Source organism: Pezoporus flaviventris, unplaced genomic scaffold (genome assembly GCF_033815535.1).
Source record: "Pezoporus flaviventris isolate CSIRO_AGI_PZ_B2104156 unplaced genomic scaffold, CSIRO_AGI_Pfla_v1 ptg000213l, whole genome shotgun sequence".
Taxonomy (NCBI): domain Eukaryota; kingdom Metazoa; phylum Chordata; class Aves; order Psittaciformes; family Psittacidae; genus Pezoporus; species Pezoporus flaviventris.
Window position 1 is genome coordinate 8,391,378 of NW_026892761.1, and position 123,737 is coordinate 8,515,114.

At 41.0% G+C, this 123,737-nt stretch overlaps 1 protein-coding gene and 1 long non-coding RNA gene across 2 annotated transcripts; one reads left to right on the forward strand and one right to left on the reverse strand.

The window, feature by feature from the left end:
- Positions 1-47,707: 47,707 nt before the first annotated feature.
- On the forward strand, positions 47,708-53,790 carry LOC133262372 (uncharacterized). The gene is made up of 3 exons (XR_009741284.1): positions 47,708-48,042; positions 49,622-51,181; positions 52,923-53,790. It is a non-coding gene; the product is annotated as an uncharacterized LOC133262372 (long non-coding RNA).
- Positions 53,791-60,126: 6,336 nt separating this feature from the next.
- BCAS1 (brain enriched myelin associated protein 1) lies at positions 60,127-113,129 on the reverse strand. Its single transcript, XM_061441984.1, has 13 exons — positions 113,026-113,129; positions 112,348-112,454; positions 107,605-107,678; positions 107,419-107,500; positions 97,985-98,541; positions 92,469-92,624; positions 91,882-91,926; positions 88,319-88,459; positions 85,204-85,239; positions 84,661-84,864; positions 76,036-76,203; positions 66,682-66,948; positions 60,127-61,210 (listed from the first exon to the last, which is right to left on the reverse strand). Exons 3-13 carry the CDS (start codon positions 107,671-107,673, stop codon positions 61,136-61,138), a joined length of 1,800 nt encoding a protein of 599 aa, XP_061297968.1. The 5' UTR covers positions 107,674-107,678; positions 112,348-112,454; positions 113,026-113,129; the 3' UTR covers positions 60,127-61,135.
- Between the last annotated feature and the right edge of the window lie 10,608 nt (positions 113,130-123,737).

Below are 123,737 nucleotides of genomic sequence, written 5' to 3' on the forward strand. Positions count from 1 at the left end.
AACAAACGAAAACCCCACCTATGTGAGTTCAAGCAAGAACAATTTAAAGTCATCTTAGACATGCACTGCCCCAAAACCTGCCAGGATATATAGGAAAAAATCTTTATATAAATTATTACCATGGTCACAAGAGCTAGTGAAGGACCGTACCAAATTGTTCTGACTTCCCAACAAATCAGAATAAAATACCTCTTGAACTAGATGGCAGTCCATTGAATTGGAATTATACATTAGGGCTACATTTACCATGTTTGGCAAAGATTCAGACACTCTAAAGTCACCTTCAGATACTGGGCATGACCCCCGCCTTCAAGAGTAAAGGGTGCAGGAATTTGGGCTGCTTCTTCTGCTTTGTTCTCATGTGTCCTGAGAGTTCCAAAAGGAAACTGCAAAGGCAGCAGCACTTCCACCATGCTGATTTGCTGACGTCCTACTGCTGATAGGAAATTAGCTTGTAAAACAGCCACAGATGGGCCTCCAAGCCAAGGCTTGTTGGGCAGGCAACACCACTGGGAGGGGGCTGAGGTGCAAAGAATCAAACCTGATTCTTCCCAAAACTAGGATCTGAGCTCTGGGGTGCTGGTTCAAGATCTTGTTCTGGTGACTGTATGGTCACACCATCCATTGCCTGTTAGAGCTTTATCTCTTTTTGTCTTTCTATTGGGAATACAGGAAGTGGGAAAGATGAGCAGCAGAATTCATGCACACAAGAGTGTATTTCAGCCCTCACCCTTGCTGGGTTCTAAGCTTTCTATAACACTACCGCCAAGTTAGTTTTACAACCATTAAAAAGGCATGAGCAAACCACCACGGTTCAGACCAATGATCTGATTTTCAGTTTGCCTAGACACAATGCATATTCCAACCATTTCAACTGCTTGGTGCAAATCACATTACTGGGCACATTCATGAACTCAGAGCTTATGCAGGGGTTTAGTAGTTGGGGGCCTGAAAGAAAGAAGTTCATCCTAAACATGAAAGATGAGTCTTGGTCTAATTGCTAGATTGTGGCTGAAAAGCTCATAAAGAAGAGACTGGTATTATCCCAAGAGAGAAGCCAGGTAATTAGAGAATGAGGTGCAGCAGGTGGAAGAAAGTGTTATGGTCTTTGTAAGCTCACTGTGGGAAGCTCACATGCGGGAGACACTTGGACACGGGCAAAAAAGAAGTTTTAGTTTCTGCATGAAGATAGATTAATGCCAAAGAATAACATGAGATTAGGTGCGTGTTTTTTATTGGGGAGCTCTTTGAGTTCCGGCTTTAGTACTATAACACCTTCTAAATATCTTGTTTTCAACTCAGCCTCTGTGGGATATAGCGAATGTAAATAAAACTACCTCAGAAATGAAAGAGTCTTTATTTATGTAGTATTTGTAGCTGTTTAAAATACTTTTTATGTCTGTGTTTATTTCATTCCAACTTGACATGGCAATTACTAAGAGTAGCATTTAAATGACTAAAGCATTTACGAAAGAGACTGCATACATCTCCATTTCTTTAGGCAAAACAACACCACAATAGTCATAAATGTTGAATCACCTAAACTTGAATTTCTATCCTAAAATATCCAATTATTTTTCCACTAATTTGTAAGAAGATTTTCTAAAGAAAAGTCCTTCTCAAAAGGTTCCAGATAACAAAAAGCCCCATAGTTCTGTCAGATTGTTGTGTTTGCTGCAGCTTGTTACACCAAGCGCACTCAGACAGGTTATGCAGCTCTAGGGGCTCCCATATTTAAATGTTCTCTGCCTGTAGCTGATATTTCTCTGCTCTTAGTGTTGTAATGCTGCATTCTTTCGAGATCACTCAGAGTTGAATCATACAGTCTATCACTTTAGCAAAAGAATAGCCTAATTAAAAAGTAAAAGGTGTTTTTTGCCATTTCATCCCAGATGAACAACTGAAGGGGAAGGATGTAAAGTTCAGAACAGTATGGCAATGTAATGGAAAACAAACCCCATAATTAAAAAGTCCAATTTACCCCTGTACATCATATTTCACAAAGGAAAATAATGTGTTGTCTTTCCAAAGACAGTGGCCCTGACTGTACATCTCTTGTTCAACAGGAAGAATAGCAATCCCGAACTTATTCTAAATGTTTCACATGCCCATCGATTCCTTCAAGTTACAAGAGCAAAACAAAGACAGAGAATCACACTCTGACCCCTTTACAAACATCAAAGTGCCACACTATCCGTCCCGAATCTTCCTTACAAGCCAACCTTTGGCGATTATGTTACAGTGCAACTGATTATGAATAATCTGTCCTGAAACTACAAATTATTTATTGATTTTTCTCTAATATTACCAAGTTCTAAAGAATAATTACTGGTGTAATAGTTAGCCAAGTTGTTATGAGAATTGTAAGCCCTTTTGGTTAATGCATGGCATATGTCTGAGGCATTCAGCTAATTCACATATCTGTCTGCACTATTAATAGAGAAGGTTACATGCCAATTATCCAGGGTTCAATCAGCCTGTTAGGATACAATAGCTGCAGTGTTCACACACTTGATGTGCCACATTCCTCACAGACATTATAAGCAGCTGGTCCAGATAAGACCACTGGGGCTTTAATATTTAGGAATCACTCCTTCATCCAACCTGGATTGTGATTTTTTCTTGTTACATTAACTGTAGTTCTTTTGTTACCACCAATCTCTTTTTTTTTTTACATTATTTTTAGATTCAGCACTACCAAAGTCAACTGATATTTTCCTCCTGTTAGGAGGGGAAACCAGACCGTTGTAAATGGCTGTAGCAAACCCTTAGACACAATAGATTCAGGAGTTCTCCAAATTCCACCAAACTAAGAGCATTCTTCTGTCGTGAGGAGGCATGTCAATACCTCCCCTTATCACCCAAATCTGCAAAACGGAGCACGTTGAAAAGACCGTTCCATACTAAATGCTTTAATCTCATTTAATTGTTTTGCCTGCTTTACTTAAAACCCAAAATAAAATAAAGAAATAAAAAGCCAACCTAAAGCATGAATTTAGGTTATTTGTTCTGCACGGTTATTTTGTTATTCCATTAGGGGGGATAACAACTTTGGAAGAAGTATTCTTATTTAGTTTAGTGAAAGGTAAGAACAGCATGCAAACAACCAATTTAGAATGCCATGTTAGTGAAGCCACTGTGAGCTCGATTGGGGATTTCGCCACATGAAAACCAGACATTCATCTGTTCCCATGGAGATATTCCTTCTCCCAGTCAATCAGGGAGCTGTTCAGGTCAAACAATAGGCAGTGGTTCCTTTTCTCATCTTACAAATAGATACCCCCTCCCTCCTCCTCCTTCTATTTACGGGTATTCTTGATAACATTTAAACACCTACAAAACAAGCAATTATATTTTCAAATTCTTAGAAAAAGTGTTTGCTGAAATTTTTTTCCAAGCTTACAGAAAAATGAATGGGAGCCTGAATTAAATCAAAACGAGGCCATCCTGGACTCTCAGACCCTAACCTTACAATGTAGCCTGAACTTTCTTCCCCACAATATTTGCAATAATTATGTGAAGATAAAATTATCTTCACAGGATTTGAACATCATTTTTGCCAGGCCACCTGGAAAGCGTGGAAACAGTCTGAGATTTACGTGTAACTTTTTAATTGTCAGAGCAGAGCTAAAAGAAAGGCAATAAAGAATAATGCTGGGGAAAACGTGGAGGATGGTTACATACATGCTACATGGAAATCAATTGTACAACATGGAACAGGAGATGGAATGATGTTTTTAACAACGCTGCTCAGGTACTCAGGGCAGGCCAGGGGACACCAGCAGAGCAGGTGGGATGCTTCACTACAAGCCTAGAATTTGCCCATTAGTTTCCACAAATGTGTGTATTTAAACATGTTGCTATATAATTCTATGTGTGTGTGTAAAATTCTATACTTTTACATATTCTTACTTGAGAAACTACTAGATCCTTGCCTTACACACAATCAGGTATTACATTTTCCTCTTTCAGAACACTCTGTATCACTAAGCTTTGCAAATACCCAAACACTTGAGCATGCAGAGTTACTCCACCTGAGAAAGGGCACTCATGAAACCAAACTGTTTAGCACCCTCCTCCTCCTGATTGACAGTTTCAGAACCTGCAGCCCATTTTTGGCAGAGCTGCTGAGGTTTCTTAATTAGTTTCTTGGTTAATTCAATACAGTGATGATTAATCCCTTGTTTTTTATGCAAATGGTGAGTTGGCAGAAGGGAGAGAGCACCCAAACCAAGGGAAAGGCAAGTAAAATTCCGTAGTTATTTCACTGTCAGGTAACTAATCAGCACATACCTGCCAACAGCCTACTCCTGGTGCCCTTGCCACCTAGCAGGCAAAAAATCAGATACGAAAAGAGATGTATTGCAGCTGGATGTGGAGAAAACAGAATCGTGCCTGGTGTTATGCTGGCAGGATAAGGGGATATTAGAGTAAGTAATGGAGAAGAAACTGAAGTTCATTAATTTTCCTCAAAAAATAAATTCCTTAAAAGAGGGTTTGCACTGAAGCTTGTGCCTGAAAAGCAGTGTCACAGCTTTGAATGCACATGTGTAAAAGTGCCAGATACTGACACCCTGATCCCTGGCTTAGTGGCTATACCTATGTAACAGCAGTACTAGTAATCACTTCAGAAATATTAATGTATGAAGGGAACTCCCCAGATTAAAGAGAGTAAAAGAAACAGCAATGGGAGTATACGCCTGTCCTCCAAGTTCCTCCTAAATTCCACCTTCACTGGGAGGCATCAGTATCCATTCAACTGGACAGCAGAAACGCGCATCCCAATACTCTCGCTGTCACGTTTCGCTTCCCTTTGTTTTAGTCACTAATTGTCTCCTGCGATCGGAGACTAAACTCCTCAGGAAGGCTCTGTGCACAATGCCTCTTGTGTGAGGGGTTCATCGTGGGCCTCTTGGTGTTACTGTATTACAAATACCAAACAAAGGTAATCACTCCTTCCAAGGGTATGCTGAGGCACAATCTAGCTCTTAATAAGTATGGCAGTGCAACAGGGAGAATTTCAAAGTGGCATGAATCAAACTAGAAGTTCATTACAGCAAGCTCCAAAGGATGATTTTCCAACAGCGAAAATGATAGGAAGGAAATCTTGCAGCATGAGAACATTGCTGTTCAGATGAAATCTCAAGGAGAGGTTTAGAGAGGAATTTGTGTCCAGCTCACTGAGTAAGAATAGAACAGGAAACTGCAAATGACACCAGTGGTTTGGATTGTACGATTAAGTAACTGCCCTCCTTTTTAATGAAGTCGCTCAAGTACGACTAAACAGCAAAGCAGAGCAGTAAAGTCAATAGTTAAACTCTCTTAGCTTTAAACAAGCCCGGCCAGTTATACTGCTTCTCCAAAAATTGCATTTCCATGCGCACACGGGGAGATTTCATTTCTCTGAAGGACGGGGCTAGAACAAAGAGATGTGAGCTCCAAACTAGTCCTGAACCCACTCTGTAAATAACGGGGGGGGGGGATAAATTATAAAGTCAGAGATAGTTAATAAACAAGCACAAGTAAATTTCCCACTGCAGATGTAAGTCGCTATTAGCTGCCCGTTGTGCCAGTTAGCAGTGAGCACCTATTCTTGTCCGTGATTTCTCACCTATTGAAAGAACACATTTGCAAGTGACTTCCCGTTTGAAAGGCCCAGCCCTGCTGAAAGGACCCTGATGGGCTGGCACCTGTCCTTAAAACGCTTTTATCTATTGAGGAAGGCTTGACTGAATTAACCGTTTTAAAGAAGAGCGCTCTGTTTTCGGCTACTATAGTTAACCCATTAAAGGAACAGCATTATCACCCATGGCTCTCCCTGCCAGTTCTTTATCTTCCTTCCTTGTCTGGAAGAAATGCTCCTGTGCAAAAACAAACCGCTTCCCATAACTGCTGGGGGCCCTGTGTGTGATCCTACACCAGCTTATTCAAACTGAATACTTCCTACTGAATAATTCTGGGTCACATATTCCTCTTGTGCCTTGATGCAAAGCTAAGAAATTAGATCATGACCCTTCATATCAGCAGCGTGGTAAACAGCTACCGGGTTCCCTGTCTGCAACTCTAGGGACGTACATGAAAACTCGAATAAATAGATGTGTGTAAATCTATTCACTGATATTTTATGCTAAGGCAAATGATTAAATAACATTATCAAAACAGGAAATAGAGTCGTGGATTTTATTTCCTTTTACCTATTCCGTGGAGTATTTCATATACAGCATAGTTTTACAGCCAGCAGAAACTGACTTGCTATTATGACAAAGCAGAAGGAGCTGACAGCGATAAAAAGGAAGTTCCATGTCATGTCAAAAATAAGCTAGAACTATCTGTAGACTTAATAGACAAATAGAAATAAAATAGGAAAGTAGAAAACATTACCTGGGCACAAAATAAGTGGTCTCAGACTAAAAGCAGAACTTTTGAAGAGCTACAGCCTCAGTTTGTAAGCATACCATACAAAAGGCAAAGCAAATCTGTGAAGTAATTGATTCTAGAAACAAGCTGAATCCTCATTAGGGACTTTATGCTTGCAAAAGAGGGTGGAGAGGAATCAGGCAAGAATAATTAGCAGAAAGAAAACCTTCCCCTCCCAGAAAAACCCACATCAGGTCTGAGATGGAAATTGTAAGAGAAACCCTGCTTCCACTGAAGTAAATTAGGAACACGCTGATTTCTTCCACTAAGATCTCAGCCTAGGTGGTGGACTTGTATCTGTAGGTACTGAGGATTTAGTGCCCCTAACATAGGGAAAAAAAAAAAACAACCTAAATCAACCAGTTTTCTTCCAGTTGAACTGGTGGAATTCTTACCATTCAAGAGAAAAACATCTATTTGATGGAAGGAAACAGGCATTGACATCAGAGGGACCAAGCTGCGGTTTGCCAGGTGCAGAATCTTAAACTATCGATGATGTCCTGATCTAACAACTGTGCAGGAAATGCAGGCTCCCAGCCTGTCCTGTGCTCAGGGCAGCCAGACCCCAAGAGAAATAAGCAACAGCAAAGTCAGCAGCCAGCGGAACACAGACATTAAAATAGCATTTGCATCTTTATTTTGCCTCAGTGCAGCAGAATAGCAGTGGGAGAGTGGGATGTACACGTTTAGACTGGTGAAGAGGGGGCTAAACTTGCAGAGGCCCAAACCCACACACCACCAGTGATTCATAGGAATGAATTCTTGCATGCAGATTTTCTGATTTTTACTATTCCATTATTTGGGAAATTCTGGGGAAATCCTGAAGCCTTTGGCATCAGTAGCAGAACTCATTAATTTCTAGAGGACAGACTGAATATTTATGTTGAAGACAGATTCCCCACAGTTACGAGGTTCCATATTCAAGACTGTGTTTCCAGAATGATGAAAATTAGGCTGAATTTAGATATCTTTATCCCTGGTATGAGATTTATTCAAACCAGATGCCTCAAATTCCTTCTGAATGCTTACAATAACTATTAATCAAATATTCACGTTGTACAGATTGTAATCGAGTGCTCAGATCTGCAGTCTGCTTCAGATACCAAGAAACAGGGATATTGTTTTTAAACTTCCTTCACCAAAAAGGGATCAAAGAAAAATATGGTAAACAACACGTAGCTCCCATGAGCTACCACACAGAATCAGCCTGGAAAATTCCTACAGCAAAGAGAATGTTAGTAGTAATATCTTATATGACCATGCTGGGTAGTAGTCAGGAATCCTGGTGGTGAATCAGGACCTCCATCAGAATCCTAATGCAGACTGAAGAGGTTCAGTCCAAGAGGCACTACAGTTTAGACATTACAGGGCTCTAAATATTAGATTGCTTACTGGGGTGTGTTTTCTCTTGCAGTCAGTTAAGACGATAGTACCTACAAGACAAATCATACTGTGTGTTCTTTCAGTGACATAGTACCCCCCCACACCACAGCTTCTGCAGCATGGGCTTTTCATTGAGAAAGCCGCCATGCTGAGGAGTCCGAAACCGAGTCACTAAATAAACCCTGAAATGAATAAACGGGGCTGACACATACCTTATTCACACCCTGGTGCATTGTTTGTGCAATCTTTAACTTTAGAAACAATTAGAGTAATACTGCTGTGTGTAGAGGCATAGGGAAGAAGTATGCTGTGGCCTGCAGACTGTGGGCAAACAACAGACCTGCTGATTGTTCTTGTTTTAGAAGCATATGTAAACAAAATAGCCATAAAACCCTGAGCTTATGTGTGCTACGTATTTACCTAAGCGTAACTGCTCTGTGGAACAACTAAATCCCAGTGTATGCAGGAAATAAAAGTTTTCTAACAGGATGTTATCAGAATGAAATAAAATAACTCAGTTTCTTAGCTATACTTACTGCTAGTGGCTATTAATTTGTCTGACTACACATGTCATACCTCAACAGAATGCTCAGACACACTCAGTGATTTACTTTCAGGCAGAAAAGGTAAGTCTGTTATATCACTAATTAGAAATTTTAATTGTAAAACAAGCTGTCTACAGTAAGAATCTGTTCACCCCCCAAAATAATGAATAGTAATAAATTATATCTACTGATTCTTTAAACTCAGATAATAAATAACCTAAAGAAACTGAAGATATCACACAGTAACAAAAAAAAAACCAACACTGATTTCTCTCAGGCCTCATCCTTTTGTTTGGAAATGTGGAAAAACATAGTTCTGAGGTGAATATATTTTGTTACTGCAGCACGATTACATGATTCTAATGGCACCACAAGCGCAAGAGAAGGCGGCAGTGCTAACGTGTGCTGGCTTTCATCACATGCATGAAAGTAATTCTTGTAATATCCTTTTGCCTGAAGAAATTAAGATACTTTAGATACGCATTGATTGCAGCGTCGTATCCAAAGCCCAATTGTTACACCAAGGGACTTTTTATTCTAATTCTTTTGTTGCTTCATAGTCACTGTTTTTGTGCGAAAAGCAAAGTAAGAAATGAGCCTTGTGCCGAATATTCTCAAGCTGACTTCCCCCCATGGGTGATAATTTGGAAAGTTAAGTTTCTATTCAGCTGGTTTGCTTTTTGTTTCCTAATTTGCACAACTGAAACTCAGTCCGTCAGTGAGCTGGTACACCAGCCCTGACTCAGCTCTCAAGAATGTCCGTGCATCAGGGTGTGCCTCCACTGAAGTCACTCTGGTATAAAATTGAACCAAAAGTGAGTGTGAAGGGTACCCCGAGTGCCCCGTGTCTAACAGCCAGGGTGACAGCAGCCATCAAGGCTGCTCCGGAGGGTCTCCTCCCTCATACTGCAGTGCGGTGCCGTGCCCCTCCGCCGGGCAGAAGCATTCCCACCTCCCCAGGATACAGAGCACGTCGAAGAGCCGGCCCTCACTCCCGGAGGATGCCACCGGTAAAACACCGTGCGCACGCACCTAAGGGGAGCTCAGACAGCAGCAAAGCCGCCGAGTTAAAAGAAACAGACTGCAAAAGGTCAGGGCCAGGGAAACCGAAACCTGCCAAGTCCTGCCCGCCCGGTGGCGGACACCCCCATTTCTGGTTTCATCCTCAGGCAGCTGTAAAACACGAGCCCCTGCCCTCCCCCTTCCTGCCGCTCCTGTGCCTTCTGCTGGGACGTGAAGAATCTTCCTCATTCACAGCGCCGCAGCGGGACGCCCGGGAGAAGCGGGATCCAATTAAGGTGGGGCCCAGCCTTACCCAGAACGTGGGGTGCACGGGAAAGGCGATGACACTATCGAGCTCCTGCAAAATGATGAAGGAAACTGTTCTGCGCTTGAGAGGCCGCTCCTGGCTCTCAGGGCTGGTTCAGCCGAGGTGTGCCAGTGTAAAGCTGCGAGCACTTTAACTGCTTTGAAAGGCATAACAAGTAAATAAAATCACAACTTTTCATTGAACTGCTGCCTAAACTGCCTCTTTGCTGGTCTGCAGTTGCTCAGGCCCCTGAAAATGTGGCACCAGCAAACAACTCTCAAGAATATAGCTTTCTGCATCTAGAAAGGCTATATATGTACCGACAGAGAATCGAACCTAAAGCTGAGAGTGTTTTCTATTGTCATTAGATTATCATCAGCATTGTGAACTGAAAGGGGAAGAATATGCCAATTATTTTTATTTCTTTTACTTTTTTTGTATAATACAACCCAGTGAACCATGTGCTTAAAGTTAAGCACATGTTTCAAGTGCTTAGGGAAATAGGAATGGCTTAACGTATGCCTTTGGAGGGGCAGAGTTGATAAAGAGAGATTACGGTTTTACCACAGAACTGACATAAAAAATGGATTCAAAACCTGTTTTGAACTAAACCTAGCTATAATGCAATCTTTGTCCACACTCAAGACTTCTGGCTTCATAACCAGCAAACTGGAGTTTTAGTATATAAATTTCCCCCTCAAAAATTGTGCCCTCATACCATTTCTGTTAGCTCTTCTGAAAACAAAGCATTAAGTCTTATTTATAAGGTTCTGATATCCTTGATAACCACCAGACCAAGTGGTAACTTTAAATCACTCGTTCTATGAATATAACTTCATTGGTGACTCTTCATTTTGGAAAACAGGCAGTCAGCTCAGTACAGTTGTGTAATAGTAATTCAGTAAGACAGAAAAATTGCCCCTGTAGGCCAGCCCACATGACATTTAGTTCTGGCGTATAATCCCACAGTGCTGGCAAACAGGGAGTCTGGGGGAAAGCTTTCTCTTTTAGCATTTTACAGCGTTTAGCTCAAAAGCTCCTTATCCATGGCTGCATGTATTAATTAGCATTAATAATTTCATTATTAATATCATTATTAATTGGGAAGCTACAGTTAGTCCCAGCACATTCTCTCTGCTGCAGCCTACCAGTAGCCCTGCAGAGCTTCATGCTGGCCACTCCTGAGGGACAGAACAGTATGTGGGAATGGGAAAGCACGCACAGAATGAGGGGAACACAGGATACCTTAAAAGAGCAATAAAAGGAGGAGCCACCTATTCAGGCCAAACCTGTCTGTCTCCCTTGCTAAAGCAATAGTGGAGAGAGAACTTAAAGCACATGGCAGGGTTGCTCTGTGTGAAGTTCAGGGTGTTCTGGGGGTCCTCGAAAGACCGTGGGCACAAGCCCAGCTGCACATACAGCTATTTTCTGGCCCCAGTATGCCAAACTGGCATCAGTGAAGTAGAGAGCAATATTAGAGCAATTTGGGAGTGACCAGACATGGCAAGAGGACAGCAACTTATAGCCTCAGGCACAAAGTAAGGAGCTTTGTCCACCAGATCAGGCAGGGCCAGAGAAGCACATTTGTCCACAACCTGAGTTTCTTTCTTTTCCTGCCAGCCCTCTCCTTCCCCTACCAACACCCCAAAACTGAAAAGGCAGTATTAAAATTAGAGGTTGTTAGGCAACTTAGCTAAATTTATATCCATACTCTGAGCTCTACTGCTTCCTTCAGGGAAGAGCTCTCCTATCGGAGGGCTGTTGGGTTACATCCATCATTCCCTTTTCCAGCCTGTACAATGGTAAACACCTGTTCATTTAGCAGCTGATGGAAGACATAATAGCTGTGTAACTGTAAATAGTCAGCAGCTGTAAACGTTGATGCAAATCATACCTAAGTGATTGAAAGAGCTGACAGAGCCCATTATACATCCTGCGAGCAGCGCCTCTCCACTCGCGTAGCATCTCATTTTTCCTGGGCTGTGACAAGCCTGGTTTTGCTCAAGTTAGGGGATGGAAGTACATTCTTCATTAAATCTAAGAATCTGTAACACCTTACTCCTGTGGTTAAAGTTTTAAAGTGATCTTTTGATAAGAATTACTGTGCTCTGGCTCCTGTCCCAGCTCTGCTGAGGGCAGAGGCTTGAAAGATATATTTGAAGTTACAATGGTAGAAAATGAGTTGCGGGTGGAGGGGAATGGCGAAACCGGCTGTTCTAACTGAAAATGACACCAGCTTCAAAAATATCTATGGGAACGCTGTTTAGCAAAATCATTTCTTAAATCAGATCAATGCAGGCAAACTACCTCTCCCAGGAGTTGGTTTTTTTTTGGCTCAGTGTCTGACTGTGCCAAAACAGGGAACAGCTTAAAACGAAACACACACACATGCACACGTGTCTCCCCTCGCTTTTCACAGCTAGTAGGAAGTAGTATGGTTTAACAGATAAATCACTGGAGCAGAGTTCAGGAAGTTTTAGCTGTATCAGTGCTATTAACTCAGTTGCATCCTGCTCCTCATGAAAGCGCCCTTGGGGTTCTGGTGATGTGGGGGACAGACGGGACAGCACTCACTGAGCATGCTGTTCTCCTGCCTGTCTGACATTTATCCTCTATCTTCTTCCAAAGGCAGTGCTGGCAGGTTTTTTTGTACAGAGCTGAAGGTCAAATGTGTTTTTCCAGCAGTTCCTCAGTTGTGGCTTTGTCCTTCCACACTGGAGCTCACCTCTACCAAACCCTTCTGCAATGAGTGGAAAAGCTGATGCAGCATCCCCAAAACACACCGGGGAGTTCATACAGTGATATGTAGGGCATGCTGTGTGTGCCATTGCTGTTCCCAGAGCAGCCAGCCAGAGTCTGGTCTGCCATTGGGAATGGTGGTGCCACCTCTCCCTGCGAGTCCTTGCTTGTGCCTGTGCCAGTGCCAGACCAGGGAACTCATCTGGCTGAGGATGACATGAGGAGGATTTATGCCAGGCTAAAGCTACTGTAAAACCACAGCCTGAGGCTTATGTTTACATTAAAAAATGCCATTCAAAAATGCCAAACCTGATTCAGCATGGCTATATTGACAAATATTTCTTCTGAAGACCTGCCCCGTATCTTGTAAACACCTTATAGAAATTAACTAAATCCATCTAAATTCAGAGATACAGGTTGAGTGTGTTTCTGCATCATTCATTGCCCAGATAAAATATTTATAAGCAGGGATTTTATTATTGCAGTCTCTGTTCTTAAAGTCTAATTTAAAGAAAGAAACTCATAAAATAGGGAATTACATCTTTAAGCACACTTCTTTAGCAATAAGTGTTAATATATTGAGAATTTTACCTTTTAAACACTGATACAATATTGTCTGTGACAACACAAAAGCCTGTAAAAAAAAGGTTACATGCAAAACATTGCTTGTAAATATTTTTACATTAAATATTGTTCATTTAAACAGTGATTAAGTTAATGCCATGAAATAATGCCTCGTGATATAAATAACTGTGTTGTCTAACATCTTTAAGCCGTACCTCTTCTGCCTTCCTGCTCCCTCTTCCCAGTACTCCGGTAGTGTCAAATTGCATTGAAGTCAATTAAGAACTGCTCATTTATTATACACACCTTGTTAAAGCAAGAAGGATAATTGAATGCCAAGACTCCCTTTCCTTCACGTCCATGATTTACAATAACACGATAGGTAATAAGGATTTTTTAGATTAGGAGGCTTATAAATAGATGTATAGGATTTTTTTTTTTAAGGCCCCATTGTAAGAAGGCCCATTTCTTTGATTTTAGCTATTGAAGTGTGCATTAACCTGTGGGGTTGATGTTGCAGGGACACAGGGATTAAGCCCTTTTTTTTTTTTCCCTTGGATTTCTGTAAGTGAAAGGTTTCATTGGAGGAGGAGAACGAGGAGGGTGGCAAAGGCAAAAAGACAGCTGGGGAATGAATGATGAGCAGAGCCCTTTGTGCCACCATTTGGTTTTAACACTAGGATTGCTGTGAAATGGTGGCTGTTGCTAATGCAGTGGCAGCACAAATATATCCCAGCTGTGATCCCTTCTGGTTAAGCTAGGTGATGTAAATGTAGGTGATGTAAAAAGGAGAGAGAGGAAGAATACCTAAAATATCTTTCTGTTAATTCTTGCTTTGACCTTTATGAATACAGAATGAAAAATAAACCTCTGTCTCTTATACATGCATGGTTTGGTCCACCTGTACTATGTCAACATTACCAAAAAGACTAAAGATGAGCTATTAAAAAGTGCACTCTTTTTCAACACCCAAACCTGGACTCCATCCAACAACTCTGATTTATTAAATAATAACATTTAAGAGATTCTAGAGAGGTGCCTTGGACCCAGAGAGATAGCCAGACTCATGGAGATAAGTTTTTTACTGGCCTGGAAACAAATGGAATGCCCTAGTAGCCTTATCCACTGTGACAGAGAGAGCTGCAGCCAGGCAGTGCTGGTTTATCTATGGGTATGCATGAGGAAGCCTCCCTTTAATGAAAATCTCCTATTTCATAAGTGTCTTTTGCTAGAAAAGCAGAAGGATTTTAAACATAGAATATAGGCACTTCCTCTCTCCTCCCCCTACTTTTACACTGCTAGCTTTTAGACCACTTTCCTGTGCATGCAAAAATATGAAGTGACTTTCCCCCCTCCTCGAGGAATCGACATAGAGATCAGATGAGCCCGGCTCAGCCTACTGAAATTTGCACCCTTAAATTACCGTTCAGACAAGAAAGCCTTGCCCAAGCCACGCTGCAAAGCATCTCCTTAAATATTCCTTCCTTCTAAGCAAGAGCAGTCCAGTTCATTCAAGGTGACTCACCTAAATACATATTTAAGTCCAAATGACTTTCCACTATTATTTATTAGCTGAACACAAAGTCCCCAAACAGCATTGGAAAAAGCCAAAGTCCCGAGCTAGAGGAGTTTGCAGCGCCCTCGCTGCAGGTTCAGTTTGCTGTTTCTGAGAGAGGAAACTGCTCCAGAGGCGTTACAAATATTAATTCTCAGGTGTTACAAAACCCCCATCCAAACAACGACACAACAGAAGCCTCCCGAAGAACAGTTACCGGCTCCACATACCAGCTCTCTGGCAAAGTTAAATGTGTTGGGATGTTTTCTCAACCAACACGAAGCAATTAGGCTCGATTGTGGTTTAATGATTCTCCAAATGCCTTTTTTTGTGCCGTTCCTTTGTCCTGAGGGTTCTTCCTATCGCATCGGACCCAACCGAGGACGGATGATGAAGTGCACATGTTTGATTGGGAGCTTTGAATAAGAATTCATTCCTAACAGCTTTTTCCCCTGAAGGAAATAATGGTATGAAGTAAATAAATAAACAAGCAAACAATTAAGAAACCGCCTCTGTCCCGTTTCCTTGAAAAAAAAAAAGAAGAGCTGTTTTTTTGGTTGGTTTTTTTTTTTTTTTTAATTTATTTTAATGTTATTTTATTTTTATTCTGCTTCTTTTCCCATGGGCCTCCCCCCCCCCCAGCCCCTCCTGTGCAGCGGGGCAGTTTAGTACAGTGGAGGTTTCAAATGCTGATGTTTAAATGTTTTCAACGAATATGTTAATGACAATGGACAAGCCTTTAGCACTCTGCTGAAACAGCAGCCTGAACATTGTGTATTTAGCAGATCCTATAAGGTGATGACAGCTCACAAGGAGTTGATAAACGCCATTCCTCAGGAAGATAAATGTAAACCAAACCTCAAACCTCTGGCAATTTATTCACAAATCCAATTATTTTACAATAACATATTAAATTTGAGGCGCTGTGAATTTTAAAAAGCAACAATAGAACTTGGGCTTGGCTTTCATTTATAGGCATTGAGAAAAACCTGATCTAAAATTCAAAAGTCAAAACAAAAGGTTAGGAGGAAGACATTAATATTCTCTACTTGTATGGGTCCCGGCTCCCTGCTGGGATGACTTCACATGCTCATCTAATAGCTGACTCCAAGCAAGCCCAGAACACCAGAGCAAGTCCCTATCTTTTTTTTTTAAGGTAATAATATCTGTAAAAGTTTTGAAGGAGCAGATGGATTTCAGAGCTTAGCCAGCTAGAGGGCTACAGCATCACTACCATGAGTACAGACACACCAGTGCAGACTCTCTGCTTTGTGGGGACCCCCCAGCCCAGATGCTCCCCAGCTGGCTGTAGGATTGGGGCACAATCCTATACAAAAGTGTTCCACCTTATTCCTCATCCCCTGACAAACATAGGGACCATGAGAGGAGCAACTGGGTTCTTTAAAGTACAAAACTTCACTAATGTACAAAACCGCTGCTGCACAAGAAGTTGCCCAAGGGTGTGAATGTTCTCTCTCTCTCCAGGTGGATAGTCACCAGGGCCAATCCATGTTGGATTACATATCAGTGTCCCCACAGAAATCTTTAGTCCTCAGGAAAGGTCAGTGGAGGTGGAAGATTCAGTTCTATAAACCATTTTGGCAACTTGATACAGGACCATAATTCTGCATAAAGATATTTCAGGGGCATTATGTCCTTCTTAGGATAGGTTATTGTAGAATAGTATGGTTCATTTATTTAAAAAATTAGACAACTTATATTTTACTAGCTGCCTGAAACATGCCTCAGTGGTTTTACTTACTGTGGAAGCCTCAGACTTTGGTCAGGAGAACAGTAGGTGCAATTCCCTGTTAACTTTAGAAGATGACACATGTGGGAGCCATGAAATGGAAGCTGCTGACATGCCCACCAAAAAAAAACCAAAAATAAGTTAAAAAAAAAGGACTGTGACCCTGCTGCTTTCCTTTTGAACATAACTGCATCTAAACACAGCAGGACAAAAGCCCAGCACAGGCTCTGGAAGATGTTTGGTCAGTTGTGCTGTGTAATACTATGGGCACATACAGATCTACTGCTGTTTCTTATTTTTCCCCTTTCTTCTCCAGTGATCATGTGCTAAAGGGCTCTTAGCTTTTTTGCATACCCGAATTCCGTAAGATAATGTTTGCTGTGCACATACAAAGTGGGTCAGTGCAGGATCGGAAAGTTAAGGGCCTCAGTTAGAGCTCTGCTTTGAGAATCCTGAAGTTCGGTTAAGTAATATTTTTTTGGCACTAGTTCTAAAAGAGTAATCGTTTGGATTGTATGCTTTCAGGAATAGCTCCCTTAGCACAAAGGCCCGCTCCATAAACAAAATGGGCTGCTTCTTGAGAATGATGTTCTTAATTATAAGAAGGATATTCGTGTTTTGGGATAAGGAAGGAAGCACTTCGCTGCTGGGCTATCAGAAAATGAAACTGAATAAATGAGACACGTGATAGAGACCTAAGATACACGTATGGTTGCTTCAAATCACGACATGTTACTCTGTTACAGCTTTGATAAATCAAAGCAATTGCACCACTGATATATGTGACCCACTAAAGGAGGTGTATTCAACCTTTCTAAGACTTTTGCTGGCACTGAGACGCTGGGATGTTCCTTGTATATACAATGCAGCATCACCAAATTGCACAAAGCATCCTTAAATTAATCCTGGACCATTCTTTTACTGTTAAAGAAAGCAGCTGAGCTACAGCTGTCTGTCAGAGCCTGCTGGCAGAGCACGAGTAGGTGCTGAAGCTGTGAGGCATCCTGTGCTGTGAATAGGCAGTGCTTGCTGCTACCCCAGATGGGCAGCTCAGAGAGTACTTAGCAGAAAACCTGCCATAATTCAGGGATGAGGTCGCTGAATACTCTTGCCTCTGCAGCACTATCCCAACCACCAGCTATACCTCAGTTAAAATACACCTTTTACTGGTTCCCCAAATTGACAATTACGTATAACTGCGTTAATGTGCTTAAGAATAGAAGTGCTCATAAAACGGCCACATGAGGCTCCTGCAGTAAAAAAAATCTATCTTCACTGCTAAACTTAATTATTGTATCTGTTGACCAAGCAGAACCACATCTAAGGCAGAAATTTCTCATTCTGATTTCAAGAAGGAGCATGTGATGAGAGAATCACCCGTTCTACATAGTTTAAAATTCTTTCATACCAATTGCTCTACTTGTTCGGCTCTAGTGGAGGTTTGAAATAGGTGCGCTGCGATGCTCGTGGGTTTGATTTACACAGATTTCAGACACACATTGTGTGAAACCATTTAGAGACATTCAACACCTTTCTTTTTTTTTAATCGGCATCTTAATGACTCATTTGGAGTGCTTGCACACCAACTCACCCAAAACCCCCTCAAGCAATGACTTACAGTAAGAATGTTTACAGGATGTGTCAAAGGGTGGCATTAGAATTTGTTAAAAGTGTCTGGGCAAGATTTCTGAGTAAGAAATACTTCCTATTAACTAATATATTTTGGGGTATTTTCACTGGGAAAATCTGAAACACATTGTCATCTACTGCATCTGCAGAAGGGAAATTTCATCATTCCCACTGACGTTACAATTTGTTCAGCTGCAGGAAAGGTGGGAGTCTTTGTTTAGCCATGGCTCGACTGAATTCCAGCGTTTTTATTCTACGTCAGCTGCTCTGCCCACAGGCAGCAGAGGCCAGTTCCTCAAAAGGTGCTATGCAGTTCCTTAATAAAGCACTTTTATCAAGGAAGTTACCAATCTCCACGTGACTGATGCACAAAGTACATGGTTTTCTCAAGATGACAAGTTAATTCAGTATCACAGAAGAGAGCAGGGACTTCCTAACTCCAATTACAAACCCTATGGAGAAGTCTATTTCTAATCAGTTTTTAGTTGGTGCATTCCAAGTGCAGTTGCTATAGTCTGAACAATGCAGGGTCTCCCAAATTCCAGCTAAATATTTTTGTCCCACTCAGGGCACATAACTGCTTTCTAATTATCCACCCCATTTCTTGGTGTAATATAATGCATAAATTCTCTTCAGTTGCAAGCATCCTATTTTCTGATTGTTGATTTCTTTTTCACATATAAACATTTCAGACTTGGGAGAATTATAGTAAAAATTGACATTTATGCCCTGACTATATTACATCTGTTTTAATTCTAATGTTAGTAAGAATGGCAATAGACAAACAGCAACATATGTCAGCTGTAAATACCATATTATTTTGCATAAAAATGTACTATTTATTATTGTCTGAAAACTCCCACATATTAAAATATTTCTTAGCCCAACTGCCCTTACAGAACCCTTATAGAAAAGGGTTAGTTTCTCACTAAGAATGATATCTTACTTTTGTTTCATGCAAGTACTGTATCGAATACTGTGGCTGTTTAGACCTTAGGTCATGGAAAGAAGAGAAAAGAAGATATTAACATATCAATGAAACACTCTCCTCAGGAGCCATGGAGTGGGAACAATATTTGCATCTCCAGTTTGTTAACAACACAGGCAAAACTGCTAGTGAAAATTCTTAAATTAGGGTTTAATGCGATGGTCTCTGTTTTCAAAAGAGAAACAAAAAGGCACCACAAACCGCATGTGCTCAGAAGTGGCTTGTTCTGTGTAAATATCACCGTAAATCCCCAGTGAAGACCTGAACCCCTTTTGGTTAGGAAGAGAACAAACTCCCGTAACAATAATACATGAATCCGGAGCTGCCAAGCAGCTTCTTGGGTCCTGACTAAGAAAATTATACAGCAGATCAAAAGTAGAATCGATCAATGCAGTAAATTTCATTGTATTGTTTACCTGAAGAAATTACTACTTCATACAGGTGCCAAAATCACCATACTGAATAAGGCCTCACTAGATGATAAACAACTTCTCCCTAATGTTTACCAGTTCAGTTTTGGGGATATTCTTGTGGAAGATACTCATCCATAGCAGATTTGTTTTCTAACCCACATCTGTTAAGTGTCTTATGCCTTGGAGCTTGAAAAGCTATAATTTCTTTTCTTGCCTTATCTAATGTACCTGTGGCTATTTCTGATGCACATCTCATTTTTCTTATTGTTTCAAGAACATCTTGTGATAACAAGTTCCATGGAACAGTTGTGTTGCCCTGCAAGAAGTATTTCCTTTAGCCATTTTAAATATGTCACTCATCTCTGAGCCACCTTTATTTATAAAGTACTTCTTGCTGAAATAAGATCGGATGCAGTACTCCAGATGACATCACACCATTAACATTTTACATTTTATTTTCTATCACACTCCTTATGCAGTCTAATATTTTACAAAAGAAATGGAAATCCTGACTGAACGCTGAATCCAGATCCCATTAAACTGTCCTCAATAATACTCAGGTCTTTTCCCACACTTGTAGAGCACACTGGAAAAAACAGACTTTTTCCTTGGAACCATATGTCAATGGAGCTGTTAGCATAGTCACCACCCTTAGTCATATTTAAAGATGCTGTTAGAATGAAAACAAATATCAAGGCATCAGAGTTTTTCAGAAAAGGGAACTGTTTCTGGAGCACATTGCCTCCATCTTCCAAAACGTTCTCCCTTCCTTAGGGCCAAAAAGCAGACAAAGCTGAAGGAAATTCAGTATTTCTGAAGTGATGACCACAAATTCAGGAAAATCACTATGGAATTATGGGGGTGTGCATTGCCAATCATTTCTGAAAACCATTAATTGGGTAATTTTATGTAGTGCCAAGAGCTTAACTCAAATGTTAACTTTTGAACTATGAGTTCAGGGCCCAGTTTTCAAAGTGATGAGCAGAGTGAAGTCCCACAAAAGCCACTGTGGAGCGCAGCACTTCATAAAGAGCAGGCTCCATGTTGTTTATTTAATATATTTTTTAAAGATTTGCTCTGCTTTAGTCCACTAACAAGTAATTAAGCTGCCTCCAGATTAAGAGGCTGAGCCAAGAATTACAGGATATACCACATGCTTTCTCAAGGCAAATATTTACAGTTGTTTGTTGGGTTGATGTCTTTGACATCTATCTTCTACACATAGGCCATTAAAAAATGCAACATCACAAAAATCACCACATGACATTATGTGAAAGATTTGCTTTTTGAAAAGCAAGATGTATTCAACGCCAGCTTGCAAATTGTTTTGCAGATGCTGTTTCTATAATGCTGGCATGGCTCCTTTTAGCAAGGGGGGTGGGGGGTGGGGGGGGAGAGAAACATAAAAGACCCAGATCAAAGATTCCTTTTTGGTAGGCAAAGGCTTCTGGCTTCTTTTTCCTAATAGAAAAAGTTTGTGATATCAGAGGAGACCGCACATCAAGCAGGGTTATGCAGCCCAGCTTTAGCATTCTCTTTATTCGTGCTTTGTGCTTGCTGCTGCTCCCTTGTCACTGTGTTGGTCGTTCCATGGGGGCCTCTGTGGGATTTAGAGAACACAGGCAGAAAATGCTGTAGAAATAAAGACCTCAGTAATTTGTTTATCATTCCTGTTAAACTAACCTATGCCTGACTGTCCTCAGTAAAACTAATCCTGTGAAAGTCTCCAATGGCTTCTCGATACTTTCAGTAATCGGAATGCCTTTATGCCTAATGGTGGCATGGCAAATGCATCCCTGTGTGGGAGACAGCAAGCTCCTCAAAGCACTGCCTGGCTTTTCTGAAATCACAGGCATCTCTGATTTCAACAGAAGTCAATATTGCTTTCTCCTTTGGAAGAGTCAAACAGTTATGCAAACAGGAATTTCAGGTAAACAGACATATGTATAGCATGAGGCTGGCCAGAGCACTCATTGACTCAGTTCTGCAGCCATCTAATTTTAGGATAAAGCTCCTGCTTTCTTGGTGTCCACATGTCTGACTGAGGAAGTGCCCAAATGCTTTCCTGGCAGGTTGCAGACGTGCAGTGTGACCAGATCAGGCAGGTCCCAGCACCCCTGCATTAATTCCTGCAGTGGGACCACAGACTGGCTGGAGGCAGCTCCACTCACACCACGAGTGGGTAACAAGGGATTGGGTGCCTCTTCCAGCCAGCTCAGCAAATGGACTTTTTCAAGTTAGTAAATATATTAAAGTATAGACTTCAAAAGCCCCTGATTGGAAGATGGTGACAACGAAGAACACCATGCAAACAGATAATCTAACACTGTAGACCTGTTTAAGAGCTGGAAGAAGTGTGGAGAAGATTTTTCTCTCCCTCACCCCCATGGTTTTCAGGAAAAGGTCTTTGAACTTCTTTATCTGAGCACTTATGTTTTTATTACAGGAAATTAAGAGGCTGAATGATGTGTGATTCAACTGGGGATCCCTGGACATGAAATGAAGCCATAATAAAACATTTTAATATGAAATCAAAACCATAAGCTTGACTCTCTCCTACATCTGACCTGTGCTCTGTGCAGGGGCAAGTACATAGTGGGAGCCAATGATTGCTCTTTTGTTGTATTTCACCAACAAGTCTTTAGACAGGTTATGTGCTGCTTTAAATTATAACACTGGCCATGGAGTTTCAAAGAGCATGTCTCTGTTGCACAACAGAAGGCAGCTCAGGGATGCCTGGCCAGTGTATGCCAAGATAGGATATTAGTGTGGTTCCCCATTGGCACATACTGCATGTGCACTCATGTGCCTGGCTGGTCTTGAAGCTCAAACCTGTGAGTCTCAGTCTATTAATTTACTTTGCCTCCTCCTGCACAGTAGGATGAGATGCTGAGAAGGTCTGAGATAGAGATTTTGGTCTATCCTTCAGAAGGATAAAGTCAAGAAATGAGATTAGCCAAGAGAAGGTCGCTTCAAAGATGTTTTTTTGCTTTGAATATTGCTACTTAGGAAGAACAAATGCAGTCAGTCGGTGTCATGCTGCTGCTAGCTGAGCTGGCAGAGAAAAACATGTGAGAACTGTAACCATTAGTCAAAGAAATCAAGCTAATGCTCTAATCAAGTACAGCTAAAATCTGTAATGTCCAATAAAAACCAACCAGCATAAATGGAAGAGTGCCAAACAACTGAACAATACACATCGAGTTTTCCAGGGAGGGCCTCTCACAGTAAACTAAGAAATCAACAAAGACTGTTGTCTGATGTTACAGCCCAACCAGCCCAAAGGCTCATCCCACTGCAAGCTCCCTTCCCTTCCCAGTGCCAGCCTCTCTGACTGCAGAGATCTGGTTCAGAGGGCAAAAGAAGTCAAATGCTAACCATTTTTTCCTGACATTCAAGCCCTGTAAAATGACAAGGTGCCAGTGCCAACACAGGGAAGTGGCAAGAATATATACATCTGTGCACTGCTGAGGAAAACCTTATCGCTAGATTGGGTACGCTTTGATGTTACTGGTCAGGTGAAGAGGAGAACTGAAGCATCCTGCCTGTACTCTGCCTGGAGAACTGAACTAGGATTTGCCACACAACAGGCCACAGCATGTGTGCAACAGCACAAATTTACACCGACTGCTTTGGATTTCTAATTGAATTACAGTTATAAATCTGAATAACCAATGGTAGAAGCAAAACCTCACGTCTGGACTTCCAGAACAGTTCTCCAGTGGGTCGTTTACTGCTGGCCTCTTGCGCTGCCTGACCTCCAAGGGAATTTTTGGAGTCACGCTAATGTTTAAATCCTGAACTGCTTCCAGCAGCCAAACAGAGCGTTTCTCTTGGTCTTTGGAAGTCTGAACAAGCTACTCCAAGGTTTCTCTGGCAAATAAATCAGGTGTACGTCTGTAAGCTGGGTCCCTTTTATTCCAATTTTAATTATCCTACAGTCCCATGAGAGTGGTTCCCCCCCCCCCCCCCTTTGCTCACAACAGCTACTTTGGATAGAAACTATTCACCTGCGATCCTGGAGAAAACAGCTCTGCCACCCTCCTCGTGCAAGTCAGTGAGGCATAGAGTGGTGATTCGGGCCACCTTTTACCAGCATGGCTAGCTAAATGGGACACCTTGCTCCTGCTCTCATTCTTCATAGGGCATTCCCCATTTTTCATGTAAGGCTTATGCTCAGAGATCTGCTCCATATTCATGTACCAGATCTTTAGGATAGCCCCATCCTTATTTCTTTATTAAAATGGAAATAACAAGAGTAAACAGGGATAGCAGTGTTAAGCCAATTTTATAACACGTATGTTGAAGAGGTCAGAAAGTAACAGTTCAAAACACCCAGAACAAAAGCCACTGTCTGGCACTCTAAAATGAAATAGTAATCTGGGCACACTGTAACGGGAATGTAAATACAGATGATGCAATGACACAGAGTAGGACAAACTATCCCTTACGCCAAAGTCCATACTTCAGCCACGTGATATCTAAAGAAAATGTACATTAGCGACACCACCAGACTTGTCAAACCTGGGCAACAAAGGCAGACTGTACACTCACCCTGTGTGGGAGGGGTGGTGAGGTGTGAGAAAACAACCTGAGAGAGAGATTAGCACTGAAAAGTGATACCCAGCGAGGGCAGAAACAAGACATGGAGAAGTGATACAGAAACAGAGACAAGGAAATAGAGGAAAATAAAATAAAACCCAACCCCCAAAGGTTGATTTTCTGTGACTCAAATCTGAAGTGAAGTATTTGCGCTTGTTCTGTGGGGTCTTTGCCTTCTTTTACACTCCTTTCATCACATATGCTACTCAGAGCACTCACATTTATGGTCAGAAGGATGCAAAGGACATGACAGCGACTGTTGGTTTTGGTGCAGCGCCTGCAACAGTACGTTCCTGCCCTGTGACCAACAATTAACAAAAAATAATTGAAAGACACATCTACTGGAAGAGCTGATACACTACAGCATCTTTGTCACTGCTTCAGAATCAATTCATCCACCTGTCGTGTTTAGCTTTCCATTTCCATTTAAAAGGATGTGAAATACACGGTAACAAAACAGTATTAGAGCAAATAAGCTCAAGAAGACAACGAAAAGAGGAAGTGAAAGGCTTAAAATTAAAAATAGGAATGAGAAATAGCATTTGTCTCTGCCAATATTTGCTGGTATGTCCAAATTGAAATGTCAGATGGAAATGGTGGGATTTTTTGCCTAGATATGAGCGAATTTGTCTGTCAGATGCTTCCCTCTCATCCTTGGTAGGGCACAAAAGAATGAAACCAAGGACTTCTAACAGGATAACCTGTTGTCAGCCTTCCAGGCATAATGCCATGAAGCCAAGGCTCTTCCACACTATGGGAAATTTTGGAGTAGTTTTAGTTTCCATTCCAAATTACAGATAAAGGAAATTTGAGAACATCAGAACTCTGCCCTGAAACCTAATAAATTGTCTATCAGCCAGCTGTGCTAGAAATGTTTTTCCAGCCATCTAACCAAGAAGTTCCCAAGTGGAGCTCACTTAGTTATTTTCTCCAGTTAGTTATTTTTTCTTGTGTTAGACCACAAGAGCAGAAGTAGATGGTGCTGTGCTGGTTTGCATGACTGAAATATGCCTTCCTCCAAACCTCTCCTCTCATGTGGCAGAGAAAACAGTGGCAGCTACTGAGCCATGTGGCCAATTCTCATCTCTACAGGGAGGAAGACAGCAGGATATATTAATTCCTTGGTGTACTAGTTCAGACTGGTTTGTGTATCACCAGCAGATCTGGGCTTTGGGCTTCTGTTCAGACATTCGCAGTTAGTTTATAACTTATGTTATGATAGTCCCTGGAAGCCCTGAACTTGATTGATCAGTCATAAGATGTCCCAGATCTTTCACAATCCAGGTAAATGACTCACAGAGAAAACCCAGATAGATAGCAAATGCAGATACCAAACAATGGTGAAAATCAGATAAGCAGGAATAGGAACCTGGCTTCCCCAAATCCCAGACATCCCATGTTCACTAGACAATATCACCTGTGCACCCAGCTTGCATGGACCAATCTCTGCAAGACTCTTAGTTCATATTAAAGCATCTACAACCTGTTGTGAAGTCTTTATGGCTTCAACCAGGCTTCTGTGCAATGCAAGCAGATTGTTGGGTATTAGAGTTAATTTACTTGGCAGCTGAATTCTTCAAAGTTTGGAGAATGCTTCTCCATTCATCATCAAAACATCTCCTTGATTCATACTGCATATTTGAAGCCTCCCAATGAATTACTGGGATTATCAGAAGCCCATTGCCCTTTCCTATGCACCGCTAAATCTATCAGCAACTCAAGAACAGAACAATGAGAATTATGACAGTTGTAATATAGGAGTTGTCTTTCCCTAATATATATGTCTTTCCCTGGATATATGCAAGGTACGTGGCCTTTTTATTAAGAAATATATTCTAGCAAGAGTGCTGAAAGGGTTTTTTTCCTAGTAGCTGATTTTATGTAGAAATGCGACTGCTAAACCTGAATGCTTTCTGATAGAGACTTAATGAAGTAACAGTGGGCAATAGACAAGATGAGCAAAGTGTAACAGTGAAGAAGGGATTGTTACCTAAACAGCATACAACAAACAGTGTTAATGTTGTTAAATACTGTAAATAAAGTTATTGACTTGCATGGTAATGAAGGGACATTCTGGCAACATCCAAACTGTCCTGCCACTGCAAGCAATGCAAGAAACTACAATAAACATTTTCACACTTCTTCAGAGTACAAAATCTTTGTTGCTGTTAAAAGCAAACAAATACCAAAAGACACAAAAGAGAAGAAATCAAAGGCAAAATAGTTTTCAGAAGTGTCTAGTTCTTCTCAAAAGAAACACAAGCTCAAGCCCAACAACCCCCCTTTTGCCAACTGCCACTTTGTAGGCCTTTATAATTAGAAAGAACAATTTAAAAAGCCACAAGAAGAAATCCTTCGCTGATCTTTTCAGAGTCTTTTCAGTTATAGTGTTCAAATCTCCTGAACAAATCTCCTACGTTGCCCACCATCTTTATTCAGGGAGCCTTTCTGAGGTTATTTCTAGGAAAAAGAAACCAGGAAATTACAATATTTGCTGTTGTTTCAGTACCTTTTTTTCCCTTCTTCTAATGTGGTCACCCTGAGATGTCTGGAATGACCAGGAGCAACCCAATGCTCAGAAGAATTAAGTTCAAAACCAATTTTATCACAGACCCCCCAAAAATGCAAGCCTCGTAATTTTTCCTAACTCCTTCTGCCACAAAACAGAAATGCTTTCTGGTTCATTGAGCAAATTGGTGGGTCTGAATTCCAGAAATTCAGATATCCTCACAAAGGCAGCATTATGACCAAACAGGTTACGTGTTCAGAATTCTGGCTGGGTGCCACTTTGTTAATAAATGCAAGTGTTGAATTCAGCTGGATTTAAAGATTGTGTCCTTTGCTTGAGCAAGTCTGAAAGTGCCAGAGCTGTAAAATGATTGTTGTGGCTTGTGCTTTGAAACACGGAGACACCATCGTGGATAAAAACTGTCTCTGATCCAACAAAGAGAATCAGATGGGCAGGTCTCGCATTGACCCCAGCTGACTTCAGTGACCTAAAGCAGCGGTTTGCTGCATGGAACTATAAAAAGATTGCCCAACCTGTAATAAATTAAACACTCAGATAAACTGTGAGACATATTTAATCTGGATTTTATTATTTTAGTTCTAATTTTAGAAATAGAAGACAAAGCAGAAAAAACAAATCAGAGCTGAAGGTGATTATTTTGGGGTTGTCTGTGCTTTGCTTCATTAAAAAGAGTTTGATTTTCTTCAGTAACATGGATTATATTCCATCATCAACAGCAACAATTGACTAGAACTTTAGTAAAACCCTCCCAACAGTTGTTGGGGGTTTCTTTTGTTTGTTTGTTTGGGGCTTCTATTGCTGTTGTTTTAAGTTACAGCACAGTTGCCTGATTGCTCTAAAGAAACAAACTCCTCTGTGCCTTAATTACACAGAGGAACGTTTATATTTTATATTATACAATGGCAGTCATCAGAGCTGAACAATTGCAGGCAAATCATTTATTTTCCTATTCTGCTCCAGTTCATAGAAAAAAATCTGAGTAACTCAAAATACATTTGTTATTCAAAATCAGTCAGTAAATACTGTTTGCAATTAGTGGTTAATAACTAGGCAGATTTTCCTTTTCCTGGGTGCAGAATTACCAGATCCATTTCACAGATTAAAACCTGAGGCAAAGCAAGGCCTCTAACCCTACACAAAACCAGCAACCATCTTCCTGTTGAAACACTGGACCACACCGGCCAAGTATGGTCAGATTCTTTGAAGGCAACTGCCTGTGTGTGCATTTACTTACCTGGATTTTATGCATGCAGGTACACATATATACATCTGTATCTAAGACAAGACTCCAGTTTTACCAATACCAGTTTCTACATATGCAGGACTGTTAACAACTCAAGCTTTGTTTTGTACAAGGGCCAAGGAACTGCTATCACTCAAATAGCCTAGAGGCAATCCCTCCTTCATAGTACATATTAGTTCTCCTAAGTCCTTTATATTCCCTTTTACTCTTCCTAAAAATTTGAGACTGCGCTGGTGTTAACAAGAAAGAGGAATTTTTGCCCATCCTCCCCCCAGTTCTGGTACAGGGAGAGACTCAAACTCGAGTGAAAACCTTGTTTCATGAGAAAAAGTATTATTTGATTTGAATGACTCAAATAAGAATTTTGTTCTGAATGGCTTCAGGGAAAACTGTTCATAAAATCCTCCTGTTATTAGCAAAGATAGTTTATTATTGGCATAGTGCAATAAAAAACCCCAACACATCTGGGCTGTCACTGTTTGCAAGAGAGCTGTATGGCTCTCCCACCAGGTGCTGAATGCTTTCACCTCTGGATTAAAGCATGCTCGACATTGCATAGCTCCTTGTAGAAAGCAGAGCTGAATCTTTATAACCTGTCATAGCAAGATGCAGACAAGTATCTAGTGGGAAATACAGAAAACTCCTACTTTTCCTTACCCTTTAAATGCTTATGTATTACAAATAAGAGATACCAAGCATCTCCTAGAAGATTATGCTGAAAATTCTTGCACTGAATGGGCCCCATAGTAAGGATGCTAATGTAGTCTTCTTTTTTTGGCTTTAAATGTAGCTGCAAACTTAGCAGTGCCCAGAGTCCTCGGACACCTGATCTGGCTACATCAGCCCAAAGCCAGTCAGAAGAAAAAGAAAGGTTTCTTCCTGTGCTGGAAGTGAGTTTAGAGGAGGAGCGAAAGCCCAGTTTGAATGCCGTGCTACAGGGAGAGCTCAAGCCATTATTAACATCTCAGAGGTTCCTCAGAGCACTGAAGGGTTTCATTGCAGCAGCCTAATGAAACTCTGCCATGCCCCCTTGCTTCTTCCTAGGGTGGGACACATGGGGCTGGGGGAAGGGAAAGGGAGGAAAACAAAAAGATCAGAAGCACATTGCTTATCTGAACACTTGGCTAGGTGCTTTTCATTACATTGTGGGAGCTAATCTGGTCGGAATAATCCAAAACATCTAGCGAGAGAGCTCACTGCTTGCACAATGGAACCTTGCAAGACATTTGCTCTTCTGTCAGGAGATTTCCACATGTTGTCCCCAAGGAAGCAGGTTTAAAGTCACAGGTCCTCCAGCTGCACCTCATCACTTACATCGCTACTTGAAATCAACACTGTCTTTGTAAATGTAAATATATTCTCACACGTACTTACGCACAAAATACAATGTGTTTGCAGAAGTGCACGCACGTATTTACCAAGCTGAATGTTTTACTTCTGTATTTGTATAGTTTAGAAAAAGGAACAGTGTAGCTTTAACATGGTTATGCTTACAGTTTTGATTCAAATACTTGGGAGATGTGTATATTACAACATCTCATCGCAGACATGTTGTACTGTCTAAGAAGAGTGGGGAAGCATTTTTATCCATAAAAATGTCACCCATGAGGGCTGTCTCACTGATGTGTTTTGTGCTTTCTCATGTGAGAATCAGTCACAAATAATAACTGGTTTGATATCTAATCAATGTCAAGATGCTGCTAGAAGTTTGTGTCTGTCCACGTTAGGGATCTAATGGATCTATTTCAACATTAAAAATACATGGAGACACTTCTCTTACTCTAAGCTACAACAAAGCTTTTAATTGCTTTACAGATGACTTGACAGTGTATACCACATCAGTGGGCAGAAAAAAATCCCTGTAATGACAGCTCAGTGTCTATTTTTGTTCCAAGATACACTTGAATCTACAGGGCAAAGTTCTCAGATCTTGCTTTTTCCTTCCAAATTCACCTTGTACTGCTCAGTCCTCGCAGAAGGAAATTGAAATGGGAATCAAATATTCTATGCAGCCTGGATGAAGAATTTTGCTGTGGTATACCTATAGATAGAGCTTTTATGGTTAACCTTCAAAAATCTCTCACTTTCTCCCCACTTCTTATCCTTAATAACATTTTCAGTATGATTACCCTACGTTTAGTTGCTGTAGTCAAAACAGAACCACAAGGATCTTAACTCAGAGTCAGAAGAGCGGTTCTTCCTCTTTATCATCTAAGTAGCAAAATGTCCTTAAACTAGTCACAGATCATGTTCAGGGATGTAACAATGTTCTGAGGTTAAAACAGCTTTTGCCTTCTCTTAATTTGAGAAAGATCAGATCAATTTGGTTCGATTCACTGTGAGGAAAAAAAAGAGTTCTGCAATGATTACACAACTGCAGACCTCAAGGTCTTTCTCCAAAGTACTTCCTTCACCTCAGAGCAGGCCCCTAGCTGCAGCCTGCTTGCCCAATGATTTGTTATGTTTACCTTTTGCTCTTTTCTTCCATTTCCCCCTGAAATTTAAGCTGCTAAACCCAGAAAAAAAGGAATTGAAGTTACGTCTCTTTTGAGAGGTTTGCCAAACAGAATGAGAGGTTCACCTACCAAATATTCAGCCCTTACCCAGCTGAGCACCGAGCTTATGGTTTCAGCTGCTAGACTTTTTTCTTCAGCAGGTGCAGATTTTTAAAGTTTGGCAGATAATAATACACAGACTCGGGTATTTTTTTTTACCCAGTGATACAAAGGAAGTGGTTTTGCTGCTAGCAGGTACCTCATTTGGGATATGAAGATAATGAAAGTTCATCACCACAAATTGTGACCTGAAGCTTGCGTTACGGAATGAGGAGACATGCATTTATAGCAGCCCTCCTAACCCTCCAATAAATCGAATTCACACACACACCCCCAAGCTGTTAGAAGAAATTAAGCTTCATATACACAGGTTTAGAGGGGAAACAACAAAAAAGTTCTTTGAGAAAGAGAGGTTTCAATGGTGTTTTACGCATGGAAATGAAAGGCTGGTTCAAACTTTAATCAGATTTAGCTTTTTTTTTTCTTCCAGCATTTGCTCATTACTTTTAACAATCAAGTTTCTATAAAGGATGCATGGGGAGAGGTATCAAGAGGCAAATTTACTCGAAGAGACAGGAAACATTACACATTGACTCCCAGTTCTGCAAGGCCAGTCTCCTACCAAGACTAGCTGCTTCTACAGAAATAGTAGATTTTAAACTAGCGTAGGGAAATACAAAAGCATGGGTACTTGTGTTAATCACAGCAACTGAATAACTGCACTGAATAAATACCAATCAAAGCCACTCCTAGATTTTGCAGGCACACCTATAAAAGGTCTTCTATACAGTCACTACTTCTAGTTGTTTCACAGTATGTTTAGTGCCTTGCCACTTCAGTGGGTGTGTTAAGCATGTTGTAATCTGGCAGGATAACCTGGTCACCCTGCTAAAGACACTTTCTCTCTAACCTGAAATGTTCACTTTTCCTGATTAAATTGGGTAAAAAAAACCCTAATTTATGTTGGTGGTTACAGATTAAATAGTCTGGTATACTTCAAAAGCCTGTTTATCTGTGATTTAAAACCAGTATCTTTTGATCAAAGAGATAAACTGTCTCCATGCTGTCTGGTGATCACTACTTTCCTAAGGCCTTTTCCCCTTTTAGCTAACTACTTCTAGTTTTACTGAAGTAGGAAAAGACGCAGGTTTCAAATGTTTCCATGTAAGTTTCCATACGTTTTTGCTAGGGACTATCATACTGCATCGGGATAATGTTTCAGCAATTTAAGATTAACAGCTGCTGCTAAGGGCTGCAATTGGATAATCTCATAGCTGCTGTTACTTTGAAGTTGCCAATTCACAATAAACCTCACAGCTTCTCGTGAGTGCTGCGTTTGGGATTATTATGGGTGAATTGGAAGTTCTTTGGAAAATACTGAAAAGAAAACATGAAGATGTAGTCATTTTTTTTCTCTTCTAAATTCAGCTTGAAACCTGCAGCAAAACAAGCCAAAACTTTATCCTTTGTAATGACAGTGGAGTAGAAGAGATGAGAGTTTGACCTGACATCCTTTGGTGCTTGTTTATATCATTGGAGCAGAAAGAATCTCAGTGCTTGGCAGCCCACTTCCTGAGGCAGAAAAAAAAATAACCTACATTTACTACAAATTGCATTGAGATCGTGAAGCTCTGATATCACAAGTCATTGATCTGGTCAAGTGTTAAATGATAGATGTGAGACTTCCCCTTTCCAAATTCCAGAACAGGCGACAAGAAAACAACTATTTGTCACCAGAATGTGTTAAGTACTAAAGGAGGGAACCCTCTTTGAGAGAAATACACGGGTTATTTTTTAATGATTACAACAAATAAGTTGCTAAATATAAAAAAAGCTGCAACTGAGCTATTGTGAGGGAATCGACTCTGATAAATATTGACTTGAAAATATGGGCAGAGTTGGGACTTAATTGAAATGCTAAAGCTTTGTTTGCTTCCCCTGCTCCAGCACAGCTGAAACAACAAAACCAGTCAGACAACTTTTTTTTCCCTTTGGTCAGGTATGTGCCGAATTACTGACAAAAAGCTCTGGGGTTCTTAGAGGAGCTGCAACACCCAAGGGATTTCTCCCAGCTCCAGACAGAACGACTTCATTTAACTATCTTGGGTGCTCTTTTTGTTATCGCCTTTCACGGCCTTGGACTGAATGCGTATCTGTTTAGTGGGCAGACACAGAGTTTAGTGTGAAAATACTCCTGGCACAGCCTTTTCCAAAACATTAAAAGATTTACAAATGAGAGTTTAAGACTCTAATTTGTGAGTGTAAAGGGACTGGGGTTTGGTTTTGCTGTAAACCTCCCCCTTCCCATAAATTGAGGATTGTGGAGATAAAAACTGCTCTTTCTACTGCACCCCCTTTGTTTGTTTTCCGGATAAAATGAAATTTCTGAAATTCCACGGTGGGTTGTAACATTTTGTAGAATCCTCATATTCAATAACTTCATTTTCTAAGCATTTAAAACTAATTTTTAAGCTCTTTAAAGAAGTGTCTTGAGTTGCTGTAACTACCCAAGTGCAGACTTCCATAAAGTACTTTTACACCTTTACTGCATAAGTGTGTTAGTGTCAAATCAGTGCTACTGTCTCAATTTTACAGATAGAAAACTTTGACACAGATCCTCAGAAACTACCTAGAGCATTTATCTTCTCACCTACTTCCCAGGCTATATGCTGTGAGCAGTAGGCAAGCCTCCGCTGAGCTCACCCAGGCAGATCCCATGGGTAGGCACATCCCATCATAGAATCCCAGGCTGGTTTGTGTTGGAAGGGACCTTAAAGCTCATCCAGTTCCACCCCCTGCCACAGGCAGGGACACCTTCCACTAGAGCAGGTTGCTCCAAGCCCCTGTGTCCAACCTGGCCTTGAACACTGCCAGGGATGGGGCAGCCACAGCTTCTCTGGGCACCCTGTGCCAGTGTCCTCCAACATCCTCCTGGCCTTACCTGACTCTTTCATTGAGTCTGAGGGCTCCGGCTGGAAACAGAGCTTAATGTACTCAGGTGGAAGAAGAGGTTTCAGTGTGTAAAAAAGAAGGAGCAATGCTTTAGAGCATCCGGAATACACAGAGTAGTTTTTTCTTCCTGCTGATTCTTCACATTGCTATTGTTTGCCTGTGTTACATACATATACTACAGATGGTATATATAGTCATACTATTCCTTCACTCTGGCCTAAATTTAGACTTAAATTTCTACTGCTCCAATGCCTAAAAGACTTTTCTATCTTAGCCTAAAGTAATCCAAACTGCAAAAAACTTATAGGTCAAGATTCAGGAAAATTAAGAAGCCTAAATAAATGAACTATTCCCAGGCAAACTGACCCTCCAACTGAGATGCTTGAAGTAAACCTTCAGCTGACCAAGTTCCACAGCATAGGAAAAACATGTCACCCTCTGAATGTGTTCTACATCCTGTCTTCATGTTTGCAAGTTTTCCTTTTAGCTCTGCAGTACTAGAAACATACATAAACAACACACAGACATGGAAAAAACCAAACCAAGAAGTAAAAAAGATGTCTCAGCAACAGCAGGCTTGCTTTAAATTAAATACAAAGAGCTTCTGAGATGGTACAATAGTCATGAAAACCATAGCGGCTTGAAAGATAGCAATTGTTTGCAGAGCTAATGTGGGGCACAGGGTGGGGAGGGCTACAGCAAAAGAAGTTCTACAGCAGTTACAGTAGGTGAGAAAATGAAGAAATTAGAGAAATACAACATTTTTTAAAGAACACTTTTATCTGAATAGCACAAACTAAACAGAGTGAAGAACATGCTGTGTTCCATAGGCAGTGCTTTTCCAGGAAAGAGTTTGTGTAAGACTTTCCCAGTGCAGGTATCTCGCCCTCTTTGCAGAAGGGAAGAGAAGAAAAATGCAAATTATTGCTTTGTGTGTGCCTGGTAATACATAAAAAATTCTCCTCTGTTCTGTACAGAAAATACTGTGATGCATACCAGGATGTGGATGACTCAAAGAGTAGTGTTAATATTATGCAAAAAACACATGTAAGAGATGGGGAAATAAAATCTACAGAAAGATGCACAAAAACCATTCTGGAACTCTCATTAGAAATTCTCACCCACACAAAAGCAGACAAATATTCATGGGTTTGCCCATTTTGCAATAAGCTTTGTTTTTTTCTGTAAAGAGCTTTAAATGGCTGACAGCATAATAACCACCATCATCAGAGTGTGCCTCTTTGATTGCTGTTCCATGAGTTCTCAGGTATGGGTTTCAACTAAAGCACAATGCAGGCATTCAGAGTTTCACAAGGCTACACTCAGTACAGTACAAGACAGACCAGTAGACTCTGACCCTACGATATGAAATCATAAATCGAGATCATTTAGAGACAAATGTAGCATCTTATTCCACATTTACGGCCACCAACTACAGCAACTTGGTAAAATGATTAATGGCGGAGATAAAGGGCTTCTGTTCTGAAGTGCTGATGATATCAATGCCTTAATGTTAGGCAACATCATCTAAACATCTAAAGAGTATGACACCCACAAAGGGCAGCAGAGGTGTGCAGAGGCAGGGGATGTGTCATCTGCCTTGCAGACAAACTTTTGGTACATTGAGAACACTTAGTGTGTGTATATATATATATATATATATAAATATATAAAATGTCTTTAATTCTCTTCCTCTTAGGGTATTCACACCTCATTCTGCAGATTTACAACCTTCTGTATTTAAAAATGAAACTACAAGATTAATGCTATCTCTGTGGCAATTTTTCATTAGCAAACAGGTTGTGCTGGGAGACATTAGAAACTCGAGAGCAAATTTATAGAGCTCTGAGTTTCTAGAGTTGTGATCATAGGAGACTCTGACCTGTGTAGAAAGGGGAGTAAGTGCCTTGCTGTGTTGCAGGATGGCTGTAGAAACCCCCTGGCATTTTGATATGCATAAATATATTTGTTCTCTGTCTTGAAACACTTAGGGTTTCTGAAATAGTGGTGCAACAGTGGAAACTGGAGCTTTCTGTTGTCTTTTCAGCCAAGGAAAAACTAAACCCAAAACTGTTATTTTTTGGGGGGTGGATGTTCTCCATCTACCCAATATACCAGGGAGATTATGATGATACTATATAGTATGCTGGAAGATTCTCCACCTGCAAGTAAAACCCCTAAAAGTAATAAGTAGGTGAAAAGAATCACCAAAGTAAACACTGGACTGTAGAGAAGGAGAGTCCATCTTAATGAGGAAAAGCAAATAAAAAAGCAGCAATTTCTGAGGGCTAAACTGTGCAATCTGAATCAAAACCAGTGTGTTGTGACACTCTGAACGCCGGCCACAAACAAGGAGCTCTGTACTGCCCACCTACATTCTTCTCCTACCTTCTCTTTTAAAGCATTTTATTTGCTGTTCTTACCAGAGTGAAAGCTTGTGAAGCACTCCTGCAAATCAGTCCCCAAGCTAAATACCACTGAGAACCTTACACACCCGGTAGCACAGGGCTGAGTTTCGCTCCTGTTGCTGAGCTGATCAAATAGTCTGGCACAACTGGAGGCTCAAGAAAAGTGTTCGGGCTCCTTTGTGACATACAATTTGTCACCAGGGTTCATGTGCTTTTGATGTTACGAAGACATAGCTAACAGGATGAGGAAGGCAGCGAGGACTTGATGATTTACTTTTCTTTATTTGAGAATGTCAGTTGTACCTCTTTTTCCCATGAGTGGGAATCCATTATTAATATTTACAAGCAATTCTCTAGTAAGCAGGCAAAAGCTCATAATCAGAATCAAAGGACTGTACTCCTGATGGTACTTCATGAGAAGAGCACTTTATTAGGAAACAAAAGCTTCCAGAGAGATTATTTAATAAGTGCATCTGTTTCTTTAATACTTTAATGGCAATTGCTGGTGAGACAATTATTTTTCTTGCCCAATGTTTCCCCCCCATTCCCAGTGAGAATTGTTGTACTCAATGCTTAGAGCATAATATAATTATTCAGAGATCATTAACAGACAACACTGCTTTTCCTTTCATTAAACCAGAAGTGTGCATCTGTTTGAATAAGGACATAGAAGTCATCAACCATGCAATACATAGGTTTTAATTTTTTAACTGTTTAGGAAGGAATAGAGTGAGCCTGGCACTTACTATTCAGTGAATAGAGAAACCCGACTCCTAGATACAGCTTGCTGTTCATGGTAGCATGAGCAAGTCTGTCACTCAGCACATCTGCTCCACTTCAGTTTCCCACATGTCAGACAAGGACAATTCTTCCCCAGCTTTGGGAATTTAGAGATGAAGGACAGTAAATGACTTACACTCTTTTAAACTTCTGTCATGGTACTGAGGACAACAAGCATGATAAGGCATGATAATATGGCTAGAATGATGGCAAAAGCCTTGTGGCTCTGTAGTCCCATTGGCTCCTGGAACCAGGAGGAGAAGAGCTGTAGCAGTAACCATCATTTTGGAGTGCCTTTTGCCAGTGACATTCCTTGCCAACCCCAGGATTTCGTTATGAAATCTTCCTCAGCTAGATGAGCCCTTTACAAACACAGAGGTTAAGTTTCTGCATTCGATTTAGGTAAATGGAAGTAATACTGAAAATTTTCTCCCTTGGCATACTGACTCACTGTTGGTCAGGGTGATACTAATGAGAAGCAAGAGCTAAGTAAAGCTGTGTCCAAAAAGGCAATAGGCAAATCAGGAAAGCACTGTCCTGGATAATCTCAGCACAATGTGCCTCTCACTGGGGCAGGAACAGGGAAAAACATCAGGGGTATAGGTAGTTTAAGGGCCCTGCTTTACCTTGAAATATCAAAACAGCCTTCTTCCCTTGTCTGCGCTCTCCTTATGGCACTGCAGATTAGCTAACTCCAGTGTATGATTAAAGAGAGGATGTAACAATTTTTCTAAACCCTTATAAGTCTTCTTAAAGGAAATGCATTAATTCTGAAGTGCGATGATTCAATTTGGCCTGTTTGCCCCAGAAAGCCCTAGTCTTATTTCAGGTCCAGTTAAGCAATCAGAGTAGTGGGAAAAGAATTCTGATGCCGAGCAAGCAGACTGAGGAAAGTACTTTTACTGAATGTTCAACGTGGTGCCAGTAATTGCTGCCAGTAATGAGGGAAAACAAGCTAACATCCATCTGCAGTTGTATTCTAGTACCACAGCACATAATACCGTTTGAGTTTCCCTTCTGTATGTTTTTGCATGCTAGGTGCTGATAAAGATCTTTACCTCTAGTTTCATGTTTGCATGGTATTCTTGTGTAATGGCCAAACCTGTTTGGTTACAGATTCCTCTGTCTGTCCTGATTAATGTCCTCCTCTTTGGACCCCATGAGGAAATCTGGGAAGCTTTTGGTGTTTTTTAGGCCATTTGTTGCATTATCTGGGCTGTCATTCTCTATTTCAGCTGTGGATTGCTCAAACCTCAGTGTTCTACAGAGAGCAGTGCTTGAGGTTTTACTCCAGAGCAACTTCTCTTTGAACTGGTACTGAAACCAACTTTAGGAGTAGTAACTGTCATGAGAGTATAATGTAGATATCCTAATGCCTCTTCAGTCAAGAATCTCAAGTCTCATACCTGCAGGGAACCAAGAAAAGCACAGCAGTTACGAACTCCATATGATTCTGGGCTTGTGAATTCCCTATCAGCTTGAAGTAGTGAACAAGAAATTCAGGGTGCTTGTCAAATTTTTAAATGAAGAGACAACATATAGTACACAGTACTAATAGCAATGAAAAGAGCATAATGTGCAGGTGTTCCAGTCCCAGTGTGGGGCAAGGCAGTAGTAGCAAAGTCTCTCTTGGGGGCAAACGAACTACCAGAGTGGTTAGACAGTCATTAATTCCTATCAACCCTAAAAAGATTAGCTCATTGCAAAATGAGTTATACCTGTCCTGTGGAGTACTACTACTTCAGCCTGAAGAACTTGGCTGTATGGGAATGCTAGGCAGGAAAAGGTGAATTAAATAAAGTTACTTTGATGTGACATCCCCATGGAGACTGTTGCTACAGCAACAAGACCTTTAGTTCCTCAGAATACTAGTAAAAAGAGACTTTGCTTCCCAAGTCATTATGAAGTTCCAAAAAAGAAAAGTTAACCCAAGAAGAGCCTGGGATGAGTGCTGTTATAGCTGCTCATAACCCATCCAGCAGGTGTACAGCATTCCCATGCTATAATCACAACCTTCTGCCTGATCCTTGTTCTGAGGGAATTCATCATCCTTTTAATTAACAGCATATATTATGTCCCCTTAAATACATGAGGAAAAGAAAACAATGCATTTAGCTACCAGGTACTATTTTGAATGGCTAATAGAGAAATGAGGGAGGGTGCATGTGTGAAAAATGAAAAGTATATTTACTACTGATGCTCACTATTAAATTTGACAGATAGCATTTGCCTCCAACCTTTCAAGCCAGAAGTGGAACAGATGTGCATGAAAAGCCAGTTAATTTCCTGCCATTTGTGAACTGATTAGAAACTGAAACATTAGCACACTGACACTTCTTTATTTTCAATCTTGCTCATGTTTTGAAAGGAAAAGAAAAGAACCACCGGGAGCTAAGGTCTGGTTTTCAGATAGGAATGGCTGCACATTTTTGTTTCCTCTTTTAACTTAAACCCTCTCTGTTAAACAGAAAGAACCAAAACTGACACCACACAGCCAGTAGTGACTTGGTGTTGCAAACTGTTGCCTTCTGCATAGCTGATGCAGCGCTGCAGGACGGCGAGTGAATGAGGAAGAGCGTAGCTGCTGCTTTCTCACACACCTAACTGCTGAGTAAATGAACAAAGAGTCCGAAGCCATTTTCCAACACGGCAAGCAAACAGGCAGCTACACTTGTACAGGTCATTGTCAAAAACTAAGTGCTCTGCCATATGAGGAACAAGGAATGGGGGGCTTTTCCAGTTTTAGCTTTCAGAAGTGGTGTAACTGAGCTGCATTCATAAGAGGCCAAACAGCCTCTGCTCTAATAGTTCCCAGAACAGAAATTCAGGCCCAAATACAAATCTGGTATAAGCAGGTTCAATTCCATTACAAACTGAACGGTGTCTCCAGATCTAATTCAAGGACAACTCACTTTTGTTATAAATATCTTTGCACTATTATTAATTCCAGTGGGAAAACTTTGGGCATGCATTATCAGTTATGTATATACCCCCTGCCCCAAGAAAGCTGAGCTTTTACTGTCTTGGGTCAGATGTAGGAAGTTAGTCAAAAGTAAAGCTGGTGAGAAACTGTCTGACAAAGTGAGGTTTTGTTGGACAATCACAATTTGCTAAATGCTATTTAAAACATCCCGGGGTTTGATGAACAGCCACTGAGCCTGGGACAGGGTCCAGCCCAGCCAAGCCCCACTGGGGCAGCTGCTGGCCAGCCTGGCTTCAACCCTGTTCTTGTCCATTTCCCCAGCAGGCTCTGGAGCCTGGGGTGCCGCTTGACAGTGGATTCAGCAAACTTCATTGTCCTGGGACCCAGAGCAAGTTGAAAATGAGCAAGCAGACAACAGACAACAAGAAAAAATAGAGGAAAGAAAAGCTTGCAAACTGGAAAGCCTGCTTTTCAAGCCAGCTGTACTCAAGAGCAATTAAACCAAAACTAAACAAGATTTCTGCATCTGAAACCAAGATTTAAGAAGAAAGTCAGGCAAAATTCTCCTCCGGGTCAGCACAGCTGTCAGTATTATATCTCCTTTGCTCGTGTTGTGCATACATCTAATAACTGGAAAAACACATGCTTTCAAGCATGTAACGTATGCTTTGCTTATCTTTGCTTATCGACAGCCTGAGCAGCGTGACTGCGATTGAACAGAAGATTCAGCGAGCAGTAGATGCTGAGTGTGTGCATGCACGCGTGTCTGTGCACATGTGTGTGCATGAAGTCAGAGAACAAGAATCACAGAAATGCAAAGCTGGCGTCCAGTGAGAGCTGCTGGAAGCGCTTCACGTTGAAAGACAAAAGCTGATGTGTTCCCTGTGACTGTTTTCTTGGCTCTGCGAGTGTTTCACCCAAGGTGCGCTTTTCTGTATGCCTCTGGAAAGGTATGCAATTGTTTTTCCTGACTGAGTTTCATGTGTTAGTAACAGGTGGTTGGACTAATCCTCCGAAAAAAAGCATGCAGCACACAAAGCTCCACTCATTTTGAATACTGCTTTTACCATACTGAATCAGCACACACCCAGCTTAAAGGTTATGAAACCTCTTGAGTGAAACTATCCAAGTTACTTACCTCTCCCCTAATATATGAACAGTGAGGATGTTACACAAATAGTCTTATCTGTGTTTTATCCTAAACCTTTAGGCCACACCTTCTGCTGGAATAAATTGCAGTAACTAAGCTGGTATCAGCAGGACAATGCATATGCTTAAAATAAATGCTTCCTAAACCCAGAATTTTCATTATCTCCCAGAATTTAGCTCTCTTTCCAAAGGTTTGCTAAAAAGTGCACAGTTCCCCCTTAAATTCCTTTCCTTACTCCACTTTCAAGTTTTCTTTACTTTTTAATTCCTTTCTTCTTCCTACTTCTACCACCACTCCTCTGCTTCCTCCCTCTTCTGGGGGAGGGGAAAGGGAAGAATAAGTGCTTTGTTGTTACTCCCCTCCCCCAGCTTGTAAAGTTTTCTTCTCATATCCCACTGGAAAATAGCATTTCCCCAACCACTTGAACAAATACTGCAATTTTTAATTGACAATTAGATGTTTGGAAAGGAGGGGGAAAAGTAAAGAAGGAAAAAAAAAGGCAGGCTTTGTGGGGAGGAAGAATGCATCAGGTTTTGTTGTTGTTGTTGGACACGTGATGTGACTGTGCAGCGGGACTCTGCATCCCAGCGTCTACATTCGCAGTCATATCACTCCCACCAGTGAGAGCCCAGCAAAGTGAACTGATTGAAAACTGAGAGAAGCCACTCCCGCAGCTCCTGCAGCTCCATCTTCCTCCAGTACTCACTTCTGAGGCCTTTTAGGGCTTACTTCTCTATTCTCTATTCTGCAGGAATTTCCTATTCCCAGCTATTTCGGTCCCTTCCCCTGCCCTTCCACTTTATAAAGTGATCAGCTGTTAAACAATTCCCACTGACAGGAAGTGCCATTACTACACTTGAACACTCACTCCAGACACGGAGGAAATGCAGGGCAGCCTGCAGCAGCCTCTGCCTACTCAAAGAACATCCTAATATTAGTTTAAACATCCAAGCAGTCTCTTCAGTATTATCTGCTTACTCTTTCAGCCTTAACTACCCTCCAACAGCCAGTCAGTTGTTTGAAAGGGGCAATTTATATGAGGTCAACTGCATAATTAATGATTTCACGTAAATCATAAATGTGCTAAATCAAATCACCATTGAGACTCTGGAAAAAGAAATAACATAAAATTACCAACTAATTTTAGAATCCTACAAATCCAGCCGCTGAAAGGAGCTCTGAGCTGACAGGGAGGAGACTGCTAGAAACAAAACAAACCACCACCAATGAAAATCACAGACTTAAGTTGCACAACTGCTGTGACCTTTACACAGAGCCTTCTGTCTAACCCCCTCAAACTTAATCCTTTCAATTAAAGAAAAGTTTATTACATTGTTGAGTATATTTTAACACTTCTGTATGAACTCACTTTGATTTTCAAACGCTCCCCCTTCCCCCCAGTGTCCATCTGTTTATAGGGTTCTATTGCTAACTCAGGGAATAGAAAAATAACTAGGCTCTGGATAAGTTATTAAAAACAAAAAAAGGAAGAAAAAATGGCAACAGAAAGGTCGAGTACATGTAATTCGGTAAAATTATGACTAAAGGAGGATATGATAACAGCCTGAAATATTTGACATGTGTAAACATTAAAGCTTGGCATGAAATAGCGTGAGCCGAAATGAAATAAGGCTGAATAGCAGACGGTATCCTAGACTATGGAATATTTTGCTAACAGGAGTGGTGTTTGAATCACTTGAAACTAGACTGGACAAGGAACTGAAGAACATACTACATGGTTAGAGACACAGCTACATCAAAGGGTGATTTTCAGTCTATGAGTCACCGTGACAGCTGTGCCCCGCTGGGAAAATGCAGATCACAAAGCTCAGGATGAAGCACATGAGAGCCAGAGACAAAGCTTTCTCTGTCAAGGGGAGCTGGCTACGCAGCCGTCCTCACCGAAGAGATCTGGCAAATCCAGGGTCTGAGCATCGCTGCAAAACTGTCTCCCTCAAATAGTCTCTGCGCTAGGAGAGGAGCACGGTGCTGACAGACCCCTGCTACTCAAAGCGCAACCAACTGACTGAAATAAAGAAAACAAAACCCAAACACACCACCAGCCTGGCTCCTCTATAAGCACAGATCTTACCCCAGAACAACTTTGATCCTGAAACGCAGAACTGACCAACACTCTATGCACTCCACTACAGACTCTCCTTCTGTGCATTGGTGCCCACATACTCACCTCTGAATAAAACTCCTTATGCCAAAAGAAATTATTCCAGCAAAATTATTAAATATATATTTTCAGTTTATTTTCTCTTATGATTAACCTCACAAGTCCCAAGCACAGAATACTGAAATAACAGGGAAGCAAGCTGACCATTTGACCAAACTTCTTTCATTTTTTATTTCAAAATGGCAATTTAAAGAATTGCACACTCTGCCCAGTAGAAGCTGCTGTTTAAAATCAGGTTATTGAATGAAGATAAACTGAGGCATATACTGATTTAAACTCAGAGTTTAAGTATAGTTCACAAAATCAAAGTTTGCTAACATTGTTCTATTATATTTATGCTGTGTAAATCCAACCTAGTCAGCCAAGCCTCCCACAATCAGTAAGGTTTGCTGTGATGATATGTGATGCTTATATACTTCAGGTAACAACCTCTGTTTAAATGATCAGAATGAAAGCAACGGCTCCAAACAGGCTCCACAAAACTACAAGCTATAACAACAGAAATCTTCTTTCTTCATCCAAAATAACTGCATGACTGTGACCAATTTCATAATGATGAAATTCACTTTCATCTGCAAATGGGAATTTAGAGACAGACAGTGGTCGTTCTTACAGTCTTACTGAGACAGAGCTGTTCCTGGTGCACTTCTAGGAAAGCTCACCCTGCTATAGCAGGGATAAACATGGCCATGAACCAGGCGTGAAAATGTGTGAAAAATAGTTCTTGTGTACAAGCAAATTCACCTAGAAATTAGAAATATTTATTTCATACACTATAGTTTTAAATGACAGTATTCTTGTTCTAACGTAGTTATAGCAAAATTCATATAGACCTTCCGCCCCTTCCCAGATACACCTAAAACCAGAAAATAAAACTACGGTTCTGCAGGAAGTTTGACTTCACTTTGGATTGTGACACACTGACTTACTGGATTTACTCCAAATGTTAAAAAATCTTACATTGTTAGACTTGGAAACTCTGGACTTTTCTTTTTAGAATAGATAGCACTCTAGTCTAAACTAGAAACTAGACAGACAAAACCAAATACCCTGTTTTTCTTCTAAAATTAGTTTACATGTAACCTTGTCAAACCTTTTTGGTTTTGACCTGAACACAATTCTGGTTACATTGATGTGATTTCATAAAGCACTTTAACTCCAAGAATCCTGCATATAATCAGCTCTTCCTTTCCTATGGGTGAATTGCTCAATCTGCAGATTAAACCAGATTCTGCCACCTCCCAGAACACCCCTTGCTGCTGAGGAAGTAACAGAGTATGTGCTATACTGCCTGGCCTTATTTATCGTTTGATAGCCTACAGGGTTTTAAATCAGAAACTTAATGTATATTATCCTTATAACCTGACACCTATATGATGGGGTTTGCCTTATGTGCACGTCTCCCCCCTAACCCTCTAACCCTCTTAATTTCCAAAGGTAACTGAAAGTGAATTACAATCAGCCAGTACAATTTTTCCAAGTGACTGAGTTCACTGACAGACACTGCTTGAACATTCGCTTTTGTTCTCAAGTATCTTCTTACTAAAGATGCCTCTATAAATAAAGTGTTTTATTAGCAGGCACAGAATTACTTTAGCGACCTTTTGGGGTTTTGTGTGATCTTATCTTGTAGTCTTTCATTTTCATTTAAACAAATGTTAAACGTTGTGGCTGAGATTATTAAAAGAAGCGTTATGTAGGCTACAGGAAACAAATGTGTGATTGTTTTCAGCCTCTTCCTCAAGCATCATTCATTTGTACTACTTTTTTGGTTCAATTACTAATAGACACTGATGCTGGGGCCATAACAGCACACTCACTGCAACCCAAAAGTACTATTTTTGTACAGTCTGACAGGCCTGCAGTGTTCCTGTGGCCTTTGCACAAACAGCTTCATGTCTAACTTAAATGATATTAGTGTGTGCAGTTAGTGCCAGTGTGGCAATACATAGCCACTTGTACACTTAGGGAGATGACAGAAGCGGCCCATATTGATACACCTAATGAACAACTGTCCACCTCCAAAGTTTCGATGTAGCTTTTAAACCAAGGATGCATAAAGCATTACCAAGGTGTATAAATGCAGAGAAGAAGGATTTCTGCATCTTCTCCAGAATACCAAGGAAAAGCAGCTCTATCATGAGTACTGATGCAAAACACATGTTGGGTCAAATAGAAGGAAAAGTCTTCTTGGGACAGTTCTCAAAAGCTGGGGTTCTATTTGCATAACAGATCAGATAATGTGCAAGACCTGCCGACTCTCATTTCTGTCATCAAACAGGAAACAGAAATAGCAGAATGTGACTTGTGGCCAATCATGTGACAAAAAACTGAACAACATGAACCTCCTGGACTGTCTATGGAAAAATCACAGGGCACTGTTTGTTTGCACAAGCTATTTGATGAATCATTGTGAACAAATAGACTTGTATCAGGTGATTTAAAACCAAAAAAGGGTTAAATTAGATTATTCATGATGACTGCGATCAAATCTAAGTGGCTTATTTTATCTAATTCCACAAAGTTTTATCTAAACAGACTATCCAATGCCTAGGTTCAAGGCTTTTAAGAATTTTGTGATAAAGTGAGCCACACTGAGTAATATTTTGGGTGAAGAAGAAGAAAGTTTTGACCCTCTTGCAGTTTAGATTTGGGTTGCTTGTTTTATTCTGCCTAGTCTGCTCATTCCAAACCCAAACCAGACTCTCACTGATGTTATAAATGCTGCTTGCCCTACTCCAGACACTGTGAATCTCTTTTTCTTTCTAAGCACACTAATACTCAAACATCTTCTTTGTGGAAACAAAACCAGCAGTTTCTCTTTCTATAACTATCTCTGACACAGATAGCACCAACGGCTTCTGGCACAAACAGGCAGGAGCTTTCAGATAGGTTATCTGTCACTGAACACAGGCTGAGTATAGAACCCCAAATCTTCCTGGACATATAGGGTTCCAGAATTAGGGTTTATGGCTCGATTCCGTTGTCACTTGGTAGCTTTAAAGAAGGAACCACTGTTCCTGCTTCACAGAATAAATCATCCTGCAAAATATTGATTGCTCAGTTCCAATAAACCACTCTGTACCTTGCAAACTGTATTCTTGGCTGTTCTTGGTGGATCATTCTTCTTTCAGTACTCTCTTTCTCCGTCTCTCTCTCCCCCTCCAGAGTTTTATTGACAAGCCTAAAATAAGTGATTCCTCAGAGAACAGACATGCTCTTTCTAAGAACACAGATATCTCTGAAGAAAATCTGCGCCAAGATGTTCAAAAAAGCATTGCTGCATGTGGGAAGTTGCATTTCACAAGCCTCTCACGACACTGCCTCCCTTATGCAAGCCAATAAAACAGGGCATAGCCCCTCAGAGGCAAGCACTGCATTTATTTGGCCTTTAAGCTTTGATAGAGTATTAGCTGCTGTGTGATCCTTATTAGAAGGAAGGAAACACTACTTAGTTTGTCAGGCAGTAGCAGACGCAAAGTAGTGTGGGTGAGGCTTTTGCTTTGTTACTCCTAGCATGTTCTGACAGCCCTACAAACAAACATCGGACCATACACTGTGTATCAGTGTATAATGTGCATTTGATCCCACTTTTTATTTCAAGCTTTCATTCACTACAATGGGGTTATGGTCAGAAAAGAACTATTGAAAACATGCCCATCTTCACTATGTTCCTTACTGTCTCAATCACAACTTTTATTGTATCTGCTTGTACTATGCAGATACACGAACACTGAGAGGGAAGCATATAAACTAGATTTATGCTGGTTGCCCAGATTGACCCTGGTGACACTCCCCATTTTATATAATAAATAAATACCTCCCAGAGGAGGAAAATCTGGAAGTGGCTTATAGCTGAACCTTAAACCACAGGCAGGTCTCTGTCCCCACTCAGCTGCTCATTGCTGCCACCTCAGAATTTACTGGCAATCTGCTTTTTATGACTGTGCCTGGCTCATTTGGCCTGGAACCAGTGAACTTGAATACAAAAGTGAGCAGGTTTCTGCCAGACTGGCTCCTATTGCCTGTGGTGGGCTTAGAACCAATCCCATAAGCAACTTTTGGCCCCCTGACTGGGCATGGGGCAGCAATTCTTCAGCCTCAGCTAGGTGAACACATGTATCTGTGGCCCTCTTGCCCACGGGCAAACATCATCCTGCAGTGGAGGCAGAGTGTGTCCATCCTGAACACTGCTCCATACTCCCCAAGCACCCTAAAAACTCAGAGCTCTGGCCTCTGCCACCTCTTCCTCTCCAAGAGGATGACTGACTGACAGGCATGGCACTGCTGATGCAAAGTAAAGCTAAGCAGGTTATCCCAGCCTTCCTTATGCTGGTCAAAGCTATAGGGAAACGTTATACTCTTTACTAGGCCAAATGGCAAATTATTTTTATCCTTCTCCTTCCAGACTTGTTAAAAAGAATAAATAAAAATCCTTCTGGCCCTGGTAATGACCTTTGTCCATTATAGGATTCAAATGCATGCAGAGTAGGAAATATATACACCAAACTTTCATCCAGGGACGAAAACACAGCAGATGTAAGCACAAGGACCTCAAATTAAATGCAGGTTTTCTTGCCCTATTATCTAGGTATCTGCCCTCTTCCAATAACTTCCCTTTTAACCTGGGAGTTACAGTTCAAGGGTAAACTGTTAATTGCTTCAGCCAAAAGGCTTAAATGCTTATTCTTATCGCCACAGAAATCTCAGTGCAGTGATGTGCCTGTCAGAACCGACTGAAGAACCTGAACATTTGCCTCATTTACACAAAAATTTGATCTGGATCCATGACTCATATCTTCCTGAACCAGAATGCTGACACCAAATACCAGGAACTTCAGATACCCCTTCGAGTAGGGCCCATCCTTTATCTTTAAAGAGAGAGTTCAGAACACACTTTTTCCGTTATTAAACTGAAATGTGCATTAGTCAGTTTTAGAAAGAGTTTCACCATTTTCAGTCTCAGGAAATATCATAACTCCTAAGAGCTGCAGCCGCAAACTAGAATCCTGGTGCGTGAACTATTGTACAAAACGACCAAGATACTTTCCAAAGACAATGCCTTCTCCTATTTATAATGAAACTAGGAAATTAAAAGTTTTCCTTTATCCTAGAGGAGGGTAACTGCTAATGCGCATTCTATAAGGGCCCTGCTGAGTGTGCTTTTAAACCCAGATGAATTTGCACTAGAAATATTACCGGAAATGCTGGCAAATTATTTTTTAGCTTAGGGCAGGGACTGTGAACACTCTGGACTGGTGCAGACTGTGGGATAAGAATACTTCCTTTTAAAAGCAACTGATCTGCAGCGGCTGTTCTGCTGAGGTTACACAGATGACAGTTAAGGATCCCAGTCATCCCAGTCTACGCAAGGTTTTCTCTGTAATAACTCAGCTGTCTGCCCAAGCTCAGCCTCTTGTGACAGGTATGACTGCACTCCTATTTTACTCATGCAGTTATGATTGCATACAGTATTTAATTAATTACATACATAACTAGGCAATTATGGATCTCACAAAGCAGTTATACTGTTATCTGACTTTTACATGAACTGAAAGCACAGAACTGGCTGTACAACTGTATATATATGGCAGATGTAAATCACAAATCAGTTGGCTTTGCTTAACTGTGTGCAATTTTAAGCCATCAACCCCAGTTATATTTTGTATGAGGCATTCTTTAGTTACTTCTGTTAGGTAACAGCTTTCCTGATTGGATGACAGTGTTAGGAGGGAAAGGTTTACAGTAAGAAGTTTCATAGGTCTCAAGCAAAAACTGAAAGTTGCTTTCTGAGAAGGATATGGCAAGAGTAAACAGCACAGTTTTTTCTTCAAAGCACTGTGGTAAAGTACACAGGTAAGCATGTTTCCTCTCCAACAGCCATCTGGCCCACCACAGGCTTTGTCCCTCTCTCACCATTAGCATTGTTTTTATTTCATTCTTAACATGGACAAGGCAGTAAGAGAAGAACAATAATACATTCACAATAGCACAAGAAGTGACTTCCGTGTTATGGTGCCGACCAAATCTCTCTTGACCTTTTTGTTTCTTCTGCATTTGAAAGACAAAGAGAGAATGGAGTGGGGAATATGGCTTTTCATATACATAAGGCCCTTATTCTCCTTTATCTTCTCTCTTTTTAATTTAAAAGCACTTCTGTGGCACTTGCTTAACATTCATGTCACCCACCCTGTGCACAGATAAATTTTTGGACAGAAAAGAAATAATACTGTGCCTAAAGCACATTAGGTTTTTTGCAAGGCAGCAGATGAAGAAGCCTTGCAAAGCTCTCTCACTTCCCCGTTATCATCCCCCCTCTCCCATTCAGTGACACTCCATCACTTTTGTCTGCCCCACTCCCACATTCACACACCCTACATCACCTTTTAATCAGTGGGATCCCAGAAAAGGTACCAAATGAAACCCCATCTGCAGTAACACCCTCAGCAGTGATGAGCAGGGGCTCTCCTGAGCCAAACATTACTAATTAAACCACACTGCGGCATCCTTACACTCTTTGTGCAGGAGGGTGGGATTAACAGGAAACCTGAACAGAGATTACTGGGAGCAACATCCACTTTGAGCTGTAAATCCTGGAAAAACGAGTAGCCAGCAGCAGAATCAGGGAGGTTTGGAGGTGAGCAGTTGTCCTGTGCTCAGCACTAAGCTGTGCTTAGGATAAGGCACCATTTCGCTGAGGCTGCAGAAGCATTATTTACCCAGAGCACTGCTGTGAAGAAATTGCTCTCAAAACATTTTTGTTTTGAGACTTTCATTAGCCTCCCTCCATGATCAGAAAGATCCCCCTAAAGAAAACAGACGACTTGGAGCTCACTAGAATTGTGTGTGTGTCCAGTGCAGAGACATTCCCGTCCCACCAGCACCTTTAGGCACCACTCTCCACTCCCTGGTTTCTGTGTATGTTTTGATTATGTAGATTGGGGGGGGTTGGTTTGTTTGGGTTGCTTTTGTTGTTTTTGTGTTTGTTTTTTTTTTTTCTCCAGGTTTCTGTGAATGGGACGATGGGAAAAAACCAAAACAAACCAAACCAAAAAAAAAACCAAAAAAGAAAACCCAAACCTGCAAGCGCAACTGCTTGAATAGTTTTAGCGATTGAAATATCCGAGAACCTAAGTCCAAGTGCCCTCTACTGGCATTAGAGAGGCAGATGTGGCTGGGCGAGGAGGAGGCGTTGCAGAAGGAGGAGGGAAGTGATATTAAGCAATAGTAAAAGGAAGCTGTGTCAATAAAGTGGGTACGGCCTGAAAACTATAATCGCACAGCAGAGCTATTAAACTGTTGGCAGGCTGGGTTGTTAGTGTAATGTACAGTACATGCCAAAAAGCATATTACTGGCATGAAAGAACTAACAAGCCAGGATGTTGAAACAACTTCTGTTTTAGGGATGGGGAAGGGGAGATAATGAAACTCTTTAATGTAAGATTATGTCTGTACTCCTGGTACAGAAGATGTCTTTTTTACTTTAATTATTCTTGGCTTTTAAATTTCATACTGAAAAAAAAATGGAGTTAAGGAAGAAAACCTTTCGGTTCTTTTAGTACTTAATGTCTTTATTTTAAAGCTGAGAAAACCAGTTGTGCAACACTGACATTATCACATGAATCTAGTCCTGGAAGAAATTATATCATGTGTGCTTATGGGAACTTAATCCAGGAGGTCCCAGGAATGCTGGGATTGTATGTGTGTACATGCACGCACACACACACTGACAAAACAGTTCATGGAAAATCTGTTTCAGACAGTCATTTTTGGATAGAACAACTCATTCTTGCCCTGCAAGGAAAGCAGTGTGTACAGTTTTATTGGTACCACTGTGCTGACATTTAGTGAATTTGCAAGATCAAGAAGTACTTTGTAGTGTACACTTGTAGGGCGTACAGATTTTACTGGGCTCAGTAATCCACAGGATCTTATCGACTGCCTCAATAAAAGTTGAAACAACCCTAACGTTATTGCAGACAAACAGATTAACTGCAGTAGAACGGGAGGGCTACTTAAGAAAAGAGACTTTAACAGAAATTCAAGTGCAAACTCTGGTAAACCAATGGTTAAAAATATATGTAATTCTGGGAAAGTGCTTTTCAAATCCTGTAATAAGAGCAGTGACTTTTTTACTGAAGAGAGCATGTCAAGAATGGAGAGTCATGCAGCATTCACAAGACACAAAGGCGCTGGGGTAGCAAGCCCAGAACAGGAGAGCTGGACGGAGATGGGATTCAGCTGCCGCATGAGGAAGCAACTTGGGGAAGTGACAATTTTGTCTGTTTTTCTGCCAGGAAGGCAGGGGAGGAGCCTGCTCTGTACAGGCTGAATAAAGCTGGATGGGATTGCGATTACTCACTGGAAGATTGATGTGACTATTCCAAATATGTGTACAGTGTCCTTTTCCCCCTGCTGTGTCCAGAATCTGTTTCAGAAATGCCATATTCCAAGTGTTTCAGTAAGTAGCTGCAATATTTACCCCACTGGGAGAGGACGAGCGCCACTCCAGATTTGCAGCATTGCCTGTTCTGTATTCTGTGATTCTGCTAAATTCACTTTAGGTAAACCTAATGTATACCAATTTAATTAGAGTACAAGCAATTCAGTTTTTGACATCTATATTATGCTAGCACAAGTTTAAACACACCAGAAATGGTGCCAAGGCCTTGTGTGAAATAAGGTTCATGCATTGTACTTTCTCCCACAAAACAAACCAAAAAATAATGTATTATGCTTTTGTTAGACTGGAACTTGAGGTAAGATCTAGTTCCCAATATGACCACCAGATCAGTCACACAATATCAGCCTAAAAAACCTTAAAATCCTGGTCACCTTTCTGATACAAACATAAATAAAGACAAAATTTCTCCTGCTAGCCAGTTAGCTTAGGATCTCTTTCTGTATGAAACACATGTTGATATTTGATTACTCCCTTTAATAGTGTCCATCTGTGGAAAGGGCTGCAGTGCCAATACACAAAGCAGTAATCTTATTTTCATACCAAAGATTGTTTTATCTGCTCCATCTTTAACATTTTACTGCTGAGAACAGGTTGTGCATATGGTTCTGCAGCAGCTTGTTTGCAGTCCATTTCATTGTGAGCACCTCCCTTTTCACACCTTCCCTTTTCCACCTGAGCTGATGCTTTACAAAGTGCAGCAACATTCGCTTTTATATAGTGCTCATCATCTGGCCCCAGTCTAAACCTCCTTGCAGGCCGGATATTAAATCATAAACATCTCAGGACTAGTTCTGATAATAAAAGTTAAATATCCCACCAAATGCAACAGGAAAGAAAAAAAAAAAGGAAAAAAAAAGGGAAGAAAAAGTCTATTTTGCCCAAGTGTGGACATATCTCACTTGAACAATAACCACATGTGAAACAGGGCTATGGCGAGGCTGGAAATATTGTCCCCTGGAGAGAGTTACCAAACCTGCCTTGTAGAAGAATGTCTTGGGGGTAATATACACTGGGAAATGTGAAATTAAATACATACATGTAGCTGTCTTTACATGTGATCCTTGCATACTATAATGAGAAGAGCCTGGCTTGTCCCTGCACTTTTCAGGGTCTTCTACTTGGCACGGAAGTCCCAGGTTCTGCAAGTTTCCAGGAGCAGCTCTTCATTTTGGCTCTTCTAAGAGAAGTGGTGTATAAGGCCTCCATCTGTCTCACGCTGTACTTTGAGGAGGCTACAAGGAAAACGGCCATCAACAAGGAAAGGCCCTAAGGGTGACCCGTGCTGCTCCCACCCCAACTCACAGTCCCCTCCTCTGTTGGGCCACTGCTTTCTCTATCCCTGGCTTTAATTTAAGGAAGCCCAATGACATCTATGAAGTACAAATAGGTGAAGGAACAATAATGCATTATCTTACTGGAGCTATTTTGAAGGTAGACATTGTATTAACTTGCAAGAAGTGATTTTTCAGCCAGAATTTATTTTCTTCCTCAGACAGTTAACAGCAAGATCCAACTCAGACTAACAACTGGAATAAAGATCTCACTTTAAATACACGGGATGTTTGTTGGTGATAACAACTGGATTACTCACATCACTGCTGATTATCTCAAACTGCAAATTGAAATCGTTCAGAAGTACTTCAATACTTCATGTTCTCTTGTTGGTAGAGGAAAGATCAACTAAATGCGTTAAGAGGAAGTCAGATACAGAAAAGTACTTAGATAAATGCGATCAATGAATGGTGTCTGAGAATACAATTTTGATCCTGAAAACATGAAAAGTATTCCCCAAGCTTACAATTCCAGTTCCAAACTAATATCATGTTTTTCAACTCAAACAGGAACTAACACTACAGTCTCACAAAGAGTCAACTGGAGGAAGTAAATGCAAAATAAATGAGAAGGTTGAAAGCATGCTAATAATGTCAATTTGGGGTGACCTTCACAATGTCTCACCACCAAAGAATCAGCATTCATGAAAGGTTAAGTTCGTTGAGAAGCTACAAGCCAAATAGCCCAAAATTGAAGCATGCATAATCATTAGTTGCTTAGGAAATTCTTGGCAAATGTGTGTACATAAGAACAAAGATACATCTGTGAACAAAAACTTAAGGAACACTTTCTGCAAAACCCTAAATACTATTTCCATCCTAGAGTATAGACATTTACAAGTAATTCTGCCAGTAACCAGTAGTAATTTTAGTACAATGTTTGCTTCCAAGTACTTGAAAGCACCTACTCTTGTGTAATGGACTAGGAATAGTAACTACCATCTTTACTCTGTCTACAGCAATTACTTTTAGGTTTTTTCTCTTGAAGCTAGAAAAATGAAGCACAGACTTGATGAAAGAGACTAAATTTTTCAAAATTATTCTACTTTTAGCATATGGTTTAATTTCAGTTTTTGCCAAGCTAGAACAATATACTTTACAGGAGACAAAATGATGAATGCTTAATTTTGGGTTCAGTTAAAACAAACAACTTTCTCTAAAAGCACATGCTTTGTTTCAAAGTGACATCTGTTAAAAGCCTCAGTATCCATATTATATTACATCACTGTAGGTCAGCTATCATGACTGACACAGTGACATGGGGCAATGAAAGAAGGCAGATTTGCTTTAACCCTCACCACGCCACGTCTCCTGCATGCTCTAATCATACCACAGACTTTTGGCTCCTTTTGTACTGTCTCTAAACCTCTTTGCAACAATCAAGATAGGTAGAGATTTTTGCTTGTTGAGAAAGCAAAGAAACAAAAAATCCCTCCCAAAATTAACCCAAGAAACAATATTTCATTCTGTCTAGCAGAGGCAGGCTTTCTGATGCTGATGTGCCAAAACCCACCATCACTCTCTCATCAGAATACTCAACACAAGTCCCACTCCACTGTCTCAGTGAGGCTTGGAAGTGACATATCCCCTACTTAGAGAACCCCAGCACATTTTACAGGGAAAGGCAACTTTAAAAAGTAAGCTTGTTATTTCTGTGATGAATGTTCCTATGTAATTCTGGGCTTCAGTCATTGCCATTAGCCTTAAAATAAATATTGACAGAGGTCAAAGCTGTTTATGTTTTCGGGGCTGAAATTTGGTGGCTAAATTCACATTTAGGCTTCTAACAAAAATCTGGGAGAGTGTATCGCTTCACCGGGCTATGGGTGTGCAACGCTTCCCCAAAGGGCTTGAGCTAAGCCACTGCCACGGCACTTCCACAAAAACCATACCACAAATGCCAGAGGAGGCTCAACCAGAGAAGTTTATCAAGGAATGGTGTCTCCTTGAAGGCCATGAATAGACTCTACATGAAAGGCCGGGCACATGTTCCAGATTGAAAAGACAATAAAAGAATAACATGCTGGCCTGTCTACCCGAGAAGTGGTTCAGTAACACACAGATCCTACCTGATCTGGTTGGAACCTGGCTTTTCTTCTAGCAGCTGATGTGCTGGCTCTGTCTTCCTTCCCACTCCCTTTCAAAGGAGCTTAAGCCATCTCAGCAACTCATATATGAAAACCAACTGGGATCACTCACCCCACTGCAGTAATTAACCCTTGCTAGGTCTCTGTGGGACCTTCAGACCCCACTGCAACAGCAGATTGAAGGAGACAAAACCTAGTCTTTACTTGGCAGTTTTACTGACAGGATTGCATGGAGGTGAGAGGCTGGGAGAAGAGAGCCAAAAATGATTTTCAAGTACAGTCACAACATTGATAAAAGCCTTAGTGTGGATTTAGTCACCTGAATTAAATTTGTGTAGCTGGTGTCTCCAGCAGGGGTGTGCTGCTAACACAGTTGCAAGCACTTAGCTGCAATCACCAAAATGCTTGTGTACACTGTTAGTGGGTTCCTAGTTACAGGGAATTGATTCCCTAACACCCAAGACCAGATTCTGCTCCATGATTTGGGATTTGAATGTAGATATACATTTTGTGTCAATAAATAGGTGCTATTGAAGCTGTCTAGCTTTAATTACTGAATTTGATGAAGGATGCCTGCTAATCTGTGCTTCAGACATTTAAGTGGTTATTGTCTCCACCTACTTGTTATTCTATTCTGCTGGCAGCTGGGGGAGAGGACACCTTTCAGTCACCTCAGGTCACACCCAGGGATTTTAGTTTACAGAAATAAATACCCAAGGCTGTAAAATACTGTAGTGGAACCTGTATTAGGAGGTTTACTTCTGCAAGTCTCCCATAGTACTTCCAGTAAGAATCACCAGGCTTTAGGAACTCACCAGATATCTATTTATCTAGATGTTTATATGAACCTGATCTTCTCAGCAGCAAAGCATGATGAGCATTCATACATAGTATGGCATCACCTTCAGAATGGTGGCAATAAGCACCTATGTTCATATATTTACTAGAAATAGCACAAGCTGTGCAGGGGCGGGAATTTATGGTCTCCTACGCAGAGGATGAGTAAGGCGGCTTTGAGAAGGAAAAGATACAGGATCTGAAACAGGCAGCAGGACATCTGCAAGCTAAGCTCTTGCTGTTCTTACAAGCCAGGCATTGTAGCAGTGATTACAGCGCTGCCTACTGCCCGGTTACCCCACGCTCCCTCCCAGCCCACAGAGGTGGAGGCTGAAGCCAGCTGCTGGCAAAATCCCACGCTTTCTTCCAAGCCCTCTGTTTATGCCCTTGAAGGGAGCTGCTCCCTGAATACAGCACTCTGTGACAACCTGCCTGTGAAGGAATCGTGACAGCAGTGTTTTGATTTGGGCTTTCTGCAGTGAATGAGTGATAGGAAGATTTTCAGTTCTACCAGACAGACATATGTTCTTATTTTTATCAGTCTTCTGCTTATCAGGGCTTATATAATCTATTTGTGTAGGAACAGGGCAGTTGATAACTACATGCTTTTCCAATACTGTGAATCAGTGTTAAAGAAAAAAACAGAAGAAAGCTTGCTTCAGAGGCAAGCTCAATTTTACAAGCAAATTTTTCCCAAGCAATTCTTCTCCTCCACTTATGACAGCCACTGCCAATGCTTAAAAGCTGCAAAAAGCAAGCTTCCCGTGATGACAGTGCCTCAACGTACTGGGTTACTTCAAACTCATTTACTCAATAATACAATTTCAGTTTATAACAACTAAGAGACTATTTCTCCAACTGACTAGAAACTGATGACAGAAATAAAAGTGAAAACTCTGCAGCTTAATCCTCACTTCCTTTCTGTTTTCCAAACAGCTCTAATGAAGTAATCACAAATATCCTTAAAATTTGTGAAGTACTTCAACAACATTTTAAATGCCCTGAAGATTGTGTCCAGGGTCTGTCTTTATCATTATGATAATCATAAAGGACCTTACTCCTACTCTGTAAGGGTAGGTGAAGGGGTATTGTGGAATGCTGCATCACCTGCTTACAGTGGGATGTGATAAAGAAGGAATTTGGACTTTATACCTTTGCGGTTTAAACTCAAATCGCTAATACTTCCTGTGCAGAAGGCTGTTTTCCTATGCAGTTTAGTAGGTGACAAACTTAGTAGGAAATCATTAAGTAAAAGCAAAGAGTGTTGATAAGGGTTTTATTCTTCTTCCAGGCTTTTGATAATTTGTTTTCAGAAAAGAATATAATCTTTAAGGAATTTAATACTCATCTTCAGCCTCCGTCAAGACTGCTGCAGAATTTCCTGTTTTTGTGTTCTCAGAACTGCTAAACTGCTGAAGTTGCCAGTAAAGACCTGGGTGTGTTATCCAGAAGAGGTGGAGTCTATAGCAAATCCGGATTCTTCACTGTTATTCCCAAATGAGTATACTGCAGCTAGAGCTATTCCATCTTTAACCTCACAAATGGGGTCAGTTCCCACAGCCACAAATCATCTGTGCACTAACCCTTTCTGTTTGTCTTCTGCCGTGCTATCTTTTCTATGTATGAAACCATGGATTTTGTAGCATAAGTCGCCTCAAAGCCTGCTGTAAACATTTACATATAAAAAGATATTAAGGTAGTCTTAAAACATGTTCTAAGTGCTGGGTGCAGAGCCAGCAATGTGAAACACACAAGCCCTGGAAGCAGCTTTGTTACTCCCTCATGTAACAGATCCTGGTCTCATGTGTAAGCAGACTGACCCCTCATCGCCTAAAGTGAAGAATCTTGTACTTACAAGGGGCAAGATCCTAATCAGATTCGCACCGCTCCAGCTTAACACCATGATGAGGGTAGATACAGGCCTAGCATGGTCAACAGGGAGAAAGTCTGTGCTCTCTAGATGCTCTCAGAGGTGTTCAAATGCACTGCGATTGATAAATACATGTCATTCAACAGCACAAATGCTTTCAGCAGACAGGCGGCTCACAGGAACCTCGGAAGATCCTGTTATACAGGAACAAGAGCGTAATTATGACATTTTCAGGCATATATCCTGCAGAAGCTGGGACAGAAACTCCTTGGCAGCCCCCCCGGCTTTAGCTGGTGCAGGAGCAGTGGGTGGAGGAGGCTGCAGGGGCCTGAGAGCATGTGGACGTCATGGGGCATGGAGGTGGGATGCTGCCCACACACACAACAGCCAGCTGCTCTGCCGTCAGCCTTCAGAGCAACGCTTCATGCATGTGGTGAGGTCTCTTGTGCAGCCCCCTAAGTGATTACTTACACTTTGTGGTTATTTTGCAGCCACCAACACACCTCAGCATTCCCACCAGAGAAAAGCCAGGCAGCGTCATGGTGGCCATCATAAACCTACTGTTCCTGAGCACAGACACAGGCCAGGCCCAATATTCGGCACTGCCTCAGTTTCCTTTTGTACCCTAAAATGTGGGAGGAAATGTGGCAGTCCCCCTGCCCGCCCACCCTGGGGACAGGGACAGGAGACTTCAGGCCAGGTGTCAGCTGGACGTAGAGACAGGGCTGGTGGTGGTGATGTGCCTGGTCATGGTAATGGTCCTGGTGAGGGTGATGGGCAGGGAATCCAGCAGGACCCCCTCAAAGACCCACCCTCCACAACGCAGAAGACAAGCAGTGGACAGGGCAGACCAAAAAAACACCAGGATTTTGGTTGTTTTGTTTTTTTTTAGGCAAGGGTCTGTAGACAAAGCTTACACCAAATAAGTGATGGCTGCTAAAGTGCAATTACCTGTTCTGTGAGTGCTGGTAATTAGCTGCTGGTTATGCACACAATTAATGGGCTGAATGTTTAGTACCATAAATCACATTGTTCTAGTGGGGCTGTGCAGTGTAAGAGCCAGCGCAGGCAGTTCTGCCAGGAGTTATCTGCAGAAACCTTCTTGCAGTGCAGCTAAACATCTGGACAGAACAAGTGAGCTCAGATACGCTTTCATGGGAGATCATTTGCTTTCAGGTAATAAAAACCCATGGTACCCAGCGTGCTGCGGAGCTGCTCCATTTTCCATGCTGGGATAGTGAGCCGGGCTCGCCCACCAAGAGCTCATCCTGGAGACAGCCATGGCAGGGAAGCATTTCTTACACAAAACGTAGCTATTTAATCCATTCCCTGGGATTTTTATATTTATGAGACTGCACTAGCTTCTTAAAATTCTTCTGAAATGCCTCATGAAACACACCTTAAGATCATTGAGGCAGCCTGATCTGCTTCAATTCCCCTCAAAAGATCCTATGAATAAACCCAGAGCTTATTTGTTGACAACAGAATCTAAATGCAGTGTATTATTTTGGCCTCTCTTTTCTTTTGTCTTGGATTGCAGCCTCTTCCAGAGCTTTGATTTCCAAATGACTTGTTAATCTTTACCGGGCCTGAACATAAAAGCTGTACTTCTATGTTTCTTACATGGCATGTGGAATGCGGAAGCTCAGCTTAACTGTGGATGCATCTCCTAAGACCTTTCTTCCTCTTGGGGCTTCATGTGTTGCTGCCTTATGAGAAAGCTGATTCGCTTCTTCAAAGCTTTTGTTGCTCCTGTTATCAGAGAGGAATCAAATAAATCGGAGAGTTTCTACATGGGAGGCAGTGCCAACACTAACCGTTATTTCATCTGCAATAATAGCTCAGTGGCATAAGGGGCATCCACAGCCAAACTTACTGTTTTTCTTGTTTTTCTGCCAAGAGGATTTCCTGATTCCTGAAATTAGCCGCATTGCCAAGTGATATGGTCAAATCACATGGCCAGCAGTCCTGATTGCATCAGGAATACAGGATTCAATTAAGGTAGACCTGCTCCTAAAGAGTGAACTAAGGAAGAGCTGTTCTTTTCCACAGAAGGCCTCATCTATCCATAATATAATATTAATATCTACACTGTCTGTAATATGATTTTACATATATATATGCAATCTATAATACAATGAATTACCCAGCACATACTTTTATTTGAAAATTGCTTAAATGCTATTTTAATACAGGGGCAATTACAGTCAGCAAATAGAGTGATAGCTTATTCCTCTTTTCTGGTAACACTCACTATGCTGACATCTGGCATGTAACCATGGTGGTTGCCTCACTGTATGTAACTTTACATGCTGTATGTCCCTGTAGTACAGAGAAAGCCCAAGACTTTTTTGTGGAGCAAAGCTGGATATAACAAGCCCAATTCTTCTCTCATGGCCCCATAAATAGGGATGTGCAGAACTCACCAGTCCCACACAGATGTAGAAATAGGTTGTTATGAATCAGGTTTGAAATCTGTAAGCAGTCACTCTTGATTGATATCAATTTATAGGGTGTGAAAGAGCCATTGTGGTAGGGAGGAGAACAGAAAGTGCTGTTGTAACTCAAAGACCTTTTGTCTATGCTCTCTGTGCATAGAGGCAGTGGCAAGTTTTTTGTCATCTGCAACCAAGTCCACAGGTTTGCAGAGGCCAGTGCAAAATACCATCTAATAGAGAAACAAGGCTTTCTTACCTCTGTTTCCTATGACTGGTTGAAATGTAATTCTGCAGATTTTACAGAACTCTCACTTGATTTCCAGTTATAATCTTTGCTCAAATAAAGAATGACAGCTATTCACTCCCAAGCAGGGCTTTTATGTATTGATTTATGTCTTAATGTCACATCAGCCATCAGAAAGCAGGTATGTAAATAACAAACTTTAAGATAAAAGCAGCAAATTGTTTCTTTTTTGAAAGGATAAGTATTTGTTTATTTAATCATAAGGAGGTCAAAATATACAGTACTGTATCGTTCAGATGCTAATGTGGATTAAAATGTCAGGCCCATGCTTTCCTGTCCAGGTTAGCCCAGGGCTGAATAAACAAAAACCTTAACTTTCTGTAAAATTTATTAACTACAGTTATTACAGGAGCCTTGTGAAGCAGGGAGGTGCCTGGACAGCCTTGATTTTGGTTTTTATTAGGATTAATTACAAGTATGGATAGCAACAAGTATCTGATGAAACACCTACGTTTTCTATCATCTGGAAAACATTAATAACAGAATTGTAGGTACAGCCTCGGAGTTAGGACGGCGGTGGGGACGCGGGTGCCCCCTTGTGTTCCTATTAGAACCTGAAAGAGTTTTTAAGTTGTTATCCCACCTCACCAAGACAAGAGAGAAGTTGTCTCAATCATATAAAGCCTTTGCACTTTAGCGTTTTAATTTACATTAATAACCAATATGAAGCATGACTTTACAACCACTGATTCTATTATACTGCAGACTTTTTGCTAATTTCAGCTCTGTCGAAAACCACGGAAAGTGACTTGGTTGTTTTTACATTTAAGTGTAACATTTATTAAAGGGGATTCTTTTTTTTCCTGGCTGCTTTAAAGCTCTCCAAAGCTGAGGATTTGTTGCTCGCGCCTTGCTGCACAAACTGCATTCCTTTGTCACATGCATTTTTTCCTGCCATTTATTTAATTCACTGCCACTTTCTAATCTTACATACTCACCCCTTTATACACTTAAAATCATCCACATGACCTTTCTTTAAATATACTGCACATTGCTTGATGACCTTTAGAGTTGCTTTCTAACATCTAATGAACAAATCCTGTAAATGATATACCTTAAATGATACACCAGTGTTTGCTTTAGCCTCAGGCATTTGATGACAGCCATGTAAAGGAAAATAATGAGTCATCCCTACTGCAAGGTTGCTCTCAGAGAGCTGCTGATCCTTCAGCAGCCAAGCATATTCATTACTTGGATTTCCCAGCAGGTAGGATAGACACTGGATCTGTTTGCACTTCTGCATCAGATGTCCTTTTGGAACCCTGTGGAATAAGACAGAGAAATTTATACAAATTTTCAAACATTCCAGAATAGTTAAGTCTGGGATTATGTCTTAAGAGTTCTACTAGCAGATTTTTTCTACTCGTTTCACCTTTGCTTTTCTTAATTTACACTTTATTTAATACGCATAAATATATGAGTGCCATCTGTATCATGACAATCCCAGAGAGATACTGCGTGTGACTTTGCCTGAATGTGTTGATTATTTTAATATAACTTTCCTAGTCAGCATGGAAAACAACTGTCTTTAGAAACTGCGCTAACATATCAGAGAGATGTTGCTGTGTACTTGTAGTCTTACAGGTTTGGCATAACTGTAAAATTTTTCTGGCCTAAGTGGTTCACTGAAACCATGCAAGGAGTCCTTCAAGCATGATTAATAGTGTATTATAGCCAGCCTTGGTCTGCTCTAAGTTAAAGGAACATTAAAGACTTTTATGCATGACAGGCATTTGACAATGTTAGAGTGATAAAGCTTTTTTACACTACAAATATAATTCTAGTTTTGGAACTAGTTCAAGACACTAATCCAGCTTAGATGAATGAAATGCATAGATATAGCTATACCAACTACATTTTTGACTAGTAAAAATCTTTGCTTCAGTTTAAGATGCCTTGAACTAATTTTACTGGCCTTGAAGCCACGAAAAATTCACAACATGACAGCAGAATGGATCTACAAACACTGTTTCAGAGGTCACTACTAAGATTGCAGAGGATACCAATCCTGGTTGTAGCCAGATGCTTAAATCATTACATGCTAAAAAGAAAAAAATAGTGTGACAAAGTTAAGGTGACTGCCATGTGCTTTCCCTGCAATAGGAACTGTGCAGAATCATATGTGAATTGTTCTCTCACACAGTACGTTTCCAGTGGAAACCTGACTCATCACTTCAGATCACCATAGGACTATTCTGTACCAGACTGGGAGAATTAAAAGATCTCAACTTCCTCATCCCTTTCAGGGAAGTAAAAACAGTGGGGGTTTTATACTGATTAGACTCCACCTCACTGATATTCTTTTAACTTTCCAGCTTTGGAAACCTAAGTATAAAAATGAGCAGCTAAAAATCACAATGGACTAAAAGACACCCCCCACCTCCATCTTAAACTAACTGTAATCTGGTGCAGCTCAGTGGCAATAGGTTTGCTTCTGCTTACACAGATGGCAAGTTTGGAAGATGCTCTAGACCAGAATAATTTTTTTTTGGCCACTTATATGTAGCAGAGAATGGAAGACATTAAAAAGAAAAAAAGTACTAATTTCTAACATCCGTCGAACAATACCAAATAAGCTAATCATTCCAAATTCATCCAGCAACCCAAAAAACTACACATTAGTTCAAATATTTCCCATTCTACAAGAGTAATGGAGTCTGTCAACTGTAGCTGTTCCCATCTGATGCATGAAGGTATTAAGCCATTTCTAGACTGATCTAGGAAACAAGATGATACTATTTGCTATTCTTCCTATAAATGGGTGGAGAAAGAAGTAGAGGAGGAGGAGCTCATTTGAGATAATCCCTATTTTGACTCATTTAGCACAATTGCAGAGGTGTCATGCTATTTGCTTATAGGACAGTCCCCTGCTGCACCCATTTTAAAGGTGGTTGCTGATTAAAACAGGAAGCTTGGAGGGAGACTGGCTGATGATTCTTAAACTGGAATTTCCAAGCCTGCTGTGAAATAAAGAACTTTGTTCCTGCCCTTTTAACGGACAAATTCGAGCTCTGCCCTCAGATACAGAAGCATGGGTATCACTGGCTCACATTTTGCCCTCAGTTACTCTGAAGAGCCCCTTTCAGTGCAGTGGAAGTTCCCTGCATTTGTGACAGCTAAGATGGAACCTATTATCTTGGGCAGAGCACTTTAAAGTGCACACACAGGAATGTCACTGTATTGGAGCATATTTTTTTCCAGCTTGTGTCAGTACACTAGATATTCTGATCAGAGTAGGTCAGAATAGTTTCCATATGCTAAGCACTCCCAGCTTCTGACAACTTAAGAATGAGTTATTCCAGCTCAGAAAACAATGTCATTAATCCTACTTTCCCCCCCTCTTTTTCTTTCTAATCTAATCTTTCTAAGACTCACTAAATACCTTTGCATTTCATATAGCTTGTAAATTAATCTCTTTTACCATAGGAACAACCACTGGACCTTATCATCTGTACTAAAACCATGCAGCTGGGTGGTAACACTTTGCTTGCCTAAGACGATCCATTTGTATCAAGTTTTAGCATTTGTTAGCACAACTGGAACAGATGCTTGGACTACAGTGTTCTCATCAGCTGCATTCCTGCACTATGACATCCTCTTACTATGTGCCCTTTCCCAGAGGAATCGACAGATTCAGAAAGAGTGGTGTTAAAATAGCTCACCAGAATTTAGGAGGAGCTTGGTGGGCACAAGTTATGTGAGCAAGTAAAGTCTGCTGGATCCCCTGTTAAATGGCTCCTGATTCCATTTTATCAGTGTAAAGCTTAATATTTCAGCCAAGTTGTTACCAGATATTTGAGCTGTTATCTTGAAGTGGAAATTCTGGCTTTGGTTTGTGTATGTTCTAATACTTCTAGATTAATGATTACACCTTCTTGGGACTTAGTATGATCTACCTAGGAGATAGGTGGATTACTTTTAAAAAGCATTGCAGAACTGGTTTTCTTTCTTTCTGGGGATATTCAAAAGAGGTAATCATCTATTGTAAGACATCTCTTTTCCCTCCCAGTTCAAAAGCACAATAAACTGACCAAAGTAGCTATACTGTTATAATTTGTTGTTGTTGTTTTAAAGTGCCATTTTCTGTTAATGTGAGAGGGAAGTTGTACAATACTATTGGCCTCTATAATTGCAACAGAAGAGACTATACAGCCAACTGTCTGCCTATTACTTGAGCAAGCACAAATATCTCACAGAACATCTATACTTCTTCTATATTTATTTTGCATTTTTCCCCCCCAAGTGGTCATTTTACTTCTTCACAATCTCCTCTCAGTCAAAAAGCTTTTTCTTACCCTTTGAATCAGAGGCACCTTTCCTGCCTGTCTGCCTTTCATGAACTTGCACTGGAAAACTTATTTCCTTGCTAGCTTGCAATTCCTCATATCTCCCTTTCTGGAATAATTCTAAATTTGTATCCATTGTTAAACTCTATGAAAGATTTGAAGATAACAGCTTGAATGAATGACACCATACAAAATAAAGTGCAATTGTCGACAGACAAACCCTTTCTCACGCAGTGGCTACAGTGAGAACTTTGATAAAGAAGGGCTGTCAGTTCTCAATTTCAACAAATCTCCGGCCCAGAGAAACAAATCTCAATTATCTCCAGAAATAATAGAGGCAGTTAACATTTGCCCCATTTCTAGATAACCTATGACAGAAAAATGTGGCTGTTTTCCTCCCCTCCAGTTGATGTAAGAGATCTGTTACCATCATTTAAGTGGTTTAAGTAACAGAACTCCTGATTTCACTGCTGGGAGGAGGTTGCCAATACCCAGAGCAGGATATGACACCTACATACTGTGCTTGTGAGTGTCAATCAGATGTTACACGCATGCAACGTTGTTGTGCATAATGGAAATTTCTTGCAGAATTTGGAGGCAAAGAGGGTGAGGAAGGCAAAGTGTGCCTGAGCACAAACCTGAGTTTGGTAACTTCAACCAGCTAGTGTCATTCACGGGTACATATAAAACAATAGCCTGGCTTTTTCACATTGAGTTAAGAAAAATCATAAAACAGTTTGGGTTGGAATGGATCTTAAAGATCAAGGACAGGGACACCTTCCACTAGAGCAGGTTGCTCCAAGCCGCGTCCAACCTGGCCTTGAACACTGCCAGGGATGGGGCAGCCACAGCTTCTCTGGGCAACCTGTGCCAGGGCCTCACCACCCTCAGCAAGAAGAGTGGAAGCCAGTGCAAGTTGGTAGTTACTCCAGGTGAGCTCCAGGACTTTTTTTGCTCTATTGAAGCTACAGGAAAATCCCACTGGATTTTATCCCAGAACAATGGGGTGAAGCAGAAAGCAGTAGTGAACTGTCACTAATCAGTACTGCAGAAAGTTATTTTTCTTTTCTTCTTAATTCCCCTTCTAATGTGTAATTATTTTGGTAATGCAAATCTCTCTCTGTAGGATACATAGCAATTCTGTGAAATGCATGCAAATTAAACACTTCTTATGATGTAGAAAAACATTTGCCTCTGAATGAGTCATTCTGGTCTGCACAGCAGTCTAACTTTATAACCCCATGTCCTAATAGGGCTAGTGTTCAAATCTGCACTACCATGTCAGTCTGTATTTCTTGACTTCTTTCAGACCTGGAGGACTGCCTGGATCTTTTCCTCTCCTGACAGCCTCACAAGTAATATAGGGAGGAAGGAAAAAACAAAAAGCTGTCTGTCTCTCAAGGGAGCCAAATTCACTAGGAATCACTGCAGGCAGCAGTCAAATCTGCTTGGTTTCTTTGCACCACGTGAAATTTCTGATGAAGCTCAGTTTGCACACAAGGTTTACAAAAGATGCTAAAAATGACCCCATAGCTCTGTGGATTCATTGCTGTTGTATGAGGAAAGAGAAGCAAACTGCAATTTAGATAAAAATTTATATTATATATAAAAAGCAATGGAAATCTGCCCTCTCGCTAAGGCTTGAGCGGCAGTCGTAGGTCTAACCTGTGCTTCTGTTTCTACACTTGCCCCTGGATATGGACAAGGGGAAAAAAAAAGTTTCCATCTATTTAATGCCTGAGGAACCACTATTTGCATCAGTAACACCAAGCCTTACAGAAACTCAGATTTTCGGTATGCTGAATTCTTTCCTATTTACATTTCAGGTTTCAGTGAAGGGGACACAGCAAATTTAGGGTAAGATGTGACCAAAAACGCAGGAAGAAAAAAATAGTATGTATTTTTTGCGTGCTCTGAATAGTCTGCAACTGATAACATATAATATGAGGTGCTTATCTTGTGACCACTATGGTGGTTCCCACCCATCCAGTGGTCTGTGTTGATTTTTCCTTACAGGGATTTCCCACCTTGCAGGGATGTCCCAGCTGCTCTGAAGCAGGAGCTGAACCAGCATCATGACCAGCAGGTTACTCTGGTAAACTGGCACCACCTCCACTTTTCCTTAGTAAACACACTGTAATTTGTAGGTGGTTCAGTACCTGCTGCAGGAACAGTTGAGTCATCCTCACAGCCAAGGCATGAACCTCTAAACAAGGGGTGTGGGAACAATTATAGCTCTCCCATAGTAAGCGTACCTGCCCATGAATCAGTACCCTGAGGCCCAAGTTTTCTTTGTCCAAAAATTTGTTGTTGTTTGGCTTTAGCCCTGCAAGCTGCTTGTGAAGGTGCACTCCATCTAAGCACAGATCTCACATGGCAACAGCTTGCAGGCTGGCTGCTTAAATCAGCTGAAAACCGACCAGAAAGATAAGATCAAGTACACGTACAAGGCCCTTAAAAAACCCTCCAAGTGACTGCCTCTTCTCTGTCTTCTTGAAGGAGGGTTCCTTTGAAGCATCTCCCCCGTTCTGGATGGAGTCGGTCTCGGCTGCTTGCTGCTCCCTGGAGTCTGGCTGCTCCCTGGTTTCCTGTTTGCTGCCTTTCTGCTTGCTCAGCTCCACTGTAGACTTCTTGTCTTTTGAACTCTCTTTGCTCTTTTGGCCCACAGGTTCACTTTCAGCTGGGGCAACTGGCCTCTCTGTGGAGTTTAATGTCTAAAGCAGTTTCAAACAAGGGTTATTTTTAGTGCGAAATGTAAACATTTTGGAAGGCAATCCATAAATATATTAAAAAATGAAAGGCCACCTGGCAGGGAGAAATCCTGCTGTCCAACAGGTTTTCATTTACAGAGTTTGGGATGAACTCCTGCAGCCTTGACTTAGGGAAGGACTCCCAGGGAGTCGATAGAATTACTTGCAGGATTAAACCATCCCTGCATAGACTTGCTTTACTTACATATATGTCTATGCTGAAGCTGTTTTAAGAGGCAGAAGACAGCATGGAAAGATGCACAGAATCACAAGCATGCACTGCCAACTGAGACTCCCCCAGCTTTTGCATTTCCAGGCTGTGGAAAGCACTCAATAAGTGCAAGGGAAAGATTCATAAGGAAAAAGGAAGAAATTAAAGACACCATAAAGCAAAAGATAAACATCAACTCCTCTATAAAACTGCAGTACTCCACCAAAACATGAACACAGGGTTTGGCTATGGAAGGTCACAGCATCATTTCACCTACAAGTACAAAAGAAGAGATAGCAAATATTCCAAAGACAAACACAATGACAGAGCAGCTGTTTATAGTAAAAGAAAAGATTCTGAAACTCAGAGAAGCAAGGGGTATGTTTGAAGTTGACAGGAGAAAAATTGTATCTGGCAAACAAAGGATGAGACAATTAAACTGTCACTGCAAGTGACTAGGTATGGTTTTAATAGGAAATCTGTTTGCAAATGGGATTTTCTGTTTTTCTTATGCAAAAAATTATACTGCCTTATTTATTAACATAATAATTAAAATAGTACATAAATTTGCTGTGTTGAAAAGCTGGAAATCTTACATCTGCCCTTAAAGCACAGCTCAGAGCTGAATGCCGTGTAATTTTACTTTGGGGATTTTACCATTAGTCTCGAGATATTTGTCTTTCTAGAGGCATAAAGTTATATGCTTACATGACAAGCTTAGCTTTCCTTAGAAACAAAAGCATTTTTAGATATCATGATTTCAGAGAAAAACCTGAAAGCAGAAACTCCAGGGAAACAGAATGCAAACACACCTCTTGTATCTATTTAAAAAAACCCTCAAGCCATTCTAACGTTGGGGAAACAGGAATGAGAGGGGGTAGCAATACTGCTCCTGGCCTGTTTTAACTTGATTCACTTTTCTTCCACACCCAATATTAACCCTCCCCCCATTTAAATTATAGAGCCAGCAACCATTTAATCCATTCAGTCGTGACCAGCAGGCTAAAGTCCTCAACAAAATACATGCTTGTATTTAACTATTTCCTTTCCCAGAGAACAGACATATGTGGGTATATATTTGCTTACATCTGTATTTGTCTGCTTTTAGGCTTAAAAAACACAGTCCTGAAGCTAGTCTTTGCTCTACTTCTGTGGGATTTACATGGAGACAACACATGAAACCTGGAGGTGTGGGTCATCAGCAGCCCTACACACCACAGCCAGGCACCGAGTGTCAATAGTTTACTAATGCACATTTAGTAATGTCAGACTGCAGGAGAACTGTCATCTGGGGCTGCACAGACACCACACACTGCCTGTGTCTTGTTCACCTTGCTTGAAGAGAGAGATCTGCCTGGATTCACTTTTGAGAGTCCGAGTGATGCAGGAGCTCTCCCAGTACAAGGCCAAGCAGAACTTCATAAACCCAGCTTTAGCTCTGCCTCTTTCTTTCTGACTCATTTTAACTATCTGAGGAGAAGCTCTCAGTTGCTGGCCCCATCAATTAGTTTGACAAGACCCTTCCTGCTCTCACTTACCTTAGTTTGCTTTTGAAATGTTTCTCTTTGGTACAACTGCAAACGTGCACATGTAGTTCAAAAACAACCACAGCACCCAAAGTACGGCTATGAAACTGGGTATGTCTGAGTTGAAAGGTGCCACAATAACTCTTATTAACACTGTGAAATCTGTGAGTTTACTCTGAAGGTGTAAAATTAGACCCAAGTCTTCCTCATCACATGTGCGTGATTGTGTAGGTACCTGAGAGTTAACAGTATTGCAGCCAAATGTGGCCTGGATGCAACAGGACTATTTCTGTGAGCAGGTTTGGGCCTTTGATGTTAGTCAAACAAAACACTTGAAAAAAGAAAAGTAATTCATAATACATTTTCCAGACAAAATAAGAAAAAAAGTTCAAATCAGATAATCCCTGAGGTGTTTCATATTAACTTTGAAAGGCAGGAAATTGGCATATTTTATATTGATGGGAGCAGCTCAGGAAACACAAAGTGAAGCCTATGAATAATGAAAAATGTTAATGTTTCTTATTCTAAAGAGGGATCTGCACCTGACAGATTGTTTTTACTCTCTCAATGTTAACAGAGGCACTGAAAAAAGATTACCAGGTTAGTATTCTTCCCCATCATGTTACAGGAGACTTTAATCCAAGGCTGCTCTTTAAGCACCACGGGCAGACCACGAAATCTCTACAGATTCTGGAAAAGTGTTGTTATGATTTCTGCAGCATACAGAATGGCAGTGATGAAAAGCAAAGGAGAATCATGGCATTCCAGAGATGCTACAGCATAACTGAACAAAACCCTCTAAATTTCACAGAAATTCTAAAAAAGGGAAAATGTCAACAGCAGATACAGTCTGCCTTGAGCTTGTCTGTGTAATAAAACTGTCCTAAGTTACACCAGTGCAAGCAAGAGAAGGAGAAAGAGTAATAATTTGACTAAGAAAGGCTTGGAAGGAAATTGGCTGCTAATTGAAATAATAAAAACTAGATCCAGGACTGTAACTTCTAGTCACTTACGTAAGGTTGTTGTATGACAGGAGGAATAAATGTCACAAGACAAGACCTATATTTGGGATGTTTTTAGAGAAATAATTCATAAAGATTAACCTTACTATCATAGGACATCATGAAAACAGGAAAAGTGAGAAAATAATTTCACTGATAGTTAAAAGAGAAAATAATTTCACTGATAGTTAAAAAAGAAAATATAAAGGGAAATTCTGAACAGCTAGTTTTCAATACAACTTCAGTTTTACTTAGGTTAAAGGAAACCCTATATCTATACCCAGAACCTGTGTTTTATCTCTCATTACTAAATGCAATTATTCTGGATACCTTGACTTGCAACAGATGAGGTTTGACTCTCTGACATTTATATTTGTATTTCTGATGAAAATGTGATTTTTCTGAATCATTTTTAAAGCCATAAAGATTATACTGTAAAGGTCACATCCAAAGTTTTGGTTTACCTTTTATGAACATAGAATGCAAGAAACAAAAACTGAATAAGAAGCCTTTTCATGGCTTTTGTTAAATTGCAGTGACCAGTTTTCATTTTCACCTCCATTTCTCATCTGTAGAGTTTCCACCTAATTGGTCCCTTCCTCAGCAGACAAGTGAATCAAAGTAAAAATAATTCTAGCTGTGTGTATTTAGTTTCATTGCCTAAGCCAAGGCACATGGGGAAATAAAATAATGGCAAGAGGGATAGGAATAAAATTGAACATGAAACCAATATTTTAAGAAAAGGAATATACCTGGATTATTTATTTTAAAAAATTTGATAGCAACCCTTTAAAATTTAATAGTATGAATAGGTAAAAAGTAGACAAGTAATGAAATATGTAAATATTTAAAGCCCAGTGAGCATGTAGCATGTTTTTGTTTTAGTGACTTTTGCATTCCAAAAGCTAGAGTTGTATGGAAGTAGGTGACAAGAACCCACTACCAAAAGATGAAAATATCCAGGCATTTACCTCTTTTGAACTGGTTGTCCCTCCATCACTGACTAAAATGACAATGGATTATAGGGCTCCTAACTGGGTTCCTGTTTGAGGCATTAATTCAATATGAAAAAACACAAGAGCCAAAATATGCAAGGTTTGATATAAGGATATTCTTTACAACACTAAACCAAACCCAGACATTTCAGAAACTCTACCAACGTTTTTGAAATGCCCACATCTCTAAGGTAGATTTCTGCTTGTTCTTTTCTATGTGAAGTGATTGTCTCTTGCAAGTCAATTTTTCCTTTAAGGCCTGAGAAACATGAACAAGGTCTCCATGGACCAGAGATCAGAGCAGACAGTAAACAAGTCAGTGCTCTCAGCCCTGTCACCATGGTTTTCTAGGAAAGAGCTTTTGCTTGCTTTTCAGAGGCACATCTGTCTTAGAAGATCTAGTGGGACTTCCTTTCTATTTAACAATCATAATAAGTGCATATCCCATGAATAATTAAAACCTACTCAGCTTTATATATATATTTTTATATTTTATCATCAGCATCCATTTTTCCCAATTTCTCCTTTCCAGTTTATACTTTCTCTCTATATCCATCAAAGTAATGGATCTTCTTGGTGCCCACTTTTCCCAGCCCGGACAATGAGAGCAGACCCTGAGGCTGTAGCACTGGCAGGTCACTCCAATCAAACTCTGAAATAGGTTTAAGGTATCATCCCGTGTTTCTAGATTTAAAAATGAGAAAAACCCATTTGACAAAACTAGCGCAATGAATAAACATTACAAGATTTCTGACAGTTAGATTGAGGTTTAGCTACAATTAATCCTATAAAAGAAACAAAAGCAATGGTATGTATATTTTTAATTAAAAAGCATGTTAGAGAGTTCAATGTAGCATTCCCCTGAGTACCATATAAGCTACAGAGCTTAGCAGTAAAGCACAAAATAAATTCCAGAATTTCAAAGTGCCCAAATTTAAATGTCATTTTTCATTGCCTAAGTTCAATGAAAACAATGAAAGGATGTGACTTTTGTTCTAAAGATAGATCAGGCAGATTTGTGTTTTTCTGCAGCTTGTAGATTTGTTAACTTGAAGCACAACAGTATCAGCTTGATCCTATGTATGCTGTTACTGCAAGGACCAGTTTCAGTCTCTGATTTTCCTATGAGACCACAGGAAATCAATATGTAGCAGCAGCACGATAGAAAACTAAACCACTCCATGACAATTCATTACTTGTCACAAACCATGGGGGAAAATCTCTTTCTGGAACATGCCACTGCTCAGCCTCTTGCATGTTTATGCTCGTGACTCTTTATCTGTGTAACAGGTTGCAGAAATGGAGGGGAGGAAGCACAGTGTGGTCTGTTGTAACATTACAGGATAGAAACTAAGTCCAGAGTGTATGAAGATGTACTGTAATAAGATCTAGTTAGCATTTCTATTTCAGTAAGTCTTTAAATGCCTTAAAAAGTTTGTGTTATAACAAGAAACTACTTTGCTACATTTCCCCCCTAAAAAAGAAATCCCAGAAAAAAAGAAAAAAAGCTATTTTAGCCAACCTTAGTAATTCACTTTTTTTTTTTTTTTTCAAATAAATAAGAGAGTATTGGACAAAGTTGCCTCTTGCCTTCTGTGAAACGCGTATGTAAGGATCACAAGGATTTCTCTTTAGAGCACTGCTGACCTCTTATCCTTGCTTCTGGTCATTTAGGATTGCTGCTGCTGAAAGGTTCCTGAAAGGGTTTTCTGCTTTCTGCATCAGGGGTGGATCAGCATATCTTTAAATGGAGGAGAGTGGGGACAAGCAATAGACATGCTACATTCTCATGAATAATGAAGGAAAATTGAGATGGGACAGCATAAAACAGTTAACTTGATTCTAAATGCTATTTCTTACGTGTAAGTTTATTTATGTGCACAAGCAGGCCAGCATAGACACTGCTGAAATTTGGAGGAGGTCTTTTTCATTATTCCAGAAAGATATATTCCCCTTGGGAACATCTTCATTAACCCAGAGAACAGGACATTTTATTTGTCGAGACCATACTCAATGCTGTCTCAGACCAACCATGTCAGCTTCCCAGCTGAGGACAAAGGCTACAGCCTCAGTTAACAGTTGGTAATTCTGATAAAAATTGCCATTTTAAACCCTATCTCCACAAAACATCTCAAACCAGACATTTTTTATTTATCTTACCTAGCTCTTTATTTTATATTCTATGGAGCAAAGCAGTGACTTTAAGGGCTCACATCATCTGACATGTCCTTATGGGGTTCTCAGACCTGCTCACCTCTACTCAATGCTTTTAAAGAGAACTCCGGATGACTAGCTCAGGTGTAGCCTTTTCTATCAAGACATCTGCACTGGGGTTGATGTATCCTACCTTGTAAATAATAAGATAGCTCTTTGATTTTGATTAATGTGGCATAAGTGACTTTGAGAGCACAGGATTTCACATTCATGTAGGTGTGGCATAAATATTGCGGCTATGCTATTTCTTCATCTCTTATTGAATCACAGGGATTTAAACTAATACTTTCTATTTTTCTATAATTTCCCAACAGCTTTTATAGCATTAGTTAACCCTCATTTTAACCACAGCAGTGATTTTTGTGACCTTTGCAATTGCAAACAATTCATCACAAATAAGAAGAGACATTTGTACTGAACAAGTCAGCAGGCAGTCTTTGAGATACTCACTGCCTTTTGCAAAGTGAATTACTCCTAGTTCTCGCAATGGCTATCCCTGTGTCAGTAGCGGTGACTACAGGGCTAGTAAATCTGAGGAGAATATATAAAACCGAGGCACATGGAGAATAACTGTCTGAGGCTCACAATAGACTGAAGTAGAATTAAACTTAATTTCTGAGTCTCAATCTTGGATTCCAAGAAGAAAATAAGCTACCTTTTCTTAGACACCTGAGTGGTTGACCTGTGTAACCTAACTGTGGATGTTACCAGAACACCTTGGGACCATCTTCTGCAGGCAGAAGAGAAACCCAGTAAACAATCATATTAACATGAAATTAAAAGTCAGTCCCTTTCAGCAGCCAGAGCAGTACTCCACCTATTGCCAGAATGGGTATTAAACAACAAAGTATTATCAAAGAAGTCCTGCTTCCTTTGCGAGAAAATCAAGCCTGTGTTGGAGTCTTAAACATTTTCATGCATTTTCAGCACTCACCACTAGTTCGAAGGCTTTACAGAAGCTAGTTGTTTAGCACTGGCTCAAAATCCTTCTTCCTGCCTTAGGAATTGGAGGTACTGACTATCCAGTCAGCACAAAGCTGTAGAACAGCTACATAGTTCTGATTGTGTGCAACAGCATGGCAGTGATCCAGTAATCCCAATGTTATTCAGAGGAAAGAGCATGACATACTTCAAGGACAATAAATACATTAAAATAATCCATGATCTGTTTGGAATTGATAGCCAAAAGTAGAGCAAATAAATATTAAAGGTTTCAAAAAGCTGCAAAACCAGTTCCACTGTTAATACAGTTCTGTTTCCCACGTAAGTAGATGTTTGCCTATATACCAGTTCTGCCTTTCTAGGCCAAAATCTGGATTAAACCCCTGCTCTGATCAGAGCAGTGTTTTACATCTACTACTTTTATCACAGCTCTTTTTTCTTCCATGGTGACTAAGATGGGTGTGGAACAGCTTTATTTGTTTTAATCTGTGCTAGTTTTTTGGGTAGGGTGACATGATTTGAAGTCATGGTTGCCACAGACATGAGGGTTTCATATGCATTGCTCCTGAGTCAGCTTCTGCATGCCTGGCACGTGCTGTGGTGACAAGCCTGTATGCAGGATGACCACAAGTCCCCTCAGATTTAGAAATAAGGTTGAGATTTTCCAAACTGACTAATTTTGTAAAGTTTTATGTGGAATTAAAGGCACATTGGGTGCATAATTCTTGACTGATATCAAGAATTTTAGCTTGGATCCTCAGATACACCGGTGACTATGTAATAAAGTAACTCTGAAGAACAAAGAAGTAAATGTACCCATTGTGGGGTGGGCTATCTAAAACCTGAAAATAAAAGAAACACCAATCTTTGGGAAATAAAAAATAAATCAGCATTTGAGTTGTTGCATGTGCCTTCTATGATCTGACTTGGGACTTTTAACCTTTGACAAGGTGGATGTTCACAGCTGCATGTACCAGCATGTACCTGTGAGCTATGTACCTGTGCTATTTGTTACAATGGGTAGTAAGAAACTACGCTTTCCACATTATAACGTATAAGCTACTCTGACACCCACATAATGCAACTGCCTGAAAATAACCCAGTGTTGATTACAAATAGAAATCTTTCACACATATTTGTAAACTTTGCCAAAATAGATCAATGGCTATATAAATCCTGAAGGCCAACTTTAATCAGAGAAGTGTTAGTTCTGGACTTGGATTATTTTCTTTCTTGGCCACTTCTCTAGACTCTTTCAAGTAATACTGTCTGGCTGTCATTTGTATACAATGATAGAATCCCAGACTGGTTTGGGTTGGGAGGAACCTTAAAATCTCATCCAGTTCCAACCCCCTGCCAGGGGCAGGGACACCTTCCACTAGAGCAGGTTGCTCCAAGCCCTGTCCGACCTGGCCTTGAACATATATATTAGTGTATGTTCATATATAACACAAATATATACATACATATATATATATAGCGCCAATCCATCAGGATAGCTTTACACAGATAACCACAAGACAACACGACTCATGCTACCAAATCAGTGCTTTCCTTTTTCCCTCCAGTCTTCTGTGAAGAACTATGTGTTACTCTGTGCCTTTATTTTCTGTCTAACATACAATACCTCTGAAGCAGCAATCACACCCTTTTACATGCCAGCTTTGCTAACCTACATAAGCTGCCCAAATAAGTTCCACGCCTAAAAACACAACCCCCTGAGGCAAGCACAGGGTTTAACAAAGGTGCAGCGCAGGGACAGAGGCCGCTGCCATGTCTGATGGCGACAGTTTCCTCCAGGAGCCCGGGCCTCGCAGCACGCACTGGAAGCGCTTTGGGCAGCTGAAGCCTTCCTCGGAAGCTCAGAGCCCCCGGGCCGCCCTGTGCCACCTCGCCGGGGTAAAGGGCCAGAGCGGAGCCCCGGGGCTGTTCCCGGGCGAGCCACGAGAGGGAGATGCAGAACGCGGCACGGGCGGCGGCCACGGGGCTGGGGGCAAATGGCGGCGGGGGAAGGTCCCGCAGCAGCGCGGGCCGCTGGAGGCAGGCGAAGCTCTGCTACAGCACGCTACGGACACGGCTTTGCGAGAGATTTTGCGAAGAATTACCGCCCGTGCTCGCAGCACACACATTGCCTTAAACTCTTAAACCGATCGCTTGCTTACCAGTTTAAAAAACTTCCTCAGGTTTGCTTTGGGGGTTTTACTTTCTTCTCTTCTGGGTTTCACTTCTGCGGCTTCTGGGTTCTTACTGTCATCCTTGTCAGGAGCCGCGGGTTCTGAAGACAAGTCTGCTTTCTCATTGCTTACCATCTCCGCTTCTTCCGATGTGTTCTGGGGTTGGGTTTTTGGTAAATAGTAAGAAAGTGGGGAAAAATAAAATATAATAAAATTCAGGCCTAATCAGTGAGGTTTTGTTTTTTAAGAGGTTACAAGTGAAGTGCTGCAGCAAGGCAGTCTGTTGGTATATCACTAACACGTGTGGCACGAAAGCATTATCAGCTTCACTCTATCTGTATGTGTCTCTTCAGGAACTCTATTCATCCCTGTTGAAAATGGCATTTATATAGGTTGGTGGGATTCTAAGCTCTTGTTTATACTGAAGAAATAGGCTTTCCTGAGTTGCAGTGCCAGATCCCAAACACAGTCATTAATCTTTGGTTACAGCTGAAAATATAAATGAAATCACATACAGTAATATGTTCCCTGAGTAGATACCACTCAGGCAAAACTGAGAAAGATCACACCCAGGACCTTGCACACAAGCACACAAATGGGATTAAGTAAAACACACCATGGACACTGTTAAAACTGTTTAGCACCCTTCTTGGTGATATACAGAACATACCAGCCACAGCGTTCCCAGGCTGGCTGCATTCACGTTAGCTCCTATTCCCACTTGTAAAGATATAAATGACTTCTTGAAGTACAAGGTAGTTAAGTAGCTCATCGGTTACTTCACCTAATCCCATGGGTCACAGTCGCCCTCTTTGATAGTGCTGACCCTCACTTGAGTTCAAGAAAAGCCGGTGGGTACTCAGCAATGTTGCCTCTATAGAAGGATTTTGGGTCCCACTGAGCCTTTGTGAATTACTGGAAAGTTCCTTCTATTAAAACAGCACTTCAACCAGAGGCATGCGGTGTGTACATTCCTCTGAAATATGGATCCCCATAAGATTTATTGATTAATCTCCTGCACGTTTCATTCCACAGCCCTCTCAAGGCTATCCTGGGAACGCTGAATGTGTTTAACCGGACGAGACCTGTGCAGAGCAGAATACGTGAGCAGGAGGCACATTGCTGCCATAGGAGGTGGAGGCACGACTGGGCAGGAGACTGCACAGGCACTTCCTTAGCTGACTACACTGCCCTGGTAAATAACATTCTTCTGTGCCCTCAAGAACCACTAATTAATTCCCATGCCACTGTAACTGTGTAAAGACATACATTCCCTTCTGCCATAAACAGAAGCTATTATGCTAATAACCAGGTAATTTGACCTGGAGCAAGCCCTTGATCATTTTGCAGCCTATTACAGAAAGGTGCAGAACATTATAAAAGCAGGATATGTTATAACCTATGCCTCCAATACGGAATCAAACAGAAGCAGTTACCCTAGGTATTGGCATTTCAACACATACTGCTGCTTAAAAATACAGCACAGTTACAGCTGAAGCATATATTATGGTTACTATAGGAAAGAACTGCTGTAAATAAATATCAGAATGATAGCTCACAATTTTTACATGTACTTACAGGAACTCACATGTAAATTCATACTTGCAGATCAGATTAATTTTAGCCACATGAACATGAAAACAATTTAAAAGGTAATACCAAAGATTCACCCCAGCCCCAGACACTGACTCTTGAGAGTGGTGAAAAAGGGATGCCTCCTCCAGCATCCATATAGTACTACTGCCCTCATGTACTTTTCTAGTTGTCTTTAACTTGGTAATTCCCATATAGTATCTTTGGTTTAATAGCCCTTGATGGATTTTTTTCCTACAGAAATTTAGCTAAACAATTTCTGAGTTGATGAAATTCCTGGTATCCAGCAGCACCCTGTGGCAGAAGATCCAACAGCTAAAATATGGTTTTTATTTTGTTTGTTTGTTTTGAAAAGTAGTTTATTTCTGTCACCAAATAATTTTATTTGATAGTCTCCTTTTATTTTGAGCAATGACTGATCTTTCCTGTTCACCTTTTATGTTACAGTAGTCATTCTGTATGCTCTTGTCATCTTCCTTTGAACTAATTTATGTAAGTTCTTTATAGAGAAGCCATTCAATACATTTATGCATTTTTCTCTCAGTAGCATACCTTTTAGTTCTGTTTGAGTTGAAGGGGATCCCACATGTAACATGGGGACTCCCCATGAACTTCTACAGCAGCATGAAAGATTTTGCTTTGTTCTTCACTCCTCTTTTGTGGAAGAAATGAACATTTTGGGGGTAGGGTAGAAGGAGAAAATTATGAGGGAATAAATATGCCTTGTCTCCGGCTGCCTGAGATGACTGCAGCGCAGCCTGCTTCCCCCTGGAATTGCAGATTTAATTTATATTTATGAACATCTTTGAGATAATCAATCTATAATAATTTTAATCTATATTTCTGCCAATTCATACATACATATAATCAATTCACCATCTATTTGCTTGAAGGAAATGATTCATTGCATGAGTTGAAACAGTGGCTCAATAAAGCAGCAACCTTGCTTCTAGGAGCTCATCATTCAAAGATCACAGTTTGGGATCATATTACTGCTGCACTGTTACAGCTGCAACCCAAATGAGTTTTGTCTCTCAAGCTATGGCTATGCAATGTTAGTGACACTGCTGATAACAAATGCGTCCTGGGGCAAAATGCCAAACTCTGAAAAACACTGTCTATTGAAATAAAGAGCTAAGTGATAGTCAACTATTCAGAGAGATTAATCAATCAGTGACTTTTTGTACTTTTTTCCATAGGAAGCTTTAGGAAAGTTTAAATCCTGATTTAGAATACCTCATTTTTACCCTTTTTTCTTTTTTTTTTTTAAACTTAGATATCCAATATATTTTTGCAGTTACTTTAACTTGATAGTATTAGACATATCCAAATTATCACTGAAGTTACAGATTATCTTGTTTGAGATCTTAGCCTTGCTATTAAAAAAGTTACGATAAATTTCTTATCACTATCTCCAGGAATCATTCTCATATACCCATCTCCTTCTGTAAGACTGGATTAATTGATGCTGAAGATTTTCTTATATGGTTCTATGGTTTTGTGATCTCAAAGATACCTCTGGAGGCGTAGTCTAACCTCCTGAGAAACTTGTCAAGTCAAGCTTTTGGTATCTGCAGGACTGGAGGTTCCACAGCTTGTGTGCAATCGCATCAGGGTATTCAGACATGCTGGGACAAACAGAGACTCTAGAGACATCACAAAATCCTCTCAAATAAGACTGACCAAGGTGGCAGGCTCTTGGAGACTGATGATACATAATTGTGGTATATCGCATACTTTTGAGAGGCAGAGAAGGTATAGTCTCTCAGTAGGTGGGAAAACCCCTGCCAGTATAGAAGGTTTTCTGACATACTTTGAAGAACAGAGTTTTTAATCTTCGTTCCTGTTTCCCCTGAGAAACTAGAAGAAATATTTCCATTTGTGTGTTCAAGAAAACCACCAAGGTGTTTCTGGCAGGAATTGAAAGTCTAATAGGAAGAGCCTGACAAAGATGAAGTCAGTAAACTTCAAATGATGTTACATTAACCTAAACTGTTCTATAGAGCAGTGGGCTCAGTTTCTTCATTTCACATGGGAGAAAACCAAAAGTTTATCAACTTTTGTGACTAGTTTTGGGAAGAAAATGCAATTTGTTTATAATAATAATTTATAAACAGCTTTGTGAGTCTTTGATACATGAATGTTCTCATTAAAGCAAGTTATCTCCTTATAACTATAAACTACATCAACTGAGGTTGCTGCATTCGTGGGCCCAAATTCCGCCTCCAGTTTCCTTAGACGTGGATTATAAGAAACTCGACTTAAGTCAGCAGTTGTTGCCGTTATGCACCACAGAGACAGAAGTGCTGTTGGGTTATTTTATTTTTCTTCTTTTAAAGGCACTCTGCCAAGCTAGAAAACATTTCAAGATACATTTATTTGAAGGAAGATGAGCGCCATCCTTTGTTCTCCCTATTACAGAGCTAGCTTTGTTTTCTTTTCCAAAGTAATATTTATCTGTATTAGCGGTGTTCTAAAAGAGTTTTACTAGGCTCTTTATTTCACTATGTTTGCAAAACATTCTTCCATCTCTTAAATGACAGTGGTCCTAATTTAATCTCAGTAATAAGCTTACTTAAAATGTGGTGAAAAGTTTGTGTCTAGTCTTCAAGTCATCTTCTGGTTCTTAAAAATCCTCTCATAGTTTTGTAAAACTGCTACTATAGCATTTTCTTATCTAGGTTCTTGACCATATAAATAGTTGCCTGGTGAGAGTGTAACTTATTTTGTAACCCAGATAACTTTGATAGGAGTTTTCCTTTTGCTTGGTGTATCTTTCCTCAAAATTGATGTAAACACTATACCCTACTTTGATCTTGTGCTGGAGTCTGAACTGGCACACTCCGCTATGTTTCATTAGATACAAGGAACAGTTCATGTTTTCCTGGGTCATACCGTCTTTATGAAGCAGCTTTACTTTTATCTTAAAAATATATAGGAGAGATGACCTTATGTTCAAGAAATTTCCACTTAAAAGGGCAGTCATGCTTGAGATCTGTTCCTGCCGCTTACAGACTCACAGGCAGGAAGCAGGGAGGGTTAGAAAGGCTTTAACCCACCTTCCTGCCCTCCTTTGCCAAAGGAAAGAGGTTGCTGCAGTTAAGGTAGCTCTGCTTTAGCTGTGAACATGCTTTCAGTCTTCTACCCTAAAGCCCCCTGTGACCTGCGGCTGCTGCCTGAAGGTGCCACTCAGCAGATCTTGAGCTATAACAGCTCAGACTATTAACCAATTAGTGTTAACCACAGTTAAACCACACTGGTCTGTAAACAGCCCAGGAGCTAACTCACAAATCCTACTGGTTTTATTCGCTGGGTTGAGGGCCCTCCCTGATGCCAGGAAGGCAGCTATGTCAGTACTCAGATTGTGAAATGGTCCCCAAAAGACCATTGCTTATTGTCCTCTGCACTCCCACAGCCAGGGGGGATTCTCTTTCAAGTTCCTTCACCCAGCAAAAACCAGCCAGAATCCCCTTTTCTCCTGCCTGGCAGGTGGTATATTCCAGGATAAGAGCAGAAACTTAGTAACTCATGGGTAATTTTAACATTTATCCTATACATTCCACCCAGGTATTTTATCTTTGCCTTCCTATGGCAGAGTATGGTTGCAGACTCAGCAAAAAAAGGTGTTATTATGCTTCACTTAATAGCTAACCAGTTTGATGTTTGTATGATCAGTACATAAATACCCCTCAGTAAAAAGGCAGTGATTTTTCTGCATTTGTATGGCAACAAAATTGCAACAGGTTAAAATTATACTTCTTGAAAAAAATACCTGTTTTTAAAAGATAATTCCCAGAGCAGTCTAAATAATACTCCTTCAGTCACCTTCCTCCATTTACTGGCATGCTTGGATCAGATATAAATGAAGCATCATGTTTTTCTACCCAGATCAAATATCTACAAGGTTTTGAAACCAGGTTTCCAACACAAATATTGGAAATTACTAATTCTAATTTTCTATTAATATTACTTAGTATTTACAAAAAAAAAAGAATGTTACCATGACAAACATTTGGGTAACAGTTATGAAAATTCTTGAAATTCAGGAAATGGGGCAAGCACAAAGTGGTTTCCATCTAAGGAGTTGAATTAGGATTTTTTTCTTCCCCCCTTTTACATATTTATTCATCTGTAGTCAGAGCAACAGCGTTAACTGCAGTGTGTTGACAGGCACTTCATTAGCTTTACTTTGAAGTGGAAGCTCATGAGAAGGTAGACGTTTAAGAGACTGACTGGAAAGAGAGACGCTGGATCTAAATCCCACATCTATTGAGTGTTTTGATTGCTATTTGTTATTTCAAAAGAAAAGCCACACATGACTGAATTGTACACCTATTTGAAACAGTCACTAGCTTCGATTCTCTATCTTAGCAAAAGGGCAGTACATTAAATGTGCCAGAAAGAAAGATCACTGCAGAAAAAGAAGACAGGTCTTCGAACCAGGCTGGGTTTGAGGCTGACCTGTAGTCTAAGGACTTTTTTTTCCTCCACATTTATCCTTAGGTTTTTTTTTTGCTCCGAGCTGACTGGGTCACCAAGGTCTTTCATCAAAGCAAATAGAATATTATTCTCTGTCAAGAAAATCCAGTAAAGCAGCATCGGCCTTTTATAGGTAAAGATTCAATGCTCAAGCAGGTAGGTATTTTTGGGGGGTTTTAAGTTCACAGAATGGTTTGTGTTGGAAGGGACCTTAAAGCTCATGCAGTTCCAACCCCCTGCCATGGGCAGGGACACCTTCCACTAGAGCAGATGCTCCAAGCCCCGTCCAACCTGGCCTTGAACACTGCCAGGGATGGGGCAGCCACAGCTTCTCTGGGAACCCCCCGCCAGCGCCTCAGCACCCTCACAGGGAAGAGCTTCGGCCTAAGAGCTCATCTCAGTCTCCCCTCTGGCAGGTTAAAGCCGTTCTCCTTGTCCTGTCCCTACAGGCCCTTGTCCAAAGCCCCTCTCCAGGTTTCCTGCAGCCCCTTTAGGCACTGGAGCTGCTCTAAGGTCTCCCCTTAAGGAGCCTTCTCTTCTCCAGGCTGACCCAGCCCAGCTCTCTCAGCCTGGCTCCAGAGCAGAGCTGCTCCAGCCCTTGCAGCATCTCTATGGCCTTCTCTGGACTCTCTCCAACAGCTCCATGTCCTTCTTGTGCTGTTGCCCCAGAGCTGGATCAGACCTGCAGGGGTGGGGGGTATTCTCCAGAGCGCAGCAGAGGGGGAGAATCCCCTCCATGACCTGCTGCTCATGCTCTGGGGATGCATCCCAGCACACAGTTGGTTTCTCGGCTGCAAGCACACATTGCGGAGACCAAATCCAGTTAATTCAGAAAACTTGCAAAAATATTTGATTTTAGCACAAATCCAGACTCAAGAAATTCTAATGACACAGAAGTGGGTTCATTTTACCCATTTCAGATTTCACATGCTATTGTGATTCAGTACATTTGCATAAATGATTTAACTAGTCCTTAATAGTTTTGGTAGTAACCAAAACCTGCGGAGTTGTAGAGGGTTCTCTACAACACTTTCCACTGATGGAAGCAGCTGATATTCACTGTGGGCAGAACCTACATTATGAGAAACAATAAAATATCTGTAACTGGATTAGTTTGTATCCATCTTTCAAAATAATGTTCTGAAATCTTACCAAAGCCTTACCAGATCCAGTTTTTTTAAATCGACTATCACCACCAATTTCTCCTTCACAGGAATTATTTTCACTATTTTTTTCCACAGGAATATGTGCCTTTCTCATGTGCTTTTTCTTTTTTAAACGCAAAAGACCTTGTTACTTGATTATAAAATTACTGAACTTCAGACCAGATTTATTGCTCTCAACTTTACACTGAAATTGCATACAACCACCTGCCAGAAGGCCTCTTTTTTTCTTACTTCATCCTGATGTCCAGTATACATCCTGCTTCCCATCTCCATTTTCAGATAAGCCAGACTACTTAGAGGAGGAGGTTTCTGGAGCAATAATAACTGTATAAAGCCCTTCCCTCTCCAGCTCTTCACAACTTTCCTCTCATTCTACACACCTGATTTGCCAAGTTCCACAGGAAATTAAGTCCCAAGTAACAAATGTCTCAAGCTTAGACTGTTTTCAAACATGTTTACTCTAAATAGCTAAATACCTTCCTTTCTTAAAATCTAAGTAACATACTCAAACCGTATCTCCACTAACGCTGTTGAGCAGGGAAAATAACAGCTAAAGAAGCTGCAGGGCTAGTTGCTCAGTCAGCATCTGTGTGTTTGGAAACAGTTCATTTCTGGGATTTGGACTTGAACAGAAGCCCAGGAAAGCAGTTATTCAACATGCAGTGATTTTGTAAAGTTTAATACAGCTCTTCTCTTAAATGAAAGAAGAAAAGTGTAATCCTTCAGCTTATAAACCATAAGGATCATGGAAACAGGAACCACGTTTTCAAAGTTAGTCCTAATTTTAGTTAAAATCATTATTTAACTTGAGGAAAAATGTGTCTTCCCAAGCAATCAACCTCAGTTCCCAAGCCCAGGGACTGATCCACTCTGGTATGGAACTTTCTCTGTTGGGAAAGAATAGACCCACCAGATTTTCAGATTCCAGGTTTTCAGACCTTGATAAAACCTAAAGCAAACAGTTCTCCTAAAAATGAAATGGGTTTTTATAGCTGCATCTATATTAACGATATAATTTGGTAAAGAATGCTATAATTTCTGTGGGTTTTTTTAACAAATGAGTTGAATTGACAGAGAACAACATTCCTGCTTCCATAGTATCATTAAAAAAAAATACCACTGACAGGTTTAAAAGGCTTGTTTACAAGAATTTTCTTCAGCAGTTTAACTCTATTACTAGCCATGTGCCTACGTGACTGCCCAAACCTCACGTGTTTGTACATGCATGTATTGTTTATGCCCCTCTTCCATTTAGCAGATGGGATATGCTCAACTTTGCAGATTTGACAGCTTTACTATATTGACTTAAGAATAACACTAGATGCTGTGTGAAGATGGAGCTGTGGGATGGACCAGCTCTGAAATCCAGACATACCTTTTTCCAAAAGAGCTTGCTCAGCGGCATGGGAGCGGATGATGATCTCTCCTTTATCACCTCTTTGGGGGCATCGCTGGCCACTGCCTGCTGTTGGGCTGCAGCCTCGGGGGCTTTTGTACTCTGCTTAGTTGTCTGTGGGTCTTGAGAGGAAGGGACATTTTTGTCTGATTTTACAGAGGTAACAGGCTGCTGTTCAATGCTCTAGAAGGAATCACGAACACACAGGCTATTGGAAATGTGCAAACAAGATACTGCAGCAAATTCAGGCATCATCTGGTACAAGAGACAAGCACACAGCAGACCACCATTGCACAGGACACACAAGGCAACAAGGTGCAGCTCCTGAGCTTCGAATGAGTGTCTTGAACCGAGGAAGCAGTTTACACAGCTACCACCTTTGTAACTGTAACCCACCCTTTGTAACTGAAATGGTTAATTGCTAAAGAAATTAAACACTGTCTTTTAGACTAAAAATGACAGTGAGAATAAATCCTCTTTAACTGCATTACTCATACAGATAACTTGAATCATCCTACTCACTTTGGTATTAGTTGTCTGTTGGGTCTCTTTTGCAGCCTGAAGGGAAACAAAACACAAAGACAAGTCTGTCTCCAGCAGTGTCAGTGCTCACAGTTACACAGTTCAGGAATTGTCTGTGTCACAGATTATTTTATTTTTAGTGAATGTTTGTGAAAATCCTGGCTCCTGCAACCATGGAAACTGATCTCTAGCACAGGCGAGGCTGCCTGAAGAGACTGCCAGCTCACATCCTTCTACCTGCAGCAGCGTTGCAGCCATGTGTTGAATTGCTTTGTGCTCACACTGCCGTGCTTGCAGCCCTCAGTTTGTTCTTTACAACTGTATGTTTACATATGCATTCCCAGATTCTTCACGTGAGACACTGTGCAGGGTTTGAAGAGAGATTTCTGAGCTGTGTCTGCATCTGCAACTTCCAGCGCACACATACAAGCCAGAGCTAGGTCTTTTCCACTTGGGAATTGCATACCAGTCAGGGACGTGCTAACGTCGCCTCTGACACGGGAAGCTTTGCTTTCTGGGATACAAAACATAGGCAGATGGCTGGCTGGAAACGAAGGGCATAGAACAGCAGTGGCTTTATAACTTAAGAGCTGCAGCTCTGCAGGTGCTGGAGGTTGGTTCAGTCCATCCACTCACACTTTTGTGTGGGAGGTGGGATTTACTCTTTTGTGAAAAGAGATCAATCACAGTGATGGGTCTCCTGATTTCATCAGAATGCACAAAGCCAGGAAGAATCCAGTTTGTTTAAACTCCTTCTTGGCCAGTGATTTGTACCAGTATCTGTGGACCCTAGCATCCAGCATAGCTTATACTCAAGACTAGTATCTAAGCCATACAAAACGGAGCAGCAAGCCACAACCTCAAGTAAATGGGAACCCAGCACCTCTGGGTTTAGGCAGCCTGCCACATGCTTTGTGGATCTCTTGAAAGAATAAGTGAGAATTATTTTGCAGGAGCCAAGAACTTCTTTTTGTGGTTAACTTTATTAAACAAGGTACAAAGCAAGTGGTAAGTAGTAGTGAGATAGTAATGCCACAAGCCTTCAATACTAATGCTGAAAATAAGTAGTTAACCCTTCTTTTCCAAGTAAGGGTTCCATAATTTGGTACAGTTATACTGCAAAACTGTCATGCAGTGAAAGGCAAATATACATGAATGGGAATAAAAAGAGACAGGGAGCCAACTGTCAAATGCCATCCAAACTCAGTCTTTGAAGTCAAATGGCCAAATCACATTCCAGCAGCTTATGTTATGGTTTATATTAGGATGCACATTGCTGTTTGAAAACAACATTCACAACTTGCTTTAAAGTTAATACTCATGTAAACAACAAGACACTGAAAAACAATGGTTTTGGTAACCTGATAGTCAATCTGTTCTTAACTAAGGTACAGAGAAGTGCATTTCGGAAGACTTGCAGAGAAAGAACTTTCAGAGGAGACAGTGAAGTGTTAAAAATTAAATACAAATACATATATTTAAGTGATAATTTCAAATAAAGAAATTCATTGCCTGTTCATCCAGCTGACACATCATGCTGAGGCATTTCAAAAGAAAAGGCATAAACTACTTTTTCTTTAATTTTTACTAGAAGTGATAACTTCAGGGCTTGCCTGTTACATCAGTGCTCCAATTTGGATTTCCACTTTCAATCAACCCTACAAGCCAAGTGTTGGCACCATTCTAATCCATCTCCTTTGTTCTTAATATGTCAGAAATGATACCTTAGTTATTGCTTCTGTATTTTGTATGTGGAAGGAAAGCTATGAAAATAAGTTTTGAAACAAGAAAACTATTTTGGAAGTAATGACATTTTATGAGACAGATTTTATTGGTGTAAAAAAATCAGTGCTGCCACATTCCTTCAAGATAATGGCCTTCACTCCAGACCAAAAGTCTTTAAAATTCTACCTAAAAGCCTAATGAAAACCAATTGTATCTCTCAACAATTCACTGCAATATTTTTAACTGTTGCAGAAGAGGCTTAGCACCTTGACAAATTCTAGCCAGGTGTGGTTTTTACCAGGAAGCCCCAGCTCATCAGGAACAAATCATTCCTGCTTTAATTGTATTAAATATCAAAACTATTAATGTAGTATGTGCTGTTTAACACATAGCTGTTGGCTAGAACTGTAGATTTGGAGCCAGTGGCAGGATCATTATTCCTTCAGTAACATGTGGATGACATCTCAAAAATGAAACAGCAGCAAGAACATTTCTGTTTTGAAAATAACTTAAAGAACTCCCTTTGACTCGTGCTCTTGATTATAAAGCCCCCTACTCACCAGAAATTCCATGTGGGTGTGCTGAGGGAGCATTAAATATTAATTACTTTCCTCCCCCAGTGGAAGGGTCTCTGCTTCTGCATTCTTTGGGCTAGAAAGCTACAGTTCTCTGCTTCCCTGCCATAGAACAGCACGGCAGATTATCTTCGGAGAACGCAGAAATGCCCAAATACAGACTTTTAAACAAAAAGTTTTCAGTGATTTCTTTTTAAAGATAAAAGCTAATGTCCTCTGAAACTTGCACAAAAAGCATTTTGAACAGCTTTAGAGCATCCTCAAAAACCACTTTCCCCCTTCAAACTAAACTTAGAATTCAATCAACAATTACTTGTTTTCAGTGAAAAGTAACTGTTTCTGAAGGAAATTCCATGTTCCAATCTTCTCTGTGCCATATCAGATGCCCCAGTTCACTCAATCACCAGGCAATGTGGACCATAAAGCCTTAATTGTGATTGGACTGAACTATTAAACTTGTCCTACAATTGCAAGCACTGTTCATATCTATAGCATTCATTGTTTGTCAGTACCTTTTATTTTAAGTGGTCAAGGAAGTTTAGTTAGCATTAGCAAGTGTAACTGGGAAGCAGGTAGTGGGGAAGGTTAGAGGAATCGTTTCAGAATCCTGAATTCACAGATGGTATAAAGAGAAACGCTGTACACGCAGGCTGCTTTCATAATGCATGGCACAGAAATGCTCATGCCAGTAGTTTTCAGAGCACTGCACAGCTGGCCAGATGCTGATTTCAGTTACCAATTAAGTAACTTCACTCTGTGGCAGGAGCCATCTGTTACTGCTCAGGGTTCTGTTCTTGCTAGAGTTTCATACAGACCTTATGCCTAAAGAGTTTACTAAATGTACTGTGTCCTAGCTTGGGACTCTCTGCCTTCTTTTTCTTGGCTCCTTTAGTGTGCGATTCAGGTGCTGTCTTCGGAGCAGGTTGCCCACCATGGCCTTTTTCCGCTTTCGATCCCTTTTGTACAACAGCATTTGAGTACTCAGTGCAAAGTTCTCATTTGGTTCATGGAAGACATTCAAACACTCACATGCAGTATTAAACCCAGACCCTTTTAGCTCTGGACAGCAAATTACGTGATCACTCAGTTCTCCTTAGGCATTTTCATGCAAGTAGTGAAATAAATATAAATGGTACAACAATACAGCTGCCTGAGCATTAAACCACAATTTGCTCCTTAAAATCTCCATTAAATTGAGACCCAAATTCCACAAAGACTGAGACTGAATTTGTAATTTATAATTTTAAAATAGGCAGCTATCCAAGTCTTTGAAAGCACCTTCATTCTTTTTAGTGCAATATTATAGGAACCTTTAAGTGTTTTTCATAGTGCATTATTTAGGTAAAGGGAAGTATGAATATTCATTATATATGCTATCTGTATACTTCAAGTTTGCTCCAATATTCATAAAATTAGTTAGAAATGGAAGTATTCAAAAAAATATTAATTGATACTAAGTGTTGAATGAGTGCTGCTTCTTTTTCATTCCAGTTTAAATAGCTGCAGGAGGCACTTGTTTTTGGGATTCATCACCCACATATTAGAGACTAGATCTCTAAAAAAACTAGGCAGCCCAGTGAAAATTCCACTAGAAAGGGCTATAAAATAAAGGAGTATTGATAGATATCTCTATGGAAAAAAGTGTCCACCCTCCAGCTAATTACCTCATCCCTTTGCAAGTCTCATTCTGTTTTATTTTGCATTTGTACAATGCAGCTTCCATCCAATCGAAAGCTTTAAGCTTTGTTGACAAAAATTTCCAGGAATCGCCAAGTACAAAGAGACCCAAACTCCAAAGAAACAATCAGTCTACAGCATTTACCATGTGAAGTACCAAGCACTGTGGTTGACTGCAACTAATAGGGTAGAAGGTCCAGCGTATGTAACACACGTGAGCATGTGAAGTTGAGATCTTGGTCTCTAGATGGTTTCATTCAATGCAATTAATAAGCTCCCTACAAAGTGCTTCATACCATGAAGAGGCTGTGGCCAGTGGCATCAAAAATCAGCCATTTTTCCCTATGGCGCTCTGTACCATTCTCAGTATTCCCAAAGGTACAGTGAAGTGGGAACAAGTCAGGATTTGCGACAGAAGGATCTGGGGCAGATCTAATCCAAATATCATGTTCATTAGTATACACTTGCCAAGGATCAATTCATCCAAGGAAGGATGACTCAATTTACATAAACTCCCCTGTTTACAGAAGAAATGACAGTCAATGAGGAAGTGCTTAGGCTGCTGAAAGCATGCATGCCTTTAGCCAGCTGATTAAAGCCAGAGGCATCACTGATGACAGCATGTTGCTACAAAACCCACCAAGCTCAGCTTTGCTGATGCCACAGACCTCTGCATTTCAGCAGGAAGGAGCATGTTGCCATGCTTTGCAAGCAAGATTATAAGGATTTATAAGGAAGCTTGTCTGCCCTCTTCACCATGGGAGAGCCCCTGCTGAGACACACTGGGAAAATATCAGCCCTTGTGTGATAAATCCTAGCTTTTCTGTGCAAAAGGGGTGCAGGAGCAGCCAAAATGAAAGCATGACAAGGACTCAAAGACAGTCCCTGTGCAAGCCTAACCACACAAAAACACCCAGAGAGGCTCAGACTACGTGAAGGGGAAAGCCTCACTTAGGAGCATATCTTTACTATTAAGATATAAATTATTTCTCAGGGGGGAAATTACCATTATTTCATTATACATAGTAGCTGGAAAATCTGCAGCTTTTCTGTATGGCAGTTGATAAACTGCCCTCTTTAACATCTGTTCTCTTTAACATAGTGAAAATGTCATTCTTCGTATCAAGAAGATAGTGAAGATAAAGGAATTCTACAGAAAAGAACTCTCATTTAACCTGTCTATAAAGTTTACATATCCTGCTGGTCCCCTGGATTTGTTTATCCTCACAGGTGTGAGAAAACCAAACCCAAACAGCCTATTTGTTTGCAAATCACATTACACCTGCACTAACAGGCACCAGTTATAGAAACACATGGGTGTGCTCGATAAAGTCAGGTATGCAAACAGGACTGGATGCTTCAGGAGTTACTGAAAGCGCTACAAGTCTCACTGAAACCATGCAATTTGATGACCACCTTTTCTGTATATCTGAAGACCTTAGCCCTAGTTAATGATTTCCAGAGCCATTGAGCTATAATTGAGGAGTGATGTGTATCCCCCACACTTCCTGGAAAAGCTGACTTAATTTTAGTACCAGGCCATATAAAAAAATGAATGGGACAAGAGATGAAAAATGAGACTGAAAACAAAAATGTTGATGCCTGTAGTGATTTTGGCTACCTAATAGTTGCATGGAAAGACCATTTCCTTTTGTAGGGTTTTATACTTTATGTGTTAATTAAACTTTATCACAGGCATCACAATAACAGCTTTAGTTATTATAGCAATAACAGTGTGCAATGACATAATCTGGAAGTTCCCTCTTATGCAGTGATATGCCTGTAAGCCATGGAAACACTGGAAGATAGAAGACAGCTTAATACAAATTGTCTCACTTCTGCTTCTGTTGAAGCTATGGTAAATTTTGGCACTAACAGAACAGGAAAAAAGGGGGAAAGGAGAAGGCTTTAAACACCTATATATTTCCATTTTTAGATGACTGTTTTCAACTTATTTTTTACAGTCTAAGCTTTTCTGCTTTATTTTACAAGATTGTTAAATACATCAGATCAATCTGGTATTTTCAATCTCTCTAATAACAAATGAAAGCTACAATAATGAAGTTTCTCTGAATTAGCATGTAAAGGACCAGCACTGCTTATGGACAATAAGAAGCACATTTCTTCTCATTAGTGGAATCCAAGAAGAAATGGTTTATAAAGAGAGAAACAAGAGGCCACACCTGCCCATTGCATGGAGGAGTGTTCCTCAGACTGGTTCTGTACCTGTCCACCCAATACAGATTTCAGTTCCCAGCAGGAACATCACACACTTGCAGTCAGCCCAATGCATTTATTAGAAAAGCAGAGTGTTCAATTCACCCTGCTTAAAACATGAAGCCCTGATCTGCATCTCTGTGTGTAAAGGGAAGAGTCCTGGGCAGCAGTTTTCTGTGGACTCAGGAGGATTTCACTCCAGGGACTACTAGTTTTAAATCAAGGACAAGTCAGAGTAACAACCAAAAACGTTACCAGGTCATCATCAACCTTGCAGAAAATGCTACAGTTCAGATGTTGGTTGTAATGCAGGATGTGAAGAAGCGCACTGTTTATGCTCATCTTCCTTTCAAATTTATTCAGGAGGAAAATATTTAAAATTACTTCAAGTGATAACATCAACTGGGCTAAAAGCCAAGACAATGAGGAGGAAATAGAATCAAAAACATCTGGTGAGCAGTGACAGAAAGAGGAATCTGCCTACCTTGTCTTCAGAATCACTTTTGGCTTCAGCTTTGCTTGGGGAGACCTTAAATATATTTGAGAAAAATAATCAGTCTTGTGGAAGATCTGAAAGATCAGGTGCTTGAAACTAGCAGTTTTATTCTAACAAAAGTGAAATAAGCACAAGTACCGCGTTCCCCCCCATATGGGGAAGTTTGTAATATAAACATCTGCCAACAAATTAATGGCAAAAATGAAAATATCTGGACCAAAGAAATGTTATTCAAGCTTATACATCCAATTAATCCATAGAAATGAACTTCTAGAGCTATTGAAAAATAAAGTTTCATCATACAGAAAAATTCTTAGGACAGGTGAACACCTCCAGGTCAATGAGTATCTATGCAGAAGTGTAAGTTTCCAGATTAGGTCATCATTTGATCATAACTGCACTGTACCTACACATCTCTCCATCATCTCAAATCATTCTCTAAGGTATCTGGCTTCATTACTTCTCAGTGCCCGTGGACAGTGAACACGTTACATTTAGCTCAACGTGTCCACATGGGGTTTTTGTAAGCAATTTAAAGCATAGCCTAGAGATGAAAAGGAAAAGCAAAAGCTTACCAGTGTTTTAAGGAAACTCATGATGGAATTATCTACTGCAGCAGCTGTTTGAGGGCTTTCTTGTTTTCCCTCTGCTGTTTGAGGTTGTTCAGCAGTGAGGCTGTTGACACCTGCTGAGTCCTGCTGTAGGTCTTTTTGGTTGCAGGCATCTATCTCCTATAAAAAAGGGGGCAGAGTTCCCTCAGTCCTAGCTTGCTTAATTTCCAGTGGAATGCAAAAGTAACATTTGTGACTTGCATTATGCTGCCGAGAGTCACAACCCTAATTCCAACCATACTTCTCCAGCCTACGTATTCAGAACAATTGAGCATTTATACATCTCTTTCCCCCCTCTTTTCTAATATATTTAGCATTTCCCATTGGTTGAAGTAACATTGTTCTCAGCTACCAAGTATAATAAACACAAGTAAAGTTGCACACAGCATCCCAAACACCACCACTTTTCTCTTTTCAAGGCTGAACTTGTGAACAAGAACAAATGCAGAGATTTTGGTCTTTCATGGCTCAGTGTCTGACTGTACCATGCAAAGATTGCTTCAGATACTCTGTATTCTGCATTTCCAGAAATAATTTTTATCTAACACAAAAAGCAACAACCCAAAGGAATTCTTCTGAGTCAGATGGAGCTGCCTCCTCTCTTCCTGGAATTACAGTTCCCACAGCCCAAAAATGTTTCTTGATGTTTTCCAGTGCTCAAGCACTTACCAGTATGTAATATTAAGTCACACAGTTTTAGACACTTAAACAAGGGTCTGATTCTCAAAAAGCTCTCCTGGACCAGTTTGGGAGAGCTTGGTCCCCTTTTGCACTGAATTTGTCTGCCATTCTGGCCACTTTCACCTGGAGCCTGCCGAGGTAGAATCATCACAAAAGTGCAGGACAGAGCAGCATGAGGCAAATCCTCATGTCCCATAATATACAAGTGTACTACATCTGGCTAGTAATGTCTGTTACCAATAATCCTCCTTCCTTTTGTCTGTCTACATGGTAAGAGCAAGGCTGGCCCTGTCTATTATTAAAGTAATTTGCAGCCAGCACAGCTATGGCCTCCGCTTCAGTTGGGGATTTGAGACCTTATTGAACAGCAATCATAGCAGTGCCATAATTCTTCTAAAGAGCTGGTGATGGCAACTTCTGACAGCAGTACACATCCGGTCACTTCAGAAGCAGTGACTTGAGAAGCAGTTGTTAGGATACAAAAATGCCCACATTAATCCAGAAGAAAAATCAGGACAGAAAAGAAAACTGATGAGCCTGCCCATGTGTCTCCAGCAAACAGCATCTTCAAATCACTGCTGTCAGGCTACCTGGAGCTCTAAATGACACCAAGGTTTTTTTTTCCTACCCTGCCAATTCAATGTAGTTCATGGCAATTCCCACTAGGAAAAGTTAAAATGAAGTTGTACTCTTGAGAACCTTTCCCTGTACTGGGCCATGATATTTGTATAGCATTTGCAGAGGTCATACGTTTCCATAGGTCACTAAAGGAAGGAGCAGACTGAAGAGAAACATTTTAAAACTTCAGAGGGCTAATTTGTCATCAGGAAAGAGAAGCATGGAATGGCCAATCTCCATCAGCATTTAAGAAGTTAAAATGCACAAGGTTTTACTTGCAAGAATAGACTTCTGTCTACTTCTCCACCCACTGTTTTCCAAGTTTACCCAGGAAGAAACACAGCACAGCAGCTGAGAGCGCTTCAACAGGCTATTTAGAAGTTTCTTACAAGGGTCTAACACACCACTTTGCCCAGCAGCCAGTTACAGGCCAGAATAGCTCCAAGAACAATATGTCCCATGCAGAACATGCGTGGCCAGGCCAGCTTTGGCAGCCCTGTTTCCAGAGATGCCATCTAGAGAGCCTGGGTCATATGAAGAATGCTGGCTCTGTTTCAGATATAAAGGGGCAACAAAGGCATGAGGCAAGAGACCAAAGAAGCAGGAGGCAGAAGATATGTTTCTAAATAAAACCAGCTTCATAACTCAACTGCTGCGTGCTATCAGACATCCTTTTTCACACACAGAAGCCCAAGCTCTGGTGGCGGGCTGCACTGTGTTTAGGAGGAAAGAACCTTTTGGCTCAGTACTGCAGCAAAGAGCAGTTAGCAGCAGCAGGTACCACCTGGGACAACCGCAGTGGTGATAGGTACCACCTCTGGTAATACTAGTTGTTCAAGGATATCTCCGTGGAACACACTTTGCCCTGCAGAAGTGAAAGCTATTGCAGCCTCTACAGAGCACAGCAATCACACCACCATCAGAAAATCCCCAAGCTCTGACTTGCAGAACACAAATGGGTCCTATAATGGCCTACTACTGCATGAGGAACCCTACTCCAGGATTCCCAAGCTAAGGCTGCCATTAGTGACTGAGATACAACTCAAACCTGGACTTTGATAGATGCTACGATCTTGGCCTTTCGCAGGAATACTGCTGTAGCAAGGAGCAGAGACTCAGGCCATCAGCATATATATAAATCAGGCAGAGATAACGTGGACTCCTACAATGTCACATTTTCAGAGCCATAGTCAAATAACCATAAACCCCTCCCTCTGCAGCAGCTCACTGCAGAATACACTGTGCAAAGCCCCAGAGGCAAATAGTGAAAGAAAACTAGAAATAACAGAAGTCAGCATTAGAAGTTAACAGATACCATGTAAATGTTCAGTTCGTTCCTCTGAGGAGCCAAATTTGGGGGTAATAAACATCTTAAATACTTATACTGTAGTTTCAGTTCACTCATTAGAAAAACATATCAAAAGAATGTATCCTTGCCAGCACTTTTGTTTGTATGAATCATGGCTCAGTGAAACATTTCAGGCATATAATTTATCTTTTCTTTGGCTTACATAGTAAATGCTTCATGAATTCATGAATTCTGTCCTTGTTTTAATTATGCTGTGTTCTGAATGTAGTTTTGTAGACCACAAAAATAAAGAGTGGTTCACCAAACACAGAATGTTTGTGCAGCTCTTAAGCTACAACTGTGGAGCCTCTCTCTTACTTACCAGCAATGCTGTTTGTTTTGTGCTGGCACTCAATTCAAGGAAACTTTGCTTTGCTTTTAGCTTTAGAGATACTACAAGTCATAATCCACAAAAAAAAGGGGGGGGGAGAGGGAAGAAATTGTTGGCAGCAATATCTGGATTTTTAGTACAATTATTTGGTAACAGTTTGTAGTTACTACAGTAACAGCAATTTAATTAGACTTGGTCATTCACGCATCCTACAGGAGAACCAGCAACTTTAGTGGGAACAGAAGGCAACTGTGCTGCAAAGCAGAATCACAGCCTTTGTTTTAGAAATGAAGTTAGTTTGACAACATATCAGAAGTGCTTAATCACAGAATGGTTTGGGTTGGAAGGGACCTTATTTTTCCCAGAAAAGGTCCTTAACATCTATCCCATTTCATATTTGAAGAATCAAAGATAGAAATACTCCAGAAAATTAAGGATAAGGTTACAATTTCACTCTCTCCTGTGATACAGTTCTGCCATTCACTTACTCTGAGCAACTCAAATCTGATTTTGAGTCCTCAAAAGATTTTTTTTTGTGGTACAGCTTTAAGAACACATGTAAAAGGTGCACAGGCAATGCGGTTTCATGGGAGACCTGTCCTCAAGCATGTCAAAAGCTGTTGTGTGGGCTAGGATCCTGCAAACACACACATAAACACACCCTACAGCTGATGAGTGCCCAGGATTTCCAGATTATTTCCATTAGTGAGGTTCAGGATGTGATAGATGTAAGCTGAGGACTGGAGCAGAGATTCAGAACTAATGAGAAAGCGAGTCATTATTGATAGAAAAAAAAACTTTCTGAGAGAATGCTTCTAATATCTGCTTGAAACAGCAGAAAAAGGCTTAGGTTACCTTGTCCTATTGCTTGTTACAAACACATGCTTAGCTGAGCTTTCCCAACATAACTATTTGCTACCAGCAAATGTTTAACTCTGACTTGTGGCTAAAGCTGCATCAGACTGCTATTCCACTGGAGTCTCACACTCTATTACTTTAACAGCACAAACTGTGACCTTTTGCACTTTGTAGTTTGCAGTCATGGCAAAACAGAAAATAACAAATTCTACATTTAATTGTAAGAGTAACAATTCTTGTGAGTCACAGGAAAAGCTATTCTTTGTGTGCATTAGTCAAAAATATCTGCAGGAATTTACAATGTTGAAAAGCTTCAGTCTTATAATCTACAGGCAGAAGTATCAGTATGCACTGAATAGATTATTCATTCTGAATTATGCACCCTGTACTGTTTATGTAGTGAATGACTTGATATGCTGTTAGGTTGAGACTACAGACTCTTTAAATGCGCATATATAGCTGTCTGAAGTACCAGTGATGGGTGCTGCTTCTGGAGGGCAAATGCAACTGTTCAGTCTTACAAATGACTTCAGAAAAATATTACAATTTATGTAAGAAATATGATCTTCAAATGGGAGGAAGCATAAGATAGAGTAGACAAGGTAGAACTGAAATTGAAGAGACTTTTGCGCACACCTTGCAACATCATCAGTGCAAGCAGTGAGCATCTTGTGAACTATGTTCAACACTATTCAAAGCATTACCAATCATACAGCAGTCTTATTTTTAAGCCTGAACAAGGCCAACAAGCACAGTTACTATTAAAATGGCGTTTACAGATTGTGATGAAGGAGCCATGCAGGTAGTTTCTCCCTACTGCTCCTGCCATTGGACAGTATTTGAGCTAGATCACCAAGTAGTGCCTGCTGGCACCTCTCCAGCCGAGCTAAGACAAGTTATGACACTTATCCCCGTCTGCAGGATGGGCTTTTTTCAATAGTTAATTACTTGAAAATTAATCCTAGAGTATATTTGCTGATATCAAACTTCGCAGGAAGGGCAAAATCTAAGCCCAGGTCTGTTTTCAGCTCCTTTGAGTAACGTGCTTTCAGGCAAGTTAATTTCTTATATCACATTCTCATCCTGTAAAATCAATTCTAAGGGACCAGGTTTCCTTGACTATAAAAAGGATAAGATCACAACAGCTAAGAATGCAAAAATTGCTACTGCATAATATTCCTTACCCTGTTATGTAGGGCATGCAAAAAGCAGCCATTGCTGAAGAGTGACTATTTTAAAAATGACACAAAACACATAAGAGAACTACTGTAAAACCATCCAGTGTCAAACTCCAAGCTTCCAAACCACAAGAAGCAATTTTACGTTCAGGTATTTTTGCCTTCACTCGTAGCTGAGTGCTGTTCATCATCCTGGCAATTGAAGCATGAACACAGCTATCTTGCCTAGACCTTTCAGAGAATTACAAGTGAATTTAAACTCGAGGTCAGATGCTAGCATTTAGTCATGAGGCAGACATCAGAGCTGTTCCCACTCTGCTTTAGGTTCCTCTCCCGTACCTCTATTCAGCCACCCCGCAGCACTGACTCAGTCACACAGCATCACAGCATTACGTTGTCCTGTGCTAGTAATATTTCTAAGGGGTTTCATTAGGAGTGAAATGGATATTCCTACTCAAGCACTTGCCTTTCCCCGTGGGACACTGTTTGATGTGCTCTGTAATCCAGCAGCCTCTTTCACTGTGATGTGCCCGTCAGGAAGGTCTGAAGTCTGCCTTTCCTCCTGGGTATCAATTTGCACTTTACTCCTTTCCTTTCCCTTCTCCAGCTTGAAGATCCTGTCAAAGAAGGTTACTTGTTTTGGCTTTGAGGCAGCTGCATCCTCTCCCTCAGGTGCCACGGATGCCACAAGACCGATGTCATGAAGGGATGGTGCCACTGGGGCCTGGGTCAGGTTTTTATGTGCTCCTTCCTCCCACCCAGCTGCCGGGGGAACCTCTGTGCTGTCACTTGGTGCTTTGTTCACTCCGGGCGTCTCTGAGCTGACATCAAGTTTCCCCGCTCCAACTGATGAATCTGTAGCTGGATCTTCAGTACGCCCTGGTACAGACCAGGCAAATGCGAAGACGGAGCGGGGTTTAGCAGATGGCAGAGCTCTGCTGGCAGCGCTCCCAAGGCTCTGCTCCATTGTCTTGGGGGAAGAAACGGCCACATTATCCCGTGCAACACTTGCCTTTGCATCCACTACAAACAGAAGCATAGAACTGTAATTATCCACCACAGCAAAGGAGTTATATCAGTTGTACAATTAATTATGGAGACCTCGCTCTTTAATAAACTAATTGAGATGTGGAGCCTCTGGGAGGACTACACAGAGGGCATCTTGTTGACGGACCCCCTTGTCTTCCTGTGCTAAATACAAGCTGCCGCTCACTGATCAGACCTGCCTGTCTGATTTTCTTTTCTGTCACTCCTCATTGAAGTCAGTGCAAGTTTAATGTTCTTCAGTCCCCTCTCAACTACCAAAGTCAGGTAACAGCCCAGGTGTTTGACTGCTAAGCCCAGTGGACATGCTGAGGGTATTTTACTTCCAATAAAGTTTAAAGAAGTGAGGTGCAGGTAAAACTTGAGACAAAGTTATATACATATTAATATATTACGCTTTCCTCTGTCAAAGCTGAATGGGAAAAAAAGGGTGGAAACTGCAAGGACTGATCTTGTTTCCTGGCTTGCCAAACTCCTCACAGGCCTTGGCAGACATAACTTATTTCATTCATTTTTCCAGTACTCTGCCTTGTTGCCTGCTCTCCATAGTGCAGTTTCTGCTTGCACTCCCCTATTGCCTGTAGGTTAGCTTAAACCTGATTTGAATACTTATAAATCACATCTGAGCCAGGTTTCTTATCCTTGCATTTCTAACTCCTCTTACCCACAAACTGCTCTTAATCACGTCCATCCCCCCCCGTCCCCCCCCCCCCCAATTCTCACAGATAATTTTCCCTTGACAGTCACACTTCAGATGTGAAAAAATCTTTCATCTTAAAGGTATATGCTATGATTTTATATTGCAATGGCACTTTGATAACAGAACTGAGGTGAAAGTCCCCAACACTCTGTATGCAGACAGGGGAAGGCTCCTGCTTTACAGAAGACAAAAGAAACGAGACAAGAAAATACAGCATTGTATATGCTTTGTGGATGGGAGACTGAATCACAGATGATGTGGTGTTTACTGGGGTTTCACAAGAGGAGGCTTGTCAAGAGGTAAGCCTTACAGCTTCTCCTCAGATGAGCTGCTCTTCCGTACTTTGACTAGAATATAGATCTGATTTCCCTGTCAATCATCACCACAGATTTCAAGGATGGATGTAGATCAGCTTCATTATAAATGAAAATCTGACAGTCTCAAACTGACTTGCTAAATTACAATTTTAAAATTGACAGGTTTGGTGGAAAATTTAAATTATTTTAAATGATAATTGCAATAGTCTAGTCAATATTATGCCTTCACATTTTACTTTAACAGCAATAAAGCCCCAGATGCCACCACATCCTGACTCAAACACCTGCCTTTCACAGCACAGACCTGCAGTGTTCAGTTTCCTTTTTAAGGTAAGGAAAGCAGAATATCTGTAGATCACAGCTTTCAATACTACCCCTCAGCTCTTCACAGCAAAATTATCCTATTTTTCCACCCCCTGAAAGATTTTGCATAACACCACACAAATATCAGCAGATGCCGTATGACACGTCCCTGCATCCCTTTGATACTGTCCTCCTGTGGCAGCACCCAGAGTCCCAGGTCATGTCCCTGAGAAATGAAGAATAGAGATCCAGCATCCAGATGTGACATCCTCTTCCTCACAGCCTTAACTCTGTGACTGAGCATCCCTGCTAGACTCTTGCTTCACAGCTCAGGGCTGGTCCTGACAAAAGGTGGGAGCTTCCATAAACCATAGAGGTGAGAAGTGCCAGCGCAAACGTCAAGTGACTTGGCTGAAACACCGCAGCGGCAGGGGACAAAGCAAGGGCTGTGGTGGCAGCACTTAATTGCAGCCAGCATTTTACCAGCTGCTGGGGAGCTGGCTCCTAACTTCTTCACTTCTAACCTTAACATGACATTTGCTTTCTTGTGTTTTGGTCATATTCAAGCACACAAAGGAACCAGAGTGCCTCAGTACAACCTGTTCTGTCCAGGTAAACAGATTTTTATTCCTTTGTGTGCACTCTAATTGAGAGAATTTCTTCCCCTGGATTCTCTCTGTTGCTATTTATGTGAGAAAACAACTCACACTGGCAAGACCCTTTGACAATAATATTCTGCGATATTTCACGAGTACGTTTCAGTGTACTGACATGCAAAGAAAAGGTACAAATAAGTAGCTGCCCAACAACCTATTCAGCTCTTCAGTCAAGGCCACTAAGTATCGGTTATAGTTTCCTAAGTCTCCTGTAGTACTACAGGAAAAAAGTGAAGCACCGAGTTCTAATTATAGTTGGAAACTTGGGAAGGAAGCAAAAAGCAAACCCTTCATCAGCTAAAGAAAGCAGAAACAATATCCATTGGAAAATAATTGTAATAGATGCTAAACTTCTGCTTTATGTAACAGATTAAAAAAATGCACAGGAAAACTGCCTTTAGTATAAAAATAGGAATATAAGCTCATCATTAAGAAAACCGACCAACCAAAAAGCAGCTCATGAACCTATCAAGCTCCTTTTATCTCTAATTATCATGGAAGGAATGAAAGACCTGGAAAATATCACCAGCATGAGCTCTGCAGCTTGTCTCTTGTGTCAAAACAGTTCAAACTGTTTCTGCTCAGACACCAGGCAGTGCAGATCCCACCACCAGAAAGGAGATGCTGCTGTGGTGGGGTGAACGCAAGAACTTGACTCATACTGTATTCCCAGCAAACCATGAAGGAGAAAGGCTTTGAAATGGCAGTACTTGGATGAAAAGTGCATGGTATTTTTGTTTTTAGAGACACAGACGTGCCATTCTTTCCAAAATTATTCCACATTTCAGAGGCAGAATTAAGGATAGAAGCAAAACATCCTAAATTCTAGGCCAGGTCTGCAAGTAGATCAAAGCTGCTCACTTAATGAGATTAATAACTGCTCTGAAACTAAAATCAATATACAATTTGCAGCACTGCTGCAAGATTGCATTTCATACTACTACTACACAGGCATTTCCCTTTCAAGTATTTAATAAGAGACAGTCACAGTGCAGATTTGTCCTTCCTTTAGCTTCACTTTATCAGCATGTTGAAAGGCAATGCTGTGGCTGCACTTACCCTCTCTTCTGTAAGAGCATACACAAAATAAGATTATTTATTCTGAAATTTGCTAGATTAGACCAATTTTTTTCTTTAATAAAAACTCTACAGAAAAGAGTAATGGTTAGTGCAGTATTATGTCAATACCATTTCCCTGCCGAGAAGTAATTGCTGACAAACTTTCTCCCCCTTCCTTTTGTATCCTTGACTTCAGCATTTTAAGCACTTCCATAGGCTGTGGATAAAGAACAGCGCTAGGTTTGCTGACACAGAATGCAAACAAGTCCGCAGAATTAGCACTGCATTTTGAAAAGCAAGTGCTCAGGTTCTAATAAACAGAGCCAGCAGGTAAAATATTGTAACAGACAAAGCCTTATGGTGAGCACAGGCTTCAAGATGACCATGTGAGCTGCACCAACCATGTAGGTGTGGAATTATTTCTTTCTCTATGGGACCCAGGGTGCCCAGAACCCATGGGCAGGCAGTTTTGCTCAAAGCATCAGTGTAGAGTGCTAGCAGTGAAGCACCTGTTTTCCATGGGTTTGGGACCAAGATGCAGCACTCAACCAGAGGGAATAGCAAATGGGGATAGGAATACTGAAGATGCGACGGACACGAAAGGAAGTTCAGAGCCACCAGTCCAACACAAATAAGAATGCTAACCAAGCTTTTTTCAGCTGATTTACTTTTGCTAATCAATGGGAATATAACCAGACTTCAGCCTGGTGCACAGAACAGATGGCAGCCAAACTCCCTTAAGTGGAACCAAGATCATTCCTGTCCAGCACTTCCAGATTGCCTTCTCCACTCCTCCTGGCTTTCTCTGAATCTTAGTTTGATCTTTGTACACCTGGCAACAGCCTAAGCCACATACTTAGTAAGCGTCTATTTTTGATGCTCAGTTTGCCCAAGTTAAATCCTTGCTTTCTTAAAACATGCTCCTTTTCCTTAGCCTTTGATTATTAGTCTGGTTTCAGCAGTTACATGCACCCTCATGTCTTAATACTTACACACAGGAAACAGGTAAAATAAGGTCCTGTGATGTCTTATGCTGGCAGCTTTTCACCTCCTGCCATTTATCCTGACTCTTTCATAGTGCAAGCAATTTTTAGCTGTTGAGTGAGGGACAACTTGAATTGGCAAGGTCTTCAGCACAGACATCTTCTCCTGCAGGCCACCGATATGGGAACATGACAAAAAATAAATGCCAGAAGATGTTTTTATATTTGTCAGTAGAAAAAATAACCAGCTACAAAGAGGGTTTTAGTAGCTTTGGCTATTTTGAATACAAGCCAGTTAGAAACAGGTATTTTGCTTAGTAATGTAATTATAGTACCACAGCATTAGCTTGTTCCCTACAGTTCCGATAATCATGGAGACAATAGATATAAATGGCCATGAAGGAACCATTAAGGGCTACAAGGCAACAGTTGGCACCAAGATGTCCATCAGTGTAAGCTAGCAAAATGAATTACTGCAGCAAATACTAGCCTTAAAAAAAATCTAAATAGCAACAAAGAGTGAATTTTTAAATTTCTGGTAATTTTATAGGTATAGCATAAGTTATTTTTTCCTTCCATTATTTAGAACTGAGTTGGTGTCATAATGCTATAATAGCTGTAGAATTTTCAGATCTTCAAATATACCTCATGTTTGCTGGGGAGATTCCCAAATACTTGTGACAAGAGTGAATAACTGAGTTTTCAGAAGCATTAGAGAATTCAAAATAAGACATTTCCCCCCTTTCTTAAAAAAGGCATACTAATATTCTTCCACAATCTTGCTTGACTACTTCCAGCAAGTAAAGTTGATAGTACATTTACGCTCTAAGAATAATTGTGTTTCACTAAGTTAACTACCATTGTTATTTACCCAACTCATTTACCAAAATGAATGGAAATCAGAGAAGAAAAACAGCAGGAATAGTAATAATCATTCTTTAAAATAAAACCCCCACAAACCCAGCAGACTACAATGCGTTGTGTTTCACACCTTACAGGCACATAGAGTTATTGCAATACACTGATTTCTGCTAGATACTGGTTAGTAGCAGAATTTGCTTGCTCAGATTTATCCTCTAGAACAAAGGAGTTGCATCTTAAACTGAGCTTTTTCTTCCTTGCATAATCTTTCCTTTTTATAAGCAGGTTATTGTTTTAATCTGCATGTGATTACCACCCAAACAACAAACAAAAATTGTCCCATTTTGTCCTCCTGATACATTTCTGATCTGTATAGTGCAAATCTCAGAGGTACATGGCTTTTAGTTCTGGTCTTCTTCTCTTTACCTGCTGTCCAACAAGTACTTGTATTAAAGTTCAACAAAGGAAACACAAAACATTAAGAAAAGCCAGGATCAAGTTTGCTCTCCATTTGCTTGCAAAACAATACATCATGGAGTAGCAGTAAGGGCACCCCTACTCTTTAAATGGCATTACAGAAGAAGAAGGTGAATGTGCAATGTCTGCAGCCCTGATAATCGATAGGAGCAGGAAAGGCAAGTCACGGAAAGAATCCCCAGGTCCACACATCTGTCAGCCTTTTTGAGGAGAAGCAGCAAACACAGGGAACCAGTCACCAATCTGCTCACCCAGATGTGAAGCAGATGGTGACAGGGCTCTTCCAAATAACATTACTTCCTCTGGTCAGATTAAGTTAACTCTCTGGATTCTTTTCTCATTATATTAGCAGATATAGATTTCATAGACTCATTTATCAACTCTACCATTTAATGCACAGCACATGGTCAGATCACTGGCAATCACAGAAATGCAAACTAACTAGACAAAGACCACAAACACATAACATTATTAATAAAATCCTCTTGCTTCACTTGCTTTTTTGCAGCCCTTTTGTCTTCTTCAGAAGTGCTCACTTCATGACTATTAAGTAATAACAGTACTAGTTCTTGCACTATTTCATTTTAGAAAGGCTATCAGCTACATTTTCTATAGGAGTAACATTCACCTCCAAACATCCCTTGCAGTTTTATTGCACCAGGACCTGATTACATTACAGAAACCAGTGAGACTGCAGCAATATCTAAACAGTTAATTATTTTAACTGCTTTTTAAACATTAATAAAGTTAAAATAGAAGTAATATCAACACAGGACAGTCCAATTCTTCAACTTGCTACTTAAACTGATTTAGTAATTACATTAATTTAGTAATCCATTTAAGTAAAACAATGCCATATGCTTCATTTTATGTAGTAAGAGTAAAATGTACACTTATTTTCTAGGTCTTCAGACAATGTAAATCATCTGGCTTTTATTTGCTTCCCAGAGCATTGCTGGTTTACACTAGCAGAAACACAGCTACAAGCTTTTATTTTCTAGTAGGCAACTGTTTAAACTGACTTATTATAGCTAGATGGCATTAGGAAATTAGCCATGGAACAGAGATTCTGGACTGTAATCGGTACCATCTGCATATTGCCATACCAGTCTTTGATTATTTGTGCATAAGCTTAGATTTTTCAACCGGATGTAACAGGCTGAGAAGGTTCTCTTAAATAAAAGAGTACTTTTTTCTTTACAGAGATTGGACAGAATTGTTGGTTTTATTGTATTCTGAAAATAGAAAAAAACCCAGCACAAGGCAAAGAGTGGCAAAATTAATGTGGCTGAATCTGCAGAGATGCATTACTTCACTTCACTGCTCCAAATGAATGCTGCCTGAATGCCCCTCAAAAAGGCTCCAAAGCCAACAAGGTATGCAAGGTGAAATTAATGAGGCACTGAAAGGTGAGGAGGGAGACACATGGGAGCAATTGCCCATGAATAAGCGGAGATACCATCTCAAAACTACTTCTTAATGCTCAGGCCATGTAGTTCACACCAGATATTTAGGACATCAGCAGTGGAAGTGGGGCTCAGCTCCTGACAGGCACCTTGCATGGGCAGCACAGGGTCCAGCCTGCCCCAGGTGTGATCACTCAAAACCCCAGTTTCTGTCCTGCTCTGAACACCACCCAGCTACGTCTGAAACAGGATTCTCTTCCTGAGTAATGATTTACACATACCCCCACCAACTATTCAACTTCTACACCAACACCCATAGCTCATATCAATTTTATTTCATGAGTATACAAAGAAAGAGAAACAAGTCATCATCCCCCCTGAAAATCTCTTCTTGTCCTGGCAGTAGTTCAGTAATATCTAATACATCCTATAACAGGATCAGGAAAGGGGTGGTCAGGGTTAGAACATTAGTCTTGAGACCCAGTTTGAATAAATTCTGGTAAATAGGACTGACCTTTTAGTAATAATGCTGTCAGGCCATGCTTGCATTCCCAGCTCTATAGCTGTCTGTGCTATACCCTAACTTCTCTAGAACTCAAACACAGGCAGTCCACACAGTTATATTTTGTTTATAAATATTTCCCTGCAGATTAGACACACTCTGCTCTCTTCAGGAAGGACTGCCACTTCTAAAATGACTGCAAAGTAGATTTCTATATATGAAAGGTACCAATAAGGACCAGCTCAGGATCAGAAGCTACAAAACTCTAGAGGTCTAGAGCAGCATCCCTACAGCTATAATGCCTACCACCTTACAGTACTAGCCACAGCCAATCACTTTTTCCAAGTGACAAACAGGACAGAAAATCACATCCCTATACATATTTAATTCTTAACAAATAATTGTTTGGCATCTTTGAAATCAAAGCCATGCACCAACTTGGGAACACAGGACCAGAAGTCAGAGAACAAGATGGAAACATTTAGATGAACAAAAAGGTGCTCACATTCTATCATAGCATCTGTTGAAGTCGCTACTGAAAGGATCAGAGCTGTGGTGTCACAACAGAAGTGCAGAGGTGGCTTTTAAGACTGTGCAAACTTGGGGATGAGAGCATGCAGCAAGGATCTGGATTTTCAGTTTTATTTCAGTTTTTATAACCAGCTTGCAAAGAATTTTGAAAAACATCCTTTTATTAAACTGCTCAAGCCACCCCCAGAAAGCTGAGTGCACACAGAACATGTCAGAAGGATGTCTTTTATTGCAGACACTAAAAGAAGTCCCATTCCCCCCTCCAACAGCTTCCTACTCCCTTATTCCCTTTGTCATCTCAATACACTGTTACTCTGGGATTTTAATAATTTACACCATCACATTGCTTTTGGGCTTGCGGGATTTCATCACCATTTGCTACACTCAATGTTGTAACAGCTTGAGTCAGCAGCCCTCAGAATCATGGCAGAGCAGCAGAATGAGCTGCTGTGCCAACCTCAGGCATCCCTTGAATTGCCTTGGTCAAGCTCCTTATGAAACTTGAGCCAAGTGAGGTTCACTGTTAAGCAGATCAGTGTTACCAGAGCAATGTGACAGTAGTAGTTTCTCTGGCCCATTACTGTTTTACCTTCTCTATCCGTACCAAGATACTCTGTTTCTGCAAATCTTTGTAGAAGCCTATCTTTAGGCATCATTAATAGGCAATTTGGGGATAGACCCTTAAGTCCAGAGCACATTGCTGATTTCTTTTATAAACAGAATATTGCAGTGGATCTCCAAATAACAGCCTGGTCTCTTTATAGCCCAGAGTTGCTGCCACTGTGACCAGAGAAGGGTTTGGCAAAGCAAGGCAGCCTGACCAACAGCACATACGCTTCAGTCACAACAGTTACTCCAGAGGACTTGGGAAATGTTTTCCTGTTTTACCATTCATTATCTTTAAGCTTTCAGGCTTCCGAAAAGCCACACATCCTGATCCACGAGGAGGAGCTGTTACACGGGCTTGAGACCATGCAGCAGTATTTACTGCCGCTCCAGCGTAAACCTCTCTCTGCCTGCCTTGTGGCAAAATAAGTACAAACATGCCACCCAGTACATACCTTCACCATTCACTGCAGGACAAGGAGCCTGAACAAACGCAACAGACCCATTCTTGATATTGTCAGGAGATTCAGATAGAGCCTGAAATAGCAAAAAATACAGTTCTTAGGGCTGTGTACATAATAGGATTTGAAAATTACAGTATGCAATAAACAGAGAAACGCAGTTGGACAGCTCTTGTTTACCTGATAGCTCTTTACTGTGCATGTATTGTCTTCTTCAGTTCTCTCTGGGGTGCTGATTGTATTCCCCATAGCTCCTGAAAGATAGAGGAGAAGAAGAAAAAACCCAAACCAACCAACCCTCAAACAGCCTTTTCTTTCACGTATATATGATTTTCCTGCCTAACTCAAATTAAGAGCCAGCCAATGATGACAGACTGCTTCAATTTCTCATAAACCCCACCTGCTTTCCCCAAGGCACCTACCCTTATAGTCACAAGGCTGCACTAACCATCCTCTACTCAACCCAATTATGCATAGGGGCTCTCAGCTGCTCACCAAACCTGGTACAACCTAACAAACTTTCCTTGTTTGTTGAGGAAAATGGGGTGCAATCATACCTGCATCATTCATTAAGACTGACCAGATAGTAACATGGAGTTAGTAGCAGAATAAAGTGAAAAAGACCAAAATAGATAAATAAATCACAGTGGCTTGGTGAGGTTTTATGTGTTTGGTTGGTTTCCATTAAAAAGAAAAAGAGAGAGAAAAGAGGTAGCACATAAATTCATCATGTAAAACCGGGTCCTGTGCGTCCTGCAGCTATGTATAACAAATTCTCGGGGGGAAATTCTCGCCTGTGGCTTTGGAAGTGTTTGTCCTGCTCTGCTCTGGGTGGCCTTACCGGTCAACTGCAGCTCACACAAGTAACTGAGATACATTTCCGTGGCCAGTTCTAGTGCTGCCAAGACTGTAGCTGTAGCAGGTCAGAAACAAGTTGAACCAGGCACCATCATCCATGATCCTGGATGTGTTTTTCAAGCATCTTGTGTTGCCACAGGTGCAGCACTATTGATACCCAAGATAGTCAGTTTCAAATGGCTTGCTTATGTTCATACCTCTGGAGTCGCAGCTCTGACTGAAGTCCAAGCATAACCTTATCTAGTTATTTACTATTAGTCCATTAGATTTATTCAGCACTTGGTGAAACTGTTCTGATTTCTTTCAACTTTGTTTCAGGAGCAATGTGTTTGATACGATTTTAGCCTCTTTCCTATGTACAAGTACACATAAACCTGTTGGTTAGTGGTATTTTCTTTCTTTTCCTTTTCTTTTGCCCTTAATTAAAAATACATTTATATAACCTATATATATATATATATATATATGCTATGCTTTAGGACTGTGAATTCTTTGGAACCAAACACACTGCAACATGGTTGACAGGCAAACAAGATTGAAGTCAAGAGGAAGGTTCCTATTGACTGGCTCGGTATATATATGTATCTATACTGTTAAAGCTACACAAACAAACAAAAAGGGCAAACTATTCTGAGCCACACCTTGAAAGAGGAAGGTTGGGGGTCAGCTCCAGCCTCAGTGCTCCTCCTGTTGGATGTCCTGCACAACCAGTATGGGTACCAAGTGCCCTTCTGTTTTACTGTTGCTCTGGTTTATGCCTGTGCAATTAGTTAAGCTGCAGAGGTATGGATGAGAGCAACTTTTGGGGAGGTTTAGTTAAAGGAAAGGAGTAGTTTTGCTAAATTGCTTTCAGTAGAATCTGAATGCAAGAAGGGGGGGCAGCTCTCCTTTCAGCCTCAAGTGTCTGCTTCCAGTTACTGTTTACAGAGCTCAGGCTGGTTGTGGGTTTTTCCTAACCCCAATCAACAAACCTCTGCTTTACAGGGATGGTCCAGATCTGGTTTCTATTTTATGCTGCATCCTAGCTGCCATGAAATCCAAGCTGGGCCTCTCTCCAGAGATGGTTATTGTTCTCTGCTAAATGCCTAATGCCGTGCTGGACGCTTAACGGCCCTCACTGATGCTGAAACATGAAATGCAGTTGTGCACTGCTGAGAATCACTGCATAAATAGTGGCTGTAGGGCTGAGCCTTGATTTCAGAGTGCAGTTATTTTACAGGGGTTTTATCTTCTCAGCTGATATTTCCACTATAAATCAGAATTTCTGATTTATGGTGGAAAACAGCCAACGCTTCCTCATGGATGTACAATGGCCTCTTGTCCTTGCTATGTAATTCCGTTTCCTAGCAACTTTAAGTATTATCCAAATGGAAGAGAAGAAAACAAGATTCAAATCCTACTGCTTAGTCTCGATGGTAAATTTAGTGTCTGGTTGAATCTGGAGGATTTACTTTTGTTTTCCATTCACAAGGCCGCCTGGTTTATGCCAGGAGACAACTTAAGCAGAGGACGGAATATTTGCAGGTTACGTGCTTCCTTTTCACATGTGCTGTAAAATCAGTGCATATCTGAAGGGAGCAAGAGAAGAAAATTCGTCTTTAATTTCTTTATTCTGTGTGGCTTGATTCTCAGTTATCCCAGTTTCCTGTTGGCGCACCTCTACTCCCATCAAGTAAGTTATCTTTAACTGGTACAGAGCAGAGATCACAGGCTCCAATATGTGTCATATTTTGCTCTAGGAGAGATTACCCATTTTCTACCATCGAGTTTACAATTCCCACTGAAATAAAACACACACAGTGGTCATGTGGAATTTTTAAGGATTTTCACTCACCAGAACTCTCCCATAGAAAGCTGGATAAGACTGAGGCTATTTTTGCTAAAAATGGCACAAACTTGCTACATAATCCTCTTGGAATATAATCCTGAAACACTCAACACAGTTCTCCACCATGCACATATATATTTCTTCAGACTTTTCCTGTCCTTGCAACAGTAATCGATTATTGTTTTGCATTGAGGTTTGCATTCTGTGCATTACGACTTACTATGCATTGTATTGCAATACAACTGCATGTTTGCTGTGCGCTGGGGTAAAGTGGCTACTGAAGAAAGGTGACAAGTGTGTGGCCATTCCTCGGGGTGCAGAACTCAGTCAGCGGCACAGCCTCACAGTCCTGGCACAGATCCTTTGGTAAAATTAATAAGATAGACTCGTATGTGTGCTTCTGCCCTATTTTAAAGAAAAAATGAAAGGTCACTGCCACCTATAGACAAAACTGAGTATCAGCAGAAGTGACAATGCACACACACAAAATGGTATCGAACTGGCAGAGTTTCAAGCTGCCAAGCAAGTAATGTCACAGCTCTTTGCTTCTGGATAGCATCTAGAAACAGCTGCTGTAAAGACTATTGTGTCTGTCACACCCATGCGTGAGTCTAGACTTGTATAAATGAGCAGCTCCATGTCATTAACATGAAACTGTTATGTTCTTCCCAAAGTGCTCAGGCCTCCAGTATGAAGGCATCAATTTTTCCCTCATTTGAAACACCTTCTCTCAATGCTAAAATTACTCAGTGTGCAGCCAAAGAGGTCTTGTGAAAAATAAGGGGCTCCCGCATGGGTCTCATTCGTGCCTTTCTTCACCAAAGACCACCATTTTGAACAAGAGCTGCCAAAAGCTGAGCACCAATCCCCATTTTGGCACCCAGCTAAAATCCTCACATGAGCAAATGAGTTTATAGAAGAAGCTGAGGTTTCCCAGTGTGCAGGGACTTGCCTGGGAACTGGGAGTCATCAGGAGCTCTTGGGCCATGTGCTTGTTCCCAATGGGGAGAATCAGACACTGTCAACCACTGAGGACCTCTTTCCAGCTGTGAACCCTGTGCTATCTCTCGTGATGCTGCCTTGGTGTCTCCATTGGGTGTTTGTGCTGTCTGGGCTATCATTTATGGTTATTAATTCATGGTACAACCACCAGGTATGACCCATTTGTACTCTTTGTCCTCCATCTGAAAAGCACCAAGCTGGTCTCTGTAGTAAGCTGTGAGTACTGAGCAAACCTTCACCAGACCTGGGAGATGCTGCTGGCAAGATGTCTATTTTATGAGGGTTTTTTGAGGTTATTTTTGGGGATTAAGAAGGGAAAAGAGATGATGCTGATGCTTTTTTTTTTTTTTTCACTCAAAATGAGAGGAAAACCCTTCGAAGCTGAGAGGAACCGGAGTCAGCTCATTCTCATCCTTAAGCTTCCTTTCTAGATACAGATTGTTTGATTAAGTTTCAAGGATATTATCCTGGTGGGGGGGCTCATTCAGACCAGCTGGAATGCAGCCTGACTGGTTTAAAAAGGAACATGAACTACCAGCCTCTGGATCAGACACAGCTTCCTCTGTTCCCTTCTCAAATTATGCTTTACTGCTTCTATTGTAGTGCAGAAAATAATCCAAATGGGAAAATGTAATTTTTAGATAGATTTTTTTTTTTTGCATTATATTATCTATAGTGTACCCCAGCATGAGCTCAAGGCTTGGTAAAATTCTCCTTTTTCTCTCTCTCAAAAATCATTGTTTCAGTGAAAGTTTTGAAAACTATAAGAGAAAATTACAACAAACCCATGACAGACAACCTGACCTTTCTAATGCATTGACCTACCTGGGATATTACAATCACCTGTGCCACAATGTCTATTAATACACAGTTAAAAGTACACAGTTAATTCCTCACTAAAACTTGCCATGAAATAATCAATCTGATTTAGTTCTCTTTGCATCTCATTTCATTGCAGATATGTCGACTCTGTGGGTGTTGGGGAAAGACTTCATTAAACTCGATTCTACTCCAATGGCAGTCACTAGCACTTATTTATTTGTGCAATAGCAGCTTGCCTTGTGGCTGGATCCTTAGCTCTTTAGTCAATCCCTACCCTTTATCCGGCCTCTTGGAAAACAGGTGAACATGGGGACATGTCAGCGTCCAGCTGAGAAGGCAGAAGCTCCTGCTCTGATTCATGTGGAGTCAAGGAAGGACCAATAATAGGACAGAGTTTTAGAAAGTGTCCTTACCTTCCTTCAGTGCAGCTCTCAATTGCTCTCCTGCAGATAAAGGTAACTCAGACACGTGTTGGGTATGATGAAACCAGGGGACAAGTGTGTCTGAGCATTGTCAGTGGCTATGGAGGAGAAAAGGAAACACAATAGACCGTAGTGAAGGGACAGGAGAAGGAAGGCTTGAGATGACTCACCTACAGCAAACAAGAAACACCCAAGAACAATTTGAATAGCCACCTGGCAGCTGGCCGTGCATCCAGGACATGCAGAATTACAGCCCTGAATGCTCCAGGGGCAGTTTTTAATACAGTTCTTTCAGTCACTCTGCATTGAGGCCAAATGGGAAAAGCAGAACAGTTCAAACATTCACACCCTGGCTTTCAGGGAGGGAACAGTTCAACAATACCACAGAGGTGAGCAATCCAACCTTCTGGTAGAAACACTCTGTCTAAGCTGATCTTTCTGTTTTTCTGCCCTTCTGCAGAAAAACCAGTGCACTGAAAGGGAAAGTCTACACCAGGCACTTTAAAGCCCAAACAAAATAAGCCAAGCACATGTGGGAGCTCCCAAGATCATTTAGCACCGGAGCACATACAGGGCTCTATTCCAGCATGGGGCAGAAGTGACAGCAGAGGAAGAGCAAAAGCAAAAGCCAAGAGAAGCCAAACCAACAGCAGCAGCAGCAGCAGTTACCTGGGCAGGGTGGGAGCTGGAGCTGGTCCTGGTGAGGTGCTGCTGGCTCAGCCCCGCAGCTCTGCCCAGGGAGTGCTCACAAACGCTGGGTGCAGACACACAGGGGTGGAGTAGTCCACCCTGCCAGCCCTGCTCGAAATACTTTCTCTTCTTGAGTGTTCTGGCCACCCAGACCTGTTCAAACGCATGCTTGACTTTATGGCTTTGGGGCAGCCCAGCACGGACACTGTTGCTGGAAACTGTTGTGCTGAACACCTAAAAACCTCTTGTGGATTTTCCCCTCAATGGCAGAAAATACCTAATTCCATTTAATGACATGACTGTTTGCTGTAGTCAAAGTGGATCTTAATATCCTCCCATAATGAGCAAACTGACTAAGCGTTTTTATTTCAAACCTCTTGTCACAATTTACTGCTCCCTTACGTGAGTCACTAAAGCCCATGCTCAGACTGGGGGTGTCTGAAGAAGGGAAAGGCTTTTTGTTCGCACCACCTCAGCCAATAAAACTTGGGTTTGGAACTGGGGTTCCCACAGACTGTTGCAATACCAACAAAAAATGCCTTATTTTATAGTTTGAAAAAGCAATGGCAAAAAGTTGTGAAAGACTGACACAAGGCAATACCTTAAACCAGTCTGGGCACTGGCTGGAGCTCCTGTTGCAAGGCTCTGAGAGAGACCAGGATGCTCCCCAACACAGCAGGTGACAGCAGCACTGCTGTTAACACTGCTGTGATGTGAAGATGCTAAAGCACAGTGTCAACTTCTCCTTAATTATTAAGGAAATATCCCCAGGCCAGTGGTTCCCATAAATTCTCTTTAGGCTTTCCTTCATGCAGGCTTGGTGTGCGCAAATCACTGTCAGCTCCAAGTGTTCCAATATATTAACCAGCTTGTTTCAAGTAATGTGTTGTCTGTACGCTATGTCTCGAGATTCAAATAAACTGGAATACCATACCCATGATCTTTCTCCCTATTGACTTGCTTATATCATCCGGGTGGCACTTTTATTTCTGTGTTACTTTATGGTTCTGAATATAATTCTGTTATTAGTCATGATATAGAAACAGAAACGGATCTGTAACAAGGGTGATGCGCTGGCTGTGAATGGTGTCAGGTGCTTCAAAGGATGGTGAAGAAACTGTAATCACGAAAACAGAGCTTCTGATTACATCCACCACCTCAGCAGTGCATGGGAAAATCAGTGGATATTCCAGTTCCCCAGGACTTTAAGCATTGGGTCATCTTTACCATTTTCACTTATTTTATCACCCTAGATATTGCAAATCCTCACCTACTACAAGCTCAGATAACCCCACCCCACAAGTTCAGTTTCATAATCCTGTCCAGAGAAAGAATATGATTTTTGGAATGGTCTCTGGATTCACTTTTTTTTTTTTTAAACTTTACTTTTTGGTTGTCCTCCTGGGGCTCAAATATCATTATGAAGTGATTCTGAAACGCAAGATGTAAATATTTAATTGCAAGAATACTTCATTCCTTGAAGAAAATGTCACTAAGATTCAGTACATGCTTGCACCACACTTTCCTTTCCATGGATCTGTTTGCTCCTAAAATATCATCAAATTCAGCTTTAAAAACTTAATGTGCATCATGAAGGAAAATGATTTGGATTATCGTATACTTCACCTTACGTGCTATGAATATAAGAATAAAATTCACATTTCCTTAAAAAAAAGGCTATTCTTAGAATTAAGCCCAAACAGATGGTAGTTAGCTGAAGGATGTTTGCATACTTTATTTTCCACAGTTTGCCATTATTCATCCAGGCATTTTTTCGCCTTCATGACTGGAATTGTGCAGGAATAATTTAGATACTTTTAAAAGAAAAGGTCACTGCCCAGCTTTGGGCATCTAACACAAGCGCTTCAGTGAGAGGACAGATCTCCTTTGGGTGCTCCATAGGCTATGCTGGACACATCAGGAGGTGGTTGTGACACTCGCCTCAAGTGCATTTCTCTCTCAAGTCTGATCCCTGAATTTTGGCAGCTGAGTAGGATGCTTGCAACCAGGCCATATGAATCCTCTCAGTGTCCCAAGTGTCTTTCCCCATTATTAATGCTAACTGTGTTGAGATCAAAGCCGTTTCTCCCCTCCTTCTCCTAGCTCATCCTTCTCTGACCTGGTTTGGCAGCACTTAAAACAAGAGAAATAACTACTGCAAATATCAGAGGAAATGTCTTTCTGCTGTGACTCCTCCAGCATCAGTGCAATTACACTGAGAGCTAATCTGATGTTCAGTCACTGAGATGCTCTTCTTGATTACACTGGTGTAGCGTTATTAAATTAGAGAGATCAGAGTGAGGTTTATACCGATGTAATTTTTCCCAGTTATGTGATCTTAATGGACAATTAACTATCCATTCTTTGAGGTATATTTCAGCTCTGTTTTTTTTTATTCTTTCATAGCCATTTCAAAGACATCCCATGTATTCATTGAGGACAGAGCAGAGTGGTACACAATGAGTTTTGTTTTGCCTTGTGCTTGGGAGCTGGGTGGCAGAGGTGGGGAGGATGAAGGCCACAGCCGAGAATCCTCTTCAAAGCAAACTCTGTGCTGCTTTCATGATTTTTCAGTGATCAAAATGCTGGTTTTTTAGATCTAAATTCTGTAATGAAACTGTCACCAAATAAATCTTTCTCCCCAGCAGGAAACGATCAGCTTGTGCATCTGACAGCTGCATAAAACTTCCTGTTAATTAATGGCACAGAGCTCCCAACAATTACATATGATTAGCCAGCTTCTCTTATTACTGTCCAGAATGAAAGCCAACACCATTCAAATATTGACAATTGAAGAGCAGATTAATATCGGCCTGTCTTTGCATCTGCTTTTGCTATATGTAGTCTTGAAAGGGGCTGATGTGTTCATTTAAGGTGAAGACTTCCATCTGGCTGTTACGGTCAAGGTTTATTTAGCAGAGCAGGAGGAGTGAGCAGCAATACACCCTTAGCAACACTAGGGAGAGCTAAGAGACGGAACCTGCAGGAAGACAGCTGAGTTAGAAAAGCAATTAGGCATAACTCCAGTCAAATTCTGACGGTTTCAAACAAAACCCAAATGAAGCTTTGACTCAGCTTTCCCCATTTCAGTCCCAAGAGGATGGATGAAGTGAGTCAGGGACTTCCTTCTTCTTTCAGATGAGAGAGGACCAGCCCAACATTTGTGTTGCTTAATCTACCCCGAGCCGGGAGAGATGTGTGAGCCATCCAGATCCCAGAGCCAGGCCAGACCCTGGCGGGATCTCTGCACCCAGGCAGGTTAGGACCGCCTGCCTGAGGGGTGACACACTGGGCTGCCATCATCTGCCATCATCTGCACTGATGGCTGGAGAACAACCGTAAACAGGGATGAGTTGTGAAATGAAAGTGCTTTGTTTAAAGTGAAAAATTCCAAGCGCATCAAGTTCAGTTTAATTCCTGTCCAAGAAGACTGGGGAAAGGGCAAACTGGGTATGTTTCTGCCTTCTTTGGTCAAAGAAACAGGATGGGGCATCCTGCAGGGCTGCAAGTCTGAGGTAGGGGATATTGCTTCAGCCAGCGCTGGAAGAAAGCAGGCACCAAAGTAAATGGAGTTAGTAGCATAGAGTCACTTCTCATGGAAACTCAATAAATCCATCAGGAGCTACATAGCTGTCTCCCTTTACACCATTCTGTGGTTTCAGCTTAATCTGAACATCCAAACCACATTTCATATCATCTGAATGCTCCAGTGGGAATTTTTCCCAATGAAAATGTTGCCCAATGTGTCATTTAACACCGTGCCTCAGGGGAGGTTGTCCTGGCAGTGAGAGCTTTTGCACTCCGGCACAGTCACTTCAGAAGAAAGGGAGACTGTCCCATTCAATGCTTCAGTGCAGACAGCAAACCACCCAGCAGCTCTTGGTCTTCAGATGTAACCTTGCATTACTAAGAAACTTTGAGTGAGACCTTTGAGGTTTCTGTTTGTCCGATCAATGTAAGTTTCTCCAGTAACCCACCGCAGAGTAGGATTCCAGAAATTCAGAGGCAGTGCAATGTCTGATGTTGTTAAAGACTAAGGGCTTCAACAGCTGACACTGATGCTGGCACTCCTAAAGACCTAATGCCTGGAGTGAAATCCATAACCCTTGGGACAGACATGAGCTCCAAAGATGGTGCAGAGGTAGAGGCAGACATCACACCAGCAATGCAAACATCCCCTTCTTTCAGATAGCAGATGCTGTTTTGAATTAGACAAAGAAAAGCACATCTGAACTTATTTGTCTCCAAAACTGAAGTGCCTGACTCAGAGTTACAGCAAAAACTGTTTCTGCTTAAGCTCTGCTTAAGTTTTAAGCTTTATTGGTTCTGGCTTCTTTACAGTTAGCGATTCCTAGTGATTACTGAAGAATTGTGCTTTCAGCAAGTAGCTTTTCCCCACTGTCTCTTATGGAGTCCATATTAATTGTTGAATCTGTCTTGTATTTAGCCAATGTGGTCTGAATGGTAATGAAAAGGAGAGAATAATTGGTTCAGTGCGGGGAGCTGCAGGGAAGCAGCATCATCAGTAATCATTACCATGCTCCCCGTACCTCTCAGCGGGGACCGCAAGTGAGGCTGCAGCCATTGCTGCTGTGGTCGCACCCTGAGATAACTCCACCAAACCCAGTGGAATCCCACTAATGTGAAAGTAGAATTTGTCTTGTGTTTCAGCTGGATGAGAAGCACTTGTGCTGCTTAACCCAAAGAGCCTGAACATCGTTTTCCACGCTATGTTTTGCAACCTCTAGTTACTCCAGACACTGGCAGTGGTTCACAGTGTTGATGTAGGAAGGGAACTGGTAATCTGCTATTGTCTCTCCTTCCCCCATCACAAAAGAACACATTCGTGCTGTCACTGTATTTTTAAAGAGAGAGAATTACAAAATATATACCAGCTATTTCTCCATGTGGGAGCTTCTAGAACAGATAAAAGGATTCTGTGTCAGGATTGAAACAGAGAGTTATTGTACACATTGTGCTTCAGTGGGTGGGACAGGCATTTGAACCACAATTATTCCTCTGCACGAGCATTTTATGTTTCCATCAAATATGCACTGATGATAACAATACTATGTTAAATATTTCACTTCATTAATACAGCTTCTGCAAAGGCTGGGTCATGACTTTTGCCAGCTGTCACAGCTCTCAAGTATGCTGGCTGTCTGCTTCCCTTCCCTTCCTTCTCTTTCCCTTCCCTTCCCATTAATGTTCCTCTTCAGTGCAGGAGAGGAGCCGTCAGTCTCTGAAGGATTAGGACAGCTGGAGACAATTTTTCCTCCTGGAAAAAACGTGATTTTCTCAAGTTCTGTCAAGTGAAAACATAAGCACGGGTAGCTCTAACTTTACTGCACTGAAGGGATAAAAGCTTTAAAAGATGCAAGAAAACATTAATGCCAGTGAATGGCTGTGAAGTATAATATTATATGATGTTATTGTTAGCACTGGAAATGAGCTTCAACTGCAATATCAGGTATGACCTCTGCCAGCTCCTACACTGCCCCTTTCCCTTTGGAAACCATCATCTCAGCACTGCAGTTAAACTCTGTGACCCCACTGAATTACTCAGCAAGTTCTTGGTTTTTATGAGCTAAAGCTTTATTTCAGGATAACTCCCGTCTCGTCCTTCAGCACAGCTCCATGGAAGTCAGCGACATTACACCAGCATTAGCTCAGCACATAAGGAATGTGACACAAGTCAGCTGGGAGAAACAAAGCAGGAATTTCAGGCAGCACAGGACAACTTCCTTTAAACCCTCCTGGTTCATGAAAACAGTTGTTTCATGTGCAAAACCAAATATGACACACGTGTTGGGATTTCATAGTGTCACTGATTCAGAGGTGCTTGTATTTGAATGCATTAAGAAGCATTTTGAGAGGTTTGGGTTTTTTTAGTTATTTATGAATGTAAATAAAAGTAATACATAAAAAAGAGGTAAAGAGGAGTCATCAAATACTCAGAATTCATACTGCAATTCAAGAGACATACACTCTAACTGTAGCTCATTATCAGTAAAATCAGCAATACTCAGATCCAGAAATATTATACATTTTGAAGGCAGCATTATTACCATATAGGAACTTCATCACTAAGCTTAATATTTAGAACTGTAAATTCTCAAAAGCAAAAGCAAGAGATGTGCATAAGAAAGCCAGCAGGTAAACAGACTTCTCCCATCCACAGTTCTGGCATCACAGTTCAGCTCTAACCTCCCAGTGTGATTCCTCTCACAAGTGATCTCTGCATTAATATTGGTGTGAGCAGCAATATGTCTGGGTCAGGAATGGAACTGAGTTGATTTTAATTTGTCACATCTGAATTCAAAATTAGTAAAAAACTGAGAATACTTCTAGTCTCAATGCAGCTTGGAGCGATTTCTTCTGGATTCAAAATCATGAATCACTTCTTGAGCTTTAAATGAAAAAGATTCACCTGTTTAAGTGGAGTGACAGGTTACTGTCTGACACAATGTGCCATTCAATGATGAGGGCATGACCTGACCTGTCCTCCATGGCCAAAGCTTGGGATGTGGACTTTCCATGTAACCTTCAACTTTGTCCTTCATTTTGCCCACTTGTAAGATGTAATGACAACTTTGCCTTCAACCACATCAGCATCAGTTTGCAGAAGCACTAAGGTATTACTGCAAGGAGATTTTCAAGTGACAAAGAGAAGCCAATGCTCAAGTCACCAGAGGATTTGTGTGACTTTAGATGTTGTTTTAATTTGCTAACATATTCTAGAGTATATTAGCAACTGCATTGGATTGGAGGTGCCGATATCACTGTGACAGAGGCTTTTCTAATGCAGAACAGGTGGCTGTGTGGTATTTAGAAAATACGCCTTTTGTAGTTGGGCTCTTTAGAGCTAGTTCATTATACAGATGAAAGACCAAACTAACATTCCCTGGGTTTAATGAGCTTGTAAAGTCACAGACTTTAAGATTCTCTCTCATTATACATCTCTAGCCAATAATGTCCGGATTTCTAATGCTTTGGTATAGTATCCTAGCATGTCTTTATAAAGGAAATACAATAAGGAAACATTAAGGAAATACAATAAAACAATCCAGGTGATAGCTGAGTGAGTAATGCTCACAAAAGTGAGCAAATTATAGATCTGATAAACTGAGCCTAGAAGCAAATGTGGGCTGGGAGAAAGCACCTATCAGTCTTGTTAATACAGAGGGATTGCACTTTGCCTTTGGGAACTTTGCCAAAGGGAATGCCTTCTGGGTGGAAAAGCATGTCTCCTGGCTAGCTTTAGTACTGGCTTGGGTTGAGATTATGCAGTGAGTTTCTCCACTTTTAATCCTCCGGTGGGGAGGTGAAATGTCAGCAACACAGCTCTAGGCAGAATGGATTGTAAGAAATGTGTGTTAGCCCTCCCCTGGCAATAAACACCGCTGATACCTGATATGCTTTGGCAAGCAGCACCATGTGCAAGGAATCAGCCCATGTGAGTGCGGGTGCACTGGTTTTGGCTGGGATTGGGTTAATTTCCTTCATAGTAGCTCATATGGGGCTGTGCTTTGGATTTGTGCTGCAAACAGTGTAGACAGCACGGGGATGTTTTCATTACTGCTGAGCAGTGCTCGCACAGAGCCAAGGCCTTTTCTGCTCATTCAGGGAGACAGCTGGGGGGCACAGGGAGTTCGGGGACACACACACAGCCAGACAGACAACCCCAGCTGACCTAAGAGATACCCCTTAGCATCATGCTCAGCAATGAAAAGCTGGGGAAGTAGAAGGAAAGGGGGGACGTTCGGTGTGATGGCGTTTGCCTTTCCAAATAACTGTTATGCACCTTGCTTTTCTGGGGATGGCTGATCACCTGCCTGCCCATGGGAAGCAGGGAATGAATTCCTTGGTTTGCTCTGCTTGTGCATGCAGCTTTTGTTTTACCTATTAAGTTGTCTTTAGCTCAACCCATGAATTGTCTCACTTTTCCCGTTCTCTCCCCCATCCCACCAGGGGACACTGAATGAGCGGCTGAATGGGACCAAGTTGCTGGCTGGGGTTAAATCACAGCAGCATGAGAGGCCATCCTTCCACCTTCGTGTGAACCCCAATGTGCTGCAGCTCGAGGCTCACCTTGATAATCAGAGTTAAGTAAAGACATAACTGCAAGGAAGCAACTATGCTTAAAACCCACACACAGGAACATAGGGTAGGTTGTTGTCAGAGAACTTCAGCACAGTAAGAACCATACCAAGGTGCATTTACTGAGGCTGCTCCCAGCGGGGGCTGTTTGCAGAGCGGGGAGTTGGTGTGCACGAGCATCCAGCCCTGCCTCTGACTGGACTGGGTGGCACCATGCCATTTCCCTGCTCAGAGCACTGGTCCTTTGCAGCTCCCGGGTAGCCTCAATGTGTGTGTTTGTTTCACAGGCAGGGGACAGGGTGCCTGTGACTGGATGTGACACTGGGAGCTGTTGTGCACAACGTGCTCTTGCAGGAGAGCTAAGACCCTGCAAAAGATTCTTGGCAGATTCTTTCTCCATTTTACAGTGAAAAATAGGCAATCCAGCTGTAAAACATTCAATTAAGAGGATTTCCTTACGTATCTTAAAACTAGGAAACAGAGTGCAACGGAGTGCAAATATCTGACTCATTTACCAACCTTTTTTCTCCCAGTCCGCCCTTTGTAGGAGTAGCTTAAGGGCAAGAGATGTGTAAGAGATTGTTTCATTGACACCTTTGTCTTCTAATAGACTCGAGAATGTCTTCTCACTTCATGATTTATTTCAATTTAATCATTTTCTGACAACTACAAACTACCCAACTTTTCCTTTGATACTTAAACATGAGGAGTTCTTTTTAACATTTCTTTTTCTGCCAAGCTGCTGTTCATTTCCAGTGCTATTCTTGGGTCTTTCTCTAATTTGCCAATTTGGAAATGATACACAAGATCTAAATGGATAAATGTCACCTTAATTCTGAAGGAAAGTAGAAGAAAGTTAACTTGGTTTTGTGAATGCAGCTTGATACATATTTAAAAGCCTTTTATGTACTTACACTATAAGTCAAATGATGAATTTGTTATTCTTTGTACCTTGTGCCTTTTCATACTGAGTGTAACCTGCTTTTCTTCTCCATACATCTCTACTTTGGAGCATGGTTTTTGGTCATAGCTCTGTTCTGTCTTGTTTCTATTCTTTATCCTCTAAACTACTGTTTTTCCCCTGCTAATTCAATAAAATGAAAGTTTACCTTGAACAAGGTGAGTCAGGGCTAGTGAGAAATCACATGAATTAAGCACAACTAACACTAAAGACAGGCTTTCTATAGCTCTATCATGGCAAATAGATCTGCTCAATTCTTCTATGCCTTTAGTCCCACATTAAGATTGAACGGGGTAGGAAACAACGTGGGCTGGGGTTTACATGGCACAAAGTGCAGGGGAACACAAGTCCAGAAATGTAGTTTGAAGATCCTACTACATTAACTACCATCAAGTTATTGGTAGTGGCATGGTGGTTGGGGTTTTTAATTATGAATGAGGGAGATGATGACAAGTTTAATGCATGAGACTAAGTAAAAATTTATAATCCCCTTCACTCCCTCCCCGACTCCGTACTGCAACTCTGAAACGCAGAAAAGGTCATGAATTCTTCCGCAGACCAGGGATGCTGCTGCCTGTCCCTGGCAGCCCGACGGCAGATGGCAGCCTTAGGTCGCCTTCAAGGGGGAGTCTGCACCGAGCTCTGTATTTATAGGCCAAAAGAGGCAGCAGTGAAACATTGCCTGGGAATCTGAAAGGCAGCATCTTCTTGAGAGGTTTTAGAGTCTGAAATCTGCTTTGGAGCTGAACCTCACTGCTGTCTCACCGCCCCAACCTTCCTAAGTAGGTAAACCCACTCCTGGGTGCTGATGCTTTGGGTGGCAACTGAGTAGTTCAACCTACTCAGCACTAGTGTGAATGGTCAGGGATGTTCCCAGTAAGACAAAATACCTTCAGACAGCAAAGTTTCCCATTTGAGGTATTAGACTAAAAGATGGAACCCCCTTTTTAATTTTGTGCATAGTTCTGTCGTGCGTTCATAGGTGACTCAGGAAACGTCTCTTAACAACGAGCATTGCAGTTACTCAGGGTTGACTCAAAATGAAAACATTTCTCAAAAAAGTGACAAATAAATCCTCAGATGAGCGAGGTCATCTGGAAGGTTTCATCTGATCAGGAACTGCATTGCATAACCCACTCGAACTCATAAAAACCCCAGATATCAAGAACTGACAAAACGAAACCAAAACTATTGAATTTATTGGAATAGTTTTCCTACCTTTTTTTTTTTTTCACAGGGTTTAAGTAGTTTCATCCACATCTAGGAACAATTTCCCTCCTGCTTTAATTTGCCAGAGTTAAGATTTGCCTGCTGAAAATAATTCATATTAAACATGGAATGATTTTGGCTGGACGTTCACACTCCATACATCTCTGCATGTGTAACCTTACCCCAATGACATTGTATTCATCTATTTACAAATTGGCTGTGCCCACGCATTGCGGTGCAAGACCTCAACATTTGGGCCAGACAAAAGGTCATTCTCTATCACCACTGCTGCGATGACAGATGTGGAACTCTTGCACTTGTTTGCTCTTACAGAAAGAATGACCTAAGTCAATGGGATCCTGTTGTCAGGCAGTGCTGGCATTATAAGTGCCACTGCTGCAAATTCTGCATATGGATTTGG

Excerpts from the sequence above, each read along its gene's own strand:
- BCAS1 (XM_061441984.1), bottom strand. The coding sequence starts at position 107,673 with ATGGGGAATACAATCAGCACCCCAGAGAGAACTGAAGAAGACAATACA. Across the intron at positions 107,501-107,604 it reads GCACAGTAAAGAGCTATCAG|GCTCTATCTGAATCTCCTGA; the intron begins GTAAACAAGAGC and ends TTGCTATTTCAG. Across the intron at positions 91,927-92,468 it reads TGAGTTTCCTTAAAACACTG|GTCTCCCCAAGCAAAGCTGA; the intron begins GTAAGCTTTTGC and ends AATATATTTAAG.